This window comes from Coregonus clupeaformis, chromosome 26 (assembly GCF_020615455.1).
Source record: "Coregonus clupeaformis isolate EN_2021a chromosome 26, ASM2061545v1, whole genome shotgun sequence".
NCBI classification, from domain to species: Eukaryota; Metazoa; Chordata; class Actinopteri; order Salmoniformes; family Salmonidae; genus Coregonus; species Coregonus clupeaformis.
Genome location: NC_059217.1, coordinates 31,596,990 through 31,740,646, shown reverse-complemented (window position 1 = coordinate 31,740,646; position 143,657 = coordinate 31,596,990). Strand labels below are relative to the sequence as shown.

General features: G+C 44.4%; 5 protein-coding genes and 1 pseudogene across 8 annotated transcripts; 2 read left to right on the top strand and 4 right to left on the bottom strand.

Moving 5' to 3' along the window:
• Positions 1 to 18,795: 18,795 nt before the first annotated feature.
• LOC121539810 lies at positions 18,796 to 21,756 on the bottom strand (annotated as a pseudogene).
• Positions 21,757 to 55,417: 33,661 nt separating this feature from the next.
• Positions 55,418 to 58,953, bottom strand: LOC121540183 (biogenesis of lysosome-related organelles complex 1 subunit 2). 2 transcript variants are annotated; one of them, XM_041848852.2, is made up of 5 exons: positions 58,924 to 58,953; positions 57,597 to 57,713; positions 57,335 to 57,454; positions 57,121 to 57,225; positions 55,418 to 56,274 (listed from the first exon to the last, which is right to left on the bottom strand). In XM_041848852.2, the coding sequence occupies exons 2-5, from the start codon at positions 57,637 to 57,639 to the stop codon at positions 56,243 to 56,245; spliced, it is 300 nt and encodes a 99-aa protein (XP_041704786.2). In that variant the 5' UTR covers positions 57,640 to 57,713; positions 58,924 to 58,953; the 3' UTR covers positions 55,418 to 56,242. The 2 variants fall into 2 exon arrangements, with proteins under 2 accessions (XP_041704786.2, XP_041704785.2); XM_041848851.2 differs by lacking the exon at positions 58,924 to 58,953 and adding an exon at positions 58,093 to 58,400.
• Positions 58,953 to 108,855, top strand: usp24 (ubiquitin specific peptidase 24). Of its 3 annotated transcripts, none has more exons than XM_041848850.2 (55): positions 58,953 to 59,468; positions 62,747 to 62,915; positions 63,138 to 63,205; positions 63,414 to 63,557; positions 63,670 to 63,792; positions 63,895 to 63,930; positions 74,597 to 74,662; positions 74,905 to 74,970; positions 75,081 to 75,155; positions 75,358 to 75,516; positions 75,699 to 75,813; positions 77,852 to 78,063; positions 78,886 to 79,143; positions 79,283 to 79,381; positions 80,216 to 80,323; positions 80,488 to 80,637; positions 82,050 to 82,181; positions 82,262 to 82,373; positions 82,471 to 82,547; positions 84,361 to 84,501; positions 87,150 to 87,386; positions 87,565 to 87,774; positions 87,936 to 88,109; positions 88,224 to 88,309; positions 88,390 to 88,498; positions 88,691 to 88,846; positions 89,170 to 89,363; positions 89,455 to 89,677; positions 89,779 to 89,941; positions 90,152 to 90,313; positions 91,400 to 91,470; positions 91,539 to 91,699; positions 91,904 to 91,965; positions 92,074 to 92,265; positions 92,517 to 92,776; positions 94,444 to 94,689; positions 94,792 to 94,890; positions 94,997 to 95,079; positions 95,171 to 95,312; positions 95,411 to 95,739; positions 95,861 to 95,985; positions 96,164 to 96,305; positions 96,390 to 96,540; positions 96,816 to 96,911; positions 97,017 to 97,234; positions 98,509 to 98,806; positions 98,962 to 99,064; positions 99,157 to 99,275; positions 99,538 to 99,651; positions 99,756 to 99,821; positions 102,944 to 103,010; positions 103,679 to 103,757; positions 103,869 to 103,944; positions 107,226 to 107,423; positions 107,653 to 108,855. In XM_041848850.2, exons 1-55 carry the CDS (start codon positions 59,196 to 59,198, stop codon positions 107,713 to 107,715), a joined length of 7,857 nt encoding a protein of 2,618 aa, XP_041704784.2. In that variant the 5' UTR covers positions 58,953 to 59,195; the 3' UTR covers positions 107,716 to 108,855. The 3 variants fall into 3 exon arrangements, with proteins under 3 accessions (XP_041704784.2, XP_045063747.1, XP_045063748.1); XM_045207812.1 differs by having other exon boundaries at positions 80,485 to 80,637; XM_045207813.1 differs by lacking the exon at positions 79,283 to 79,381 and having other exon boundaries at positions 80,485 to 80,637.
• A 783-nt stretch (positions 108,856 to 109,638) lies between these two features.
• Positions 109,639 to 111,383, bottom strand: bsnd (barttin CLCNK type accessory subunit beta). The gene is made up of 3 exons (XM_041848849.2): positions 111,120 to 111,383; positions 109,989 to 110,068; positions 109,639 to 109,841 (listed from the first exon to the last, which is right to left on the bottom strand). The coding sequence occupies exons 1-3, from the start codon at positions 111,294 to 111,296 to the stop codon at positions 109,718 to 109,720; spliced, it is 381 nt and encodes a 126-aa protein (XP_041704783.1). The 5' UTR covers positions 111,297 to 111,383; the 3' UTR covers positions 109,639 to 109,717.
• A 12,171-nt stretch (positions 111,384 to 123,554) lies between these two features.
• On the bottom strand, positions 123,555 to 125,547 carry si:dkeyp-51f12.2 (uncharacterized protein LOC100151460 homolog). The gene is made up of 3 exons (XM_045207679.1): positions 124,688 to 125,547; positions 124,307 to 124,593; positions 123,555 to 124,191 (listed from the first exon to the last, which is right to left on the bottom strand). The coding sequence occupies exons 1-3, from the start codon at positions 124,772 to 124,774 to the stop codon at positions 123,969 to 123,971; spliced, it is 597 nt and encodes a 198-aa protein (XP_045063614.1). The 5' UTR covers positions 124,775 to 125,547; the 3' UTR covers positions 123,555 to 123,968.
• Positions 125,548 to 128,309: 2,762 nt separating this feature from the next.
• On the top strand, positions 128,310 to 138,982 carry dhcr24 (24-dehydrocholesterol reductase). Its single transcript, XM_041848848.1, has 9 exons — positions 128,310 to 128,795; positions 131,059 to 131,214; positions 131,304 to 131,409; positions 135,556 to 135,674; positions 136,322 to 136,585; positions 136,712 to 136,855; positions 137,403 to 137,600; positions 137,863 to 138,041; positions 138,160 to 138,982. The coding sequence occupies exons 1-9, from the start codon at positions 128,565 to 128,567 to the stop codon at positions 138,311 to 138,313; spliced, it is 1,551 nt and encodes a 516-aa protein (XP_041704782.1). The 5' UTR covers positions 128,310 to 128,564; the 3' UTR covers positions 138,314 to 138,982.
• Positions 138,983 to 143,657: the final 4,675 nt, after the last annotated feature.

The window sequence follows — 143,657 nt, the reverse complement described above, 5'->3', positions numbered from 1 at the left end:
AGATCTGCAATTGTTAGCTCAAAAGAGAAGCCCACTGTGGTCTGCTCACCCAGTGATTTTAGTTCAAATGTGAATTCCATAAACTTGAATACCCCCTCGGTTTTCAAATGACGTAGAGGGCTTGGGCTGTTGCACGATAGCAACCAAAGCCCATGTAAGTCAGTTTATAACTTTCCATCTTTGGTTACTCTGGGAGTTCCCCATATTGACATCGGCTGCAGCCTCACGCCCTATGGTGCTAACCTTGGAAAAGTAATTCCATTTTCTACTCCTTCCTCTATTACTAATAGGGATAGACCAAATGGTGCAGTTCTATGCAATCTTATAGCCATACCAACTATATCAATATCAACCATCAGACAGGGCCTGCAACCGCCTATTGAACGTAGCTTGTTTGGAGAGTCCATGTGACTTAGAAAAACATAAAGGACTTGGCTTGATGCATCTGAACATTAGGAGCTTGCTTCCTAAACTGGGCTATGCAGGATCTGGGCTATGCAGATGAATCCAGACATTCTGGTATTGACTGAAACTTGGATCTCTGGGGACATTCTGGACTATGATATTAATATTGAGGGTTATAATGTGTTCAGAGCTGACAGACGGGGTAGAGTGGCCATTCTTATTAAAACCATTTCTCTGTCTCTTTACTGAAATCCCTTGCCAAAAATTTGAGTTACTATCTTTAAGCCTTTGTTTGGGGAAAAATGTATCCATAACTGTTATAGGGGTCTACCATCCTCCCTCGGCTAACCTTTATGCACTTGATGAGTTAACTAGTTTGTTGACTTCTTTTATTAAATCAGAAGTTATTATCCTGGGTGACCTAAACTATGATTTGGAAATGCAGGCTTCAGACAATCTAAAAGACGTGTAATGGTCTAAACCTAACCCAGCTGGTGACTAAGCCTACACGGCCCAACCCTAAAAATCCTTCAAAGTCAAATCTGATTGATCTTATCTTAACAAATACACCAGATAAATATGTTTCTACCGGTGTCTTCGCCCAAGACATTAGTGACCATTGCCCAGTTGTTTGTGTTAGAGATGTGAGAATACAAAAGTATTTAAAAAACTTCAGTGAACAGGCTTTTTTTTTACATGATCTTTATTTTAGTGACCTTGATTCTATTTCAGATATCCCTGAACCTGATTTAGCTTTCAGCCTTTTTGCAGATGTCTTCAATACTATTGTGGATAATTCAAAAAATGAAGGGTTAAAGGTAGATCGAATGCCTGCTACACTCCGGAATTATCAGATGTAATTCATAAAAGACATGATGCTTGGGTCAAGGCCAGGAACACAGGCTTAGCCCTGGACTGGCAAGCTTTTAAGCAACTGAGGAATCATTGTGAAAGACAAATCAGAAAGGCTAAATGTGATTATTATGTAAACCCTCTCGGATTGTTATGGGAACCCAGCTAAATTCAGGAAAACTGTCAAATCCCTGAAGGGTTCTACTTCCTCCTCTCTGCTACAACAGATTAATTCAGACACTGGCCTCATTACGAAAAAAATGGCATCATTGATGCATTTAATCACCATTTTATTTCAGCGGGCCATCTCTTTGAAATAACTTCTAAGCCTATTCACAATGACATTGGGCTGGATGCTGTTGGGGGAAACTTGCTGCATGATCTGAGAAAGGATAGTTAAAGCTTTTCTTTTAGGCTATTTACAGAAAAATAAGTCCTGGATGCTTTGCTAGCAATAGACAACAAGCCATCCACAGGGGCCGACCAATTGGATCCCGGTCTGCTTATGTGTGCAGTGCCCATCATTGTTGGCTCAATAACCCAAATTTTTTATTTAACGTTATCAAGGAAATATTCCAAAAGTATGGGAATTAGTTATTGTGCTGCCATTCCATAAGGGCGGGATAGATGTGACCTTAACAATTATCGCCCCATTTCAAGGCTTCCTTGTCTAGCTAAGATTCTTAAATCCTTGGTAAATGTACAACTTTGCTCTTTTTTATCTGAGAAATGTATTCAGGGTTTAGGCCTGGGCATAGCTCTATTACAGAAATCACTTTAGTTGTTAATGATCTTGTCAATGCTTTAGACACTAAAATTAAATATATTGCTTTGTTTGTGGAACTTTTGATACTGTTGATCATGCTATTTTATTGAATAAGCTGTCCTCGATAGGCCTCAGCTCTGACGCCTGTTCATGGTTTCATTATTATTTTAGTGACAGAACTCAGGCCATCGGGATTGATGGGGTTAAGTCTGAGTTTCTTGATGTACATAAAGGTGTACCACTACGGTTGATTTTGGGACTTATTCTCTTCACTATTTATATAAACACCATTGGCTAATCATTTAAAAATTGTAAACTTTATCTATATGCGGATGATACTATTATGTACAGTGGGGAAAAAAAGTATTTAGTCAGCCACCAATTGTGCAAGTTCTCCCACTTAAAAAGATGAGAGAGGCCTGTAATTTTCATCATAGGTACACGTCAACTATGACAGACAAAATGAGAAAACAAATCCAGAAAATCACATTGTAGGATTTTTTGTGAATTTATTTGCAAATTGTGGTGGAAAATAAGTATTTGGTCAATAACAAAAGTTTCTCAATACTTTGTTATATACCCTTTGTTGGCAATGACACAGGTCAAACGTTTTCTGTAAGTCTTCACAAGGTTTTCACACACTGTTGCTGGTATTTTGGCCCATTCCTCCATGCAGATCTCCTCTAGAGCAGTGATGTTTTGGGGCTGTCGCTGGGCAACACGGACTTTCAACTCCCTCCAAAGATTTTCTATGGGGTTGAGATCTGGAGACTGGCTAGGCCACTCCAGGACCTTGAAATGCTTCTTACGAAGCCACTCCTTCGTTGCCCGGGCGGTGTGTTTGAGATCATTACCATGCTGAAAGACCCAGCCACGTTTCATCTTCAGTGCCCTTGCTGATGGAAGGAGGTTTTCACTCAAAATCTCACGATACATGGCCCCATTCATTCTTTCCTTTACACGGATCAGTCATCCTGGTCCCTTTGCAGAAAAACAGCCCCGAAGCATGATGTTTCCACCCCCATGCTTCACAGTAGGTATGGTGTTCTTTGGATGCAACTCAGCATTCTTTGTCCTCCAAACACGACGAGTTGAGTTTTTACCAAAAAGTTCTATTTTGGTTTCATCTGATCATATGACATTCTCCCAATCCTCTTCTGGATCATCCAAATGCACTCTAGCAAACTTCAGACGGGCCTGGACATGTACTGGCTTAAGCAGGGGGACACGTCTGGCACTGCAGGATTTGAGTCCCTGGCGGCGTAGTGTGTTACTGATGGTAGGCTTTGTTACTTTGGTCCCAGCTCTCTGCAGGTCATTCACTAGGTCCCCCTGTGTGGTTCTGGGATTTTTGCTCACCGTTCTTGTGATCATTTTGACCCCACGGGGTGAGATCTTGCGTGGAGCCCCAGATCGAGGGAGATTATCAGTGGTCTTGTACGTCTTCCATTTCCTAATAATTGCTCCCACAGTTGATTTCTTCAAACCAAGCTGCTTACCTATTGCAGATTCAGTCTTCCCAGCCTGGTGCAGGTCTACAATTTTGTTTCTGGTGTCCTTTGACAGCTCTTTGGTCTTGGCCATAGTGGAGTTTGGAGTGTGACTGTTTGAGGTTGTGGACAGGTGTCTTTTATACTGATAACAAGTTCAAACAGGTGCCATTAATACAGGTAACAAGTGGAGGACAGAGGAGCCTCTTAAAGAAGAAGTTACAGGTCTGTGAGAGCCAGAAATCTTGCTTGTTTGTAGGTGACCAAATACTTATTTTCCACCATAATTTGCAAATAAATTCATAAATAAATCCTACAATGTGATTTTCTGGATATTTTTTTCTCAATTTGTCTGTCATAGTTGACGTGTACCTATGATGAAAATTACAGGCCTCTCTCATCTTTTTAAGTGGGAGAACTTGCACAATTGGTGGCTGACTAAATACCTTTTTTCCCCACTGTATGCTATTGCCCCGACTGTTGATCTGGCTGTGTCAAAACTACAGTCAGATTTTATATCTATACAGGAATCCCTTGCTGATTTAAAACTTGTGCTTAATACAGGCAAAATGAAATACATGTTGTTTTCAAACTCTCATAAGAATTTTTCAGATGAACTACATGTTCACTCATTAGATGGTTTTCCAATCAAACGTGTTCCCGCATATGAATACTTAGGCATTTGGATTTATATGGATTTGAAGTTTAAAAAACCTATAGATGAGCTGGTTAAGAAGCTAAGATTTAAAGTTGGCTTTTTATACAGAAACAGATTGTGCCTTTCTCTAAGCAGTAGGAAGCAGATTATTCAGTCAACCTTTATATCTATTCTTGATTATGGTGATATTATTTATCAAAGTGCAGCTGCTACTACTCTTAAACCTTCGGATGCCATCCACCATAGTGCCCTTCATTTTGTTAGAGGCAACAGTTTTGATACTCATCACTGCATCCTGTATCAAAAGGTTGGCTAAACTTTGCTAAAGACCTGTAGATCTCTACATGACTCCCTTTTTGTTTACAAAGCCCTACATCATAAACTTCCATCTTATCTAACTTTGCTGTTGAAGTATAGACAGCTGAGTTGCCTAACCCATTCACAGGATTGGTTAACTCTTGAGGTTCCTGGGGTCTCCACTGAGCTAGGTAAAAAACATTTCTTTTTGATGTTCTGGTGACATTCAGGCAATTTAAAGTATTGATTGGGGACCTATTTGTGTAGGAATGTAACTGTTTTTCTGGGTGATTTGTGTTGTTTTATTGTTGCTTCCCATGACTGTGTTTTTGTATTTTAATGTGTATATGTTTGGGTATAATGTGTATATTTACGTTGTATATACAGGGCACATTTGTAAAAGAGACCTAAGTCTCAATATGTTTTCCCTGTTAAAATAAAGGTTAAATAAAAAAGAAAATGTATTGCAAGACTTTAAAATGGCTGCCTAGCAATGATCAACAACCAACTTGACAGAGCTTGAAGAATATAAAAAAGAATGTGCAAATATTGTACAATCCAGGTGCGCAAAGCTCTTAGAGACTTAACCAGAAATACTCACAGCTGTAATCGCTGCCAAAGGTGATTCTAACATGTATTGACAGGGGGTTGAATACTTATCTAATGAAGATATATTAGTGTTTTACTTTTCATATTTCTTTTTTTACAAATGTTTGAATTTTTCTTCCACTTTGACATTAGAGAATGTTTGGTAGATTGTTGACAAAAAAATGACAATTACATACATTTTAATCCCACTTTGTAACACAACAATATCTGGAAAAAGTAAAGGGGTGTAAATACTTTCTGAAGGCACTGTATATATTTCACCCATTAGATTGACCCCATAGCCATGAGGTGTAGTTTATTTAAGTATATTTCAACACAGCCAGAAAACTAAGCAACTATCTTGTGGCTGTTCCATGCTTATATCAGGGCTGTTAGCTTATAGAGGTTGTATAAACCTACAGGTTGTATGAAGACTGATTAGTCTGTATATCAGGCCTGATTAGTCTGTACAGAGGTAAGCCTGTGAGTCTGCTGGAGGCAGGATGTTCCCACTGTTCAGGCTATCAGGGCGGAAAATGTGTTTGTCACCCGGCTCAGTAACACAGCCATACTCTATTCATAAGACCATACACATCACTCTCCAGTCAGGAAGAAAGATAAGGCTCTGTCTCTGTTCAATGGGCATAGCTCCTTGCAGCCTCCAGTTCTGCAGACTAACCGGGCTCCCTACAATAACAGGGACTTAACTGGTTAGCCCTCGCTGTTATTGGTCTGATCCAACTGTAGTTCTGGTGATTAGGCTCTAGTACTCATATTATTTCTGGAGATATTTTATGTTCTTCCCCATTTGACAGTTAGATCTTTCTCTTAGCAATGACCTCAGACCTAGTTTGGGAGAGAAAGAATGGTTTTCATGTCGTAAAGCAAATGCTGTTACAGCTGTCCAGAGTGCATGAAATATGATTGTGAAGCTGTGACATTAACAACTGTGAAACAGTGGTAGTAAAATATGACTGATTAGTCACGTCAACCCAAAGGGCCTAACTCGTCTCTCTCGCCCTCCCTCTCTCTTTCTCTATTTCTCTCTCTCTCTCTTTTTCTCTCTCCCTCCCTCCCTCTCTACCTCCCAGTGGTGGAAGAGTTTTCAGTTTTTCATTCCTGAGTTATGATCGTTCAGTGTCTCAGAAATCTCTGCTTGGTTCTGTCGTCCTCTCACTGATCCCTGACCAGCACAGGAACCCCCTCTGGAACCTTGTTCCACATCTACACTTACCTTCCAGCAGTGGTGGAAAAAGTACTCAAATATCATACTTGAGTAAAAGTAAAGATACCTTAACAGAAAATGACTCAAGTAAAAGTGAAAGTCACCCAGTAAAATACTACTTGAGTAAAAAGTATTTGGTTTTAAATATACTTAAGTATCAAAAGTAAATGTAATTGCTAAAATATACTTACAGTGGGGAGAACAAGTATTTGATACACTGCCGATTTTGCAGGTTTTCCTACTTACAAAGCATGTAGAGGCCTGTAATTTTTATCATAGGTACACTTCAACTGTGAGAGACGGAATCTAAAACAAAAATCCAGAAAATCACATTGTATGATTTTTAAGTAATGAATTAGCATGTTATTGCATGACATAAGTATTTGATCACCTACCAACCAGTAAGAATTCTGGCTCTCACAGACCTGTTAGTTTTTCTTTAAGAAGCCCTCCTGTTCTCCACTCATTACCTGTATTAACTGCACATGTTTGAACTCGTTACTTGTATAAAAATCAAACAGACTCCAACCTCTCCACAATGGCCAAGACCAGAGGGCAGTGTAAGGACATCAGGGATACAATTGTAGACCTGCACAAGGCTGGGATGAGCTACAGGACAATAGGCAAGCAGCTTGGTGAGAAGGCAACAACTGTTGGCGCAATTATTAGAAAATGGAAGAAGTTCAAGATGACGGTCAATCACCCTCGGTCTGGGGCTCCATGCAAGATCTCACCTCGTGGGGCATCAATGATCATGAGGAAGGTGAGGGATCAGCCCAGAACTACACGGCAGGACCTGGTCAATGACCTGATGAGAGCTGGGACCACAGTCTCAAAGAAAACCATTAGTAACACACTACGCCGTCATGGATTAAAATCCTGCAGCGCACGCAAGGTCCACCTGCTCAAGCCAGCGCATGTCCACGCCCGTCTGAAGTTTGCCAATGACCATCTGGATGATCCAGAAGAGGAATGGGAGAAGGTCATGTGGTCTGATGAGACAAAAATTGAGCTTTTTGGTCTAAACTCCACTCGCCGTGTTTGGAGGGAGAAGAAGGATGAGTACAGCCCCTAGAACACCATCCCAACCGTGAAGCATGGAGGTGGAAACATCATTCTTTGGGGATGCTTTTCTGCAAAGGGGACAGGACGACTGCACCATATTGAGGGGAGGATGGATGGGGCCATGTATCGCGAGATCTTGGCCAACAACCTCCTTCCCTCAGTAAGAGCATTGAAGATGGGTCGTGGCTGGGTCTTCCAGCATGACAACGACCCAAAACACACAGCCAGGGCAACTAAGGAGTGGCTCCGTAAGAAGCATCTCAAGGTCCTGGAGTGGCCTAGCCAGTCTCCAGACCTGAACCCAATACAACATCTTTGGAGGGAGCTGAAAGTCTGTATTGCCCAGCGACAGCCCCGAAACCTGAAGTATCTGGAGAAGGTCTGTATGGAGGAGTGGGCCAAAATCCCTGCTGCAGTGTGTGCAAACCTGGTCAAGACCTACAGGAAACGTATGATCTCTGTAATTGCAAACAAAGGTTTCTGTACCAAATATTAAGTTCTGCTTTTCTGATGTATCAAATACTTATGTCATGCAATAAAATGCAAATTAATTACTTAAAAATCCTACAATGTGATTTTCTGGATTTTTGTTTTAGATTCCGTCTCTCACAGTTGAAGTGTACCTATGATAAAAATTACAGACCTCTACATGCTTTGTAAGTAGGAAAACCTGCAAAATCGGCAGTGTATCAAATACTTGTTCTCCCCACTGTCAGTATCAAAAGTAAAAGTAAAAATAATTAAAAATTCCTTATATTAAGCAAACCAGACAGCACCATTTCCTTTTTTATTTGTATTTACAGATAGCCAGGGGCAAACTCCAACAGTCAGACATCATTTACAAATGAAGCATTTGTGTTTAGTGAGTCCGCCAGATCAGAGGCAGTAGGGATGATCAGGGATGTTCTCTTGATAGGTGTGTGAATTGGACAATTTTCCTGTCCTGCTAAGTAAGCATTAAAAATGTAATGAGTACTTTTGGGTGTCAGGGAAAATGTATGAAATAGAAAGTACATTATTTTCTTTGGAATGTAGTGAAGTAAAAGTAAAATAAATAAAAAATATAAATAGTAAAGTACAGATACTCCCAAAAACTAAAGTAGTATACTTTAGAGTATTTTTACTTAAGTACTTTACAGCACTGCACTCCAGGAGAGCAGAGAGAGACAGCAGAGAGCATGAGAGCACGAGAGAGAGAAGGAAGGGGGAGAGACCCCACTGGCTCTCCCTGAGACCAGGCACAACAGCCAGGAATGTTTTGTGCTGTCAAGTCCCTTATGGCACGCGCACATACACACACACCTGCGTGCACACACATTACTCTGTATTGTAAAGTCCCTTGGACAGGACTCGCATAACTTTCCTTCTTCAGAGGAGGAGAGAGGGAGAGAGAAATGGAGAGAGGGATAAAGTAGATAGATGATGTATTGTGAACAGGGTAAGAGACAGTAAACCTGAGACTAAGACTTTTGTTGGCTTACAGAGTTAATGTCTTTAGGTCACCAGGCTAACATAATCTTGTGGCACACAGAATACCTGAGCTAACATTAATGTATGTTCATGTACACACACACACACACACACACACACACACAGTTGGTAAGTAGTTTTGCTGTGAGAATGTAGCTGTGTGATTTAACCCCCTAGAGTCTACTAAGCTAACATATGGGATTGTTTTAAGATGGTCATACCAAGGATAATTTAGTGATTTGATTTAGAATTTTAGGACCCCTTTAGGTATCAGAAATAAATAAAAATGCTATTAGCCCATAGAAATGCATTGAATAACAGATTCAAACATGGAAAAACAGTCAAAGCATTTATCAAAATGAAGTTTGTTTTGAAGTGTCTGTCCTATATCTGAGAGACATAAGAAAGATCAGGAAATTATATATTTTTTACCCATATTTTATTAGCTGACATTCCCCAAAGTCAGGCACTAGAATCACTTTAAAAAATATGTACCTGTTTACATTACTTATGTTTTTGATTTCCCACCGTTTTATAAGTTAGAAGACAGCCATCCAGACCAATGTAGGACCATGTAAATGTCCTCTGTCTAATAAACGTGTATTTGCCTCCCTCTCATGGTCGGCTGCATCATTACATCCATTTATATCACTTCACTGCAACGTTACGTCAAAGGGGCGGTCCTTAGAAAAACATTTATCCAGCTCAACTACTTCACAGCACAGACATGGCAAAGCAATCGCTGAATTTGTATCGAGCAGGCAGATCTAAATACATAACTTTCATAGCTTTACGATAAAGAATGCGACCTACACACTTCCTTAAACCTAAAATAAGTAAAGAAGTAATTTTGTGTGGAAGTCAAACATTTGTTTTACATAGGAGGCAGACACATTGCATATGCTTAACATAGCCCTTCCCCCCTTGTCTACAGGATTTGAAGAATCTCAAATATCTAATATATTTTGATTTAACACTTTTTGGTTACTGCATGATTCCATGTGTGTTATTTCATAGTTTTGATGTCTTCACTATTATTCTACAATGTAAAAAATAGTAAAAATAAAGAAAAACCCTTGAATGAGTAGGTGTGTCCAAACTTTTGACTGGTAGTGTGTATATATATATACACACTACCGTTCAAAAGTTTGGGGTCACTTAGAAATGTCCTTGTTTTCCATGAAAACATACATGAAATTAGTTTGAATAGGAAATATAGCAAAATGCATAGGAAATGTAGTCATTGACAAGGTTAGAAATAATGATTTTTAATTGAAATAATAATTGTGTCCTTCAAACTTTGCTTTCGTCAAAGAATCCTCCATTTGCAGCAATTACAGCCTTGCAGACCTTTTACATTTTTTACATGCGTTTTTCTGGATTTCTATGTTGTTATTCTGTCTCTCACTGTTCAAATAAACCTATCATTAAAATTATAGACTGATCATTTCTTTGTCAGTGGGCAAACGTACAAAATCAGCAGGGGATCAAATACTTTTTTCCCTCACTGTATACATGCCCGTCTGAAGTTTGCCAATGAACATCTGAATGATTCAGAGGAGAACTGGGTGAACGTGTTGTGGTCAGATGAGACCAAAATGGAGCTCTTTGGCATCAACTCAACTCGCCGTGTTTGGAGAAGGAGGAATGATGCCTATGACCCCAAGAACACCATCCCCACCGTCAAACATGGAGGTGGAAATATTATGCTTTGGGGTTGTTTTTCTGCTAAGGGGACAGGACAACTTCACTGCATCAAAGGGACGATGGACGGGGCCATGTACCGTCAAATCTTGAGTGAGAACCTCCTTCCCTCAGCCAGGGCATTGCAAATGGGTCGTGGATGGGTATTCCAGCATGACAATGATCCAAAACACACGGCCAAGGCAACAAAGGAGTGGCTCAAGAAGAAGCACATTAAGGTCCTGGAGTGGCCTAGCCAGTCTCCAGACCTTAATCCCATAGAAAATCTGTGGAGGGAGCTGAAGGTTCGAGTTGCTAAACGTCAGCCTCGAAACCTTAATGACTTGGAGAAGATCTGCAAAGAGGAGTGGGACAAAATCCCTCCTGAGATGTGTGCAAACCTGGTGGCCAACTACAAGAAACGTCTGACCTCTGTGATTGCCAACAAGTGTTTTGCCACCAAGTACTAAGTCATGTTTTGCAGAGGGGTCAAATACTTATTTCCCTGATTAAAATGCAAATCAATTTATAACATTTTTGACATGCGTTTTTCTGGATTTTTTTGTTGTTATTCTGTCTCTCACTGTTCAAATAAACCTACCATTAAAATTATAGACTGATCATTTCTTTGTCAGTGGGCAAATGTACAAAATCAGCAGGGGATCAAATACTTTTTTCCCTCACTGTAGATATTCCATAAATAATCTGCCGTTTCCAGCTACAATAGCCATTTACAACATTAACAATGTCTACACTGTATTTCTGATCAATTTGATGTTATTGTAATGGACAAAAAAATTGCTTTTCTTTCGAAAACAAGGACATGTCTAAGTGACCCCAAACTTTTGAACGGTAGTATATATATATATATATACAGTGGGGGAAAAAAGTATTTAGTCAGCCACCAATTGTGCAAGTTCTCCCACTTAAAAAGATGAGAGAGGCCTGTAATTTTCATCATAGGTACACGTCAACTATGACAGACAAATTGAGAGAAAAAATATCCAGAAAATCACATTGTAGGATTTTTTATGAATTTATTTGCAAATTATGGTGGAAAATAAGTATTTGGTCACCTACAAACAAGCAAGATTTCTGGCTCTCACAGACCTGTAACTTCTTCTTTAAGAGGCTCCTCTGTCCTCCACTCGTTACCTGTATTAATGGCACCTGTTTGAACTTGTTATCAGTATAAAAGACACCTGTCCATAACCTCAGACAGTCACACTCCAAACTCCACTATGGCCAAGACCAAAGAGCTGTCAAAGGACACCAGAAACAAAATTGTAGACCTGCACCAGGCTGGGAAGACTGAATCTGCAACAGGTAAGCAGCTTGGTTTGAAGAAATCAACTGTGGGAGCAATTATTAGGAAATGGAAGACGTACAAGACCACTGATAATCTCCCTCGATCTGGGGCTCCACGCAAGATCTCACCCCGTGGGGTCAAAATGATCACAAGAACGGTGAGCAAAAATCCCAGAACCACACAGGGGGACCTAGTGAATGACCTGCAGAGAGCTGGGACCAAAGTAACAAAGCCTACCATCAGTAACACACTACGCCGCCAGGGACTCAAATCCTGCAGTGCCAGACGTGTCCCCCTGCTTAAGCCAGTACATGTCCAGGCCCGTCTGAAGTTTGCTAGAGTGCATTTGGATGATCCAGAAGAGGATTGGGAGAATGTCATATGGTCAGATGAAACCAAAATAGAACTTTTTGGTAAAAACTCAACTCGTCGTGTTTGGAGGACAAAGAATGCTGAGTTGCATCCAAAGAACACCATACCTACTGTGAAGCATGGGGGTGGAAACATCATGCTTTGGGGCTGTTTTTCTGCAAAGGGACCAGGACGACTGATCCGTGTAAAGGAAAGAATGAATGGGGCCATGTATCGTGAGATTTTGAGTGAAAACCTCCTTCCATCAGCAAGGGCATTGAAGATGAAACGTGGCTGGGTCTTTCAGCATGACAATGATCCCAAACACACCGCCCGGGCAACGAAGGAGTGGCTTCGTAAGAAGCATTTCAAGGTCCTGGAGTGGCCTAGCCAGTCTCCAGATCTCAACCCCATAGAAAATCTTTGGAGGGAGTTGAAAGTCCGTGTTGCTCAGCGACAGCCCCAAAACATCACTGCTCTAGAGGAGATCTGCATGGAGGAATGGGCCAAAATACCAGCAACAGTGTGTGAAAACCTTGTGAAGACTTACAGAAAACGTTTGACCTGTGTCATTGCCAACAAAGGGTATATAACAAAGTATTGAGAAACTTTTGTTATTGACCAAATACTTATTTTCCACCATAATTTGCAAATAAATTCATTAAAAATCCTACAATGTGATTTTCTGGAAAAAATATTCTCATTTTGTCTGTCATAGTTGACGTGTACCTATGATGAAAATTACAGGCCTCTCTCATCTTTTTAAGTGGGAGAACTTGCACAATTGGTGGCTGACTAAATACTTATTCCCCCACTGTATATATATATATATATATATATATATATACACTGCTCAAAAAAATAAAGGGAACACTTAAACAACACAATGTAACTCCAAGTCAATCACACTTATGTGAAATCAAACTGTCCACTTAGGAAGCAGCACTGATTGACAATACATTTCACATGCTGTTGTGCAAATGGAATAGACAACAGGTGGAAATTATAGGCAATTAGCAAGACACCCCCTATAAAGGACTGGTTTTGCAGGTGGTGACCACAGACCACTTCTCAGTTCCTATGCTTCCTGGCTGATGTTTTGGTCACTTTTGAATGCTGGCGGTGCTTTCACTCTAGTGGTAGCATGAGACGGAGTCTACAACCCACACAAGTGGTTCAGGTAGTGCAGCTCATCCAGGATGGCACATCAATGCGAGCTGTGGCAAGAAGGTTTGCTGTGTCTGTCAACGTAGTGTCCAGAGCATGGAGGCGCTACCAGGAGACAGGCCAGTATATCAGGAGACGTGGAGGAGGCCGTAGGAGGGCAACAACCCAGCAGCAGGACTGCTACCTCCGCCTTTGTGCAGGAGGAGCAGGAGGAGCACTGCCAGAGCCCTGCAAAATGACCTCCAGCAGGCCACAAATGTGCATGTGTCTGCTCAAACGGTCAGAAACAGACTCCATAAGGGTGGTATGAGGGCCAGACGTCCACAGGTGGGGGTTGTGCTTACAGCCCAACACTGTGCAGAACGTTTGGCATTTGCCAGAGAACACCAAGATTGGCAAATTCGCCACTGGCGCCCTGTTCTCTTCACAGATGAAAGCAGGTTCACACTGAGCACATGTGACAGATGTGACAGAGTCTGGAGACGCCGTGGAGAACGTTCTGCTGCCTGCAACATCCTCCAGCATGACCGGTTTGGCGGTGGGTCAGTCATGGTGTGGGGTGGCATTTCTTTGGGGGGCCGCACAGCCCTCCATGTGCTCGCCAGAGGTAGCCTGACTGCCATTAGGTACCGAGATGAGATCCTCAGACCCCTTGTGAGACTATATGCTGGTGCGGTTGGCCCTGGGTTCCTCCTAATGCAAGACAATGCTAGACCTCATGTGGCTAGCAGTTCCTGCAAGAGGAAGGCATTGATGCTATGGACTGGCCCGCCCGTTCCCCAGACTTGAATCCAATTGAGCACATCTGGGACATCATGTCTCGCTCCATCCACCAACGCCACGTTGCACCACAGACTGTCCAGGAGTTGGCGGATGCTTTAGTCCAGGTCTGGGAGGAGATCCCTCAGGAGACCATCCGCCACCTCATCAGGAGCATACCCAGGCGTTGTAGGGAGGTCATACAGGCACGTGGAGGCCACACACACTACTGAGCCTCATTTTGACTTGTTTTAAGGACATTACATCAAAGTTGGATCAGCCTGTAGTGTGGTTTTCCACTTTAATTTTGAGGGTGACTCCAAATCCAGACCTCCATGGGTTGATACATTTGATTTCCATTGATAATTTTTGTGTGATTTTGTTGTCAGCACATTCAACTATGTAAAGAAAAAAGTATTTAATAAGATTATTTCATTCATTCAGATCTAGGATGTGTTATTTTAGTGTTCCCTTTATTTTTTTGAGCAGTGTATATATATATATATTTTTTTTTTAATATTTAATATTTAATTTTAAAATATATATATATATATATATATATATATATATATATATATATATATATATATATACAGCTGCGGAAAAAATTAAGAGACCACTGCAAAATTATCAGTTTCTCTGGTTTTACTATTTATAGGTATGTGTTTGGGTAAAAATAAAATTGTTGTTTTATTCTATAAACTACTGACAACATGTCTCCCAAATTCCAAATAAAAATATTGTCATTTAGAGCATTTATTTGCAGAAAATGACAACTGGTCAAAATAACAAAAATGATGCAGTGTTGTCAGACCTCGAATAATGCAAAGAAAATAAGTTCATGTTCATTTTTAAACAACACAAAACTAATATTTTAACTTAGGAAGTATTTGGTGGAATAACCCTGATTTTCAATCACAGCTTTCATGCATCTTGGCATGCTCTCCACCAGTCTTTCACATTGATGTTGGGTGACTTTATGCCACTCCTGGCGCAAAAATTCAAGCAGCTCGGCTTTGTTTGATGGCTTGTGACCATCCATCTTCCTCTTGATCACATTCCAGAAGTTTTCAAAGGGGTTCAGGTCTGGAGATTGGGCTGGCCATGACAGGGTCTTGATCTGGTGGTCCTCATCCACACCTTGATTGACCTGGCTGTGTGGCATGGTGCATTGTCCTGCTGGAAAAACCAATCCTCAGAGTTGGGGAACAATGTCAGATGAAAAGGAAGCAAGTTTTCTTCCAGGACAACCTTGTACGTGGCTTGATTCATGCGTCCTTCACAAAGACAAATCTGCCCGATTCCAGCCTTGCTGAAGCACCCCCAGATCATCACCATCCTCCACCAAATTTCACAGTGGGTGCGAGACACTGTGTCTTGTAGGCCTCTCCAGGTCTCCGTCTAACCATTAGATGACCAGGTGTTGGGCTCGTCAGAGAAGATGACCTTACTCCAGTCCTCTACGGTCCAATCCTTATGGTCTTTTGCAAACCTCAGCCTGGCTCTTCTTTGCTTCTCATTGATGAAGGGCTTTTTTCTAGCTTTGCACGACTTCAGCCCTGCCCCTAGGAGCCTGTTACACATACAGTGGGGAAAAAAAGTATTTAGTCAGCCACCAATTGTGCAAGTTCTCCCACTTAAAAAGATGAGAGAGGCCTGTAATTTTCATCATAGGTACACGTCAACTATGACAGAAAAAATGAGATTTTTTTCCCCAGAAAATCACATTGTAGGATTTTTAATGAATTTATTTGCAAATTATGGTGGAAAATAAGTATTTGGTCAATAACAAAAGTTTCTCAATACTTTGTTATATACCCTTTGTTGGCAATGACACAGGTCAAACGTTTTCTGTAAGTCTTCACAAGGTTTTCACACACTGTTGCTGGTATTTTGGCCCATTCCTCCATGCAGATCTCCTCTAGAGCAGTGATGTTTTGGGGCTGTCGCTGGGCAACACGGACTTTCAACTCCCTCCAAAGATTTTCTATGGGGTTGAGATCTGGAGACTGGCTAGGCCACTCCAGGACCTTGAAATGCTTCTTACGAAGCCACTCCTTCGTTGCCCGGGCGGTGTGTTTGGGATCATTGTCATGCTGAAAGACCCAGCCACGTTTCATCTTCAATGCCCTTGCTGATGGAAGGAGGTTTTCACTCAAAATATCACGATACATGGCCCCATTCATTCTTTCCTTTACACGGATCAGTCGTCCTGGTCCCTTTGCAGAAAAACAGCCCCAAAGCATGATGTTTCCACCCCCATGCTTCACAGTAGGTATGGTGTTCTTTGGATGCAACTCAGCATTCTTTGTCCTCCAAACACGACGAGTTGAGTTTTTACCAAAAAGTTCTATTTTGGTTTCATCTGACCATATGACATTCTCCCAATCCTCTTCTGGATCATCCAAATGCACTCTAGCAAACTTCAGACGGGCCTGGACATGTACTGGCTTAAGCAGGGGGACACGTCTGGCACTGCAGGATTTGAGTCCCTGGCGGCGTAGTGTGTTACTGATGGTAGGCTTTATTACTTTGGTCCCAGCTCTCTGCAGGTCATTCACTAGGTCCCCCCGTGTGGTTCTTGGATTTTTGCTCACCGTTCTTGTGATCATTTTGACCCCACGGGGTGAGATCTTGCGTGGAGCCCCAGATCGAGGGAGATTATCAGTGGTCTTGTATGTCTTCCATTTCCTAATAATTGCTCCCACAGTTGATTTCTTCAAACCAAGCTGCTTACCTATTGCAGATTCAGTCTTCCCAGCCTGGTGCAGGTCTACAATTTTGTTTCTGGTGTCCTTTGACACCTCTTTGGTCTTGGCTATAGTGTTTGGAGTGTGACTGTTTGAGGTTGTGGACAGGTGTATTTTATACTGATAACAAGTTCAAACAGGTGCCATTAATACAGGTAACGCGTGGAGGACAGAGGAGCCTCTTAAAGAATAAGTTACAGGTCTGTGAGAGCCAGAAATCTTGCTTGTTTGTAGGTGACCAAATACTTATTTTCCACCATAATTTGCAAATAAATTCATAAAAAATCCTACAATGTGATTTTCTGGAAAAAAAATTCTCAATTTGTCTGTCATAGTTGACGTGTACCTATGATGAAAATTACAGGCCTGTCTCATCTTTTTAAGTGGGAGAACTTGCACAATTGGTGGCTGACTAAATACTTTTTTCCCCCACTGTACATACATAAATATTCAGACCCTTTACTTTGTTGAAGCACCTTTGTCAGCGATTACAGCCTCAACTATTCTTGGGTATGACACAGCTATATTTTGGGAGTTTCTCCCATTCTTCTCTGCAGATCCTCTCAAGCTTTGTCAGGCTGAATGGAGAGCATCACTGCACAGCTACTTTCAGGTCTCTCCAGCGAAGTCCGGGCTCTGGCTGGGCCACTCAAGGACATTCAGAGACTTGTACCGAAGCCACTCCTGCATTCTCTTGGCTGTGTGCTTAGGTTCGTTGTCCTGTTGGAAGGTGAACCTTCGCCCCAGTCTGAGGTCCTGATCGCTCTGGAGCAGGTTTTCATCAAGGATCTCTCTGTGCTTTGCTCTGTTCATCTTTTCCTCAATCCTGAGCACAATGCTGCCACCACCATGCTTCACCGTTCAATCTTGGTTTCATCAGACCAGTGAATCTTGTTTCTCATGGTCTGAGAGTCCTTTAGGTGCCTTTTGGCAAACTCCAAGTGGGCTGTCATGTGCCTTTTACTGAGGAGTGGTTTCCGTCTGGCCACTCTACCATAAAGGCCTGATTGGTGGAGTGCTGCAGAGATGGTAGTCCTTCTGGAAGGCGCTCCTATCTCCACAGAGGAACTCTGGAGCTCTGTCAGTGTGACTATCAGGTTCTTGGTCACCCCCAATTGCTCAGATTGGCCAGGTGGCCAGCTCTAGGAAGCATCTTGGTGGTTCCAAACTTCTTCCATTTAAGAATGATTTAGACCACTGTGTTCTTGGGGACCGTAAATGCTGCAGACATTTTTTGGTACCGTTCCCAAAATCTGTGCCTCGACACAATCCTGTCTCGGAGCTCTACGGACAATTCCTTAAACATCAGAAAACCAGTCAGTATCTGGTGTGACCACCATTTGCCTGATGCAGCGCGACACATCTCCTTCGCATAGAGTTGATCAGGCTGTTGATTGTGGCATGTGGAATGTTCTCCACTCCTCTTCAATGGCTATGCGAAGTTGCTGGATATTGGCGGGAACTGGAACACGCTGTCGTACACGTTGATCCAGAGCATCCCAAACATGCTCAATGGGTGACATGTCTGGTGAGTATGCAGGCCAAGGAAGAACTGGGATATTTTAAGTTTCCAGGAATTGTGTACAGATCCTTGCGACATTGGGCTGTGCATTATCATGCTGAAACATGAGATGATGGCAGCGGATGAATGGCACAACAATGGGCCACTGGATCTCATCGCGCATTCAAATTGCCATCGATAAAATGCAATTATGTTCGTTGTCCGTAGCTTATGCCTGCCCATACCATAACCTCACTGCCACCATGGGGCACTCAGTTCACAACGTTGACATCAGCAAACCGCTCGCCGACACGACGCCATACACGCTGTCTGCCATCTGCCCGGTACAGTTGAAACCGGGATTCATCCGTGAAGAGCACACTTCTCCCACATGCCAGTGGCCATCAAAGGTGAGCATTTACCCACCGAAATCAGTTAGACGCCGAACTGCAGGTCAGGTCAAGACCCTGGTGAGGACAACGAGCATGCAGATGAGCTTTCCTGAGACGGTTTCAGAAATGTCTTTGTTGTGCAAACTCACAGTTTCATCAGCTGTCCAGGTGGCTGGTCTCAGACGAGCCCGCAGGTAAAGAAGCCGGAAGTGGAGGTCCTGGGCTGGCGTGGTTACACGTCGTCTGCGGTTGTGAGGCCGTTTGGACGTACTACCAAATTCTCAAAAACTGCGTTGGAGGAGGCTTACGGTAGATCAATTAAAATTCAATACTCTGGCAACAGCTCTGGTGGACATTCCTGCAGTCAGCATGCCAATTGCACACTCACTCAAAACTTGAGACATCTGTGGCATTGTGTTGTGTGACAAAACTGCACATTTTAAAGTGGCCTTTTATTGTCCTCAGCAGAAGGTGAAACTGTGTAATGATCATGCTGTTTAATCAGCTTCTTGATATGCCACACCTGTCAGGTGGATGGATTATCTTAGGCAAATGAGAAATGCTCACTAACAGGTATGTAAACACATTCGTGCGCAAGAACGGCACCAGAACGTCAAGATGGAATGTATTTTGAATTTTGTTCCAACAATACGGTGCATTAAAACTAAAAACAGATTTACCTAGCTCGGTGGAGACCCTAGGAACCTCAAGAGTTAACCAATCCTGTGAACGGGATAGGTAGGTCAGGTGTCTATACTTCAACAGCAAAGTTAGATAAGATGGAAGTTTATGAAGTAGGGCTTTGTAAACAAAAAGAGAGTAATGTAGAGATCTACGCGTCTTTAGCAAAGTCCAGCCAACCTTTTGATACAGGATGCAGTGATAAGTATCAAAATTGTCACCTGTAACAAAAAGTAGGGCAGTAGCAGCTGCACTTTGATAAATAATATCACCATATACGTATATCATTCATACTGGCCATGTTTAGTATGAAGGAGTTAGCATGAAGGAGTGTCTCTGTTGCTAGCAGAGAGAGAAGTGGTAACTTACTTTTTTGTCTCATATTTTTACTTCGAATTAGGTTGTTAGCTAGACTACATTTATTTACAGTTAGTGGTCTGTCTTAGGCTGGGATTCGAAGGAATGCTGATAAACGACAAACTTATCAGATATAAAGATATGCAGGAAACCACCGTAAGCCAAATCTATGTAGCCTACTCACCTGTACCATGTAATTTCACTTCCCTCCAACATTAAAGGAGCTGTTCAGAAAAAACGTATAAGATTTACCCACATTGTCCCCCACTATTTCCATGGCAGAGCCAGTACAGTCATGGTCAAAAGTTTTGAGATTGACACAAGTATTGGTCTTCACAAAGTTAGCTGCTTCAGTGTTTTTAGATATTTTTGTCAGATGTTACTATGGTATACTGAAGTATAATTACAAGCATTCCATAAGTGTTAAAGGCTTTTATTGACAATTACATTAAGTTTATGCAAAGAGTCAATATTTGCTGTGTTGACCCTTCTTTTTCAAGACCTCTGAAATCCGCCCTGGCATGCTGTCAATTAACTTCTGGGCCACATCCTGACTGATGGCAGCCCATTCTTGCATAATCAATGCTTGGAGTTTGTCAGAATTTGTGGGATTGACCAATTTGTCTGTCATAGTTGACGTGTACCTATGATGAAAATTACAGGCCTCTCTCATCTTTTTAAGTGGGAGAACTTGCACAATTGGTGGCTGACTAAATACTTTTTTCCCCCACTGTATGTTCTCCCTGTGGCCACATCTTGGTGCCTGAAGAGCTTATCGCTAATCAACAAGATGTCAATAGCCAGTGCTTCGGTAGCTTTCTCCACGTGAGCCAACCCATATAAGGCTCTGTCGGGCTCATGTTGTAGCATCTTGTAGAAGTCCTCCAGGGCTTTCACCTCTCCTGCTGCCTTGGTATCAGACAATCTAGCCGTGACAGCTGGATCGCATATAATCTCTTTTAGGGAGTATTTGTGTCCCGAGGAGGAGAGGACCAACATGAACTTGGGCCTGTTCTCCAGCAGAATCTTGGAGTCTTGTCGGACTGCCTCCCTGAAGAGGTAGGCCATGAACTGGTCCTTCACAAACCCTGGACTGGCCACCAGTATACACTTCACCACGTCAAAGTTGATATGTCTGAGGATCCCCTGCATCACTGCCTCATAGAACCTATCTAGGGCCTTCTCATGCTGGGTGCAGCTGCCTCTCCTCTTGCGAGGGATGGTCACCTCCACTTTGGCCCTTAGTAGGGTCATAGTGGGGGTCACCAGCACCAGGTTGGCCAGACCCTCCTGCATCACCACGGCCGCTACGTCTGCCTTCTGGGTGTGGTCACACGCCTGTTCGATCCTATCGAGCACGACACTATCCCAGATCTTTTTGGCAAGTGTGAACTTCCTGTTTAGCTCCAGCTCAATGGTGTGGTAAGCCTCCATCTTCACATATTGATTATCCTGGATGTTAGTTCCCTTCACCCTCAGCTGGCAGGCCTGTGCGTCAAAGTCAATAGTATCCACACACACACAGGGTGGTGTGCACTCTGGAGCTCCCCACGCTGACAGAGGAAGAACAAAGAGAGACTTTGCAATTAATTGCAATTCATCTGATCACTCTTCATAACATTCTGGAGTATATGCAAATTGCCATCATAAAAACTGAGGCAGCAGACTTTGTGAAAATTAATATTTGTGTCATTCTCAAAACTTTTGACCACGACTGTATATTCACAGGTCACACTTTATTTGGATAGTCTGGATTTTCCATCTGTAGATCCTCTACAAATGGTCATATTATCAACAAACTATCTGTTGATAATCAACTGCTTGCTAAGGTTACGGTTAGGTTTAGAATAAGGGTTAAGGTTAGGACTATCCAAATAAAGTGTTACCCATTCACATATTGTTAGCTAACACTGCTGTATTTTTCTTTGCGTAAAATATTATTTCAATACTTACTCTCAGTCTCATAATTTCTGGAGGATGCGTTGCCCATCGTCATATATTTTCTTTATGAGCTATTAGGACTCCAAATTACCACAACTAAGATCCTTCACATAAAATATGCCCTATGAGTTCTGCAAATATTTCTCACTTCTTCCTCTTCAGACATGTATCTAGTGGAAGGTATTAACTGTCCTCTAGATGGTGATTGGACAATACAATTGTGTAAATACAGTATTTATCTCTTAGATCAAAGGTATATGCTTTGTTTTGTCAAAAACATATCCCAGTTATTTTCCAATGGCACAATGTAAAACAATTTCTGCATGTTTTCAAAAAAGGAAAGAGAAACAGTATGGTTTACTTTATTTCATAGTGTGAAAATGTTGACCATTCCTGCTTGTTGTTCAATGGCTCTGTTTCTGTGATTGAGTGACTACTTACTCACGTTTAATTCTGAGGATGAACAAAATCAACAACATGTTTGGGAAATATTTGTAAATGGAATCAGATCCACATGTGAACTGGAATCAAATCACCATTTACACTGACAGGAACACAACCCACTCTTTCGGATCTTCGGACCTTCGGACCTTCGGCCCTTCTGCTCTTCCTCTCCTCTCCTCTCCTCTCCTCTCCTCTCCTCTCCAGTAATGAGTTTATCCATACTGTGGCCTCTAATTCAACACAGATGGACTAATGTCCATGTTTGCTTTATTTATACTCTGTCCAAAGAGGACCTGAGGGCTGTGTGTGTGTGTGTGTATGTGTACGACCGTGAATGCGTGTGTGTGTGTGTGTGTGTGTGTGTGTGTGTGTGTGTGTGTGTGTGTCTGACTTCTGACATTCTGCAATGACTCTGAGAAGCTGACCTACAAATGTAATTTAATTAAAAACAATCATTTTTGGAGACAAATACAACACAGTCCCACTGCAACTTCATTCCCTGTCCCCCAAAGGCAGTAGTAGGAGTCCAAGCCAAGCTTTTAACAGGGTGTGCATGCGTGCATTCGTACGCGCATTATGTGTTTGTCAGTTCTCTATCAATTATTCGTTTCGATATCTCACAGTGGGATTCACCAGAATATGTAAGCAGCTCGAATAACTACTCAAACACAGACCGACAGGTCGAGTAGCAAAGGAGGGAGCCCCTCTCCACATACTAAAGAGCCATTTGCCCGCCCTCTGGTCATTCTCACCTCTGTTCCTCAAAGAAAAGTCTACTCTACCTCTCCTCAACACGACTTGGATCTGTTTTCCTGTTTAACTGTTCACAGGTGTGCTGCGAGGCGTACGCTAGCTACGTTCACATTGTTAAAGGATTAGGTTCTCCGGCTAGCACTGTCCTAACTAGCTAGGCTACTGGCCAATGCGGTGAAAGCTAGCTATGTTTCACTTTATTCTCGAATGAACTGTTCTTTGGAGTCATGAAGCCTGCTAGCTCAGCCAAAGGGGTACAGAGAAAGACCCCTGCCCCAGCACCGGCACATACGTGTCCATGCGGTCAACCATATCAGGCAAGGACATGCACCCCTTGTGTGTCGTCTGCCTGGGTCTCGAACTTGCAGAAGCACCCCCCATCTCAGTCTCCAGTATCCACTGTATGCTGCAATAGTCTATGTGCCGAGGGGCTAGGGTCAGTCTGTCCTGTCTGGTGTAATTCTCCGGTCTTCTCTGAAAGTGAATATATATAAATTGAAATTGAATTGAAATTGAATTTGGAAAATGAATGCAATATTCATTCAATTCAGTTTCAAATCATGAAATAAAAGTTCAATTTATGAATTTCATGATTCAATTTGTGCATTACAAATGCAAAAACATTCAATTCAAATTCAATATCCTAGTACAAATAAAAAGTTATTTAATAAATAAAAAAAATCTGTTAGCGCTAAAATCGCTCCATAGCCTAACTAGCTGCTATCTTGGCCTGTTATATAGGCTTTGACAACCACACTAGGTTTAAACACCCCTTATGTTGTTTCATGAAGGGAGCACGTCGCTTACGTCCAGTTGCCAAGCTTTTAGTCCTGTCATGAGATTTGTCTATTGTGCTTGAGGAGATTTCACAGCAGCCTTCTAAACCGCTGGAATGCATGGAGATTAAATACAGTGCATTTGGAAAGTATTCAGACCCCTTGACTTTTCCCCATTTTGTTCTGTTACAGCCTTACTCTAAAATGGATTAAATACAAAATGTTCCTCATCAATCTACACACAATACCCCATAATGACAAAGTGAAAACAGGTACTTATTTACATAAGTATTCAGACTCTTTGCTATGAGACTCGAAATTGAGCTCAGGTGTATCCTGTTTCCATTGATCATCCTTGGAGGTGTTTCTACAACTTGATTGGAGTCCACCTGTGGTAAATTCAATTGATTGGACTTAATTTGGAAAGGCACACACTTGTCTATATAAGGTCCCACAGTTGACAGTGCATGTCAGAGTAAAAACCAAGCCATGAGGTCGAAGGAATTGTCCGTAGTGCTCCGAGACAGGATTGTGTTGAGGCACAGATCTGGGGAAGGGTATCAAAAAATGTCTGAAGCATTGAAGGTCCCCAAGAACACAGTGGCCTCCATCATTCTTAAATGGAAGAAGTTTGGAACCACCAAGACTTTTCCTAGAGCTGGCCGCCCGGCCAAACTGAGCCATCGGGGGAGAAGGGCCTTGGTCAGGGAGGTGACCAATAACCCGATGGTCACTCTGACAGAGCTCCAGAGTTCCTCTGTGGAGATGGGAGAACCTTCCAGAAGGACTACCATCTCTGCAGCACTCCACCAATCAGGCCTTTATGGTAGAGTGGCCAGAAGGAAGCCACTCCTCAGTAAAAGGCACATGACAGCCCACTTGGAGTTTGCCAAAGGGCACCTAAAGAACTCTCAGACCATGAGAAACAAGATTCTCTGGCCTGATGAAACCAAGATTGAACTCTTTGGCCTGAATGCCAAGCGTCACATCTGGAGGAAACCTGGCACCCTCCCTACAGTGAAGCATGGTGGTGGCAGCATCATGTGGGGATGTTTTTCAGCGGCAGGGACTGGGAGACTAGTCAGGAATGAGGGAAAGATGAACGGAGCAAAGTACAGAGAGATCCTTGATGAAAACCTGCTCCAGCCAAGACAACGCAGGAGTGGCTTCGGGACAAGTCTCTGAATGTCCTTGAGTGGCCCAGCCAGAGCCCGGACTTGAACCCGATCGAACATCTCTGGAGAGACCTGAAAATAGCTGTGCAGTGATGCTCCCCATCCAACCTGACAGAGCTTGAGAGGATCTGCAAAGAAGAATGGGAAAAAATCCCCAAATACAGGTGTGCCAAGGTTGTAGTGTCATACCCAAGAAGACTCGAGGCTGTAATCGCTGCCAAAGGTGCTTCAACAAAGTACTGAGTAAAGGGTCTGAATACACATGTAAATGTGATATTTCAGTTTTATATTTTTAATACATTTGCAAAAAATTCTAAAAGCCTGTTTTTGCTTTGTCATTATGGGGTATTGTGTGTAGATTGATGAGGAAAAAAACAATGTAATCCATTTTAGAATAAGGCTGTAACGTAACAAAATGTGGAAAAAGTCAAGCGGTCTGAATACTTTCCGAATGCACTTCATTTCTCCTTTAAGAACGCTTTAACTGGTCACCCTTATTTCCACAAAGCGAGTGAGTGAACTACATGCACTGTCAGTTCACCATTCGTGCTGACAGTTTGCCCAGGGCTCTTCCAAGGTTACCTTGTTGCCCAACCCTGCCTTTATGTCTAAGGTCAGCGGCATTTACAATTGTCTGGCCTTGGAGCGTGTGGCTTTCCACCTGCTGCCTTTCCCTTCTATGACAGAAGAGCGGCTCCACCATTTGTGTCCATTACGTGCATTGCGCATTTACTTGGATAGAATGAGAGCTTTGTGCAAGAAAGACCAACTCATTGTGTCTTGGGCACCTCCCTGTGAGGGGAAGCCGCTCTCTCATCGATGGTTATCACATTCGATTGTGGAAGCTATTATATTGGCCTATAATAGCAAAGGGTTACAGCCTCCGGAAGGCCTGAGGGCTCACTCCACAGAGGTATGGCTACTTCTTGGGCGTTGTTTAGGGGCATTTCCTTGCAGGAGATTTGTGATGAGGCTTGTTGGGCATCCCCTTATACTTTTATGAGGTTCTACCGGCTAGACGTCACTGCACAGTCTTTGCCGCATACTGTCCTCAGTGTCAGGGTCTCTGAGGGTTGATATGTTGAGACTTATGAAGACAGCTTGTCTGTTTAAACGTTGGTTATTCAATTATTGCATCTGAGCTTCTAGAGTGTGAGGCTCTCCTTTTCTTTTTCAAGTGTTCTACTCCGCTAGCCAGCACCTCGCATAAACAGATGTGCGTTTGTTTTGCCTCCTGATATGTTGAGACCTGGCTTCGGAGAGCATGTGCGATACGGAAGTTGGCCATATCCCACTGTGAGATATCTAAACAAATAATTGAAAGAGATCTTAAGGTTACTTGCGTAACCATGGTTCTCTGATATTATGACAGATATCTCACCACATTCCCCTACTCACAAGAATGTGAGGAAGTTCGGCATGCTCGAGAATGCCCAAAGGGTGGGCGAATGACTCTTTAGTATGAGGGCAGGGGCTTCCTCATTCGCCAGTCGACCCGTCTGTCCCCGACAGACTTGTATGATTAGTTATTTGAGCTGCTTAGAGATTCTCGTAAATCCCACTGTGAGATTCAGTATCTCACTCATAATATCAGAGAACACTAGTAACATTACGTTTTCTCCCCCCATTGCTTCAGATGTATATTCTAATTCTCTCTCTCTATTCCCTCTGCACCCCTCCATCTCTATCCCTCCCCTTCTCCCCCTCTCCCTCTCCCTCTCATCCCTCTGTACTCTGACTCATCTGCTGACCTGATTACTCATCATGCTGTTGGCAGTTTTAATGAGCCTTTCAAGAAACCTCCACATTACCACTTACTGTTGGAGATCATGACCACAGATCAACCACTCAATGACTACACATTACTGACCAACATCGACCACATCCTGGGGAGTGATGAGAGGTTATGGACCGCATTGTCATCAGGGTAAGTTCATACGAAAAAGCAAAAAAACTTTTTTAAACTAGGTGAAACTTGTCCAATAAGAAACACTTGTTTCTTTTCTACATCATGTCCTGCTGAACACACCCAGGTCACCCAGCACAGTTGAGGAGGAGGAGATTCTCAAGGGAACAAGCATGTATTTTTTGCTCTATGGTGTGGTTCTCAAGAGCTCAGGGACCTTGAAGATATAAAGACACTCAATTCGAGCAGTTCAAGAATTGCATTTATGAGCACAACCCACTGGGCACAGACACCAATTCAAAGTCTAGTACACATTGGTCCAATGTAATTTCGTTGAAATTACGTGGAAACAACATTGATTCAACCAGTGTGTGCCCAGTGGGAAGCATCTCACTCTGGAGAAAGCTGCAGTCGTTACAGATGAGTTTGTGTTGACACAAAACTACCTTCACAAAAAAATCACCCAGTAGTTATCCCTACACAAAAAGCAATCCAGAGAAGTCACCTCCAACTATGAGGTTTCAGTCTTGTTCCACAGTGCCCAAAGATAAGGATTGGCAAAAACAGTTTTTTCGTATACGCCAGTTTGTCATTACTTCCGTGAAAAAGGACACATTGTCTCTCAGTGTCCTAAGTTGAAACAGAAATATTAGGGAGAAAAAGCAATTTAAGGCTCTGGTTGGGAATGGATTATCTCCTAAACAAGATTTTGGATCAGATGTGTATGAAGCCTTTGTTTCAGACGGGTTCATGTCTCTGCAGAGTGGTGATGCTGTTGAACAGCCTGTGAAGATACTGCAAGACACTGTGGCAGCCCAATCCTTCATTTTGTTTAGCATTTGTCTGACACTTCAGCAACTGTTTACAGTGTGTTAGTTCAAGGCGTGGAGATGGGTTGCATGGAAGTTCCTTTCTATAATGTCAAACTCGAATCTGGTCTTGCTACTGGGTCTGTCGTCGTTGGAGTGAGGCCTAGCCTCCCGGTGAAGGGAGTCTCATCAATTTTGAGCAACGATTTGGCTGGCGGGAAGGTCGTGCCAAATCCTGTTGTTTGTAAGGAACCCAGAGAAGAGGAACCTGAAGGGTTATCAGAAAAGTACCCTAGTGTTCCCTGCGTGTGCAGTTACACATGCTATGTCTAAGAAGATTGCCGAGAGCAAGTCTAGTGTTGAGGAGGATGTCTGCAATCCCACCATGTTCGATCTGTCTGAGACGGTTATGTGTGGTTCTGATTTCGGTAAACCTCCTGAGTTGACCTCTCCTTTGAAAACCCCAAATGTGAGTGAGTTTCTAGGACCTCTGAAAGAAGAGAGGGTCCCTACAGTTAACACTTCGATGTCTAGGAAGCAGCTGATTGCTGATCAAAGTAAAGATGCTTCTCTTTTTGCTGAGATGCATCCAGAGGAGGAGTTTGAAATTCATGTGGGTTACTTTGACAGAGATGGTGTTCTGATGAGGTGTTAGGGAACAGCAGGACAGTCTGCTGCTCTGCTGGTAATGTCAACATGACGTCATACACTGGACATTACAACACAACACAACACAACACAGCAGGCAGGCTGGAGAATGGGTTATTGATAGACATTTGGCTCGCTCATGTGTTTCTGAATGCTGAGGAGCGATTGCCCAAGAAATTAAACGATCGAGGGAGGGAGGGAGCGAGAGATGACAAAGAGGGGCAGATAACTCAGCCTTTAGTGTGGAGGGGAGAGAGAACGGGGGATGAGCGAAGGGGGAGGGGGAAGGGGAGGTTAAATGAAAACCACATGCAGGTTGAATCTCTCTTATTGTCTTCAACTCAAACCAGCTGGCTGCTCCTGGCTTATCCTTCAATATCAACATCCCTGCAGTCTCCCAAAGCACAAACACACATATACACACACGCATGCATAGACGCATGCACTCACTGTTCTCCTGACCAGTGAATTAAAACAGCCAAGAACATATGTACCTGCATCCCCCTATACACTCTCTCTCTCTCTCTCTCTCTCTCACACAAACACACACACACGTTGGTGGGGGGGTTGTGGAGGCAGGAAATAGCCTCTCCAGCTCCAAAGCCTCTGCTGTTGATCTTGGCATGCTGCAAAGCATGCTGGGGGATACAATGCAGCTGAGTGGACTAACAGGCCTGCCCTGGCTAACACACCTACACACACACACAGAATGGATTATAGCTGAGTCACATATCGCTATTCCCCATTTCCTCCTCTTCTTCTCAGTTTCATCCTTCTCCTTCTTGGTATTGCTCTCTCTCCCCCTCACTCTCTCTTTATCTCTCTGTCTCATTGACCTGATATCAGTTTACTGAGTCCTTGCACACTGCTACACATACACTCACAAATATGCATGCGTGTTATAACTTGTGTGTGGCAGGATTGTGGCCAGAGAGTTGATTGCTGTTTTCTCCCTCCAACAGTAATGGCTAGCAGACCGACAGGTCGAAGAAAATGGAGAAAAGAAAGAAAGAAAGAAGTTGCAGCATGTTTTTGTTGTTGAGTCATTAGTCTGCCTGTTGTTTGTCCAAACACCAGACGCTTTGTGTTTATGACTGCTGGGGAGTGTGTGTGCTGGGCCCTATCCTCCTACCAGATGCTATTGATCTGAAGGTAACTGCTAGTACAACTCTCTGTTCCTGAGCCAGGTACACATGCCAGCTCTCATTCACTCTCTCTGTGTGTATGTGAGAGAGAGTGTTGTGCGTGCTTGTTTGTGTGTTGGCAGGAGATGTGACAGCAGGAAGAGTCATCAGCAGGACAGAGTAGGGGGCCGGAGAGGGTCTACAGTTCTCATAGTTCAACATCGCAGAGCCATGATAGGCCAATGGACCATTATGACCAGTAGGCTGGTAAATATACCATAACAGGCCAGGACTATCATGGCCAACTCAGCTGTAGACACATCAAGGGTGTTCTCGTTTCCTTTATATGATGATGCCTCTTTGAGAGAGTGGGTCAGTTAATGTCAGTGGGTGAGGAGGAAGAGGATGGGTGGGGAGGGATGAGGCTGACACCGAGACAGATGTGTGTGTCTGTGGTCTGGTGCCACTCTGGCTCCTGGCACTCTCTAACGCACTATTTCAGAACTGCTTCCACAAGCACGCACACACACACATAATGAGTGGAGTGTAAATAGAGCTGATAGAATCTTGATGATCTTGTTCCTGAGGAGAGAGCAGCAGGAAGAGGAGAGGAGGTGAGACCGTAGGAGTTTGCTGCCATCTTGTTACTGCTACTGCTACTGAGCACCTGAACCATAACACATACGCACACACACACACACACACACTGTTTGAGTAATCAGTTTGAGTTTCTGTTTGAGTAATCAGCATTTCCAGAGAGAGTCCCGTCAGGCCCCAGGGTTATCCCTGGAGGACAGATATCAGCACTCTGATCCACCCGGAGCTCTGAAGCACCAACTCTGTCTCTCCCTCGCTCTCTCACATCGTTGTTCTACTACAGGCTACGAGTGTTTACTGGAAGGCTCTTATTTACCTGGCTGAGTACAGCAATTTCCACTGAGGAGAAAAGCATCTGTGTTTCCGCTGTTGGAAAGCTGTGTGTGTGTGTGTGTGTGTGTGTGTGTGTGTGTGTGTGTGCAGTCTAGCACCTAAAAGGGTTATTCGGTTGTCCCCATAGGAAAACCCTTTGAAGAACCCTGTTTCATTACCGGTAAATGGAACCTAAAAGGATTCTAACTGGAACCAAAAAGGGTTCTCCTATGGGGACAGCCGAAGAACCCTTTTGGAACCTTTTCTTCTATACTGTACAATTATTTCAGTACGTAACTACAACGCTTTAACAATATAACCATAACTATCACAGGACAGGGGCAACTACAGTGTTTTCACAATGTAACTGCAACCATTACATAATAGTTTCTTACTGACTGATACACTGACAGTGTATCGCAGTTAGAACATGTCGCTAATGACCCCCAAGGGAAAATCAATCCCATAATGCTTGTGGTGGTCTGGGCAAGAGTTTACTCTGTACAAGAGTTCAATCCTACATGAACTATACACCAGCAGACAGGTGTGTGTATGCATGTGAGTGCGCGTGCATGTGTAAAGAATGTCACGCTGCTTGCTTAGCGAGTACCACTTCCTCCTGAATCGGCTCACACCGCGGCTCGAACCCAGGAAACATGACCGCCCTCCTGAAGCATCTTACCAGTCGGTGCCAATGTGAAAAGCTAGACCACGCATCTATAAGATCTCTGAAATATTTGGGTCCTTTGCACCTGTAATGCGTAGGGCCAGGTGTTGTGGTAGTTTTTTGTGGGTTTTCTTTTACCGTTATTTCCAGCACTGGGTTTGCTGCAGTCCAACAATCCTAGGAAATGCTCTTTAATTGACACAAGTAGTCTCCAATCAATAATTTAATGTCTGGTTGTGCGTGAGTGTTTGGTGGTGGGGGATCGCCTAAACCAGGGGAGGCGTAGCATACGAATCTTAATTGCACACAAAGCCTATTATTTGACAGGGAATACTATTTGTAGATCAGTGATTCTACACCTCACTTTGCTCAAGCTGATCCTCTCCAACAGACTCAATCCCTGATCATCGGAGGATATAAGAATGGGGCAATTAGGACAGTTAAAGGGGAGAGACTATGAATCCAACGAGAACCCAGCTAGCACAGAACGTTCCTGTAACGTTCCCTAAAAGGTTTTCCTTTGGTTCTTAGAAAAATAAATTTCACAGAGAACTTTGCTATTTTGGTAAAGTAGAAACACATTGTTCTGAGAATGTTCAAATAACCTCAAAATAATGTAATATTTTGGTAAATTATAACTTTTACGTAACGTGGTTCCCGTGTGGTTGATGGAAGAAAAAAAGTTCTGGGAACATTGCATATCTAAGGGCCATATTGGATCAAACTGCTGAAAGAGGAGATAAAGTGTGTGTGGAGGTGAGTGCACATAATTGTTTATTCCCCCAAAAAAACTTGGAAGAAAGTGGAGCCTATTATGAATAAACATGGAGTGGGGGATTACACAGGCCTTCTGAAAGATCTGGTGAAGGTGAAGATGATGGACAAGAAAAAAAGGAGAACAGTGGAAATGGTTATGAAGTAATATGGAATGAGGGACTTCACAGAACATTTGGAAGAACTAGAGGAAATTGAGAGTGACGAGAGTGAGGATTAATTAGATGTGGTGGCAGGTGCAGTGATGACTGTTGAGAAGAAGTTGAGTGTAGAGGAAAGCAGTGTGGCGAGGAAGGTTGGCATCAAGTGCAAATAGAGGGATACGTGTTCCAGTAGCTCAGAGATGGAACCTGTCGAGAGTGTGGATGAAGTTCCTGCAGTGAGGACCGCCGAGTTTGGGCCTCGGTCCGAGGATGTAAAGGTGTGTGTGTGTGTTCCAATCAGATTGCAGATTTATCCAAACCCGTGTTATAAAACAAATTGATAATTTAAATTATAATTGTGTTAATTGTTCATAATTTATTTAATTGTGTAATCCCGGGTGTGTGTTCCCAACTTTGTAACCTTCCCAGAACGTTCCCCGCTACCTTCATAAAACCAAAAGAGAACGTCAAAGAACGTTAAGAAAACCATCCGTTTGAACCTTTAATGAACATTGTTAACCTTCAGAGTTCATTCTCAGAACCTTCAAAGAACGTTCCCAGAACGTTCCTAACTTTGTAAGCTTCAGGGAACGTTCCCAGAATATTCTCCGCTACCTTCATACAACCAAAAGAAAACATTCAAAGAACATTAAGAAAACCATCCGTTTTAACCTTTAATGAAAATTGGTGCAACTTTCAGGGAATGTTCCCTGAACCAACATTTGTTATCTGGGAAAAGATCCCAAATTCTAATTCAGAGCGCGCCAATACCCCACTGGGATGCATTACAGACGACAATATATTCTGCAAAACCTGCATTTTACACTGAACAAAAATATAAAAAGCAACATGAAGTGTTGGTCCTATGTTTCATGAGATGAAATAAAAGATCCCAGAAATGTTCCATACACACAGAAATAGTATTTCTCTCCAATTCTGTTCACAAATTTGTTTCCATCCCTGTTAGTGAGCATTTCTTCTTTGCCAAGATAATCCATCCACCTGACAGGTGTGGCATATCAAGAAGCTGATTAAACAGCATGATCATTACACAGGTGCACCTTGTTCTGGGGACAATAAAAGGCCACTCTAAAATGTGCAGTTTTGTTACACAACACAATGCCACAGAGGTCTCAAGTTTTGAGGGAGCGTACAATTGACATGCTGACTGCAGGAATGTCCACCAGAGATGTTGCCAGAGAATTGAATGTTAATTTATTTACCATAAACCACCTCCAGCGTCGTTTTAGAGAATTTGTCCAACCGGCCTCAAAACCGCAGACCACGTGTATGGCATCGTGTGGGCGAGCGGTTTGGTGATGTCAACGTTGTGAACAGAGTGCCCCATGGTTGTGGTGGAGTTATGGTATGGGCAGGAATAAGCTACGGACAACGAACACAATTGCATTTTAGCAATGGCAATTTGAATGCACAGAGATACCATGACAAGATCCTGAGGCCCATTGTCGTGCACTTCATCCGCCGCCATCACCTCATGTTTCAGCATGATAATGCATGGCCCCATGTCGCAAGGATCTGTACATCATTCCTGGAAGCTGAAAATGTCCCAGTTCTTCCATGGCCTGCATACTCACCAGACATGTCACCCATTGAGCATGTTTGGGATGCTCTGGATCGATGTGTACGACAGCATGTTCCAATTCCAACAAGTGCTCAGCATATGTGGGGACTCCTTCAAGACTGTTGGAAAAGCATTCCAGGTGAAGCTGGTTGAGAGAATGCCAAGAGTGTGCAAAGCTGTCATTAAGGCAAAGGGTGGCTATTTGAAGAATCTCAAATATAAAATATATTTTGATTTGTTTAACACTTTTTTGGTTACTACATGATTCTATATGTGTTATTTCATAGTTTTGATGTCTTCACTATTATTCTACAATGTAGAAAATAGTAAAAATAAAGAAAAACCCTTGAATGAGTAGGTGTTCTAAAACATTTGACCGGTAGTGTACATAGAAAAAATATATACATACCCATTTTAATATTTTGTATACAAACATGGTCTCTTTTTTGCTTTCTTGAGTAAGGCAGCTCCAAAATGCAAGTGTTTCAGCCTAGCTCAGTGCTTTCTGTGGTGGTGGGGCAGCCAGCAGAAAATATGGAGCGTAGGGGTTGGTAATGTTCTCTAGTTGCGCCGTGATTGGCTCAGTGTTCTGTCACTCATGGGGACACTACGTCACCGCAAAATCTATGGGGAGAGCTAAAAAATTCAAGCCCCCTGGGTGCTGCCATAGAGTTAAATTAGAAGTGCCCATCCAAGAAGGCTCAAGGTCATTGGCCACAGATAAAATAACATCAAATCACGTTATATGTACCGTAGCTTTGATTGGACTGATCACGTCAACATCATACTTTCAAAATCTTAGCTAGCAAGCTAGCAGTCATCATCATGAATCAAGTCAACAATCTACTTGCAAATCCTTTTCAATCCTTGTCATTTGAAGAGATTTTGTGAAGAGAAATTATAGATAAAACGTATCGGTGCTCATCGGCCATAAACATCACACAACAAGTTGGAAATCGCAAATTCAACAATGAGAAGGTTTGGAAGGAATCAGTGGCTAACTGCAATCCTTGCAAAGCAATCACTAGCCTGCTATTCAGTGGAGAGGGTGTGTGGTCCAAGTCTGGGTTTAAGGGTCTCTTTTCCAAGCTTAAAAGGATAAACCTTCAACACTGGCCATGCTGTCAATCCAGCATGACTTCTGCCGTGTTCGAAACAACTGGAAACTCGGAACTGGGAAATCTCAGACTTCAGTGAGTTCAAGACAACTTGGAACTGACTGGGAAAACACGTTTTGAACGGTCATCCAACTCAGAATTCCAAGTCGGGAACTCTGGCCTCTTTCTAGAGCTCTGACCTGAAGATCACTGACATCATGATTCAACCTTGTTTTTTTCCAAGTACGCAGTTGTCTTTAAAGCACCATAAATCCAGAGAACGCCAGACTTTGATGACAAAGTTTGATGACACATTTTCACACAAAGGACCGCCGCGCAACCTTCCTGTTCAAGTGAGCACAGCACAACAAAGGTGAGCCCAAAGATGTATTGTATGCTGCTGCATAAATGATGTAATATGCCAGGGAGATATGTATACTGTAGCTAAGAAAGTAATACTAAGTGTATGTTGTGTAGTAAGCTGTTAGTAGCCCATGTGCCCCACCCTCATATTTTGGTCCCTTTTCCCCTCATACCTTAGCCTACTGTTCTGACTTGGTGGTGCACATTTAGCCTATAGCCTCTTTTAGAGAAATGTCATCATCGAATATTGTAAGAGCTTTCATTGTCTGCTTATATCCCCCCTTTATTTATCCTACGGTTCTGACTTGGTGTACAGGGAGAATACTGTAAGAACGGCCCATGTTCTGAATTCTGTCGCTGTACATTTCATAAGTGCTGAACAAATAGTTATATTGACTACGTCTGTCCTAGCTCGCTCATTAATGTCTTAATTGAAATGTGGATCTAATTAAAAAGGGACACAGTTATGAAAGAGGGTCCTCTTCTTGTATAAATACAATATAAATAAAGTATAAATAATATCTGAGAGGAAGATTCACACCCTTCCTCATCCTTGCCTATTTCCATACAGTTCCTGTTTTCAGGACGTACTTTATAGAGTATCAATAACACACACGCACACACACACAGCCCGACGCCAGAGGAAACAGGGCTGTTGTGAACGTTGAAACAAAAAGACAATTTTAGAAAGTTCCTCCTGAGCGGGGAAACAAAGGGGGGAAGAGAGATGACGTCGCACATCGGGAACTAGAGGGTCAACTTCTGGCATGGTTGACACACCCTGGGAGCTCACAGTACAATGTCTACACACACACACACACATACACACACACACCGGCTAAAAAGTTCAGGAGTAAACATTTGCTTAACAAGTCACATAATAAGTTGCATGGACTCACTAATAATGCAATAACAGTGTTTAACATGATTTCTGAATGACTACCTCATCTCTGTACCCCACACATAGAATTATCTGTAAGGTCCCTCAGTCGAGCAGTGAATTTCAAACACAGTTTCAACCACAAAGACCAGGGAGATTTTCCAATGCCACGCAAAGAAGGGCACCTATTGGTAGATGGGTAAAAATAAAAAAGCAGACGTTGAATATCACTATCAATACACCCAGTCACTGCAAAGATACAGGCGTCCTTCCTAACTCAGTTGGCGGTGAGAAAGGAAACCGCTCAGGGATTTCACCATGAGGCCAATGGTGACTTTAAAACAGTTATGTATTATGTACTGTAATAAGAGAAAAATGAGGATGGATCAACAACATTGTAGTTACTCCACAATACTAACCAAATTGACAGAGTGAAAAGAAGGAAGCCTGTACATAATACAAATACTCAAAAACATGCATCATGATTGCAACAAGGCACTAAAGTAATACTGCAAAAAAATTGTCAAAGCAATTAACTTTTTGTCCTGAATACAAAGTGTTGTGTTAGGAGCAAATCCAATACAAAACATTAATGAGTACCACTCTCCATATTTTCAAGCTTAGTGATGGCTGCATCATGTTATGGCTATGCTTGCATCCCTGAGACCGGGTGTGGTAACTCGTATGTCTAAAGTTTAGTTAAGATGTTCGGTACAGTGTGACTTTTAGTAAAGGGGCTTTATAAAATGAAAACATAGCAATGTATCAACCTACGTGACATCAAAGAGGGCCAACCAACTTTCTGGTAGAGAATGCAGAGATGAGTACTAAAATTGGCGCCCGTAATAAAGCGCACTGCGCTATGATAAATTGCATCTAACGGCTTTAATGAAGTGGCAGCTGCGTTCATATAGATGTCACCATACACTATGACCGATAGGAACGTCGACTGAATAATCTGCTTTCTACTATTTAGCGAGAGGCAGGACTTATTTCTATAGAAGAAGCCCATTTTTATTCTCAGCTTCTTAACTAACTCATCAATAACCCTTTTAGAAGACAACTTTCATCTATCCAGATGCCCAGATATTTGTAAGCAGGGACACAACATGGACACAATCCAAAGTACATATGCTTAAATCAGAGTTATTTTGATGTGCTCTAGAGTTAGAGACTTAGTTTAACCTGCATTCAATACTAATTTCAGGTCAATAAAGTTTTTCAGTAATACAATGAAGGCAGACTGTAGTTCAGATAGAGCCTGGTCAACCGTGGGGGGAATAGCATATACAACAGTATCATCGGCATACAAGTGCAGGTTACAATTTTCTACAGGCAAGTCGATATTGTTAATGTAAACAGTAAAAAGTACATGACCCAGAATCGACCTCTGCGGGACACCTTTCGTAATATCCAGGAAACCTGATTTAACACCAATCAGTAGATACACATTGAGTTCTATTTACAAGTAATTTTTCAAAACCAGTTACATGCATCTTGGTCTAGGCCAATTAAGGAAAGCCTCTGAATTAGCAGTGAGTGATCAACAGTATCGAAAGCCTTTGACAGGTCAATGAAGAGGGCAGCACAATGTATTTTATCCATCCAGTTAACCACATCATTTATAACTAGGGATGCAGCAGAGATAGTGCTATGACCTGGTCTAAGACGCGACTGATGTACATTTAGAATACATTTCTTTTTTTTTGAGAACTCTGTTTATTAAGTTTTACACACACACAGACAAGACAAAGCAATATAAATAATATACTCAACTAGAAAAAAATACAAATAATACATATAAAAAAAAAAAAACTTTAAAGATACCATACTTTAGACAAGTTAAACACACCAGGCAGAAGGCTACAAAAGGTTAAAGGGCAATCTATAGAATAGGGACAGAGCAAACACCTCACCATTGTTCCTGTAAACAGTTAAGGGATGGGGTGGAGAAATGCAACCACTCACAGACAGTCAAGGCCACAGACCAATCATCCACTGGACCAAAAATAAAAAGTTTACAATGCTTTAAAATAAAAAATGAATATTGATAATTTTATGTAGGCGTGAACAGAATTAAAAAATAAAAATAACTGGGAAAAACAAGCTCACACCTTAGTCTCTGCCCGGGCGAGATGAACAAGGCATCCGCAGGTCACAATCAATAAGCACATCAACCTTAATGCCCCCACCCCCACCCCAGAAAAAAACACAGAGAAATGCTCATCCAACCCCTAAGTCACAGGGGGTCAAATACAGACTTATTTTGGTTTTAATAGGAATGCCATCAGAGGATGGACTGTTTAAAGTAAGACCGGAATGGAGCCCAAGCCTCATTAAACAGTTTGGGGTTCCCACGTGAATTGAATTGAATTTTTTCTAATTTCAGAGAGCACAACACATCTCTCACCCAATATTTATAAGATGGGGGAGCTGCCATCTTCCAGTTCTGTAGTATTAGCCGTCTAGCTAAAAGAGTTGTATAAGCAACAGTGTCCGACTGGATTCTTGACAGGGGGTGCTTATGGGCAGTACTCCAAAAAAGGGCTGTAAGGGGAGAGGGATCTATAACAGTGTTATATATATCAGAGAAACATTTAAATATTAATTCCCAGAAACCTGACAGTTTATGACAGCCCCAGAACATATGCAACAGTGTGGCCGGTTCAATTTTACATCTGACACAGGTAGGATCAAAATCAGAGAATATTCTTCCAAGTCTGGCCCCAGACCAGTGGATACGGTGAACCACCTTGAATTGAATGAGGCTGTGTCTAGTGCTAAAAGAGGACGAATGCACCCTGCGCAGCACAGATTCCCAGGTGTCTTCCCCAAGTTCCTCCCCCAAATCCTTTTCCCATCGAGTTTTTAAAGGCACCAAAGAAGGGTTCTGTAAGTCATGAATGATTGCATATACATCTGAAATTGCGCCCCTAGGAAGCTTGTTCAGCTCCAGGATGCTCTCTATAGCTGTATTCACAGGCCTATGGGGGAAATTCAGGTGTGTTAGCTCTGACAAAGTTCCTAGTCTGGAGATAGCGGAAAAAGTGGGATTGGGGGAGGTTGAACCTTTCCTGTAGCTGAGCAAAAGAGGCAAATGTATCATCAAAGAATAATTGGGCTAGTGAGGAGAGGCCTAGTGAGTGCCAGATGTCAAAAGCCCCATCATTCAAAGATGGAGGAAATAAAATGTTCTGATTGATTGGGCCTGATAGAGAAAAGCCTCGAAGGCCAAAGGCTAAGCGGAACTGATTCCAAATTTTAAGAGACTGCTTTACAATTGGGTTGACACACCTTTTGCCTAGGGACACTGGGAGAGACGAGCACAACACAGAAGAAAGTGCAGCAGGTTTACACGATTCAGACTCCATCTGGACCCAGATTGGTCTAGGGCCAGTAGGATCAGTCTGCAGCCAGTACAGAAGGGCTCTGAAATTTGCAGCCCAATAGTATGTCTGAAAATTTGGTAGAGCTAAACCCCCCAATGACTTAGGCTTCTGTAAATGTTTTCTACCAATCCGTGGTACCTTGCCATCCCAAATAAAATGCATGAATGTTTGATCCAGTGAAATAAAAAAAGATTTTGGAATAAAAATGGGTAGACATTGAAATAAATATAGAAATTTGGGCAACACACTCATTTTAATGACATTAATCCTTCCGATAAGAGAAAGAGGTAGCGCATTCCAAAAAGCAAAAGATTGTTTCAAACTGTCTGCTAGAGCAACCAAGTTTTCCTGAAACAGATTTGAATATTTCCTTGTCACTTTAACTCCCAAGTAGGTGAATTGATCCCGGACAATCCTAAACTGAGAACTTGTAAAAGAGCACTTTAAAGCAGCCTTGTTTACAGGGAAAAAGCTCACTCTTGCCTAGATTCAGCTTGTACCCTGAGATTGATCCAAACCTTTTAAGAACAGATAAGGCGCGTGGCAATGAGGTATCAGGGTTAGAGATAAACAAAAGGAGGTCATCCGCATATAGCGAGACTTTCTGCTCTGAGCCCGTCCGGATTATTCCTTGAATGGCATCATTAGAGCGTAATGCAATGGCGAGAGGTTCGATTGCCAAAGCAAACAACAAGGGGGAGAGTGGACAGCCCTGTCTGGATCCCGCGGTGCAAGGGAAAATAGTCAGAGGACAAGTTGTTAGTCCGTACCGAAGCCATGGGGGAAAAATAAAGAATCTTTATCCACGCAATGAATTTGGGGCCAAAGCCAAATCTATAAAGGGTGGCTGTTAGGTAATCCCACTCAACGCGGTCAAACGCTTTTTCTGCATCAAGTGAGACCACCACCCTGGGTCCTCCGACGCAGGGGAGTACAGTATATTCATAAGGCGCCTAATATTGAAAAACAAATGCCTATTTCTCACAAAGCCAGTCTGGTCAGAGTGTATTACTTGATGCAGGGAGCCTTCCATACGGATGGCTAAAAGCTTGGCTAGGATTTTGTAATCACAGTTTAAAAGCGAGATTGGGCGAAAGGATCCACATTCCAGGGGGTCTTTGTTTTTCTTTAATAGTAATGAAATTGAAGCTTGATAAAGACTAGGCGGTAGCTTTGAGGTATTAAGGCACTCTGCAAATAGTCGAGACAAGAATGGGCAAAGCAGACCAGAAAACGTCCTGTAAAATTCGGTTGGAAAACCATCCGGACCCGGTGATTTACCGCTTTCATTGCGGACACTGCTGTTGCAATCTCCTCAGGTGTAACTTCTTCTTCTAGATAGTCATGGGTGTCTGTATCAATTGAAGGCATATTCAGGCCATTAAAGAAGGAATCAATCAGCAAAGGGTCTTGAGGGGATTCAGAGGTGTATAGCGCAGAATAAAATTGTTTGAATTGATCATTGATCTCTTTATGTATAACTGTGGTGGCACCAGACGGGGTCCTTATTTGTGGGATTAAACGTGAGGCCTCAGATTTACGGATCTGATGTGCAAGGAGTTTACTGGCCTTGTCGCCTTGTTCATACACTCTGTACCGAGCTCGCAAGAGTAACTGTTCAGCTTGCCTGGTAGAAAGCTCATCAAATTCAGATTGGAGTAGTTGGCGCTCTTTATGCAGATCAGAGGAAGGAACCGTGGCATACTTCTCATCCAATGTGGCTATGGATTCGCTCAGGTCCCGAAGTCGCTGAGAGCGAACTCTGTTTTGGTTGGCTGTATAAGAAATAATTTGGCCACGTAGGTATGCTTTGAGAGACTCCCATATGGTAGAGCAGGACATACCTGGTGTTGAATTAGTTTCTAGGAATAAGGTGATTTCAGAAGAAATGAAATTGACAAACTCCTTATCTGAGAGTAAAATGGGGTTAAGACGCCATTGATAACACATAGGAGGTCGCTGGGGAAACTCTAGTTCAAGCACTAATGGTGAATGGTCCGAAATAACAATACTCTTGTAAGTACACTGCCGAAGGTTAGGCAAAAGTTTTTTGTCCAAAAAGAAGTAATCAATCCGGGGAGTATGTTTGATGAACATGAGAATAAAAGGAATACTGTCTATCTGTAGGATGTAGGAAACGCCAGGCCTCAAACATGGCATATTTCTGAAGAAAGGCTTGAATAAGTAGGGCACATTTAGATGGGCCTGTAGTTGTTCGTGAGGACTTGTCAAGAACTGGGGACATTTTGCAGTTGAAATCCCCCCTAAAATCAATAAATGAGAATCTAAATTGGGTATAGCAGACAAAAAGGAAGAAATGAAACTTGTGTCATCCCAATTGGGAGCATAAACACTAGCCAAAACAAGAGGGGTAGAAAACAGTTTACCGGTTACTATGACGTATCGTCCCTTAGGATCAGCGATAACCTCAGAAGCTACAAAGGGAGTGACTTTATCAACCAAAATGGCAGCCCCTCTTGATTTACTATGAAAGTTAGAGTGGAACACTTGACCAACCCAGTCCCTACGCATCCTAAAGTGCTCACCAGTCCTCAAGTGAGTCTCTTGTAGAAATGCAACATTTGCATTCAAACCCTTTAAGTGTGTCAACACCCTCTTACGTTTCACTGGGTTATTAACCCCTTTGGTGTTCCACGAAATGTATTTGATCGCATTGTTTCGGCCCCTCTGGGCATTCCCGTTATACAACCCTGTCATTAGAGCATAGAATGGAAAAGCAATGAGCGCCCAGAAACCCCAGAATAACTTGTCTCAGAGTAATAATGTACGGTGGTAGATGTTGAGAAAAAGTACCGAAAAAAAAACAAAAAAGACAGAATGACAACATTAGAACTGAACAATTCAACCCCTCCCCCCACCCCCTCCCCCCATCCCAGACAGTACCTCCCCAAACGAGGTACAAGCCTAAATAGAGCATGTTCTCTTCGCACAGTATGTCTGTGAGAGTGCGGTCTTAAACCTAAACCCACAGTCCCGCTCTTTAAAGTCGTGTTTTGTTAGTGGATCAAACAGCAAAAAGAGATAATCATTTTTTAAATAAAAGAAATTAAGGTGAATCCCTTGTGCAGACGAAATTACAAAAGCACCACTTGTAGATGTATATAATTATATTCCCAGTCTTATAACAGGCATTTGAGAGAGAAAATAAAGAAAATAAATAGAATGTGTAAAGGCTCTCAGCCGAAAACCTAATTTGAAGTAAGGAAATCGTAGTAAGACAATCAAAAATGATAACAATTATTATTATTATAATAGTTGTCTAGTTGAATGCTGAGACAGCTTACAACCAAGACCAAAAAACTACGTGTGCGCAACGTTTAACGCTTGCTGGGCATAAATGACGCTCAGAACTTTAAAATTTAAGTGAAGACCCCAAAAAAACGTGTCGCCTCGGGAAGCATTTACTGTTTACTGGGTCAATGCAAACGGATGCAGTAAGCAAATAACCAAGAATATTTTGAGTCACTGAGACACTATGTAAACAAACTGAATAGGTGAGCAAGACAGCCTAGAAAACACAGGAGTATAGTAAAACCGCAATACAATGAAATTAAAATGACTGAATGCTTGTAAGGCAAGCACACTAGATGATCAAAACATTAGATCACATCAAATAAGCCTGAATGGGTACGCCAAAACCCCCCAACTATACAAAATTAGCATGTTGTAGCTAAACATAGTTGTACCACAGGTGGGTTACTTACTATCCACAGTTCGCTAGCAACAGTTGCTGAACTATGAGCAAGTTCAAGACTTCTTGATGTGACGTTGAATGTGAGAGAGAGCCTCATCCGGAGATTCAAATGTGTAGTCTTTACCATCATGAGATAGCCATAAACGGGCCGGGAATCGCAGTCCGTACTTCACACCTGGATGGTCCCGAAGTAGTCGTTTGGCCTGTCCGAAAGCTGCGCGCTGCCTGGAAACAGTGGGGGAGTAGTCCTGGTAGATGGAGAAGCTCTGTCCTTGAAAGCTCAGAGTGGTATTGCGGGCTCGTCGGAGAATCTCCATCTTCTCATGGAAAAAGTGCACTCGAAGAATTATGTCACGGGGCCTCTCCCCCATCCCGGGGCTTTGGGCGCAGCGACCGGTGGGCACGATCAATCAGGGGCTTTTCATCTAAGGCTAGAACATCTTTCAGCAGCCCAGAAACGAAATCCGTGGCGCGAGGCATTTCCGCTGACTCTGGGACTGATACAAGTCTCAGGTTATTGCGGCGAGAGAATCCCTCCAAACTTACACAGCTCTCCTTCACCTTATTCAAATCCGCAGCTAGGCGTTTCACGTCAGCCTCCAGGGATGTAGTTAAGTCGGAGACATTTGTAGCGAAGGTCTCCAGTGCTGCAATCGTTGTAGTGTGCGACTCCATTGTTGTTTTGAGTGATGCGATTGCCGGCACCGTCTCGTTCCGCAGGATGGTTAGATCTGCTTTTAAAGTATCAGAAACCTCCTTTATTCGGGCCTCAATCGTAGCAACCACCTCCGTTTTCATTTCAACTATCTCAGAGCGTAGTAGTTTGATGGCCTCGAGAATGTTCACTTCAGCGCCGCCAGGCCAAGCCGCCCCCCCGGGTAGAGTATCAGTCCCCGGGTCGTCAGGCTCAGGGGAGGGCGGTGATGAGTGTGTCTTGTAGGCCGGGTTTTCTCAAAGTCATGTTTTTGGCCTTATGTTTCGTCGACATGCTGATATTTGGAAGTAAAGTAGTCTTGGTTTTTACGGAAAGGGATCACCAAAATAATATATGAAAATAAATACGGTTTTGCTGCAAAATTCACATAAACTTTAAAAATACCACGGGAGCAAACGGAAAACACGTCAGTCGCACATGGCGTCCCTCCAAATCCCCCTTTAGAATACATTTCAAAGATAAGAAAGATCTTAGCTGAGAATGAATCAAGGTTTCTAATATTTTAGCTATGCAAGAAAGTTTAGAAATAGGGCAATAATTATTTAGGTCACAAAGGTCACCACCTTTGTGAAGGTGGAGTACATGGGCTGCCTTCCAAACCTTGGGGATAGTAGCAGATATATACAGTGGGGAAAAAAAGTATTTAGTCAGCCACCAATTGTGCAAGTTCTCCCACTTAAAAAGATGAGAGAGGCCTGTAATTTTCATCATAGGTACACGTCAACTATGACAGACAAAATGAGGAGAAAAAAATCCAGAAAATCACATTGTAGGATTTTTAATGAATTTATTTGCAAATTATGGTGGAAAATAAGTATTTGGTCAATAACAAAAGTTTCACAATACTTTGTTATATACCCTTTGTTGGCAATGACACAGGTCAAACGTTTTCTGTAAGTCTTCACAAGGTTTTCACACACTGTTGCTGGTATTTTGGCCCATTCCTCCATGCAGATCTCCTCTAGAGCAGTGATGTTTTGGGGCTATCGCTGGGCAACACAGACTTTCAACTCCCTCCAAAGATTTTCTATGGGGTTGAGATCTGGAGACTGGCTAGGCCACTCCAGGACCTTGAAATGCTTCTTACGAAGCCACTCCTTTGTTGCCCGGGCGGTGTGTTTGGGATCATTGTCATGCTGAAAGACCCAGCCACGTTTCATCTTCAATGCCCTTGCTGATGGAAGGAGGTTTTCACTCAAAATCTCACGATACATGGCCCCATTCATTCTTTCCTTTACACGGATCAGTCGTCCTGGTCCCTTTGCAGAAAAACAGCCCCAAAGCATGATGTTTCCACCCCCATGCTTCACAGTAGGTATGGTGTTCTTTGGATGCAACTCAGCATTCTTTGTCCTCCAAACACGACGAGTTGAGTTTTTACCAAAAAGTTATATTTTGGTTTCATCTGACCATATGACATTCTCCCAATCCTCTTCTGGATCATCCAAATGCACTCTAGCAAACTTCAGACGGGCCTGGACATGTACTGGCTTAAGCAGGGGGACACGTCTGGCACTGCAGGATTTGAGTCCCTGGCGGCGTAGTGTGTTACTGATGGTAGGCTTTGTTACTTTGGTCCCAGCTCTCTGCAGGTCATTCACTAGGTCCCCCCCCCGTGTGGTTCTGGGATTTTTGCTCACCGTTCTTGTGATCATTTTGACCCCACGGGGTGAGATCTTGCGTGGAGCCCCAGATCGAGGGAGATTATCAGTGGTCTTGTATGTCTTCCATTTCCTAATAATTGCTCCCACAGTTGATTTCTTCAAACCGCCTGCGATACGCCACTCTACCCACTGCTATCAGACTGCATAATAACTCCAGCTCTTAAATGGTTTTCCCAAAAATGCAGGTTTTTTTAATCACATTTTAATATTAAAATTTCCATCATGAAAAATGTCCTGTAATGTTTCAAGTGTTCTGTATTCTGCTTATGTCACGTATTGTGTTATGTATTTAACAGGTAGCCTAGCGGTTAAGAGTGTTGGGCAAGTATCTGAAAGGTCGCTGGTTTGAATCCCGAGCCAACTAGGTCAAAAATGTGTCATTGTGGCCTTGAGCAAGGCAATTAACCTAAATTGGTCCTATAAGTCGCTCTGGATAAGAGCATCTGCTAAATTACAAATATGTAAGAAAAATAATGTTTGTACATGAATTTGTGCTGGGCAACCTCTTCTTCTCTTGTGCATAAATATAACAAAGTGTTTAAAGTCCCAGTTCCATGGCCTGCAACTCACCATACATGTCACCCATTGAGCATGTTTGTGATGCTCTGGATCGACATGTACGACAGCGTGTTCCAGTTACCGCCAATATCCAGCAACTTCACACAGCCATTGAAGAGGAATGGGACAACGTTCCACAGGCCACAATCAACAGCCTGATCAACACTATGCGAAGGAGATGTGTCGTGCTGCATGAGGCAAATGGTGGCCCCTACTTTTTTTTTTTAAGGTATGCATATCTGTATTCCCAGTGAAGTGAATTCCATAGATTAGGGCCTAATCTATTTATTTTAATTGAATGATTTCCTTATATGAACTGTAACTAAGTAATATATTTGCAATTGTTGCATGTTGCAATTATATATATATATATATATATATATATATATATATATATATATATACACACACATACACACACACACACACACACATATATACATACATACATACATACATACATACATACATACATACATACATACATACATACATACATACATACATACATACACACATACATACATACATACATATACAGCGCTATGAAAAAGTATTTGCCCCCTTTCTAGTTCTCTACTTTTGCATATTTGTGATACTGAATGTTATCAGACCAAAACCTAATATTAGATAGATAAAGGGAACAAAAGTGAACAAATAACACAACAATTACATATTTATTTCATAAACAAAGTTATGCAACACCCAATTCCCATGTGTGAAAAAGTAATTGCCCCCTTACACTCAATAACTGGTTGTGCCACCTTTAGCTGCATTGACCTGTAGTTGTTGATCAGTCTCTCACGTCGCTGTGGAGGAATTTTGGCCCACTCTTCCATGCAGAACTGCTTTAACTCAGTGACGTGTGGGTTTTCAAGCACAAACTGCTCATTTCAAGTCCTGCCACAACATCTCAATTGGGATTAGGTCTGGACTTTGACTAGCCCATTCCAAAACTTCAAATTTGTTGCTTTTTAGCAATTTTCATGTAGACTTGATTGTGTGTTTTGGATCATTGTCTTGCATGACCCAGCTGCGCTTCAGCTTCAGCTCACAGACGGATAGTCTGACATTCTCCTGTAGAATTCTCTGATACAGAGCAGAATTCATGGTTCCTTCTATTAAGGCAAGTCGTCCAGGTCCTGAGGCAGCAAAGCATCCCCAAACCATCACACCACCACCACCATTCTTGACCTTTGGTATGATGTTCTTACTGTGGAATGCAGTGTTTGGTTTTCGCCAGGCATAATGGGACCCATCTCGTCCAAAAAGTTGACTAAAGTTTGCCAAAAAGCACCTGGATGATCATCGTATTTTCACTATCACAATTATCGGCGCACTTGCTAGCATTGTCGCAAAAGGGCTGGTGAATAAACAAGGTGTGTGTGTGTGTAGAGGCTTGCCCCCTCACTGGCCAATCAGAATGTGCTCCATGGCGAAATATGTGGTTGCTTCAAGCTGTGTATTTACGGTCTTTTATGCTTTGCCTCGGAATCAACTCCAATTCCAATGTTAGTCCATTATAGATTGTTAAATGGCTTACAGATGTACAAAATGTAGACCTATCTTTGCTAAATATGTTATCTTTAACCCATTTGTAGTCCACATTGTTCTAATTAATTGCATGGCTTCAATAGCATTCACACTGATATAGGGGCTAGGCCTACTGTAAATTGCATTATGGCTGAGCATGGACATGCCAAACATTGTCAATAAGCAAGATTACATTAATTATTGATAAGGCCTAAAAAGCGAGAATAATTATAATCAAATTCTAAACAACAACTGGTTTTAAATAGGCGATGTCACACTTACAGGCACCATCATTTTCCCCGTGGGCATATAATAATACAACAAAGCAGACCATGGAGGGTTTTATACACATCCAAAGTTTTCACAGTTGCTGGACAAAGATCCAAAAATACATAGAAAGGGAGAATGTCCACTCACCGTTATACTGCTCCCAAATTAGGGATATGTTTTATGAACATAATCGGAGCCATTTTACAGATCAGTTCCCAGAATTTGCATTGGACTCGCCACGGACGTTATCACCATAAAACCAGGAAGGTGAATCATTCTAAGTTTGGTTGTAATACAATTAAACGGAAAACAAGCAATTTTTACAGGTTACAGACCTTCTAAATACGAGGTTCACCAGTATTCACCGAGGTTCTTATCTCTCGTTTCATGATGGTTATGAACACATTGCTGTTACGAATTCAGCCGAGGCTGCCCCTCCTCCTTGCTCGGGCAGATTTTGGCATTCGTCGTCACTGGCTTACTAGCCACTACCGCTCCATTTATCATCACTCCATTTGTCTTGTCTTTCACACACACCTGGTACTCATTCCCTCATTAGTCTGTGTATAAGCATTCCCTCTGCCCCTTTGTCCTTTGTTAGTGACTGTTCGTTGTGAGAGTGAGTAGCTCGGTTGAATTACTTTTTACTTGTATGCAGCCAAGGTTGATTTTCCCTTGTGCTAGTTTCGTTCTGTCGCTATATGCACTACATTATTGTACACTGAATAAACTCTTGATTTCAGTGTTTTACCTCCTGCGCCTGACTCTGTCATTCACACCTCATCACAGAATCACTCACCCGCTATGGAGTCAGCGGGAGAAGAGCGCACACCTGGAATCGTGGCAAGTGTCCAGGAGCATTCCACGATGCTGGCCAGCTTGGGGGAAGCGATGGATCGGGTTCTTCAGGTCGTCCAACGCCTGGAGAGAAGAGGAACCAATCTGTCGAGACCAGCTGGCCAACCGGATCCAGCCACCTACATCACAGCACCCGGAGGGATCCAGATATCCCAACCTCGGGCGTTCGATGGCGCCATCAGATCGAGGGCAGGTGTCCGTCCTCATTTCCTGCCTCTCAGGGAAAGCCCTGGAGTGGGCCAACGCGGTTTGGAGAGAAGGAGGAGCCGCGTTGGAGGACTACACCGTGACCAAGCATGTCCCGAAACACCTCATTCACAAAGGACTGGAACACTGAGGGAGCATTCAGCACAACCACGGGGCATTATGAATACCTGGTGATGCCCTATGGTTTGATGAATGCTCCCTCAGTCTTCCAGTCCTTTGTGAATGAGGTGTTTCGGGACATGCTTGGTCGCGGTGTAGTGGTCTACATCGACGACATCTTGGTGTATTCCGCTATGCGCGCCGAGCATGTGTCCCTGGTTCGCAAAGTACTGGCCCGACTGTTGGAAAATGACCTTTATGCTAAGGCAGAAAAGTGTATGTTTTTACAGCAGTCCGTCTCCTTCCTCGGATACCGCATTTCTACCACAGGTGTGGTAAATGTAAATGTAAATATAGCACAGGCATTACGCACAGATCCATCTCCACCGCAGTGTCCAGCTGGGCTGCAGTACGTGCCTGTGCTTATCCGTGATCGTCTGATCTACTGGGCACACACGTCACCCTCCTCTGGTCACCCAGGTATCGGTCGTACAGTACGCTGCCTGACCGAAAAGTACTGGTGGCCTACCTTGGCTAAGGACGTGAGGGTGTATATTTCCTCCTGCTCAGTGTGCGCCAAGAGTAAGGCACCTAGGCACCTCCCAGCGGGTAAGTTAAAACCTTTACCAGTTCCACAATGACCATGGCCTCATTTGAGTGTTGATTTTTTAAACTGATGTCCCTCTCTCTCAAGGGAACACCACCATCCTGGTCGTTGTGGACCGCTTTTCGAAGCGGTCTCCCCATGGCTCTGCAAACTGCGGAGGCCCTGTTTACACACGTCTTCTGGCACTACGGAGTACCAGAGGATATAGTGTCTGACCGAGGTCCCCAGTTCACGTCAAAAGTCTGGAAGGCGTTCATGGAACGTCTGGGAGTCTCGGTCAGCCTGACCTCTGGGTTCCACCCTGAGAGTAATGGGCAGGTGGAACGGGTTAATCAGGATGTGGGTAGGTTCCTGAGGTCCTATTGCCAGGACCGGCCGGGGGAGTGGCCGGTGTTCCTGCCATGGGCAGAATATGCCCAGAACTCTCTCCGCCACTCCTCTACGAACCTAACGCCATTTCAGTGTGTTTTAGGTTATCAACCGGTTCTGGCACCGTGGCACCAGAGCCAGACCGAAGCTCCTGCGGTGGATGACTAGTTTCGGCGCGCGGAGGAGACGTGGAACACTGCCCATGTTCACCTCCAACGCGCTGTGCGTCATCAGAAGGCCAACGCTGACCATCACCGCAGTGAGGCCCCCGTCTATGTACCGGGGGGATCGGGTCTGGCTCTCGACCCGGAATCTGCCCCTCCGCCTGCCCTGCCGGAAGCTGAGCCCGCGGTTTGTAGGGCCGTTCAAAGTCCTGAGGAGAATCAACGAGGTCACATATAGGTTATTACTCCCCCCGATTACAGTATTAACACCTCGTTTCATGTGTCTCTCTTCAGGCCGGTGGTGGCTGGTCCGCTCCAGGAGTTTGAGGTGCGGGAGGTCCCTCCACCTCCTTTGGACATCGAGGAGGCGCCGGCGTACTCTGTCCGGTCCATCCTGGATTCGAGTCGCCGGGTGGGGGGCCTTCAGTACCTCGTGGAGTGGGAAGGATACGGTCCGGAGGAACAGTGCTGGGTCCCGGTGAGGGATATCCTCGATCCCTCTCTGCTGAGGGACCTCAATCGTTGCCATCCGACTCGCCCTGCTCCGCGTCCTCCTGGCCGTCCACGAGGCCGTTGTTGGCGCGCTGCTGGAGCTGCGCGTCAAGGGGGGTACTGTCACGAATTCAGCCGAGGCTGCCCCTCCTCCTTGCTCGGGCAGGTTTCGGCGTTCATCGTCACCGGCTTACTAGCCACTACCGCTCCATTTGTCTTGTCTTGTCAATTACACACACCTGGTACTCATTCCCTCATTAGTCTGTGTATAAGTGTTCCCTCTGCCCCCTTGTCCTTTGTGAGTGATTGTTCGTTGTGAGAGTGAGTAGCTCGGTTGAATTACTCTTTACTTGTATGCAGCCAAGGTTGATTTTCCCTTGTGCTAGTTTCGTTCTGTCGCTATATGCGCTACATTATTGTACACTGAATAAACTCTTGATTTCGGTGTTTTAGCTCCTGCGCCTGACTCTGTCATTCACACCTCATCACAATTGCCTACATCATGGATGGGGTTTTACGCCTTAATTGAGAGGAGGGGAGGCTATGCTTGGTTTTTAATCAAATCAAATTGTAAAAAACTGTTTTTTAATGTTTCTAAATACGAAGTATACAGGCACCAAAACCACATTAGGCTACTCTTGTTCCATGTCATATGGGCACTGTGTGTCACGGCTGGATAGGCTGCGTTTCCGCTGTCAAAATACATGCCATAACCAACTGCATTACTGCTAAAACCAGCTTTTGGTTGGTCTTAAATATCCCTATCAGCGCTGCCTGAAATTAGCACATTGGATCATGTTAAGGACACACTCAAATATCTCCGCCCTGCCCATCTGAGTGCACGCGTCAGATATAAGACAGGTAAATTGCCCAACCTGGCATTAGGGCTGGAAAACGCCATTGCACCAGTTTTTACAATGACGAAATTGCAAACTAACGTGCGTTTGACATTAGCGCCGCCTTAACGCAAGCCGAAAATAGAGCCCATAGTGTGCATTTTTATAGCTGCTGAGACAAAGCGGTCCTGTAGCTGATATTACGTAACGCTATCTCAACCTGTTTGTTTCTGAATGAAGCTGCCATGCGGTGGGGTCAGGGCCAGAGAGAGGATACATGGAGTTAGTTCCCCCCCATCCCCAACCACACACACAAAACTTGGGTTCCCAAACAGGAGTCACCCCATGGAGGTGGATGTTTTTGTGGCACACATAAACACACATCACTTATCTATCACAGACACAACGTGAACCACATGGATGTAGTTGCTGGTAATGCCATCCAGCCTGGAGGAGGGCTGTGACATGAGTAGAGCAGGGGTCTGGGCTAGTGGAGGACACACACAGCAGGCATCTGGACCAGGTTAGATCTGCTCTATTTATTGTGTGTAAATATCTCTGAAGCTGGGGGCCCATGCCATCAATCAGAAGCAGAGTGGTATACACACTCTTTGGAGATTGTGGTGCGCATGTACACACATACCCGGCTGTGGCCTGCAGGTAGGGAGAAGTATTTCCCCCTACCTAGCAGAGATAACAGCCCAGCGGGCAAAACTGGTTGGTTTATGACTTCATAGTCAGGTTGTATTACATTTAATTAACATATCTATCTGGTTGTAATCTGATTATTTGACCAGATTGCAACCAAAATATGAAGTATTTTCTATGACGTCTTGATTTCGCCATTGAAAAATATGCATTTACCTGGTTGTAACAGAGATGGTCTAGTTATGCCATCTTCTCAACCAGAAAACATATTTACGACCAGAAAATGGCGTCATTATGACAACCACACCAACTCTAAACTATGATCTAATGCCAAACTACTCAGACATTTTTCTTCTCTCAGACAGGAAATGAGTGACTTGTTAACAAAGATGTGCTCCATCTCTCTCCGTCACCCATATGACGTGTTAACCACAACAATGACGTGACCACTGACTGACCAGCACTCTATCTGGACAGAAACTCTAGAAGGTTCTGCAGGCCAAGCAAGGCCCTATGCCGTTTACTCTGAAGTTAGTGGTGTTCAGTAGTTATGTTGCGGTTTGTTGATCTCTAGGCGTGACACAGTGTTTGGGGGTATTTATACTGAACAAAACTATAAACACAACATGTAATTAGTTGGTCCCATGTTTCATGAGCTGAAATATAAGATCCCAGAAATTTTCCAATTGCACAAAAATAGTATTTCTCTCAATTTTTGTGCACTAATTTGTTTACATCCCTGTTGGTGAGAATTTCTCCTTTGCCAAGATAAGCCATCCACCTGACAGGTGTGGCATATGAAGAAGCTGATTAAACAGCCTGATCATTACACAGGTGCACCTTGTGCTGGTGACAATAAAGGCCACTAAAATTTGCAGTTTTGTCACACAATATAATGCCACAGATGTCTCAAGATGAGAGTGTGCAATTGGCATGCTGACTGCAGGAATGTCCCCCAGAGCTGTTGCCAGATAATTAAATGTTAATATGTCTACCATGAGCCGCCTCTGATGTCATTTTAGAGAATTTGGCAGTTCGTCCAACCGGCCTCACAACTGCAGACCACGTGTAACCATGCCAGCCCAGGACCTCCACATCCGGCTTCTTCACCTACGGGATCGTCTGAGACCAGCCACCCGGACAGCTGATGCAACTGAGGAGTATTCTGTCTGTAATAAACCCCTTTTGTAGGGAAAAACTAATTCTGATTGCCCTCCCAGGCTCACCCATGGCTGTGCCCAGCTTCCCAGTGGGTGGGCCCACTCATGGCTGCGCCCCTGCCCAGCCATGTGAAATCAATAGATTAGGGCCTAATGAATTTATTCCAATTGACTGATTTCCTTAATGAACTGTCACTCAGTAAAATCATTGAAATTGTTGCATTTATATTTTTGTTTAGTGTAGTTTCACACATACACATGGTGTGAGATGAATAAGAGACATTGTCGTTCCTCTGACCCCTCATCAGGGACTCGGGTGCCTGTAGGTCTGGGAAATCGTTGGACCTGCAGTGTGTGTGACCTGGTACCAGTTAGACATGATACTGAGAACAGAGACGTACCACATATCAAAGCAGAAAATTGAAAAACACAAGCGCATGCACACTTCATGAAAACAACTGAGCCTTTCCAGAACCCCTCACTTACCCAACAGTGTGGTGTGGCATCCTGCCCTGCTATTGTAATTGGCCCTCTTGATTGATGTTTGATATTTCTCAAGGACTTTCTCAAGGACTTCTGTGGTCAGTACCAGTCAGAACAGTCTGTGTGTATGCATAATATGTTTATGTGCCAATACTGGCTATTGTCCCTTCTATCCATCTTTCTATCCATCTAGAGCAGGGGTTTTCAAACCTCTCCTCAGGGACCCCCATCCGTTCCATGTATTTTAACTTCTCCACAGCTAACACACCTGATGAACTTGTCAACTAATCATCAAGCGCTTGAGAATAGGTGAATCAGGTGAGCTGGTTTAGGGCTACAACAAAATTGTGAAACGTCTTGGGGTCCCTGAGGAGAGGTGGGAAAACCACTGATCTAGAGTGTGTGATTTTCAGGCTCGGTGTCCGTCTTTCAGTGGGTACACAGATTCATATAATATCAGCGTAAACTGTATGGGCACTTGAAGGGACGTCCTCAGGGAGCCTCCTGATAGACTGTAGCAGGCTTTGATCACACCTCCCTTTAAATAAGACTTTTTGGGCATCCCGAGTGGCGCAGCGGTCTAAGGCACTGCAGCGCAGTGCTTGAGGCGTCACTACAGACCCGGGTTCGATCCCAGGCTGTGTCACAGCCGGCCGTGACCGGGAGACCCAAGAGGCGGTGTTTGACCGGCCCGCGATGTCCTGGTCCCATCGCGCTCTAGCAACTCCTTGTGGCGGGTCGGGCGCCGGCAAGCTGACTTCGGTCGCCAGTTCTATGGTGTTTCCTCTGACACATTGGTGCAGCTGGCTTCCGGGTTAAGAGAGCAGTGTGTCAAGAAGCAGTGCGGTTTGGCGGGGTCATGTTTCAGAGGACACATGGCTCTCGACCTTTGCCTCTCCCAAGTCCGTACGGGAGTTGCAGCGATGGGACAAGACAGTAACTACCAATTAGATATCATGAAATTGGGGAGAAAAAGGGGTAAAGGTACTAAATTAAAAAATAACAAAAGAAGTCTCTTTCCTGAGCGATAAAGAGTTGGATGAAGGGGGAAAGCGCCTCATTTAATTCTCCCTCCCTTTTCCCGTTCCCCTACGTATCGGATTTAACCCCGCATACGCAGCGTTACACCCATGATGCTGTCTCAGCGGGTTGACCATCCTGTGGCCCGCAGACAACCTGAGTTCAAACCAAGTTGGTCATTTATTGTACCCCTGAAGAATGTAAGTTGTAGCAACAAGAGAAAACACAATGTTGAAGCATTTATCGACTAGGGGAGAGAAAGAGAGAGAGAGAGGAAGAGAAGTAAATAATGTTACAGTATGAATAATGAGCTGGGCCTTCACTGGCCTAATGACAGAGACCTGCTTTAGATTAAGCCCCTACAAACACACACACACTCACAACCCTCATGCAGCCACTCACATACACACAGGAGAGCAGTGCAGGAGGCCGTATCCGCTCTGATAATCTGTTGCCCCTGGCAATGGGATCAGATTTGCTCTGCTCCAGGACAATAGAGGGAGAGAAGGGAAGGGGAGAAAGACAGAGGGAGAAATGGACTATAGAAAGCATTGGGCCAGTAACCAAAAGGTCACTGGTTCGAATCCCCAAGATGACTAGGTGAAAAATCTGTCAATGTGCCCTTGAGCAAGGCAATTAACCCTAATTGCTCCAGTAAGTTGCTCTGGATATGAGGGGGTCTGTGGTGAGTTAGGGTGCAGAGGGGGTCTGTGTGTGTGGTTGGTTGGGGTCCGGGGCTTGGGAGAATGTTTCAGAAATGTGAATCAACAATGTCCTCTGGGAGATCACACCCCAGTCTCTCACGCACAGGCTGCACTGCAGTATGAACATGGAGTACCGCTGCCATCTGCTGGCCAAATGACAACACATCAGTTTCCTTCACAAATGTATTTTCAGTTCAAAGTTAATGTTTTTAGAAGATACATTTTACACATGCTGCAATCAAACATGTATGGCAATGCTTTTAAGGGACATTAGTATACACAAGCAGAAAAGTATTATAAAAGGTTTGAATTCAGTTCATGATGCCAGCAGAAGAAAATCTTTAAAGAAGCTAAAGTCCATCAGTAGAAAAGTGAATTCACATTTACATTTTAGTCATTTAGCAGACGCTCTTATCCAGAGCGACTTAGTTAGTGAGTGCATACATTTTCATACTGGTCCCCCGTGGGAATCGAACCCACAATCCTGGCGTTGCAAACGCCATGCTCTACCAACTGAGCTACAGGGGGCCTTAATTTGGTTGTCATCATCTTCTTAGCTGTGTAACTTCAAGGTTAGGAGGTTGGTGATTCTAGGGTAGTGTGCACCAGGGTAGGGGTCAATTCAGGATAAATTCACTAAATCCAGGAAGTAAATTACAATTGTGACAGGACGACACAGAGCGGCCTGGAACGCTGCTAACAGGAATAAGGACTCAATAAACTACCCAAAGCCCCATCTACATGCAACTTTAATGATCCAACCAAAATGATAATTCTAGGTCTAACATCTGGGATATCCCTCCAACCAACCCCAGGCTACCTCATACCTCTCTATATCAGGCTGATGTTGTAAAGATGTGGGTCTTGCTTCCTCAAATCAAATGGGTTAGGGTTGGTCTACAGACAGGGAGAAGGAGGACCAGTACCCCTCAGGCCTCCTCCATCAACCCCTCTTCCTCCTTTCCTTATATTCTTCTTCCATATTTACTCCTCCTCATCGCTTCTCCAGTTTCTTGAACTTGGCCTCTGCAGAGAGACAGACAGAGATTAACTCGCTCACCTTCCTCCACACAGTCAGTCAGTCTCACACACTTGTGTCCAAGGGAAGTGAATTTTTTGCTGTTGATTTGGGACAGTGTGCTAGCGCTCTCTGCTGTTGGAGCTCAGGGTGTAGAGGTGAACTTAAACAGCAGAGGACACCCTCAGGCTGTTCCAAATAAAAGCCCTAACATTAAAGGGCCATTAAATTTTTTATATGACACTATGAGGTCAAAATAACACAGCCTGTTCAGGTGGGATGGAGATTTTGGCCCCAATCATGACGTCACAATCTGATCTGATTATAAAAGACCAATAACCGTTCATCTGGGTAAGGGGGTGGGCTCTAGACCATCTATCAGCCAATCAGGGCTATGTAAATATCTTCACATTTCTTTCCTAACGCCCACATGATCAGACTGAGCATTTCAATGGCCAAAAGATGATCAGGAAAATAAATGATACAAATATATTTAGGAGTTATTGTTGAAATAACTTTTATTAGACATACAGTGATTATTTGAAAATAAAATTTAAAAGACTGCATGGGGGCTTTAATGTTGAGCTGAACACTGCAGAACGGCTATTCTTAGCACATTTGCCATAGAGACTGCTAGCAGATTCTAATAGAGAAGCCAGTGACCGAGCTAACATATATTTATTTATATCTACCGCTTCTCTCCCCCAGTCAGTCTGGTGAGGGTTAAGGTTACACACTGGAACTCAGTAGGCTCTTCTCCACTTACAGCCTAGGTATAAATCTAGACCTGCAATATGAAGCTATGGTCTGTGTCTCCACAGGCATGTTACTCTGTGTGTGTGTGTCTGTCTTACCAAGCTTTTTGGAGTAGGTGTCCAGTTTATAAGCAGCCTGCTCCAGAGACGACACTTGTTCTTCAATCTGGTTTATTTGGTCTAGATAGGGCTGGAGGCTGGCGTCTGTAACACACAATAAAACAATATATTTTTCAGCTAAATTAAGGTTAGACTTCATTTTCAGAAAGGGTCGCAAGCGTCCCCTTCACGTTTGAAGGGCTAATAAACATACACTTGTGGTTGAGGTCCTGCAGGTTCCTGCTGATGTTAATGCTGATGTCTTTCATCTCCATGTACTTCAGACTGGTCAGCTTGTTCATGTTCTCCAGCAGACGGTAGTCCTCACAGGTGCCTGGGAGAAGAGGGAAATGGGGGAGCATGAGACTGTATGCAACTGTATAGGACAGTGTAAAGGGAGAGACAGAGATAGAAGACAGTCAGAGACAGGCAGGGGAGACTGACATGCAGGAAGTCAGACAGATAGACAGGCAGACCTGTGAGTTCTCCTTGTAGGAAGACAGCCATCTTATCGAACATGTCTGTACAGAGCTCATTGATGTCCGACTCTGCTGGCTCTACGGCCTCCTCTGCAGTCTCCACCCCACCGTCACCTACACACACAGCAGAGATACACACCATTTACATTTTGTTGTAGAAACATCCCATCATCCCTACTCTAGAGGATGTTGCTGGCCCCTCCCTCAGATGAAGGACCAATTTGCCAGTCCCTTGGCATGATGTTGTGATAGTAGGCTTAGCTACTGCATTCTAATGTAATCTATTGTAACAAGGTACGAACCAAATCTCACTTAGGGCACCCAAAAGGCCCTTAAGGTACTAACACCAGTCTCATATCAGAAGATGGACACGGAGTAAACAACAAACAAATTGTTCATCTTCTTCCTCTCAATAACTAAAACAGCGCATCAACTTGCAGCCAGGACATCTTCATTCGTTAGCTGGAATTGGAAGCTAGCAAGCACCACTCACTGCTGCTGGTGGTGGGCTTCTTGGGCGCCGCGGGCACAACCTGGTCCTCAGCAGCAGTCTCGCCAGGCTCTCCCTGGGGTTCGGAGCTCCCTCCCAGGCTGAGGACGGTGGGATGGGCCGGGGGTACTCTGGAGATGCTGTCCATCGCAGCAGCCTCCTTTCCCGTGGCCGCCATTTTGCCTTTCCGCCAGTCACATGATGGAGAGCTTCACGTGACATTTAATATTCCCCGTCTTCGAGCCACACATTTTACATTTACGTCATTGAACAGACGCTCTTTCCCAGAGTGACTTACAGGAGCAATTAAGGTTAAGTGCCTTGCTTAAGGGCATATTTTTCACCTGGTCGGCTCGGGGATTAGAACCAGCGACCTTTCGGTTACTTGCACAACGCTCTTACCCACTAAGCTACACCCTTTTCCTTGACAGTTGCGTGCTACGTCCTGTGGTTGTGTCACCATCATCACATAAACAATAATATCACGATTCATTTGTAGTGTTCCTATTCATATTGATTGATCGTTTTATATTTCTATTGTTTTGTCAGTGTTCGAGTGTAGCGAGAGCTCGAGCTGTCCATGCTGTTTTGCCTGTAGTCATGTTGCATTATGAACACTTAGAATCAGTGTGAAACATCATGTTAGTTTGACAGGTGTTTGCAGAGCTAACTAATCATTAATGATGAAGTCAACCTAATGTTAGATGTTTTGGGTTAATGCCTTACCTCCATAACTTACTACATTTGCACACACTGTATATAGATTTTCTATTGTGTTATTGACTGTACGTTTTGTTCATTCCATATGTAACTCTGTGTTGTTGTTGTTTTTACCGCACTGCTTTGCTTTGTCTTGGCCAGGTCGCAGTTGTAAATGAGAACTTGTTCTCAACTGGCTTACCTAGTTAAATAAAGGTGAAATAAAAAAATCCTTAGTCCTCTCTTTGGTTCATATGGGTGGGTCATGGTGCTGACGTTCTACGCACGAAGTGTCCAGTGAACCATCGTGACAGCCTGCGTGATTGTAAACATGGCGCCGTGCACCGCTACAGGGCTGTGCTGTTTTACACCCCGTTTCTAGCTAGCCTGAGACACCAAACCTAACCATGGAGACAGAAGAGGAGCAACATATGACGACTCTCCTCTGCATGGGTTTCCCAGATGCAGTGGCGATACGCAAGGCGCTACGCCTGGCGAAGAACGACATCAACGAGGCTGTGGCGCTCCTGACCAACGAAAGCCCCGGTCTTGGGTATGGATATGAGCCGATGGAGAGTGGCCCTACCCCAGGCCCGAGTGGAGACGGGGAGTCCAGCGGGCGGACTGGGACTGGAGGGTTCGACCCACCTCCCGCCTACCACGATGTGGTGGAGAGCGAGGTAAGGGTGAAGAAGGATGGCAACGTTAGTTCGTTGGCTTCGTAAACTAGAACACCAAACTAGCTAACGTCGTTAGCGCCATCAAATCTAGCGATGATGGCTAGTAGGCAGACCAGGCTCGCCCAACAATATTCCATAGCGGGCTGCGCTCATGCCTGGCTGTCAAAATAGAGAGGGAAAACCTACGGCGTGTATAACTCAATTTACAGTTAGCTAGCTCAATCTCGGGGTATAAATTCGACACCCCGGCTAGTTGAGTTGCAAATACAGTAGCTACTTTCATGACCAGTATTGAAATTGGGAGCACACTAGCCAACATCAGAATGTAGTTGTTGCTAGATAACGTTACCTAGCTAGCTAGTTAGTTAGCTAGCCCAGCGCTTGGGGGAGGGGATGGGGAATGCGCGAATCTCTACTACATGGGCAAAGTTGCTAACCAACTAGCTAGTGTTTTGCAAAAGTTATTAATGAAGGTTTGCAGAGTGAATGTGGTGAGATTAAGATCTTCGCATTCATTCTCTTGGGGAAAATGCACATCTGTATGCAGTTTAGTATAATGTAATGCCACTAGAGATCCTGGTTCGAGTCCAGGCTCTGTCGCAGCCGGCAGCGACTGGGAGACCCATGGGCGGCGCACAATTGGTCGTCCAAGGTAGGGGAGGGTTTGGCCGGCAGGGATGTGGGTTCGTTTCCCACGGGGGACCAGTATGGAGAGAAAAAAAAAAACATGTATGCATTTACTAACTGTAAGTCGCTCTGGATAAGAGCGTCTGCTAAATGACTGAAATGTAAATGTAATGGAGCTAGTTATTAGGCGACATGTAGCCTAGCTGTTAAGAGCGTTGGGCCAGTAACCGAAAGGTCACTGGTTGGAATCCCTGAGCCCACTACGTGAATAATCCGTCGATGTGTCTTTGTGCAAGGCACTTTAACCCTAATTGCTCATGTATGGGCTCTGTATAAGAGCGTCTGTTAAATGACTAAAATGTAAAAATTTAGCTAGCCAAAGTTAGCTACGCGAACTAAGCTGGCTATAGCTAGGTACAATAGAGGAGTGAGAAGCTGAGATTTCGCAATCGCCCGTGAAGCTGATGTGGCCATCTTGTGCTTTAAATATTGTCTAATAAAAAAAGCTATTTAAATTGTTCATAGTCCAGTGACAACGTGATGTGTAACCCGTCTGAACTAGATCATGTCTAGATGTCTAAACACCAGCATACAGCTGCTGCTAGCTAGCTAGAGAGCATCAAGTAGGCAGGGCAAAACCGTTTTGGTGATTTGGGTATCAATAAAATAACTCAATCACAGCACGTTTTTGGATTCATTCAGCAGTTTTTACCTGTTTAAGTGAAATACCATTGGAAATTAATTTTGAAAGTTCCGTTTATATTCCTAAAACGTATGTTGAAAATGATGCTATTGCTGCTTCCTGTTGACAAGACAAATTGATAAATAATAGTCGAATGTCAAAACAGTTTTAAAGTGTCCAAATCAATAACCAGTATGCAGAAACAGTTTGTGATATATTGAAAACATAAACATAAAATATACTATCTACATATACATTTGCAACAGTAGTTATCATAAGTATTATATATTTTTTGAAGGAGCTACTTATAAACTGCGCAAGTGCCAAAACCATGTTGTTTTGTCAAGTGGCAATAAATCACACATTGATTGGGGTGGGGATATGCGCTGTTTAAACTACCACAACTCTAAAACCACATGGAAACGGGATATACTGTATTTTTACATCACTGGTTAGAGGACAACCTGCAGAACAGTCAGCTACGTTTTGGAATGTTGCATTTTGATACAGGGGTCACCAAACAAAAGGAGAAACGCAACACGACAATGAGAAAGCCTGTAGGAAGGAGGTCAGAGACCTGGCGGTGTGGTGCCAGGACAACAACCTCAACGTCAGCAAGACGAAGGAGCTGATCGTGGACTACAGGAAACAGAGGGCCGAGCAATGCCCCCATTCACATCGACAGGGCTGTAGTGGAGGGGTCACTAAGGCTCTATCATGGTCCACACACACCAACACAGTCGTGAAGAGGGCACGACAATGTCTCTTCCCCCTCAGGAGGCTGAAAAGATTTGGCATGGGCCCTCAGATCCTTAAAAAAAAGGTTTTTACAGCTGCACCATTGAGAGCATCTTGACTGGTTGCATCACCGCTTGGTATTGCAACTGCTTGGCATTCGATCGTGAGGCGGATCTCTAGTCTAGGGGTTAAGGTACCATCTCTATTCTCTACACACAGCAGATTATGTCAGCTGTCTTCAAATTATCACTAACCCAAACAGGTCTATAATAGATAAAGACAAAATATGTTCCAACTTCCCCCAGTCTCCCCTAATGATTGTGAGCGCACAACTTTCAAACATTTACCACATTCATAACAGCGAATCAAAGGAAATTCTAACGAGCATGACAGTTTGAGGATATTTTTCAATAAAAGTAAAGGACAGTAATGTTACGAGTAAAGTAGGAAGCCCAGGTTTCAATTGGCGATAAGATGTTAATGTGTCATGAAAGGAGTGTGGATATTTGGCCTGACCAAGCAGTTTTATGTGCTGAGTCTGATTGAATGGGAGCTGATAATTTAGTTTTTTACTCCGCTGGTCTCTGGAAGAAATAACGAGTCCTCATTGTCCGAGACCGAGTAAAATGTTATATATATATATATATATTTGATTTATTTTTATTTGTACCCCTTTTTCTCCCCAATTTCGTGATATCCAATTGGTAGTTAGTCTTGTTACATCGCTGCAACTCCCGTACGGACTCGGGAGAGGCGAAGGTCGAGAGCCATGAGTCCTCCGAAACACGACCCCGCCAAACCGCACTGCTTCTTGACACACTGCTCTCTTAACCCGGAAGCCAGCTGCATCAATGTGTCGGAGGAAACGCCGTCCAGCTGGCGACCGAAGTCAGCGTGCATGCGCCCGACCCGCCACAAGGAGTTGCTAGAGCGCGATGGGACAAGGACATCCAAGCCAGCCAAACCCTCGCCTAACCCGGACGATGCTGGGCCAGTTTTGCGCTGCCTCATGGGTCTCCGGGTCGCGGCCGGCTGCGACACACCCCGGAATCGAACCCGGATCTGTAGAGACGCCTCTAGCACTGCGATGCAGTGCCTTAGACCGGCCGAGTAAAAAAAATAAAAAATGTCTGACAGCGAGACAAGACCAAGACACTCAATATGTGGTCTCAAGACCGATCTCGAGTACTGCATCACTGGTAGAACTATAAAGTGTTTCTGTGTGTTTCAGAGGAGTAATGATGAGAATGGGAACTGTTCAGGCAGCAGTATGGAGTTCCCCACCACTAACCTGTATGAACTGGAGAACAGAGTGTTCACTGACCACTGGTCCATCCCCTACAAGAGAGAGGAGTCACTGGGCAAATGTCTGGTCGCAGCCACCTGCCTCGCCAAACACGGTAAGAGAGAGCGAGTAAGTGTGTGGGGTGGGTTTGTTTTGGTTTTTGTGTCTTGTCACTGTTGGATGCTTTTCACACTATTATTTTCCACCCAGTTGTCAATCAATAACTACAGTCTCTCTCTCTCTCTCTCTCTCTCTCTCTCTCTCTCTCTCTCTCTCTCGCTTTCTCCTCTCACTTTCTGTCTCTCACTTTCTCTCTTTCACACTGTCTCTCACTCAGGTCTGGCAGATGCGGATGAAAACTGTAAGCGGTTTATGGACAGGTGTATGCACGAGGCCTTTAAGAAGGTGAGTTGTGTGTATGCATGCATGAGGCTTTTAAGGGTTTGAGTGTGTATGCATAACACTTGTAAGTGAGAGCTGTAGAGCCTGTTTCAAATCCAGTTTCCCTCATCTTCAATATAGGAAGCATATTTGAACCGGATTGTTTGGTGGAACATTGACACGTTCACTCACTCTGCTTTCTCTCGCTCTCCCTCTTACCATCCCTCTCTAGCTCCTGACCAGTAGTGCGGTCCATAAGTGGGGGACAGAGATCCATGAGGGGATCTACAACATGTTGATGTTACTGGTGGAGCTGGTGGCTGAGAGAGTCAAACGGGACCCCATACCTGTTGGCCTGATGGGTGTACTGACTATTGTGGGTACACACACCTCATGCATACAGTATACACACACCACGTCACATCAAATAACATTTACACACCTCACCCCTTAAACGATTAGCTCTCTCTCGCTCTGTATGTCTGTAGGCCTTTAACCCAGACAATGAGTACCACTTTAAGAACCGTATGAAGATGTGTCAGAGGAACTGGAGCGAGGTGTTTGGAGAGGAAGCCATGTTTGCTGTGTCGCCTAGCAACAACTACCAGAAGGTGAGGCTGTAATGTGGGTGTGGTGCGAAAGCACAAGTATAAAAATAAAAAAGAGCGAATGTTTGTGTGACTGATCACGTGTGTGTGCCTTTGTTTCTACAGGAGCCTCATGGCTGGCTGGTAGACCTGGTCAATCGGGTAAGCCCCCCCCCACACACACTCACCTACACACACCTCTATGGTAGTTCAGGGCAATTCCATGGCAACAGAATTATGCTGAGAACGTTGCCGCCACTATTTCGGTGAAATTTTATTTTATGAATGCCCATCTATGTAGTAAGCCTACCGTTTGTAAAACACCAAAAAAAGACGTCCGGACAGGACCAAAAAAAGAAGTTGGCTCGTGCTTACTGGGGTGTAGCCTACAATGTCAGCCCTCAATTGAATTTTATGAATGCCCATCCATGTGGTAGGCCCACCGTTTGTAAAACAGGCCGTTGCATTGGCTTTGTTAGTCCTGATTCCTGTGACTAATCAATTTGGCTATTTAAGCTCAGAATATCAACTACCCAAATTCATCAGGAGTTCTTGTGAGCTTATTTACAATGTGTTTACACAGCGGGAAATGCAGAAGTATTTTCTTTTTCGCTATGATCAGCTTGTCAAGACTTCGCCACAGATAGCAACCACTGGGCTATCTTTGACTTCTCCATCTATTGTTTTCTCCAAAGTTTTGGCATCTTCCATGAATTGCGGCTGCGAATCCACCATAGAAATAGTTAGAAAGAATAAGATGAAGATCCGGTAATATGGATAACTATTGAAAGAGCTGATATGTGTTTTTCTTCATTGTAATGGGCATGGTGCAACCTTTGGTAAGTAGGCTGCTGGCATGCTTCGGCTGCGGTACAGCAAAGAAAAGTCAGTCCATGCTCATGGTTCTCACAGGGGAAGTGAAATGATAGGCTACAATTACTTTCCTTTGAATATTATTTCGGTTGTGCCTTGTCATTATCTGGATAGACACTTGTGGTTTCTAGCTAATGTTCCACCAGTCAAAGCAGTGGAGCGTGTAGTGAAGCAAAACTTTAGCCATCAAAACCATTTATCTTGGGGCGACGGGGGGAGCGGGTTTGCAAAATGCTATCATATCACGCAATTATACCATTTATAAAATGGTTTATTAGGTACACCCATCTAGTACCGGGTCGGACCCCCCTTTTGCGTCCAGAACAACCTGAATTCTTCGGGGGGTGGAAATGTTGCTCAATTGGTGTCAAGGGACCTAACTTGTGCCCAATATGGCCGCTTCTTGTTTTTGGCTGATATTAAAATAAAATAAATGTATGCACTCACTAACTGTAAGTCGCTCTGGATAAGAGCGTCTGCTAAATGACTAAAATGTAAAATATAGGAGTGGAAACCACTTTGGTCGTCTGCTGCAATAGCCCATCCGTGACAAGGACCAACGAGTTGTGCGTTCCAAGATGCTGTTCTGCACACCACTGTTGTTGTACTGTGCCGTTATTTGCCTGTTTGTGGCCCACCTGTTAGCTTGTACGATTCTTGCCATTCTCCTTCGACCTCTCATCAACGAGTTGTTTTCGCCCACAGGACTTCCGCTGACTGGCTATTTTTAGTTTGTCGTACCATTCTCAGTAAACCCTAGACACTGTTTTTATAAAAAAAAAAAATGTCACCTTTATTTAACCAGGTAAACCAGTTGAGAACAAGTTCTCATGTACAACTGTGACCTGGCCAAGATAAAGCAAAGCAGTGCGATTAAAAAAAAAACAACACAGTTACATATGGGGTAAACAAAACAAAGTCAAAAATACAACAGAAAATATATATACAGTGTGTGCAAATGTAGCAAGTTATGGAGATAAGGCAATAAATAGGCCATAGTGCAAAATAATTACAATTTAGTATTGACACTGGAATGATAGATGTGCAAGATATGATGTGCAAATAGAGATACTGGGGTGCAAATGAGCAAAATAAATAACAATATGGGGATGAGGTAGTTGGGTGGGCTAATTTCAGATGGGCTGTGCACAGGTGCAGTGATCGGTAAGGTGCTCTGACAACTGATGCTTAAAGTTAGTGAGGGAGATAAGAGTCTCCAGCTTCAAAGATTTTTGCAGTTCGTTCCAGTCATTGGCAGCAGAGAACGATAGTTACCGGAGTGTAACTCCAGTTCTATGAGTGGAGCGGAGCCCCATAGGGGAGCTCTGCTCCTATTGGTTTACCCCGCTGTCTACATTTACATTTTAGTCATTTAGCAGACGCTCTTATCCAGAGCGACTTACAGTTAGTGAGTGCATACATTATATTTTTCATACTGGCCCCCCGTGGGAATCGAACCCACAACCCTGGCGTTGCAAACGCCATGCTCTACCAACTGAGCTACATCCCTGCCGGCCATTCCCTCCCCTACCCTGGACCAATTGTGCGCCGCCCCATGGGTCTCCCGGTCACGGCCGGCTACGACAGAGCCTGGATTCGAACCAGGATCTCTAGTGGCACAGCTAGCACTGCGATGCAGTGCCTTAGACCACTGCGCCACTCGGGAGACTAGGCAGCGAACAGCCTGAGACAAAATTATGCACACACCTGCAGCCAATAGGAGTACAGGTGTCCCTATAAGAGGGGACGCTTCCCCTCAATCAGACTCCCAAAATTATCTTCAGCGAGACTAGAGAGGGTCGGCAGGGCCTTAAGTCCAATGGGGCTCCGCTCCACTCATAGAACTGGAGTTACACTCCGGTAACTATCGTTCTATATCGTGGAGCTCCGCCCCATAGGGGAGCTCTGCTCCTATTGGTTTAAGGTGGAGCGCAACGCTCCAAAATGTACTCCCTGCCAAGCCCAACACTTCCCATCGAAACGAAAAGGTCAGGCCTAGCAATGGCTGCAACCAAGTCCCGCAGTACTGTAACACATTGTGTCACAATATACTGCGTCATCGGTTCAAACCTGCCCAACCAGTCCATTGGCATCACCAATGTCTGGTGGGCAGATAACCAGAATACGGGCCATACTAATCTGTACTAGCAGATAGATGGTACCTCCAATATCCTGTTACAACAATACCGACCACTAATGGAATGACACAAAGTGTCACTCTACTTTGTGTACACAGTAGCCCCCCCGCCCCACCCAATCAATGGAATCCCAAAGATTAGTGGGCAGTCATACTAATCCGAACCAGCAGATAGATGACGTCACATTCCGTCAAATTATCATGACCGGTCTAATAGTACTTTAACCATGGTTACTACTATTGTCCCTCATCATTCCGCCGCAACCCAGTTATTCACTGGTGGGCAGATCAATACATGCCTTCTACTGTACTGAACATGTCAGTCAGGTGTCATGCTCAAATATGTCTCTCTATCAGAAGCGGACCTGAAAGAGACCTGTCTCTTCGGTCCTGCATTCCTCTCTCTTACCTCAAGTCCTCCCCTCAGCCACGCTGAGTACAGACTGAGCCAAAGAGTTAGAAGACATATCCAGGAGATAGAAACGGATAAAAGGAGACTGTGACGCCCACGACGCCGCTGCACAAATATCCTCTACTCCCGTGCCTCTGAAAAGAGCCGTAGAGGTTGCTACTCCACGAGTAGAGTGAGCCCTCACGCCCTGAGGCAATGGTCGCCCCGCTGCCTCATACGCCGTCTCAATGCCTTCGCAAAGCCAGTGAGACAACCACTGTTTTGAAAGTGGTCTACCCAGTGCAGCCGCACCGTGACACACAAACAACTGAGGTGATGACCTAATCGCCGCCATGCGCTCCACATAACATGCTAAAGCACGTACCGGGCACAGGCGATGGAGCCTCTCCTCTCCCCATGAGGAGGGGGAGAAAGGTCCCACAGCTCAACGATCTGTGATCTATATGAGCTCTTAATAACCTTCAGCATAAAAGCCGGGTTAGGACGTAACACTGCCCTGCTCAAATCGCCAGGCGAGGCAGTCGGCTCTCGTCGACAGAGCGCACAAATCACTGACACGCTTAGCAGTGGTCAAAGCGAGCAACAGTGCCGTCTTCAATGACAGCATCTTGAGGGGTATTTGATTCAATGGCTCGAACGGCGACTCACAGAGCGCTTCGAGTACCAAAGCCAAATCCCACTGAGGAAGCGTGGCTCTAGGCATTGGCCTAAGCCACCGCGTTCCTAATAAGAAACGTTTCACTAGAGGGTGGCTGAAGACAGTGTCTCTGCCAAACCCCTTGTGACAAGCTGAAATCGCCGCTGCGATTTAATGGTGGCGGGCGATCACTGCTTATCAAACAAACTGCAGGAACGAGAGTACACTCTCAACCTGACAGATCATGGGGTCTACATTCTCTGTGACACACCACTGTGAAAATACATTCGATTTACTGGCATACACCCTGGAAGTGGAACCGGCACGTGAACCCTTTATGGTCCTGATTACTGAATCAGATAACCCACAGCGCTCTAGCCTGTCCCTCTCAGGAGCCAAGCCTTCAGTGGTTGGCCGATTATGGGCACTCGCCCTATCGAGCCCTCCGCCTGAGACAACGTGTCCCGTCGATGTGGAATTGGCCAAGGTGGCGCAATCAACATCTGACTCATCTCCACAAACCATGGAGCCCCTGGGCGATCGGGGGCCACCAATATTATTGACAGCCCGCCTGATCTCACCCTGGCTAACAGTGGGAGAATGCAGGACAGCGGTTGGAATGCATACAGCAGAACTCTCGGCCATGGTCAGTCCCTCCCCAGTGGCGGTTCGTCCTGATCCCTCAGAGAGAACCATAGAGGACAATGTGCGTTCACGCGTGACGCTAATAGATCCACCTCGGCTCTCCCGAACTGTTCCCAAATTTGGAGAACAATGTCCGGGTGCAGACGCCACTCGTCGTCTCGAGGTCCCCCTCGAGACATGAGGTCTGCTCCCACGTTCAAGTATCCTGGAATGTGTGCTGCTCTCAACGAGCGAAGGTGCTCGTGAGCCCACAGCCACAGTTCCTCTGCCGACCGGTGGAGTGCAGGAGACCTGACTCCTCCCTGGCGATTTATGTAGGCTACTGTGGTCCGGTTGTCTGACCAGACCAACACATCGCGACCCCGAAGGGTAGACGCGAAGTGGGTCAGAACCAGTCAAACCGTTTCCAACTCCAAGAGGTTGATGTGACGACTCGAAAGAGGCCACACACCTCCTATCGCTTGGGTCTGACATGTCCCTCCCCATCCAGTCAGAGAGGCATCTGTGAACACTGGAATGTAGGAGGACACTTTCCCTATGGGGACTCTGTGCGTGAGAATGCTCGGGTCTCTCCAATAGTTCAGATCTGCACTGAGCGAGAGGGGAACCACCACCAACCGATGACATTGACGCACTGGGTCTAGTCTTAGTTGGGCGAACCATCGCTGCATCCTGCGCATGCGCATGAGTCCCAGCGGAACCACGAAATGGGCTGACGACATGAGACCCAAGAGTGACATGACTGACAGCGCCGTTACCGTGTGATTCGGACAAAACCTTCTCAGGGCTAGCAACAGGGCTACCCTTCGAGGGTCCGAAATTCAAGCCCTCATTACAGTGTCTAGCTGTATCCCCAAGTAGACAATCTGATGACTGGGCCAGGGCGCGCTCTTTTTCCAATTCACAGCGAACCCCAGACGTGTGAGATGAATCACTGTCTGTGTCGTGTGAGTGAACGCCAGCTCTGCTGATGGGGCGAGAACCAGTAGGTCGTCTAGGTAGGCTAGTAGCCTTATTCCCTGACGACGCAACAGTTCCAATGCCGCCTCCACACATTTGGAAAACATGTGAGGTGCCAGGGCGTACCCAAATGGCATCCTCGTGAACTTGTACGCCACCCCTTGAAAGGCGAATCGCAGAAACTTTCTGTGACGCGGCTGCACCGACACATGAAAGTATGCGTCCTTTAGGTCTATGCTCGTACAAAAGTCTCCCTTCTGGACACATTCCAGTAGACGTTTTGTCGTTAGCATTCGGAAGGGCCGTTTGGCTGGGGAACTACTGTGACCGCCTCCTTCACCAAAAGTTCCATAATCTCTGAAACCAGAGGGGCCACTTTTTCAGGCGTTTTCATCACCGTCTCCGGGGGGGGGTCCGATGAAATTGATGGATGGCATAACCCTTCTCCAACACCTGGTCTAGCCAGTGGGAGAGAGTACAGCTTCGCCGCCACTCCCAGCAATGCAGAGAAAGCGGAAGAGCGCGGAGCTGTGGTACACTTAGTAGGAAGAACCTGTATTCCTCGACAGCCCTCGCCACCGCTGTTCCCCAGCACTGAAGTGGTGGAACAGCCTAAGGCGGGCCTCCCAAGAAAGGGAGAGGTAACATCAGTGCGTTCTGAGAGAAACGGGGGCGCCGATACATGGTTAAACTCGTAACCATAGTAATCCGGCCCTCCGTGAACGCAGCACGGGTCTGAACCGCACTGACAGAGGCGACAGAGCGCCATCCCCAGAAAGCGATTGCGTCATCATTCAAGTACCTGGCTGTGACTGCAGTCTGCTATGTGAGCCCTTCACTGCAGTACTCCTAGGAGTCTGCAAAGTGAGGTCTTCACAAGGTAAAGCAAGGCGGCGCCTTCTTACCCTTTTTACACTCGCCTTCTGTGTGTGCTCAGCTACGCACCCTTGGTGGGCTGAGCTACACTCAGAGTGGTGAACATCAGCGCGTTCTGAGAGAAACGGGGGCGCCGATATGTTGGTTACACTCGTAACCGCGATATCCCTGCCCTCCGTGAATGCAGCACGGGTATGAACTGCACTGACTGAGGCGTTAGCCTGAGACAGAGCGCCGTCCCCGAATAGCGGTAGCGTCATCATGCCATTATCTGACTGAGACTGCATCCTGCTATGTGAGACCCTCACTGCAGTACTCCTAGGATTCTGTAAAGTGGGGTCTTTATAAGGTAACACAAGGCGGCGCCTTGATACCTGTTTAACACCTGCCTCATGTGTGCGCTCAGCTACGCACTCTAGGTGGGCTGAGCTGCGCTCAGAGTGGTGAGGGAGAAGGTGAGGAGAGTTGAACGCTCTCAAATGTGTTATGGAAAAGGGGCTCTTTTGTGACAAAGTCAAGTGGAGCCAACTCTTTATTAACAACTTCAACAAAAACATTCTCCTTCAACCCTAGGGTGGGGGGGAATAGCGGGTACAGTCGACCTCGTCGCTGCGCCATCTTCTATTCTCTCCCCGCGTCCCGTCAGGTGCGTTGTCTCTTCTGGTTGCCCTTAGGCTTCCAGGGCGACGTTCTGACGACTTCCCTCGCCGGCTGCGTCATCGGGGGCCACAGTAGCTGCTGGGGGGGGTGGAGCACTCTCTCCTGCTGCTCGTAGCCGCCGTCTGGCGCCGGGCACGACGCCTCGCAGTAGAGCCTGCTCTACTCGCGGTGGTGGAGGTGGACGGCATTTGGGTCATGTGGCCTAACCTCCCTGCCAGTGGCAGGTGTCTGACCAGCTGCTTCCTCTCCTAGTCAAGTTTAGTGAAACGCTCCGTCGCCTCTTTGAAGGTGACTCCAAAGAGTCCGTCGTCAGAGAAGGGGGCGTTCAAGAGCGACGCTCTGTCGGCTTCCTTCATGGTCGTCAGTGACAACCACAGGTGTCGTTCCGCGACCACCAAAGTGGCCATGGATCTCCCCGCGCAGACAGCCAATGCCTGTGTTAGGTGAGGAATAGCGCCAGAAATCCTGGACGCCTCTTCCACCTCCTCCCTGTCTAGCTCAGTCTTACTCGAGGTTAAACGGGACAGAGAGGCCACTAGGAGGGCAATGTTATTTTCTGCTGCTACAGCTTGGGATCCCAACGTAAAGGACTTCTCTACCAGCTGTGCTGTGAGGTGGTCCTTTTGCGTCGGCAAGGTGGCCTTTTTGGAAGAGGGCCAGGGACTCGAACCCGGCACGAGACGCAGCCAGGGCGCTCTCTAGCCTGGGGATTCCCTTAGTGAAGCCCTGATGCCTTCCCTCCACTCTGGTGAATGGGAGGTACGCTTTGGCCGGCGAATGCGCCGCCAGAGGCGCCTCCCATGAGCCCTCAACGTACTTTGCCAGCGAGGGCATTGCTGGAGCCAGAGGCTCTGCCGCACTCCTTGGCCGAGAATAGGGGCCGCCCTCCATCATATCCACTTCCGGTGCGGAGGGAATGGGGGGCAGCGCTATCTCTAAGCGTCGAGCAGCCCTCTCAATGAGTCCAGGAAAGTCTGAACGCAGAGAGGCTGCAGCAAAGGACAGGGCTACTGATCTCTTAGAGAAAAGAGAATTACAAGACCTCTCGCTTTCCAAACGAAAGGGGGTCTTGAACATCTGGCTCAGAGGGACGGATTGTTCCATGGGAATATCCGTCTCATCCCCATAATCCCTGTCCTCTCCGGAGTCGGCGCCCTCTGATGATGCCTCTGAAGCAGAGGCTAGCACCGATAGCACGTCCTCCAGAGGAATATCCTCCCTAAAAAACGCCCAACGCTGCTTCCTCTCCTTCAATGGAAGGAGGTCGCAGCTGGCGCAAATAGGGGGAACGCTGACGCCATCCTTGGCGTGCTATGAACCCAAACACACGAAACACAAGTCGTGGGAGTCCACAGCCGCCATGGAGGCACAGCGGCATTGAGCTCTAAAAATAGCTTTTGGGGGTGGAAAACATCCCGGTGTGCTCATTTTAGGACAACGTCGATAAACTGGAAAATCGACGGCGTTTTCTCGTCCTGAGTCTTCGTCTCTTGTAGGCTCTTCAGTCTTAGTCCAGTCGCTGAAGATAATGGGAGGCTGATTGAGGGGAAGCGTCCCCTCTTATAGGGACACCTGTACTCCTATTGGCTGCAGGTGTGTGCATAATTTTGTCTCAGGCTGTTCGCTGCCTAGGCAGCGGGGTAAACCAATAGGAGCAGAGCTCCAATGGGGCGGAGCTCCACGATATAGAACCGGAAGGAATGGCAGCCAAAGGAGGTGTTGGCTTTGGGGATGACCAGTGATATATACCTGCTGGAGCGCATACTACGGGTGGGTGTTGCTATGGTGACCAATGAGCTAAGATAAGGCGGGGATTTGCCTAGCAGTGATTTATAGATGGCCTGGAGCCAGTGGGTTTGGTGACGAATATGTAGTGAGGACCAGCCAACAAGTGCGTACAGGTCACAGTGGTGGGTAGTATATGGGGCTTTGGTGACAAAACGGATGGCACTGTGATAGACTACATCCAATTTGCTGAGTAGAGTGTTGGAGGCTATTTTGTAAATGACATCGCCGAAGTCAAGGATCGGTAGGATAGTCAGTTTTACGAGGGCATGTTTGGCAGCATGAGTGAAGGAGGCTTTGTTGCGAAATAGGAAGCCGATTCTAGATTTAACCTTGGATTGGAGATGCTTAATGTGAGTCTGGAAGGATAGTTTACAGTCTAACCAGACACCTAGGTATTTGTAGTTGTCCACATACTCTAGGTCAGACCCGCCGAGAGTAGTGATTCTAGTCGGGTGGGCGGGTGCAAGCAGCGTTCGGTTGAAGAGCATGCATTTAGTTTTACTAGTGTTTAAGAGCAGTTGGAGGCTACTGAAGGAGTGTTTTATGGCATTGAAGCTCGTTTGGAGGTTTGTTAACACAGTGTCCAATGAAGGGCCAGATGTATACAAAATGGTGTCGTCTGCGTAGAGGTGGATCTGAGAGTCACCAGCAGCAAGAGCGAAATCATTGATATACACAGAGAAAAGAGTTGGCCCGAGAATTGAACCCTGTGGCACCCCCATAGAGACTGCCACAGGTCCAGACAACAGGCGCGTGAAAAGCCCAGGAGGCCGGCCGTTTCTAAGAAACTGGAACCGACGCGTCTGGCACCGACGGTCATAACACGCTCAGTCGCTTAGGTCACTCGTTTTGCCCATTCTAACATTCAATCGAACAGTAACTGAATGCCTCGATGCCTGTCTGACTGCTTTTTATAACAAGCCACGGCCACGTGAACGGGGTTGTGTACCTAATAAACTGACCACTGATTGTATATATTTTTTATACAGACTAGCTAACAAATAAATGAACATTTACAAATTATCCAAAGGATTATGATAATTTTCTGGTAAAAAAAACAAGTTTGCATCCGCTATTTTAATTTGCTCCATGGCTCAGGCGGCCAAGTGAACACAAGGCTGTTTGGCTCATTTCAGTCGAGAAGAGGAATAACTTTGCAGCTGTTTCTGATTAATATACAATGCCATGCTGGTGGGTGGTAACGTTAAAATAAAACCTAGTCCTGAAACTAAACGTAGGCTGAGAATAATTTGTATGCCATATCATAGGAAAAGATACCGCATTCACGCAGATTTGCACGAAGTGGGCAGTTTGGATTTGTCACGTCAAGCCCAAATATACAGTATCGTACTTGACTAAAACATTGACTTATTGACTTAAATCGTTGTGCAACATCATGGGTAAGCTCTGGCAATCGTCTTTCAGCTCGATAAAGGGGATTTCTACTGGTGTGGGCGTTTTAACAATTTCCACAGAAAAATGTACAAAACACATTTACAGGAAGAGCTGTGCAGATACAAAGTTTGGTAACAGAATAAAACTGATGGAGATTTTACCGTAATTCTTTTACCAAACTTTGCATCTGCAGTTTTTCCAGTAAATTTATTTTTTTACTGTGCAAATTGTTCAAAGCAGTAATTGTGCGTAGGGCTGTATGGCGTGTTCAACTTTAAAATCAATGTTTTTTGTTTGGCATTTTAAAGTGAAAAGTTGGAGTCAGCGTAATTCTGTTACAGTCGAATTGCCGTTCGTTGTTGTCAGTGTCTCTGTATTCAGTGATGTGACTGTGTGTTTCTGTCTTCTTCTGTCAATGTCATTTTCCTTCTTGCTCCCTCTTTAGTTTGGAGAGATGGGAGGGTTCACTGCTATCCAGGATAAACTAAATACAGAGGAGATAGAGATTGGGGTAAGGACACACACACACGCACGCTTGTGTGGCTAGTCTTAGGTCTCCTTGTGTGAATCCTTCCTTTTGAGGATTCTAACTGGAACAACACACACATTGATCCCTTTCGCAGCCCAGACCATCTCCACCATTAGCATGTTAATCTCTCTCTGGCACCAGGGACTGTAGCTGTCTCACCCGTGGGAGACAACCATTCTGTTTTTTTAGAGAATGTGTGTATGTAACTGTCTGTTTCTCTGCAGTGTGTGTCCGCTCTGGTCCAGCCTCTAGCTGTGTGTGCAGAATACCTCAACTCCAGCCTGGTGCAGGTAAGGCATTTCCCTCCAACACACACTAAGACACGCAACATACGGTACATCCTCAGCATGATGATTAGTTCATGAGACTAATAATAACGTGTGTGTCTGTGTGTTTGTAGCCCATGTTGGATCCTGTTATCCATAAGATGATCACCTATGTTCAGAACCTGGAGGAGAAGGACCTGAAAGACAAGGTACCACAATACCCCCTGCCCTATATACCCATAAGACCCTGCTCTACATACCTTGGGAAGCTCCCGGAAATGTTATAAATATGAGTGTCCAAAACCGTTCATTATGAGCTTCCAAGTCTGAAGCGACCAGTCAGACTGTTCAGAGTTTCCTATGAACATAGCATCAGCTGATGATTGTAACCCCCCCCCCTCCCTCCTGTAGAGGCTGGTGAGCATCCCAGAGCTGCTGTCGGCCATAAAGCTGCTGTGTATGAGGTTCCAGACCGCCCTGGTCACTGTGGTGGACGACCTGCGCCTTGACACTCTGCTACGCATGCTGAAGACTCCTCACTTCTCTACCAAGATGAACTCCCTCAAAGAGGTGAGAGGTCAGAGGTTACACGGTGGAAGGTTATAGGTAAAACTCAGGGGAAAAACAGGAAGCCTTTGTCGAATTCAGCATCGCCAAGTCAAACTGGTGTCGCTCTCCTTATTGTAATGCTGTTGTACATGTGGATGCTTCTTGCTATAAACTGTATAAAATGTGTTTATGCTTGTGTCTAGGTGACTAAGCTGATTGAGGAGAGTACTGTGTCTAAGACAGTGAAGAATGCCATTGACACAGACAGACTGCTGGACTGGCTGGTAGAAAACTCTGTCCTCTCAATAGCACTGGAGGGTAAGGACAATATTAATGTTAGCACTAGAACAACATATTTTTACTTTTATCTATGTACAGTTGAGGTCGGAAGTTTACATACACTTAGGTTGGAATCATTAAAACTCGTTTTTCAACCACTCCACAAATTTCTAGTTAACATTTACGTCATTTAGCAGACGCTCTTATCCAGAGCGACTTACATTATTTATTTTTTTCATACCCCCTGTGGGAATCGAACCCACAACCCTGGCGTTGCAAACGCTATGCTCTATCAACTGAGCTACATCCCTGCCGGCCATTCCCTCCCCTACCCTGGACGACGCTGGGCCAATTGCGCGCCGCCCCATGGGTCTCCCGGTCACGGCCTGCTACGACAGAGCCTGGATTCGAACCAGGATCTCTAGTGGCACAGCTAGCACTGCGATGCAGTGCCTTAGACCACTGCGCCACTCAGGAGAGAGTTAACAAACTATAGTTTTGGCAAGTCGGTTAGGACATCTACTTTGTGCATGACACAAGTAATTTTTACCAACAATTGTTTACAGACAGATTATTTCACTTATAATTCACTGTATCACAATTCCAGTGGGTCAGAAGTTTACATACACTAAGTTGACTGTGCCTTTAAACAGCTTTAAAATTCCAGAATATGATGTCATGGCTTTAGAAGCTTCTGATAGACTAATTGACATCATTTGAGTCAATTGGAGGTGTACCTGTGGATGTATTTCAAGGCCTACCTTCAAACTCAGTGCCTCTTTGCTTGACATCATGGGAAAATCAAAAGAAATCAGCCAAAACCTCTGTTTAACCTTGGGAGCAATTTCCAAACGCCTGAAGGTACCACGTTCATCTGTACAAACAATAGTACGCTAGTATAAACACCATGGGACCACGCAGCCTTCATACCGCTCAGGAAGGAGACTCGTTCTGTCTCCTAGAGATGAACGTACTTTGGTGTGAAAAGTGCAAATCAATCCCAGAACAACAGCAAAGGACCTTGCGAAGATGCTGGAGGAAACTGGTACAAAAGTATCTATATCCACAGTAAAACAAGTCCTATATCGACATAACCTGAAAGGCCGCTCAGCAAGGAAGAAGCCACTGCTCCAAAACCGCCATAAAAAAGCCAGACTACGGTTTGCAACTGCACATGGGGACGAAGATCGTACTTTTTGGAGAAATGTCCTCTGGTCTGATGAAACAAAAATAGAACTGTTTGGCCATAATGACCATCGTTATGTTTGGAGGAAAAAGGGGGTTGCTTGCAAGCTGAAGAACACCATCCCAACCGTGAAGCACGGGGGTGGCAGCATCATGCTGTGGGGGTGCTTTGCTGCAGGAGGGACTGGTGCACTTCACAAAATAGATGGCATCATGAGGAAGGAAAATGATGTGGATATATTGAAGCAACATCTCAAGACATCAGTCAGGAAGTTAAAGATTGGTCGCAAATGGGTCTTCCATGGACAATGACCCCAAGCATACTTCCAAAGTTGTGGCAAAATGGCTTAAGGACAACAAAGTCAAGGTATTGGAGTGGCCGTCACAAAGCCCTGACCTCAATCCTATAGAAAATGTGTGGCCAGAACTGAAAAAGCTTGTGTGAGCAAGGAGGCCTTCAAACCTGACTCAGTTACACCAGCTCTGTCAGGAGGAATGGGCCAAAATTCACCCAACTTATTGTGGGAAGCTTGTGGAAGGCTACCTGAAATGTTTGACCCAAGTTAAACAATTTAAAGGCAATGCTACCAAATACTAATTCAGTGTATGTAAACTTCTGACGCGCTGGGAATGTGAAGAAATAAATAAAAGCTGAAATAAATAATTCTCTACTATTATTCTGACATTTCACATTCTTAAAATAAAGTGGTGATCCTAACTGACCTTAGACAGGGAATTTTTTACTAGGATTAAATGTCAGGAATTGTGAAAAACTGAGTTGAAATGTATTTGGCTAAGGTGGATGTAAACTTCCGACTTCAACTGTAATTCTATTATCTTGATGTGATTCCAGGTAACATAAAGCAGTAATAGAACTGTGTGTGTGTTCCAGGTAACATAGACCAGGCCCAGTATTGTGATCGAATAAAAGCCATTATTGAGCTGCTGGGCAGTAAACTCTCTCTGGACGAGCTGTCTAAGATCTGGATGATACAGGCAGGACAGTCGTCCACGGTGATTGAGAACATCCACACCATCATGGCTGCGGCTGCCGTCAAGTTCAACTTCGACCAGCTCAGCCACCTGTTTGTCCTTATACAGAAGGTCTGTATGTGTGCTTAGGAATGTCTCTGTGGGCTAGTAAAGTGTGTGTGTTAGTAATGTTTGCAGGGCATAAAATTAACACCCGCCAAATGCTGGTAGATTTAGGTATTGGCGGGTAAGAATGTCTATTGCACCAGCCACGTTGGGGGGGTCAATTTGCAGGCTCTACAGTGCGAGCATTGCATTCGCATTTGTCAATAAAAATAGTAAAAAGTCAAGTATGGGCATATGTGCCAGTTGCGATTTCTAGCAGAAAAATGCTGAAGTAGCTGTTTTCAAAGTATATCTGCTGTTTTGTTTCATAGCTGCTAATCACACAAAGAAATATGAATCCTACATCCCACCTCGCGCAGCAAAAGCTTTGCGCACTGTGAGTGAAAAGCTGATAGATACATTTTTGGAGGCGCTGGCATAGGCATAAAAGTTGGTCTAATTTACTCAAGTCAGCAAAGTGAGACTTTGTCCTGTTCTTTCTTGGCTATTTACATTGTTTTGTTCACAAGCTCGGTTGTTTTTCAATGTTAGTTTGAATCTGCTGCTTCAGCTGATAGCAGAGATGCTGTAGATGCTGTCTACTACTAGTCACATCCCAAATCTCACACAGACTCGAGTGGCCCTGTTACCATGGTAGCCTCCTGCCCTTAAAGGGGCAGCTGAACATTTTGTCTCATCTGATATTTTGGGTAAAAGACTCAGGTCACAAAAAATCAAATGAAATTGAGCAATCTACCACATTTACTGAATTCTAATACATTTCTTGTTTTAGAAACATTGCAAAGTGTGGTGGACAGTTTAAAAAAAATGTTTGTGTGTGTGTTCCAGAGCTGGGAGGTGGAGAGTGACCGTGTGAGGCAGAAGCTGTTGAGTCTGATTGGGAGGATCGGTAGAGAAGCCCGGTCTGAGGCCACCACAGGGAAGGTGCTGGAGGTGCTGTGGGAGCTAGCCCACCTACCCATCCTGCCCACCTCCCTGGTACAGCAGGCCTCTGAGGAACACCTGGCCATCCTCACTGACGCATACGCTGTGAAGGAGACTGTCAAGCGCTGCTACATCATCAAATGTATAGAAGACATCAAGAAGGTGAGAAACACACACACACTTTGTCTCGCTGTAGGTTGAAGCGCTCTGTCACTCACAGCCTTTGAGTTCAAATTGAATATCAATGTACGTTTTTTTACACGCACGCACACGCCCTGAATAAGCCAGTTTATGTTTGTAGACTCAGACTGAGGAGGAGGGTAAAACCAGCGACAATCAGAGCTCGTTTCTTACTGGCTCCTGGGGCAAGAAGAAAGCCAAAGAAAACTCATTGGCCAAAGTAAGAGAAGCCCCTCCACTTCAAACTCTACTGACCAATCAGCATTCACATTCAATCTTCTCACTGCTACACACCAACCAATCCTAGAGGAGGGCTGGATCACGGGGCGATTTGATTGGTCACTGAAGGATTGCCTCACTTGATTTTAATGCTGCGTTCATAACCAAGTGGGAAGGTGGAAATGACCAGTTGTGAAGTCGTAAATACCAGTTGGATGCATTCACGTGATTTGAACTCTTCGAGAAACGCAGATTGGCTAATGGCCAACAAGCTGTGTCAACCATTAACTAAAAGTACAGCTATCATGCTTGTAAACAAATTATAGGGTTCAATAACCATATTTATAGATTTCTTTTTATAAATAATATTTTAGTTGTTGCATTTAACTGCCCAAAATGCTGTTATCTAGGTAATTTCCTTAGTAGGTGATGTCAGAGGTCAGCATGTGGAGAAGTCGGAGCTCAGGGATGAAAGACGAGTTTCCCACTAGTAATTACCAGTTGGAGAGGCATTCAAGTGGATCTTTCCTAGTTGTATGTGGTAAATGCCACCTTCCCACTTGGTTATGAACGCAGGGTAACATGAGCTGTTTCACTACTACAGCAGGAGTCTAATTCTCTGTGGAATGGGCCAGTCTTCATTGAGGTCATAAGGCGTGTGTGTGTTGGGGAAGTCAAGGGGTGAGATATTGATGGGATAAAGTTTATGTTTGGGCGTCAAGGTGTGTGTGGGGGGTGGGCTCTGGTCTTCTGTTTCATGTGATTGGATGAGCTGAAGGAATCAGACGGTACTGCTCATCTAGGTGTGTGTGTGTGTGTGTGTGCGTGTGTGTAGTCTTCTCAGCAGGGCAGTCCCCAAGCGGTCTGGGTGGTTCCAGCTCTGCGGCAGCTCCATGATATCACACGCTCCTTCATCAAACAGTCCTACCAGAAACAGGACAAGGTACACACACACATTACCTACACACATTACCCCTGCAAGAGAGACCTTATCCAAGTTGGCAGCAGTCGACAGCATTAAAAGTACATGAATACAGTACAGTACATTACATGACACATTTTTAAATGAACAGACACATCTTCATAGCACATGTGCTCCCCCAGCAGAGCATCATCCAGGACTTGAAGAAGAACTTTGAGATCGTCAAACTGATCACAGGATCTCTGGTGGTCTGTCATCGACTGGCTGTGTCTGCAGCTGGGAACAATGGACTGACCGGACACACACTGGTGGATGGACGATACACCTACCAGGAGGTACCACAGCGTGTCTGTCTGTCTGTGTGTGTGATTTGCTTTGATGGGTTGAGGAATCTAGAGCTTTGGTAGAAGTTTATGTGGTTGAGATTACGGCTGTGACGATACCAGTATCGCAATATTTGTAGAAACATATTCTGCTGTATGTAAAATATTGTGTGATATAGATTTGGAAAATAAACAAATGTGACTGGATGACAACATAATGTTTGTTTCCAACATTAGGGCTGTTTTCCTAAAGAAGTTAAATCCACTTTCGTGTTTTGTTTCCTTGCCACGATACTAACGAGTATCATGATACTGGTATCGTCCCGGCCCTAGTTGAGATGCTGGATGATGGACTGAGGATTTTGACCTCTGTGAGAGTTTCAAGTTTTAATGTCACATGCACAAGTACAGTGAAATGCCTTTCTTGCAAGCTCTAAACCCAATAATGCAATAATCAATAAAAATGTATTACTAGAAAAAACACACGAGGAATAAGAAATATGAAATACACAATTAAGCATTTCGTGGTCCTCTAGCTCAGCTGGTAGAGCACGGCGCTTGTAACGCCAAGGTAGTGGGTTCGATCCCCGGGACCACCCATACACAAAAATGTATGCACGCATGACTGTAAGTCGCTTTGGATAAAAGCGTCTGCTAAATGGCTTATTATTATTATTATTGTAAGTAAGTAAGGGTCTGTCCGCACAACCCTCCATAGCGCCATGCCATCGAGGGTGGTACTATTGCCATACCAAGCATTGATGCAGCCAGTCAATATGCTCTCTATGGTACAGCTGTAGAACTTTTTCAGGATTTGAGGGCCCATTCCAAACTTTTTCAACCTCCTGAGGGGGAAGAGGCACTGCCGCGCCTTCTTCACGACTGTGCGTGTATGTTTGGACCATCTTTAGTGGTTTGGACACAGAGGAACTTGAAGCTGTCTACCTGCTCCACTGCAGGCAACATCACCTCCACCAGGGTCAGCATGGTGGAGGTGATGTTGCCTACCCTCACCACCTGGGGTCGGCCCGTCAGGAAGTCCAGGATCCAGTAGCAGAGGGAGGTGTTCAGACCCAGAGTCCTAATCTTGGTGACAAGCTTGGAGGGGATAATGGTGTTGAACGCTGACCTGTAGTCAATAAACAGCATTCTCACATAGGTATTCTTCTTATCTCGGTGGGTGAGAGCAGTTTGGAGACCAATTGAGATTGTTGGGGCGGTATGCAAATTGGATTGGGTCTAGGGTGGCTGGGATGGTGGTGTTAATGTGTGCCATAACCACCCTCTCAAAGTGCTACAGGGTGGTAATCATTGTGGCATGAGGCCTTAGAGTTCTTAGGAACGAGGATGATTGTGGTTTGAAGTCCATGCTAGCCTCTGACTCTCTCTCTCTCTCTCTCTCTCTCTCTCCCTCCCCTCCTCAGTATCTAGACGGCCACCTGAGGTTCCTGGCCTTCTTCCTCCAGGAGGCTAGCCTCTACCTGGTCTGGAACAGAGCCAAAGAACTATGGGACTGCCTGGTCTCTGGACCCGAAGTCTGCGAGCTGGACAGAGAGGTACACACACACGTTACACAGTCTACATTACATAGTCTACTCTGTGTGTCTATACACACTAACTTTACCTGTGTGTGTAGATGTGTTTTGAGTGGTTCACTAAGGGCCAGCATGATCTGGAGAGTGATGTTCAGCAGCAGCTCTTCAAAGAGAAGATCCTCAAACTGGAGCCCTACGAGATTACTATGAATGGTGAGACATACACACCATTTTTGTTGGTGGCCCACTCATTGACATATGTAGATCTTACATAGTGGCTTTAACCAGGGTTTTATTTGGGATGTTTCAGGCTTCAATCTGTTCAAGACCTTCTTTGAGAATGTCAACTTGTGTGACCATCGCTTGAAACGCCAGGGGACTCAACTGGTGAGTCAGTACATGCAAACACAGTCTTGTTTTACTAACATTGTGGGGACACAATTGATTCCCATTCAAAATCCTATTTTCCCTAACCCTTACCCTAACCCCAAAACTTAAGCCTAAATCCTAAACCTCTAATTCTAACTCTTACCCTAAACCCCCTAGAAATAGCCTTTTTCCTTGTGGGGATCGCCAAAATGTCCCCAGCTGGTAAAAATGTTTCTGGTCCCCACAAGTATAGTTACATTTGTCCACATGCAGCCATTTTAGGTTGTTACACGAAATTAGTGCCCTTTTGAAATTTTAATTAGAAATTGTGCGCAATATAGAATTTGTAAAGCCTGTTATATACAATAAAGTGCCCTTTTAATATAGACCACATGGATAATTCAATAAATCTTTTTTTTTTTTTATATGAATAAAGACTTTCTAAAGTGACAATTTTACCAACTTAACCCCACATTTCTTAAAGTTTTCACCATCATTTTAAAGCCCTAGTTATTTTGTTGCTTTAAAGTCATTTCTGAAGATTATTATTTATTTCATGTAATTTAGTGATTCATGTTAAGGTAATACAAAAAAAACGTGTTCCTCATTTCGAGGTCAAACCTCATACGTGAACTGAACTCTCGTTTTAATTTGGGAAACTATTCCTTTTTAAAATGTTTTATTCAAAAGAAACATTGAACATCTAATAGTCAAATCAGCAGGTGAGCTGGTTCAACTCTTTGACCATTTTCTGGTGTTTTGTAGTGGAAATCTGAGTTGGACGAGCATAACACATCAACCTTGTTACCCATAGATAGGCAGGCTAGAAATGTTTTACAAATGTCTTTTTTTTTTTAAAGCTTGCATTCAATTGCCCCTCCAGTTGCACACAACAAGCTTCCATTTCCCCCGTCATAAAATAATTTATGGCTGATTTTAAGATGAAATCATCAATCCTGTTACGGTCAACCCTATTACTTTATTTGGCACTTAAAGCGGCAATGTATAACTTTTGGTGCGACCCAACAATTGACATAGAACGTTGAGTTAAAGATCTTTCATAAGTTTCATTTTTGCGTCTTTTACTTTCGGTTTTGTACACCAGCTGAAAATACAATATTTTTGGGTATGGAAAACAGCGGTTTAGATGGTGCAATGAATCTCTACATGCTTGTTTTGTCACTAACTGAAATTAGGCAAACTATTCGAATTTTAGCAACCAGGAAATGGCAGAGCGATTTCTGCATAGTGCACCTTTAATAGGCATTAATAATACTATAGTCTTGTTATTTTTTATTGTAAAAAATGTGCTCTTTATGACAGAATGTTAAAATTAAATTTAATCAAATGTTATTTGCCACATGCGCCGAATACAACAGGTGTAGACATTACAGTGAAATGCTTACTTACAAGCCCTTAACCAACAATGCAGTTACAAAAAAAAGTGTTAAGTAAAAAATAGATAAGTAAGAAATAAAAGCAAATAACTAAAGAGCAGCAGTAAAATAAAATAATCAAGTCAATGTGCGGGGGCACCGGCTAGTTGAGGTAATTAGGTGACATTTTGAGAAGTTACTCATCTCAAAAGGCACCGACGTGGTGGAATGATCCCTTTTATTAAATTATATGGTTTATGACATGTCTAGACAGTCGTTCATCTCCATATCAGGATTGAGACGTATTTTCTGAGCTGGAAAGTCATTTATGTACTCCAACATTCTGACAGTTTCTGTCAATTTATTCAGCATATGAGGCTAAAACTAGCATGACAGTTAGGATTAATACACCTGTGGGACCTAAACACCCTAACCCTTTTATCATTATGGTCCAGTGTGTGGAGCGGCTGGACCTGGCTGGGATGGACTTTATCTGGCGCATCGCCATGGAAACGCCTGACGAGGAGATCGCTAATGAGGCCATCCAGCTCATCATCACCTACAGCTACACCAACCTCAACCCAAAAATGAAGAAGGTGTGTGTGTGCAGGGTTTGATGGCGGATTACTTTTATTTATTTTTATTTAACCTTTATTTAACTAGGCAAGTCAGTTAAGAACAAATTCTTATTTACAATGACGGCCTACCAAAAGGCAAAAGGCCTCCTGCGGGGACGGGGGCTGGGATTAAAAATAAAAATATAGGACAAAACACACATCACGACGAGAGACACCACAACACTACATAAAGAGACCTAACACAACAACAGCATGGTAACAACACATGACAACACAGCATGGTAGCAACACCACATGACAGCAACATGGCAACAGCACAGCATGGTAGCAACACCACATGACAGCAACATGGTAGCAACACAACATGGCAGCAGCACAACATGGTAGCAGCACAAAACATGGTACAAACATTATTGGGCACAGACAACAGCACAAAAGCAAGAAGGTAGAGACAACAATACATCACGCGAAGCAGCCACAACTGTCAGTAAGAGTGTCCATGATTGAGTCTTTGAATGAAGAGATGGAGATAAAACTGTCCAGTTTGAGTGTTTTTTGAAAAATTATCAGTTACTGATTAGAGATTACATGACAGTAAAAGTAATTAGTAATATATTCCATTGGAATACTCAAAATGAGTAACGCAGTCTGAATTATTTTTGGATTACTTGGTTAGCCATTATCTGCCGCCTCAGTTTATGCTGCAGACTGATGAGTCCCCTCTCTGCCCACCCAACTCCTCTCTTGCCCACACAACTCCCCAGCATCTTTGGGCAATTGCTGGCTCAGGTGCCTGTTGCATCTTATTGATGAAATGGCATCACTGCTAAAAAGTCAGCTTCACTGCCAAGTTCTAGGGAAAGCATTCCCAACTCTCGTTATTTGGTTGTCCAGTTATAGACCTACTACACCCAGCCACCCAGTAAAAGAGGAAATTGTCATTTGAATGTCTGGCCCACTTTTAACATAACAGTCTAGAACAATAAAGTCTTCAATAGACATACAGTGGGGGAAAAAAGTATTTAGTCAGCCACCAATTGTGCAAGTTCTCCCACTTAAAAAGATGAGAGAGGCCTGTAATTTTCATCATAGGTACACGTCAACTATGACAGACAAAATGAGAAAAAAAAATCCAGAAAATCACATTGTAGGATTTTTTATGAATTTATTTGCAAATTATGGTGGAAAATAAGTATTTGGTCAATAACAAAAGTTTCTCAATACTTTGTTATATACCCTTTGTTGGCAATGACACAGGTCAAACGTTTTCTGTAAGTCTTCACAAGGTTTTCACACACTGTTGCTGGTATTTTGGCCCATTCCTCCATGCAGATCTCCTCTAGAGCAGTGATGTTTTGGGGCTGTCGCTGGGCAACACGGACTTTCAACTCCCTCCAAATATTTTCTATGGGGTTGAGATCTGGAGACTGGCTAGGCCACTCCAGGACCTTGAAATGCTTCTTACGAAGCCACTCCTTCGTTGCCCGGGCGGTGTGTTTGGGATCATTGTCATGCCGTCCTGGTCCCTTTGCAGAAAAACAGCCCCAAAGCATGATGTTTCCACCCCCATGCTTCACAGTAGGTATGGTGTTCTTTGGATGCAACTCAGCATTCTTTGTCCTCCAAACACGACGAGTTGAGTTTTGACCAAAAAGTTCTATTTTGGTTTCATCTGACCATATGACATTCTCCCAATCCTCTTCTGGATCATCAAAATGCAATCTAGCAAACTTCAGACGGGCCTGGACATGTACTGGCTTAAGCAGGGGGACACGTCTGGCACTGCAGGATTTGAGTCCCTGGCGGCGTAGTGTGTTACTGATGGTAGGCTGTGTTACTTTGGTCCCAGCTCTCTGCAGGTCATTCACTAGGTCCCCCCGTGTGGTTCTGGGATTTTTGCTCACCGCTCTTGTGATCATTTTGACCCCACGGGGTGAGATCTTGCGTGGAGCCCCAGATCGAGGGAGATTATCAGTGGTCTTGTATGTCTTCCATTTCCTAATAATTGCTCCCACAGTTGATTTCTTCAAACCAAGCTGCTTACCTATTGCAGATTCAGTCTTTTTTTCTCAATTTGTCTGTCATAGTTGACGTGTACCTATGTTGAAAATTACAGGCCTCTCTCATCTTTTTAAGTGGGAGAACTTGCACAATTGGTGGCTGACTAAATACTTTTTTTCCCCACTGTATGTAACAGATCCAAGATGAAATGGGGGATGATTTAGTTCTCAGTAAGCGGGGGTCTGATGTTTTTTATTTAAAGACAGTTTCTGTAGAAACAACCAAGGAAAGCAATTTGGCAGTCTTGGAGATTTTAAATAGATTCGAACAGAAGAGAGGAGTTTCCACTAAAAGGTGACTCCATTTCCACTAAAAGGTGACTTACGCTCAGCACTGCTTTCAAAAACCTGCAATTTCAATGTGTTTGAGGCAAACAATTGCAGCCCACTTATTGATATTAGATGAAGTAATCAGCTGTTTTTAAGAATATAACAGTAATTCGATTCCACCTATTTTTTATTTCTTTTAAGCAATCTGGGCTAATAGTTAATTCATTTTTGTAATCTGATTACGTAATCCCTGTTACATGTAATCCATTAGTACTCAAACCTGTGTGTGCGGGGCATGGCTACGGTCTCTGCTATTGACTCTGTGTGTCTCTGTAGGATTCTGTGTCTTTACACAAGAAGTTCATCGCTGATTGTTACAAACGACTGGAGGCAGCCAGTTCAGCTCTAGGAGGCCCCACGTTGACTCATGCTGTTACCAGGGCAACCAAGATGCTGACGGCCACCGCCATGCCGACTGTTGCTACGTCTGTCCAATCACCTTCCAGGTCCACCAAACTGGTGATCATTGAGAGGCTGCTGCTATTGGCTGAGCGTTACGTCATCACTATCGAGGTAAGACCTCACACTGACCAAAATATGTAACACAGCATTTACAATTTTTGTTTAATCGTTAGAAACGACTTTCACCTATGGTATGTCGTTATAAACCATTTATATTTGGGTGACGAGAGGGGGATGAGAGCGTGACATGGAAAGATAGATAAATGACTGTGGCTGCGTGTGTGTATAGGACCTGTACTCTGTGCCTCGTACCATTCTACCTCACGGAGCGTCGTTCAATGGCCACCCTGTCTCTCTGCACGTCACCTATGAGTCCACCAAAGACACCTTCACCCTGGAGGCCCACAGTAACGAGACTATAGGCAGCATCCGCTGGAAGATTGCTGAGCACCTCAGCTGTCCAGTCGACAACGTCCAGATCTTTGCCAATGACAGCGTGGTAAGTGTGTGCATCATTTGTGTCTGTGTGTGCCTTGTTGACTGAACATAGTGTGTGTGACAGAATAGTAAGCCCAAATTTGGAAGATTGTGTGTGTGACTGTGTATCATATGTAAATGTGTGTGTGTGTGTTTTGTTTAACTCTCTCCCTCTGTCTGTAGTTGACAATGAACCGGGACCAGAAGCTGCTGTCCCAGCTGGGGTTCAGTGATGAGCAGTCTCTGACAGTGAAGAGCTCCGGCACCGGCACGCCCTCTGGTGGCAGCTCAGAGTCCTCTGCCTCCGCCTCTTCCTCGAGCTCTGCGGTCTTCAACTCAGCCTACGCTATGGAACAGGTATACCACACACAATCACACACACACACACACACACACACACACACGTACAGTATATACAAACACATTGAGTTCATGTTTGAGTCTGATTATGTGCTAATGGTGTGTTTGTAGGAGAAGTCCCTTCCAGGTGTTGTCATGGCGTTGGTGTGTAACGTGTTTGAGATGCTTTACCAGCTGGCCAACCTGGATGAACCCCGGTGAGTCTTACACTAACACACACAGATCCTCTGAATCCTGAATGGTCCAAAATGTATAACGTTCTGTGTGTGCGTTCCAGGATAACCCTGCGTGTGCGTAAGCTGCTGCTGCTGATACCAACAGACCCAGAGGTTCAGGATGCTCTAGATAACTTTGTTCCCAAAGAGTCCAGTGTATGGAGTCACCAGGTACATTTACATTAACTAGTTCTATAGCTACTAACCCTTAGTACTATTATAATCTAACCCTGTACTAGCAAACATCAGGTCAAGCGCAGTGGGTTAGTTTGTGTTTGTGTTGAAATGATGAGGAGAGTTCAACCCCTCTGACCAGAGCCAGTGTGACAACATGTATGTGTTTCCTGTGTGTGTCTCCTGTAGAAGACGCTGTTCACTCTGGGTCAGGGGTCAGGCTCTCGCTCTCCGTCTCTGGGTTCTAAGCAGCAGCACCAGCCCAGCGCCGCCTCCATCTTGGAATCACTCTTCAGGTCCTCTGCTCCCGGGATGTCCACCTTCAGAGTCCTCTACAACCTAGAGGTACACACACACACACACATTTGTGCACGGACACACTTCACACATTTCTTTCTGTGACCTCTCACTTTATCTTCTTTCTTTCTTTCTTTCTTTCTTTCTTTCTTTCTTTCTTTCTTTCTTTCTTTCTTTCTTTCTTTCTTTCTTTCTTTCTTTCTTTCTTTCTTTCTTTCTTTCTTTCTTTCTTTCTTTCTTTCTTTCTTTCTTTCTTTCTTTCTTTCTTTCTTTCTTTCTTTCTTTCTTTCTTTCTTTCTTTCTTTCTTTCTTTCTTTCTTTCTTTCTTTCTTTCTTTCTTTCTTTCTTTCTTTCTTTCTCTCTCTTTCAAGGTGTTGAGTTCTAAGTTGATGCCAACCTCAGATGATGAGATGGCTAAGACCAGTGTCAAGTCTTTCTGTGAGAACTTCCTGAAAGCTGGAGGACTCAGTTTGGTGGTGAACGTGATGCAGCGAGACTCTATTCCCTCTGAGGTGGACTATGAGACCAGACAGGGAGTCTACTCCATCTGTCTACAACTGGCCAGGTACACACCACACACACACACACACACACACACACGTTAAGATAAGTTGTTAGAGAGGTTGAATGTGATTGGATCTTTCTTTCCCCTGCAGGTTCCTATTGGTTGGCCAGAGTATGCCGTCGTTGCTGGATGATGATGTCATCCGAGAGGGCGACACGCTGTCTAGTCGGCCGTTCCGTAACGCGGGGCGACCGGGGAGGCAGCTGTCTCTGTGTGGAACACCAGAGAAGAGCTCCTATAGACAGATGTCTCTGTCTGAACGCTCCTCCATCAGAGTAGAGGAGATCATCCCTGCTGCACGTGTAGCTATACAGGTACATACACATACACACAACCCCCTAATGCATACCTAACACAAACATGCACCTAATACACACATCTAACACACACCTCTAACCCTGTCTCTCCTCTATAGACGATGGAGGTGGGGGACTTCACCTCGACTGTGGCGTGCTTCATGCGTCTCACCTGGGCAGCAGCCGCCGGCCGATTGGACCTCGTCGGCAGTCCACAGCCAATCAGACCTGAGCACAGCTCGCTCCTCCCACTCGGGGTCCGCACCCGTGTCAGCAGCACTGGTGAGACACACACACACACACACAAGGCACTGGCAGATTATATTGACACATATTTAACAACATAAACATCAGCCTGAATTGTGAGCAATGAAATTATTACAATATTCTGATTATTTTGCCTTATACTGAGGATTTCGCTCTCTCCTCTCTGTCTTTTTACATCTCCCTTTCTCTCTCTCTCTCTCTCTCTCTCTCTGTCTCTCTCTACAGGAAGTAACTGCAGCTCCAGCAGTGAGGGTGAGGCGCCGCCCACAGCGCTGCATGCTGGGATATGCGTGAAACAGCAGATTGTTTCTATTAAAGACTGCATCATCGCTAGAGAGGCCCTGTCTCTACTGGTCACCTGTCTACAGCTACGAACACAGCAGCTAGGTAACACACACACTCACACACACACACACACACACACACACACACACACACACACTGATCATTGACGACAATGAGACAGCCTAAAGGGAGGGGGTTCAGAGACCTGGCAGTGTGTTGCCAGAACAACATCCTCTCCCTCAACAGGAAACGGAGGGCTGAGCAAGCCCCCATTCACATCTACGGGGCTGTAGTAGGGCGGGTCGGGAGTTCCTCGGTGTCCACATCACTAAGGCTCTATCATGGTCCACACACACCAACACAGTCGTGAAGAGGACAGGACAACGCCTCTTCCCCCTCACAAGGTTGAAAAGATTTGGCATGGGCCCTCAAAAGGTTATACAGCTGCACCATTGAGATCATCTTGACTGGCTGCATCAACGCTTGGTATAGCAACTGCTTGTCATCTGACCGCAAGGCCCTACAGAGGGTAATGCGTACGGCCCAATACATCACTGGGGCCGAGCTCCCTGCCATCCAGGACCTGTATACCAGGCGGTGTCAGAGGAAGGCCATAAAAATGGTCAATGACTCCAGCCACCCAAGTCATAGACTGTTCTCTCTGCTACTGCACGGCGAGCGGTACCGATGCACCAAGTCTGGAACCAACAGGACCCTGAACAGCTTCTACCCCCAAGCCATAGGGACTGCGAAATAGTTAGTCTGAGTAGCTATTCTGTTATCTATTTAACTATCTGCATTTACCCTTTTTGCACTAACCTTTTCAGTCTTATCACATACGCTGCTGCTACTGTTTATTATCTGTCACTTTATTCCTAGTTATATGTACTTATCTACCTCAATTACCTCATATCCCTGCACACAGACTTAGTACTGGTACCCCGTGTATATAACCAAGTTATCGTTACCCATTGTGTATTTATTATTACTTTTATTATTACGTGTTTTACTTTTCTATTATTTCTCTATTTTCTTTCTCTCTGCATTGTTGGGAAGGTCCCGTAAGTAAGCATTTCACCGTTAGTCTACACCTGTTGTTTTACGACGCAAGTGACGAATATAATTTGATTTGGCACACAGACACTGTTTTATGAAGACATAATGCTAACAGTGTGTGTCTCTGTCCAGGCTCATTCTACATCCTCCCCTGTGTCAGCGACTTCATCATCGACATCCTGCTAGGATCAGCCAGTGGAGAGGTAACTAGGATGTGTGTGGGTGTGTGAGACGGAGTGTGTGCGTATGTTCTAACCCGTGTCTCTGTCAGATCCGGCGTGTGGCGTGTGACCAGCTGTATACTCTGAGCCAATCCGACACCTCTGCGTTCCCTGAGATCATCAAACCCAACGTGTTCCTGCTCCGAGTCGTCCTCACCTCCCAGCTGCCCCTCTGGAGCCCCACGTCTGTCATGAGAGGAGTCAACCAGAGGTACAGTAGTGGGAGGCAGTAGTAAGTTACGTTCGACAGCAGATGGCGCCAAACTATCCATGACCAATGATAGATGTATAGCATCATATAGCTATAGTTAGTTGTAAATGTATATGGATGTATAGTGCCACGAACAGTTTTGTTCCGTGTGTTTGTCCTGTCTGTTTGTCTATATCTGAGTGTAATATTGTTCTGTCTGTCCAGGTTGCTGTCGCAGTGTACTGAGTACTTTGACCTGCGATGTCAACTACTGGACGACTTGACCAGTGAGTTTACACACACGCACACACAAACTTGCGTGCGCACACACACACACCCCAACAGTTTTCCAACACTGTCATTGACACATGATGAATGCTCCTGCCCCCCTCCAGGTTCGGAGATAGAGGTGTTGTCAGTGAGTGCGGCGGCCATGTTGGAAGATGAGATCAGCTGGTTGGATAACTTTGAGCCCAGCTGGAGCTCTGAGATGGAGACCAGCGAGGCTGACAACATCCTGCAGGCTGGACACCTCCGCCTCATCAAAACACTACTGTCACTCTGTGGCACAGAGAAGGAACAACTGGGTGAGTACACACACATTCATATACTGTACACACACACACACACACACACACACACACACACACACAGCGATACATAAAGATCAGGTCCTTGTAAGGTTCCATTTTCCTAATGCTTTGCTGTGGTAGGGCTACAGCACAATTGCAAGTCAATTTCCTGTCTTCTACCATTACAAGACAGTCCAGGCGGTTCTGATTTCAAAGTTGCTAAATACAAGGCTTTCACATTTACAGCGTGTGTTTTTGCTCCGCAGGTCCCTCTCTGATCCAGCAGCTGTTAGATGACTTCCTCTTCCGAGCATCCCGCATCATCCTGAACACGTCTAACCCCGCCTCCAGCTCCCCCCCCAGCCACGACTTCCACCCCAAGTGCAGTATGGCTAGCAGCAGACTGGCAGCCTACGAGGTGCTGGTGATGCTGGCAGACAGCTCTGTGGCCAACCTACAGCTCATCACCAGAGAACTGCTGTCCATGCACCACCAGTCAGACCCCTCGCTCAGCAAGGAGTTTGATGTGAGTCTCACACACATTCTTGCACTCATGTGCGCACATACACAGATGTGTGCACAGTAGGGGTGTAACGGTTCACCAAACCCACGTTTCGGTACAGCAGGAAAATGATATGCCATTTACAATGTTCCTGGCATTGTCTGTTGTGACTGGATTGTTATGTTGGGCCTCAAGTTTCCACTCTGAGGCTGCATTTGTGGGAGGTGGGAGTTTACCAGTTGAGAAGTCGTAAATACCAGTTGGATGCGTTCATGTGATTTGAACTCGTTGAGAAACGCCGATTGGCTAATGGCCAACAAGCTGCGTCAACCATAAACTAAAAGAACAGGTATCATGCTTGCAAACAAGTTATAGAGTTAAATAGATTGCTTTTTATAAATAATGTTTTGTTGTTTCATTAAACTGCCAAAAATGCTGTTGTACATTTCCTTAGTAGGTGACGTCAGAGGTCAGCATGCGGAAGAGGTGGGTGCTAAGGATGATAGACTAGTTTCCCACTAGTAATTATGAGTTTGATGGCCGTTTAAGTGGATTTTTCCCAGTCGTATATGGTAAATTCCCTCTTCCATCTTGGTTACGAACGCACCATGACACTGCCTCCTTCAGTGCCAGATGCGTACTTGTGACTCTCATAAAGGGGGCGTGTCTGTAGCATGGTACATCTCCTTCCGAGGTAATGTGGTGGGCTTTAACTGTTAAGTAAGCACAACACAGTGTGCGAACTTTTGCTTTGGCTGGCTTATATAGAGTGGGTAGCCTACTACCTGTTTGCTGAAATGGTAGCAAGAGGGAAGTTCGTAACGTGGCTCGAGTACTTTCACAAGAAAAACCCTATTCTCAACCAATGAGAGTAGCCTACCTATCGCTCTTGTCATTTCTTTGGCCCGGTCACAATCAGCTGCCAAGGGCTGCTTGAATGCAGAGGGGAGACAATGTTGTGTTGTTTCTTTGCGTTTCAGTCTTGCGGCGGTATACCAGGGTGATGTCGGTGTAAATGTGTCGACATATTTGAGTGTTGCCAGCTGCATAGGCTATTCTCGTTGAGCGTGGTGACATACTGTTAACGCGACATACTGTTAACGTTTTATCCACAACTCTCTGTCCATCATCGTTGTAATCTACTGGGAAGCCAAAATGTTCCCAAACTGGAGATTTAAACGATGATGGTGGGAACCTCTAATTCTGGTTTATCGACCCCACCACTCGCCATAGTAGAACTAGTTCCCAGCTGCGCCTCACAAAAGGACAGTTTGAAATGCGGCAATTAAGATTTGAATTTGGATTACAACGTGTGCATAGACTCTAGTTGTTTTAACGGAATAGCCAGAAATATATTTTCAGCTCCGATTTACTCGAGGCATTGGTCTACCATGCAGCGTAGGCATAGCCTATAGGCCTAGTGTTTAAAAAATATATATATATATATTCTATCTGGTTCACAGTGCAGAATGAACGGGGTCCCCATACCGAAAAGTTCGGTACGAATACGTGTACTGTTACTCCCCTAGTGCATACAGACAACAAACACACACAACAAACAATAAACACACGTGAATGGAGAAATGCTTGATAGAACTGAAGCGTTTACAGGTATGTAATGTTTCTACCTTCAACGTGTCTAACTCTCTCTCTCCTTCTATTTCCTCCCTCCTTCCGTGCCCCTCTCCCAGTTCCTCCCGCCGGTGGACAGTCGTTCTGTGTCAGGGTTCGTAGGGTTAAAGAACGGTGGCGCCACCTGCTATATGAATGCTGTTTTCCAGCAGCTGTACATGCAGCCCGGCCTGGCTGAGGCCTTTCTGTCTATAGAGGACGACACGGAGCAGCCAGACGAGAGTGTGTTCTGTCAGGTCCAGTCTCTGTTTGGACACCTGATGGAGAGCAAGCTGCAGTACTACGTCCCTGAGAACTTCTGGAAGGTATCCGAACATGCACACACACATTCAAGTACACTACACAGTACATACTCAACAAACTACCCGTGTTTGGGTCAAAAATAATGAATGTTTGTGTTTCTGTAGATCTTTAAGATGTGGAATAAGGAGCTGTATGTACGAGAGCAACAGGATGCCTATGAGTTCTTCACTTCACTGGTGGACCAGTTGGACGAGCACCTCAAGGTAACACAGACTCCACTGTTCACATCTACTTAACACACACATTTATATTATAATGTAACACACACCTTTATTGTTCACATATTGAGATGTCTGTTTTGTTCTTTAGAAAATCGGCCGCGAGCAGATCTTTAAGAACACTTTCCAGGGAATCTTCTCTGATCAGAAGATCTGCAAAGACTGCCCTCACCGGTGAGCTCACGCATACACACACACACACACACACACACAGGCAGCCATCACTTCTAAACCTCTAACTATAACCTCTGACCTCTGACCGTAGATATGAGCGAGAGGAGACGTTTATGGCGCTGAACCTGGGTGTGACTTCCTGTCAGAGTCTGGAGATCTCATTGGACCAGTTCGTCAGGGGGGAGGTGCTAGAAGGAACCAACGCCTACTATTGCGAAAAGTGCAAGGAGAAGGTGTGTGTGTATTAATGAATGCATAAACAGGATGTGTATTAAGTCGCTGTCCAGTGTTAATGTACATGAATGTTAACTTGGTGTGTGTATCTCTCCAGCGTACCACAGTGAAGCGGACCTGCATAAAGTCCCTGCCCAGTGTTCTCTGTATCCATCTGATGCGCTTCGGCTTCGACTGGGAGAGCGGACGCTCGATCAAATACGACGAGCAGATCAGGTTTCCCTGGGTGCTGAACATGGAGCCCTACACAGTGTCTGGCATGGCTCGTCAGGATGGGGGGGCGGAGGGGGGAGACGGCCGGGGGGAAGTAGGGGGCTCACCCAGGAAGAAGGTCACTATCTCTGAGAACTACGAGCTGGTGGGAGTCGTAGTCCACAGCGGACAGGCACACGCTGGACACTACTACTCCTTCATAAAGGACCGGCGGTAAGAGACCAACACTTAAGTGTTATAAACAAATACCTCACTTTTAAGACAAGCAAAATACATTGATCACAAATAGTCATCTTACCATTCTGCTCTCTCCCATCTCTCTCCTCTCCTGTAGGGGAAGTGCTAGAGGAAGGTGGTATAAGTTTAATGACAACGTGGTCGAGGAGTTTGATATGAACGACGAGACTCTGGAGTACGAGTGCTTTGGAGGAGAGTACCAGCCTAAAGTCTACGATCAGTGTAAGCCCTATTTAACATGTAGACCAAGTAGTGGATGTCAATGGAACATTCTCAGCGCCAACACTTTTGGGGTCCCTCTGGGTAGTGTCCTCGGTCCCCTTTTTTCCCAGTTTATTCTATACATTAATGACAAACTCATAAAAGATCAAACATAACATCACTTTGTTTGTGTGTGTAGCTAACCCCTACCCTGACGTGCGGCGGCGGTATTGGAATGCCTACATGTTGTTCTACCAGAGGATCAGTGACCAGAACTCTCCAGTTCTCCCTAAGAAGAGCAGAGTCAGCGTCATGAGGCAAGAGGCAGAAGACCTCACGCTGTGAGTCACACACACACATAGCCTACATACACACACCTCATACACACACACTACTCACACTGTAACCCTCTCTCTTCCCTGTAGTTCGGCGCCCTCTAGCCCAGACGTCAGTCCCCAGTCTTCCCCTCGCCCCGCTAGAGCCAACAATGACCGTCTCTCTGTCCTGACCCGCCTCGTACGAAAGGGAGAGAAGAAAGGTCTGTTTGTGGAGAAGATGCCTGCTAGGATCTACCAGGTGACTACACTGGATTGGACTGGTTTGGGGGACCACGTTTTGTAATCAATCATCTTGCCTGAGACCTGAAGAATCTTTAAAAAAGCACCCTGTGTTCATACCTAGGCATTAGCTCAGATAGCTAATACAGTCTTGTGGCGCACAAACAAACTCCTCTCCCCTTCTGTCTCTCTCTCTCTCTCTCTCTCTCTCTCTCTCTCTCTCTCTCTCTCTCTCTCTCTCTCTCTCTCTCTCTCTCTCTCTCTCTCTCTCTCTCTCTCTCTCTCTCTCTATAGATGGTGAGAGATGAGAACCTGAAGTTTATGAAGAACAGAGATGTGTACAACAGCGACTACTTCAACTTCACCCTGTCACTGGCCTCCGTCAACGCGGTATGTGTTTGTGTGTGTAGGATAAACAGAGACGTGTCTGCATAATTCAAAGTTATGCCTGCCTCTTTTAAAACTGTTCTTATAAACAATGTGTGTGTGTTGCAGACGAAGCTGAAGCACCCAGCCTACCAGGCCATGGCCAGAGAGAGTCTCCAGCTAGCAGTCCACTTCCTGTTCCACACCTACCTCCACACCAAGAAGAAGCTGCGGGTGGACACAGAGGAGTGGATGGCTACGGTGGAGGTGCTGCTGTCTAAAAGCAGTGAAGCCTGTCACTGGATGGCTCAGTACCTGGTGGGACCTGAGGGAAAAGAGATCACCAAGTCAGTACTGCTATAAAACTACTATAATACTACTATTCTACTACTTAGAGGTGTTGCGGTGACCGTATTACCGCCACACCGGCAGTCATGTGTTATGACCGCAGTCAAATTCTATGTGACCGTTGAGTCATGGTAATCTCCTCTTATGTGCTCTGGACATGTGTTGGTAGTACCCAACACCAGGTCGCTAATGGCCTGGTACTCAGGGCTCTATTTTCCCTCTAACCACTCTGACATCAATGCAAATGCAATCAGAAATCACATCAAAACAGTATCATGCTTTTAAAACTCACCATTAGGCAAAAATTGTTTACCTCATTGTGATGATCAATTTGAAGAAAGAAGTTCAACAACAGGTTGAAACTGAGTGGAAAACGTGGTCGTTGTGGATGTTTCAAAGCCAAATGCAGCGAAATTGACGTAGCTTTCTAAGGTGATGATTAATTCAAAGTGTTTAAGACGTTGTATGTAGAACATCCATTCGCATATTAGAGCTTATGCTAACTTCTTCCCATTATATGTTCTGATTCCGAAGACAGACAGGTTTGTATCATTCACAACTAAAGTTGCCATATAACTCTAAATCTAGCGTATATAGGACCTGTTTCAAATTATCACTTTTACGCTCAACATAGCCACTTCATATGCGCACTCACTCCGGAATGGGGAAAAATATCCTTTCTATTTGATTCAATTATATTCTTCTTACTATAAAATCATATAATATAAAATAATGGCATGGAACTTATAAGCATATCTTATCTGCTAAATGAACAAGCCTACAGCCTATGGCATGGCGCATAGCCAGATAACATACATTAGGCCGATTCCTATTCTGTTATTCTGAAATATATTTTCTTCATATCATAATGTTTCTTTAGACCTGACTAAAATAAATAATGGATTTATTGTGATGGTATATATTAAATGGCTTTATTAGACTTTTTTTTGTGTAGATGTTCCAAAGGCGCGCATCAGCGGCTTGTATGCGTGGAGACCTGGAGATGCTAAACGTGTTTGTTAATTAATGGTAAATTACCAGCTGACAATTTAATGACCGCCACTGCCCTAATACTAACTACTATAATACTACTAGTCGCTCTGGATAAGAGCGTCTGCTAAATGACTAAAATGTAATGTAAATGTACTCTACACAGAACCACTGCAGTACTACCACAGTACCACTACTTATATCTTACATTACTACTCATCAATCTAACACATTTTCTCTTTCTCTCCCTCATCTCTTCTTTTTCTCTCCTCCCCCCTTCCAGAGTGTGTCTGTTGGAGTGTGGGGTGAGGGAGGTGAGGGTCGTAGTGGCAGCAATATTGGAGAAGACCTTAGAGAGCGCGCTCCACTTCGCTGACTCTGGATTGGACAGCCTGACCGACATGCTCCTCTCCCTTTTGGACAAAGACGTTCCTGAGAACGTCAAACACTGCAACCAATACTTCAGCCTCTTCAGCAACTTTGCTCAGAGAGGCTCTGGTCCATGCCAGTTGTTGTTGAAACACTCAGCGTATCGCAGGATGCTCATCTTCCTCCTCGGACCCAACAGACAGAACAACCAGGTACATGCACACAAACACTCAATTCCTACACCGCTGCATAGAAATGAATATGACAGGATGTTGTTGTTGGTGGTTCTGGACGCTCATTACCTTTTTCCCCTCTCCCTCTTTCTTGTTCCCTTTTCCTCTGATTCCTTCTCATTCTCTCATTCTAGAATCGGAGGTGGAGTCCAGCCCAGGCCAGAGAGTTCCTGCACCTGCACTCCACTCTGGCCCTGATGACTCTCCACTCAGACCTCAACACACAGCGCACACATGGTAACACGGACACACTCACCTTACCACAGTTAGGATGGTTCCATAATACGCTGATGTGTATAACCTGATGTGATTGTGTGTGCGCTTCTCAGATCAAGGTGTGTGTAAGCTGATTGTGAGCAGTGTCCCTGCCTCCTCCCGCCTCCTCCCCCTCAACGCTGACATCATGGCCTCGCTCTTCAGCCCCGAGGGACAGCCTTACCTGCTAGAGGTAACACACACATACATACATACATACATACATGCACACACACACACACACACACTCTGTCTGTAATAAAGCCCTATTGTGGGGGAAAACTAATTCTGATTGGCTGTGTCCCTGCCCAGTCATGTGAAATCCATAGATTAGGGCCTAATGAATTTATTTATATTGACTTATTTCCTTATATGAACTGTAACTCAGTAAAATCGTTGAAATTGTTTGTGTATATGGAAGTTAAAAAAAAAGTTTTGTGTGTGTGTGCCTGCAGGTGATGTTTGCGATGCGGGAGTTGTCGGGCCCTCTGACTGTGCTGATAGAGATGGCGATGTACTGCTCCTTCTGTAACGAACCCTTCTCCCTCGGAGTACTACAGCTGCTCAAGGTAAGAACTACAACTACCAGTTCTAAACAAATCCATTGCCACAGATGACTACAAATCCCAGCACCAAACACATCATTACCATTCTGATCTGTGTGTGTATATAGACGCAGTTGGAGACCGCTCCGCCCCATGAGTTGAAGAACGTGTTCCAGCTGCTGCAAGAGCTGCTGGTGAGTGACCGCTGACAATCAAAACTGTCTGTGCATTAGGGCTGAGCGATTAATTTACAGTGGCTTGCCAAAGTATTCACCCCCCTTGGCATTTTTCCTATTTTGTTGCCTTACAACCTGGAATTAAAATTGATTTTGGGGGGTTTGTATCATTTGATTTACACAACATGCCAAATATTTTTTCTTGTGAAACAAACAAGAAATAAGACGACAACCAGAACTTGAGCGTGCATAACTAGTCACCCCCCCAAAGTCAATACTTTGTAGAGCCACCTTTTGCAGCAATTACAGCTGCAAGTCTCTTGGGGTATGTCTCTATAAGCTTGGCACATCAAGCCACTGGGATTTTTGCTCATTCTTCAAGGCAAAACTGCTCCAGCTCCTTCAAGTTGGATGGGTTCCGCTGATGTACAGCAATCTTTAAGTCATACCACAGATTCTCAATTGGATTGAGGTCTGGGCTTTGACTAGGCCATTCCAAGACATTTTAAATGTTTCCACTCGAGTGTTGCTTTAGCAGTATGCTTAGGATCATTGTCCTGCTCGAAGGTGAACCTCCGTCCCAGTCTCAGATCTCTGGAAGACTGAAACAGGTTTCCCTCAAGAATTTCCCTGTATTTAGCGCCATCCATCATTCCTTCAATTCTGACTAGTTTCCCAGTCCCTGCTGATGAAAAATCCCCACAGCATGATGCTGCCACCACCATGCTTCACTGTGGGGATGGTGTTCTCGGGGTGATGAGAGGTGTTGGGTTTGCGCCAGACATAGCGTTTTCCTTGATGGCCAAAAACTTCAATTTTAGTCTCATCTGACCAGAGTACCTTCCTCCATATGTTTGGGGAGTCTCCCACATGCCTTTTGGCGAACACCAAACATGTTTTCTTATTTTATTCTATAAGCAATGGCATTTTTCTGGCCACTCTTCTGTAAAGCCCAGCTCTGTGGAGTGTACGGCTTAAAGTGGTCCTATGGACAGATACTCCAATCTCCGCTGTGGAGCTTTGCAGCTCCTTCAGGGTTATCTTTGGTCTCTTTGTTGCCTCTGATTATTGCCCTCCTTGCCTGGTCCGTGAGTTTTGGTGGGCGGCCCTCTCTTGGCAGGTTTGTTGTGGTGCCATATTCTTTCCATTTTTTTATAATGGATTTAATGGTGCTCCGTGGGATGTTCAAAGTTTCAGATATTTTTTTATAACCCAACCCTGATCTGTACTTCTCCACAACTTTGTCCCTGACCTGTTTGGAGAGCTCCTTGGTCTTCATAGTGCTGCTTGCTTGGTGGTGCCCCTTGCTTAGTGGTGTTGCAGAATCTGGGGCCTTTCAGAACAGGTGTATATATATTGAGATCATGTGACAGATCATGTGACACTTAGATTGCACACAGGTGGACTTTATTCAACTAATTATGTGACTTCTGAAGGTAATTGGTTGCTCCAGATCTTATTTAGGGGCTTCATAGCAAAGGGGGGTGAATACATATGCACGCACCACTTTTCCGTTATTTATTATTTAGAATTTTTTGAAACAAGTTATTTTTTTCATTTCACTTAACCAATTTGGACAATTTTGTGTATGTCCATTACATGAAATCCAAATAAAAATCCATTTAAATTACAGGTTGTAATGCAACAAAATAGGAAATACGCCAAGGGGGATGAATACTTTTGCAAGGCACTGTAAATTCTGTTTTTTGGGGGGGTTATTAAACAACTCATTGACCGACGTCGGTTCAATTACTTGAGTTCCATTTAGTTCTGTTTTTTTCTGAGCCCGACGCACCATTTGTCTATAGAGAAATTCATGAAAGAAATCAATTCAAAAAGTATGTGGGATGCTGGGCTGAAGGGAGTTGTAGTGTTCATTAAATAAATATTCAAGTTCAGCGCAGAAACTTGGTAATTAACTACAATGACCATAATCCATTGTGCCTGTTTACAGAGACGGGTACACTTTTATGCCTGCTATGTTAGGTTAGATACACAGACCGCATAGACCGCAAGAGAGAGGAATGTACACAACACAACTATGAGTGGGAAAGAGACCGTAAATGAAAGTATACCTTATCTACATTGAAGGATTAGTAGAATGATTTGCAGCATACTTAGGCAGGCTAGCCTAGCTAAATAGGATGACTAAAGACAGTACAGTATGGGGAGCACAGAGATAACGTTAGATGGTCTGGCTGGCTGACTGCTACTGCCTGAGCAGAGATGAGATGATGACAAAAAAACATCAAATACATTCTAAGTAATATACACAACTGGAATGTTTTATTATTTCATCATCATTTCAAATTGTTCTATTTATGTCTACCCAATGTGGACCTGACAGAGAAAATTGAATGTTTTGGCAATTGAATGTTAACTGTTTTTGGCTTTGGAATTTCCATTAAAAAGCTCTAAAATCATTTTGTCATCATTTCATAATGCATTTAATGTTTTAAAAACAAATTATAGAAATCGAAAACCAGGATAAAAAAAATTATCATCGAACCGAAACCGAACCTACCTCAAAAAGCACTAATTGCTCAGCACTACTTGCTGTCCTTGAAAACACAGTGACTAATGTCAGCTCCAGACTGTGTGTGTAACGTGTATGTGTAATATATGTGTTAACATGTACACTGAGTATACTAAACATTTAAGAACACCTGCTCTTTCCGTGACATAGACTGACCAGGTGAATCAAGGTGAAAGCTATGATCCTTTATTGATGTCACCTGTTAAATCCACTCCAATCAGTGTAGGTAAAGGTGAGGAGACAGGTTAAAGAAGGATTTTTAAGCCTTGAGACAATTGAGACATGGCTTGTGTATGTGTGCCATTCAGAGGGTGAATGGGCAAGACAAAATATTTAAGTGCCTTTGAACGGGGTATGGTAGTATGTGTCAGGTGCACCAGTTTGAGTGTGTCAAGAACTGCAATGCTGCTGGGTTTTTCATGCTCAACAGTTTCCCGCGTGTATCAAGAATGGTCCAGCACCCAAAGGACATCCAGCCAACTTGACGCAACTGTGAGAAGCATTGGAGTCAACATGCGCCAGTGGAATGCTTTTGACACCTTGTAGAATCCATTTCCCGACAAATTGAGGCAGTGTAATACATGTGTAACGTGTGTGTTCTCAGGTGGTGGAGGACCCTCTCCAGACCCAGAGACTGAAGTACGCCTTTGAGTCAGAGAAAGGCCTGCTAGGTAGGCTATCTTCCACCTTCCGCTGGTAGGGTGTGTGTGTGGAGAGTGTGTGTATTTGCAAGGCATGTGGAGAGTGTGTGTAAAGGCGTCAGCATGCTTCAGTTTGTCTGGTGCCTTGCCGAACTCGGCTAGCCGAACCAACGAGTGTGCTTGCATACTCCCTTAAAATACTTTCTCTTAAAAACGAGAAAAAAGCGGCAATAGTACTGTTTGTCCATTTTCAGACGCCGTAGCCTCAAAATAGTCAAATTTAATCTAAAATAACTCTAGAAATCTATCATTGATTTTGACGTTTTTGCCAAGGAGATCTTAGTCGCGCAATTTTACATCTAACTAAGGTGTTTGGTGCAGTATTTCTCAATTAAAAATGTTTTTCAATGAAAACGAGTCGTCTCTCATTGAATGACAAAGAATACTTTATTGAAGAATCCCTACTGTTGACCAATCACCGATGAAGGGGCGTGGACTTCGGCTCCGAACTTCGGCTTGCCTCTAGAAAAAAAATGTGGTTGCCCGAACAGCCGGGGAAAAAAACTCACCGAAGTCCGAAACGAACAAAAAGTCACAAAAAGTCATCATAATATATGCACGAACTGTTTCGGCTGGGAAGCATGCGGACGCCTTAAGGCATGTGGAAAGTGTGTGTGTGACTCTTCTCTTGTTTGCAGCATTGATGCACCAGAGTAACAACGTGGACAGCAGCCGCTGCTACCAGTGTGTCAAGTTCCTGGTTACCCTGGCACAGAAGTGAGTTCCTCCAGAGACCGGGAAATATGTTCATGTCGCCACCATTTTCAGTAAAAACCTCTCATTTCATACTTCCTGGTTTCACAAAGTGTTTGTGTCTCTTTACTCCAGGTGTGCCCCTGCTAAGGACTATTTTAAAGATCTGTCTGGTCACTGGAGCTGGGCAGTGCAGTGGCTGCAGAAAAAGGCAAGCATCAAGCACAATATAACACCCACACAATTTCAGACCTGTATGTATGTATGTGTGTGTGTACAGTTGAAGTCAGAAGTTTACATACACCTTAGCCAAATACATTTAAACTCAGTTTTTCACAATTCCTGACATTTAATCCTAGTAAAAATTCTCTGTTTTAGGTCAGTTAGGATCACCACTTTATTTTAAGAATGTGAAATGTCAGAATAATAGTAGAGAGAATGATTGATTTATTTAAGCTTTTACAGTGAGGGAAAATAGTATTTGATCCCCTGCTGATTTTATACGTTTGCCCACTGACAAAGAAATGATCAGTCTATAATTTTAATGGTAGGTTTATTTGAACAGTGAGAGACAGAATAACAACAAAAATGCATGTCAAAAATGTTATACATTTATTTGCATTTTAATGAGGGAAATAAGTATTTGACTCAGAAAGATTTCTGGCTCCCAGGTGTCTTTTACACAGGTAACGAGCTGAGATTAGGAGCACACTCTTAAAGGGAGTGCTCCTAATCTCAGCTTGTTACCTGTATAAAAGACACCTGTCCACAGAAGCAATCAATCAGATTCCAAACTCTCCACCATGGCCAAGACCAAAGAGTTCTCCAAGGATGTCAGGGACAAGATTGTAGACCTACACAAGGCTGGAATGGGCTACAAGACCATCGCCAAGCAGCTTGGTAAGAAGGTGACAACAGTTGGTGCGATTATTCGCAAATGGAAGAAACACAAAAGACCTGTCAATCTCCCTTGGCCTGGGGCTCCATGCAAGATCTCACCTCGTGGAGTTGCAATGATCATGAGAACGGTGAGGAATCAGCCCAGAACTACACGGGAGGATCTTGTCAATGATCTCAAGGCAGCTGGGACCATAGTCACCAAGAAAACAATTGGTAACACACTACGCCGTGAAGGACTAAAATCCTGCAGCGCCCGCAAGGTCCCCCTGCTCAAGAAAGCACATATATAGGCCCGTCTGAAGTTTGCCAATGAACATCTGAATGATTCAGAGGAGAACTGGGTGAAAGTGTTGTGGTCAGATGAGACCAAAATCGAGCTCTTTGGCATCAAATCAACTCGCCGTGTTTGGAGGAGGAGGAATGCTGGCTATGACCCCAAGAACACCATCCCCACCGTCAAACATGGAGGTGGAAACATTATGCTTTGGGGGTGTTTTTCTGCTAAGGGGACAGGACAACTTCACCGCATCAAAGGGACTATGGACGGCGCCATGTACCGTCAAATCTTGGGTGAGAACATCCTTCCCTCAGCCAGGGCATTGAAAATGGGTCGTGGATGGGTATTCCACCATGACAATGACCCAAAACACACGGCCAAGGCAACAAAGGAGTGGCTCAAGAAGAAGCACATTAAGGTCCTGGAGTGGCCTAGCCAGTCTCCAGACCTTAATCCCATAGAAAATATGTGAAGGTTCAAGTTGCCAAACGTCAGCCTCAAAACCTTAATGACTTGGAGAAGATCTGCAAAGAGGAGTGGGACAAAATCCCTCCTGAGATGTGTGCAAACCTGGTGGCCAACTACAAGACACGTCTGACCTCTGTGATTGCCAACAAGGGTTTTGCCACCAAGTACTAAGTCATGTTTTGCAGAGGGGTCAAATACTTATTTCCCTCATTAAAATGCAAATCAATTTATAACATTTTTGACATGCGTTTTTCTGGATTTTTTTGTTGTTATTCTGTCTCTCACTGTTGAAATAAACCTACCATTAAAATTATAGACTGATCATGTCTTTGTCAGTGGGCAAACATACAAAATCAGCAGGGGATCAAATACTTTTTCCCCTCACTGTATTTCTTTCATCACATTCCCAGTGGGTCAGAAGTTTACATACACTCAATTCGTGTTTGGTAGCATTGCCTTTAAATTGTTTAACTTGGGTCAAACGTTTCGGGTAGCCATCCACAAGCTTCCCACAATAAGTTGGGTGAATTTTGGCCCATTTCTCCTGACATAGCTGGTGTAACTGAGTCAGGTTGTAGGTCTCCTTGCTCGCACACGCTTTTTCAGTTCTGCCAACAACTTCCTATAGGATTGAGGTCAGGGCTTTGTGATTGCCACTCCAATACCTTGACTTTGTTGTCCTTAAGCCATTTTGCCACAACTTTGGAAGTATGCTTGGGGTCATTGTCCATTTGGAAGACCCATTTGCGACCAAGCTTTATCTTCCTGACTGATGTCTTGAGATGTTGCTTCAATATATCCACATCATTTTCCTTTATCATGGTGCCATCTATTTTGTGAAGTGCACCAGTCCCTCTTGCAGCAAAGCACCCCCACAGCATGATGCTGCCACCCCCGTGCTTCACGGTTGGGATGGTATTCTTCGGCTTGCAAGCTATCCCCTTTTTCCTCCAAACATAACGATGGTCATTATGGCCAAACAGTTCTATTTTTGTTTCATCAGACCAGAGGACATTTCTCCAAAAAGTACGATCTTTGTTCCCATGTGCAGTTGCAAACCGTAGTCTGGCTTTTTTATGGCGGTTTTGGAGCAGTGGCTTCTTCCTTGCTGAGCGGCCTTTCAGGTTATGTCGATTATAGGACTCGTTTTACTGTGGATATAGATACTTTTGTACCTGTTTCCTCCAGCATCTTCACATGGTCCTTTGCTGTTGTTCTGGGATTGATTTGCACTTTTCGCACCAAAGTACGTTCATCTCTAGGAGACAGAACGCGTCTCCTTCCTGAGCGGTATGAGGGCTGCGTGGTCCCATGGTGTTTATACTTGCATACTATTGTTTATACAGATGAACGTGGTACCTTCAGGCATTTGGAAATTGCTCCCAAGGATGAACCAGACTTGTGGAGGTCTACAATTTTCTTTCTGTGGTCTTGCCTGATTTCTTTTGATTTTCCCATGATGTCAAGCAAAGAGGCACTGAGTTTGAACGTAGGCCTTGAAATACATCCACTGGTACACCTCCAATAGACTCAAATGATGTCAATTAGCCTATCAGAAGCTTCTAAAGCCATGACATAATATTCTGGAATTTTCCAATACACAATCAACTTAGTGTATGTAAACTTCTGACCCACTGGAATTGTGATAGTGATTTATAAGTGAACAATTGTTGGAAAAAGTACTTGTGTCATGCACAAAGTAGATGTCCTAACCGAGAAATTTGTGGAGTGGTTGAAAAACGAGTTTTAATGACAACCTAAGTTTATGTAAACTTCCGACTTCAACTGTGTGTGTGTGTGTGTGTGAGAGAGAGAGATTTGTGTAACAGTGTGTGTTTCTCTGTCAGATGTCGGAACACTACTGGACCCCTCAGAGCAACGTGTCCAATGAGACGTCAACAGCCAAAACATTCCAGCGCACCATCTCAGCCCAGGACACGCTGGCCTACGCCACAGCACTGCTCAACGAGAAGGAGCCGTCTGGCAGCAGCAACGGCTCTGACGGCAGCCCAGCCAACGAGAACGCAGACCGCAGCCTCCGACAGGTACACACACACAGTCCGGCAGTGTGTTTCACAGAGACATAGCAAGTATGAAGAGCTCAGTAACGGTCCTAGAATAGGGGTATTGTCACTTCTCAGGACTGGGCTGGGCTCTAATCTTGGCTGGAGAGTTTTGTATGAATCGGTTTCATAGAAACTCTATAAAGATCTCTTTACTCTGAAATGCCACGTCTCCTGTAATCTCTCTCTCGCCCCACTCTCTTTATCTCAGGGTTCCGAGTCTCCCATGATGCTCGGTGATTCAAAGAGTGATCTGGAGGATGTCGACCCTTAGCTCCTCCCACCAGACACAATCCCTCCAATGGAGAGAAGGCTCCAGACAGCCAATCAAAAGACTGCTTTTCACCTCTGATTGCCAAGAGTATGGAGGGAGTGGCCCGCTACAGCCTGGTCGGCGGAGCAACGAAGGATGCGTGAAAAATCTTGAGTGACTTCCGGCCAGACTAATGGAATCAGAACTGGAGGAGAGTTTAGAGACGAGACTAATGGGTTACAGAACAGTTTATTCTTCTCTTACTGGCTGAGTTGGAAATGTCACCCTATTGCCTATGTAGTTCACTACTTTTGACCAAAGGTTCAGTGACAGAGCTAGTGTACTATACTATATAGGCATAAGGGTGTCATTTTAGATGTAGCCACTATTGTCTCACAAGGAAGGGACGGGTTGGTTTGTTTTGTAAGTTGTTGCTCATATTTGCCAATGTAACTAAACAGACATATTCATTATTGTAAAGATCTGTTCCATAGCTGAAATTTGAAATGTAAGATAATATTTTAAAGTGTCCTGTGCTCCACTCTGTAGAGGTGTGTATGTGTGAGGCCACGGTATAACCTGCTCTGGAGGAACTCAGACACACACATACGTTTAACAAGGGTTTTTAAGTATGCACTTTATAGTCCACCCCAGTCTATAGTGGAGTAGAGCAATAGTGATCAGGTCCGCTAGAGCATCTTAACCATCCTCCACACATACACCTATCTTTCTTTTGGTTTTAGCGCTTTACACACACATACATACAGTACACACAGCCAATGCCACTGTAGAGAACGCGCTGCTATGTCTGTTGCTCCAGTAACCACAGTGGTATCTAGGCTAACGCAGTCTACGGAGGGTTCTAGAACACAAACGGAACCAAGCCAACCAACCAATCAGCGCTCTCTCCTCCCCTCCCCTCCCCTACATTGAATCACAGCGCTGGATTTTAGGTATTTTAATTTATTTGTTTCTGGTTTCTCCTGACATCACTGTACTCATGCCTTATGCCACCACAGCTGCCCTGTGACACACACACACACACACACACAACATCAGAGATGGGGTCATCGTGCCAAGGAGAGATCAGGAGCAAGTTTTACTTTGGGTGCCAATGAAATACACACACACACACACTGTTTCCCCCTCTTATACACACACGTACACAGCGTACCCTCTGTGCTTTATCATTATTATTTGCCCGCTGGGTTTCTCGTTTTTTGCCTTTGTTTATATTTGTCTGTTCATGTCTGCCTTTGGATACACAGAGGGGCATAACCTCTGACCCCTAAGCTCTGACACCAAACTCCACCCCACCTGGACCTCTGACCACTAACCTCTTGACCTAACCCAACTCCTGGGAGAATTCAAGTGCCTTCATCTCCCAACTCCCCTCACCTCTCTCATCCCTCCTCCCCATCACACTTCTCATCCTTGTCCCTCCTCACCCCAATCCCCTACCTGGCAACAGATTACTTGCTTTAATGAACTGTGTGTGAATGTTAACATGCTGCATATTGACCAGCAGACTGACCGGGCCCTCGTCCTTGTCTTAGAAGGCTGTGTCAGAGCTTTCAGGTGTGTTCTAGGTCTGGTGTGCCAGTGACACAGCACTCCTCACTCACAGAGCTTACTGCTCAGTTTGACTCTCAACTGCACCTGTAGTACTTCTCAAAACAGTACCAACCAATCAATCATTTATTTGTATCTGTGGTGTGTAGGGAGGGGGTTAAGGGAGTGTGGGGAGGGAGGGAGGGAGGGTAAGGAATGACATGGATCCAGGTTTTTATTCTGTCTGTCATTCTGCTTTGAGAATCACTCCTGCTGAAGGCCAGTCCGTCGAGACAGGACCATGCATGTTGAAACCCAGTTTTCATTTGTACATCAGAGTTTGATTATGGGGAAATTTGATATAAAATAAACTGGAATGCACAACCTTTTGTAAACGTTCTTGTTCTTTGTGTCTGTGTGAAGCAGGAGTGATCACAGTAAAATATGAAATCCATAAAATGTTTATTTCAGGTCAAGCCAGGTGTAGTATGGGACAGCTGTGGGAGGAGTGGAGCTGGAGTACCAGAGGGACAGAAACAGACAGGGCAGGGCCACGTATGCTGACCTTGTTATCATGGAAACTAGCAAGTGAAACACTGAAAGAGAAGGGGGATAGACGTCAGTCTCCAGAAAATTATCATTTCTCTCAACGCTCCACATCAATATACAGTCATGATCACATTACTTCCTAGTAATACTACATATTAGTGTATTACTGGAGTCTGAGTGTGTGTATACAGTACCTGGTGTTTATCTCCCCTGCAGCAGCATCCATGCTGTCCTCTGCTCCCCTCTCCTCCAGGCTCTGAGAGATCAACACCACCTGACACACAGAAATACACAGGTGTAATGACCCTGTTTGATTATTCCATGCGCACTCATTCTGTGTTTATTATGGCTCTGGGAGAGACAGAGTGGAGACAGACGACACACACTGCTGCTATACTGAACAAAAATATAAATGCTACAATTTCAGAGTTACAGTTCATAGAAGCAAATCAGTAAATTCAAATAAATTCATTAGGCCCTAATCTATGGATTTCACATGACTGGGCAGGGACACAGCCATGGGTGGGCCTGGGAGGGAGTAGGCCCACCGACTGGGGATCCAGGCCCAGCCAATCAGAATTAGTTTTTCCTCACAAAAGGGCTTTATTATAGACAGAAATACTCCTTAGCACCCCCCCTCCCCCTCCGCAGGTGAAGAAGCAGGATTTGGAGGTCTTGGGCTGGCGTGGTTACACGTGGTCTGCGGTTGTGAGGCCGGTTGGATGTACTGCCAAATTCTCTAAAATGACATTGGAGGCGGCTTATGGTAGAGAAATTAACATTTAATTATCTGGCAACAGCTCTGGTGGACATTTCTGCAGTCGGCATGCCAATTGTACGCTCCCTCAAAAATTGAGACATCTGTGGCATTGTGTTGTGTGACAAAACTGCACATTTTAGAGTGGTCTTTTATTGTCCCCAGCCCAAGGTGCACCTGTGTAATGATCATGTTGTTTAATCAGCTTCTTGATATGACACACCTGTCAGGTGGATTGATTATCTTGGAAAGGAGAAATGCTCACTAACAGGGATGTAAACGTGCATATGGAAAATTTCGGGGATCTTTTATTTCAGCTCATGAAACATGGGACCAACACTTTACATGTTGCGTTTATATTTTTGTTTCAGTATAAATCACAGTTGTCCAAACCACCATCCTGTTCAACACACACACACTAACACTTTATCTATTTCATACACAGATGTAAGGTGGTTCAGTGATTGCTTGATGGGTAACCTTACCTGAGACCTGAAGACTTGCATTGGCTGGCTCCCCAAGGTAAATTTAAACTTGAACATACACACACACACACACCAGTCCTTACCTTAGGGTAGCACTGGCAGAGGCTCCATGCGGTGCCGAGGATGATCATGGTGATCCCCAGAGAGCAGACTGTTGCGTAGATGTGAGGTCGCTCCTGAGTCATAACGAACAGACCGACTAACAACACACACATCCCCGCCGCGATCAGACCATACCGGTACGGCTTACCCTCCGCCATGCTGCTACCCTAACCCTGACCAATGAACTCTGACCCAAACCCACTCTACCTTAGTATGTAGCTTAGCTAAGGCTAGGTTATGCTCTGGGTCAGATACTACTGAAGGTGAGGGAGAGAAGGAGAAGGAGGAGGAGAGAGGGAGGTTCAAGATTTGTAATTCAGCAACGGTGTTCCACTCTGCTGGTTATTACAGCCTGCAGACAGAGTAAGGTGTGTGTGTGTGTGTGGATGTGTTTAACTATACTTGTACCAGAAGTCCCCACAAGAATAGTAAACAATCAAACATTTGACCAACTGGGGACATTTTGTTAGTCCCCACAAGGTCAAATGGTATTTCTAGGGGGTTAAGGTTAGAATTTATGTTAGGGAATGAATTGTTTGTCCCCACAAGGTCAGTTATACAAGACTTTGTGTGTGTGGTTTTACTATCCTTGTGGTGTAGTTAAACAAATACAATTCTGACAAGTGGGGATATTTCGCCAGTTCTCACAAGGAAAAAGGCTATTTTAGGCTTAGGGGTTAGGTTTAGGGTTAGGTAGGGGTTAGTGAAAATATGATTTTGAATGGGAATCAATTGTTTGGTCCCCACAAGAATAATAAAACGTGTGTGTGTGTGGTGGCCAGTGGTGGGTCACCTTGTCCTACCTCCAGTTCTACTTGAAGTAAATGCTTTCTCAAGGAGAGAGATGAATGGGAGAAGTCTCAAAGGGTGCCTCTGCTAGGAGGCCCACAGCTCCTCATTCTCCACCGTCCTATTTTCCTCTCCCCTTCATCTCACTCTCCTTGATAAAGCATTTACTTCAAGTGTAACTGAGGTTAGAACAGAACAAGAAACTGAGCAAATTTACAGTGCATTCGGAAAGTATTCAGACCCCTTCACTTTTTCCACATGTTGTTACGTAACAGCCTTATTCTAAAATTGATTAAATTAAAATGTTTTCTCATCAATCTACACACAATACCCCATAATGACAAAGTGAAAACTACACAGAAATACCTTATTTACATAGGTATTCAGACCCTTTGCTATGAGACTCTATGGTCCTCTGTAGCTCAACTGGTAGAGCACGGCGCTTGTAACGCCAAGGTAGTGGGTTCGATCCCCGGGACCACCCATACACAAAAATGTATGCACGCATGACTGTAAGTCGCTTTGGATAAAAGCGTCTGCTAAATGGCATATTATTATTATTATTATTATTAGACTCAAAATTGAGCTCAGGTGCATCCTGTTTCCATTGATCACCCTTGAGATGTTTCTACAACTTGATTGGAGTCCACCTGTGGTAAATTCAATTGATTGGACATGATTTGAAAAGGCACACACCTGTCTATATAAAGGTCCCACAGTTGACAGTGCACATCAGAGCAAAAACCAAGCCATGAGGTCGAAGGAATTGTCCGTAGAGCTCAGAGACAGGATTGTGTTGAGGCACAGATCTGGGGAGGGGTACCAAAAAATGTCTGCAGCATTGAAGGTCCCCAAAAACACAGTTGCCTCCATCATTCTTAAATGGAAGAAGTTTGGAACCACCAAGACTCTTCCTAGAGCTGGCTGCCCAGCCAAACTGAGCAATCGGGGGAGAAGGGCCTTGGTCAGGGAGGTGACCAAGAACCCGATGGTCACACTGACAGAGCTCCAGAGTTCCTCTGTGGAGATGGGAGAACCTTCCAGAAGGACAAACATCTCTGCAGCACTCCACCAATCAGGCTTTTATGGTAGAGTGGCCAGACGGAAGCCACTCCTCAGTAAAAGGCACATGACAGCCTGCTTGGAGCCTGCCAAAAGGCACCGAAAGGACTCTGACCATGAGAAATAAGATTCTCTGATCTGGTGAAACCAAGATTGAACTCTTTGGCCTGAATGCCAAGCGTCACATCTAGAGGAAACCTGGCACCATCCCTACGGTGAAGCATGATGGGGGCAGCATCATGCTGTGGGGATGTTTTTCAGCGGCAAGGACTGGGAGACTAGTCAGGATCGAGGGACAGATGAATGGAGTAAAGTACAGAGAGATCCTTGATGAAAACCTGCTTCAGAGCGCTCAGGACCTCTGACTGGGGCGAAGGTTCACCTTCCAACAGGACAACGACCCTAAGCACACAGCCAAGACAACGCAGGAGTGGCTTCGGGACAAGTCTCTGAATGTCCTTGAGTGGCCCAGCCAGAGCTCGGACTTGAACCCGATCTAACATCTCTGGAGAGACCTGAAAATAGCTGTGCAGCGACGCTCCCCATCAAACCTGAGAGTTTGAGAGGATCTGCAGAGAATGGGAGAAACTCCCCAAATACAGGTGTGCCAAGCTTGTAGCGTCATACCCAAGAAGACTTGAGGCTGTAATCGCTGCCAAAGGTGCTTCAACAAAGTATTGAGTAAAGGGTCTGAATACTTATGTAAATGTGATATTTCCAGGGGGGGTTTTTATACATTTGCAAAAATGTCTACAAATCTTTTTTTGCTTTGTCATTATGGGGTATTATGTGTAGATTGATGAGGGGGGGGGCTATTTAATCCATTGTAGAATAAGGCTGTAACATAACAAAATGGAGAAAAAGTCAAGGGGTGTGAATACTTTCCGAATGCACTGTATGCTATAACAATACTTTAACACTCACAACTGAGACACAAACCACTCAGAGATCTATGGATATTAATTTACTAAAGTTGATCATGACATCACATTAAAACATGAAGTGCAACATTTGATAGAAACATGCAGCAGTGTGGCAGAGAGAGAGAGAGAGATAAAAAAAAACTGTTACAACAAGCATCTACTACTGTAACAACAAGGCACTTCTGGTTGAAATCATCTCTGTCCTGATGTTATTACATTGTCAAAAAAGAGAATCAGTGGTGCATACAAGACCACAGAAGCACACACACACACTTGCTCTATCGCATGCACACACATGCACTCACTCCCACATACACACACACAAACACACCTTCTCACTCACACTAGGGAATGAGACTTAACTCCCTCAACATTCACAGCACACACAGCTAATGGAGTCCAAGGCCGCAAGAAAGTCAGATTGGGGTTTTAAAGGCTGGGTTCTCCATTGAGACTGGTAGTGAAGGCTTAGTGCTGGCGGGGTGCTGGGCTCGTCGCCTGGTGTAGCACGATGCCACAAAGTCAAAATATATGGCTGCTGGGCGGTCTTATGGTAAAAAGTGACAGCAACAACAACAAATGGCTATAGGAGCACAGTGTATTACGCTTTAGTAGTCTTAATAGTAGCATTATAAGACACTCCTTCAAACAAGTATGTAAACAATGTCGGTGGGCTCAACCCCTTACAGCCTCTGCGATCCCCTCCATTCCAGAACAATGTCTCTCCCAGCACAAGTGTGCTTGATTTAGCTCATTGTGTAATGGCAGCAAGGGAATAGTCCATAGACACAGAACAGTAGTCCCATCCTAGCCCTCAGAGGTCAGAAGGACCCCGGCTCTTCATGACAGAGTCGTAGGAGGGGGGTGCCTCCAGGTCCCAGGGAGGAGGGGTAGGGGGCAAGGGGAGGTGTAGAGAGGGGGGCACACGCACAGAGTCCTCTGACATCTCCCTACGTATCCGGTCTAACCTCCTTGGGAGAGAGAGAATGATTATAAAGTATTTCGACATATAGTGACAAACTCCCATGTTGCTCATATTGCATTCTTTCCTTGTTTCCTAGAATCCTTTCCTAGTCTCCTGTCCATCCTGTCCACTGTAATTGACTGTTAATTAACATAAACACGTTTAGCATCTCCAGGCCTTCACACATACAAGCCGCTGATGCGCGCCTTTTGAACATCTACATTTTTAAAAGTATAATAAATCAATTTAATATACACCATCGCAATAAATCCATTATTTATTGTAGTCAGGTCTAAAGAAACATTATGATATGAAGAAAATATATTTCAGAATAACAGAATAGGAATCGGCCTAATGTACAGTGGGGAAAAAAAGTATTTAGTCAGCCACCAATTGTGCAAGTTCTCCCACTTAAAAATATAAGAGAGGCCTGTAATTTTCATCATAGGTACATGTCAACTATGACAGACAAAATTAGGAAAAAAAATCCAGAAAATCACATTGTAGGATTTTTAATGAATGTATTTGCAAATTATGGTGGAAAATAAGTATTTGGTCAATAACAAAAGTTTCTCAATACTTTGCTATATACCCTTTGTTGGCAATGACACAGGTCAAACGTTTTCTGTAAGTCTTCACAAGGTTTTCACACACTGTTGCTGGTATTTTGGCCCATTCCTCCATGCAGATCTCCTCTAGAGCAGTGATGTTTTGGGGCTGTCGCTGGGCAACACAGACTTTCAACTCCCTCCAAAGATTTTCTATGGGGTTGAGATCTGGAGACTGGCTAGGCCACTCCAGGACCTTGAAATGCTTCTTACAAAGCCACTCCTTCGTTGCCCGGGCGGTGTGTTTGGGATCATTGTCATGCTGAAAGACCCAGCTACGTTTCATCTTCAATGCCCTTGCTGATGGAAGGAGGTTTTCACTCAAAATCTCATGATACATGGCCCCATTCATTCTTTCATTTACACGGATCAGTCGTCCTGGTCCCTTTGCAGAAAAACAGCCCCAAAGCATGATGTGTCCACCCCCATGCTTCACAGTAGGTATGGTGTTCTTTGGATGCAACTCAGCATTCCTTGTCCTCCAAACACGACGAGTTGAGTTTTGACCAAAATGTTCTATTTTGGTTTCATCTGACCATATGACATTCTCCCAATCCTCTTCTGGATCATCCAAATGCACTCTAGCAAACTTCAGACGGGCCTGGACATGTACTGGCTTAAGCAGGGGGACACGTCTGGCACTGCAGGATTTTAGTCCCTGGCGGCGTAGTGTGTTACTGATGGTAGGCTTTGTTACTTTGGTCCCAGCTCTCTGCAGGTCATTCACTATGTCCCCCCGTGTGGTTCTGGGATTTTTGCTCACCGTTCTTGTGATCATTTTGACCCCACGGGGTGAGATCTTGCGTGGAGCCCCAGATCGAGGGAGATTATCAGTGGTCTTGTATGTCTTCCATTTCCTAATAATTGCTCCCACAGTTGATTTCTTCAAACCAAGCTGCTTACCTATTGCAGATTAGTCTTCCCAGCCTGGTGCAGGTCTACAATTTTGTTTCTGGTGTCCTTTGACAGCTCTTTGGTCTTGGCCATAGTGGAGTTTGGAGTGTGACTGTTTGAGGTTGTGGACAGGTGTCTTTTATACTGATAACAAGTTCAAACATGTGCCATTAATACAGGTAACGAGTGGAGGACAGAGGAGCCTCTTAAAGAAGAAGTTACAGGTCTGTGAGAGCCAGAAATCTTGCTTGTTTGTAGGTGACCAAATACTTATTTTCCACCATAATTTGCAAATAAATTCATTAAAAATCCTACAATGTGATTTTCTGGATTTTTCTTTCTCAATTTGTCTGTCATAGTTGACGTGTACCTATGATGAAAATTACAGGCCTCTCTCATCTTTTTAAGTGGGAGAACTTGCACAATTGGTGGCTGACTAAATACTTTTTTTCCCCACTGTATGTTATCTGGCTATGCGCCATGCCATAGGCTGTAGGCTTGTTCATTTAGCAGATAAGATATGCTTATAAGTCCATGCCATTATTTTATATTATATGATTTTATAGTAAGAAGAATATAATTGATAATAGCTGAATAAAATAGAAAGGATATTTTTCCCCATTCCGGAGTGAGTGCGCATATGAAGTGGCTATGTTGAGCGTAAAAGTGATCATTTGAAACAGGTCCTATATACGCTAGATTTAGAGTTATATGGCAACTTTAGTTGTGAATGATACAAACCTTAGAATGTCTTAGAAATCAGAACATATATGGGCTGCATGATGCGACTATAGGCTATTGATGATTTGAGAAAATTACAAAAAACGCTTGTGCTCTGTTCCTTGCCTCAGGCTGCACACTGTTCTCTCATCTGTATGTTTTTCTGCCGTGCGTAATATGCAGTAGGCTATGTATTGTATAACGAACGGCACAATCATTATTTTAATTTGGGGGGGGGTTCAGGCTTGGGCTCATATATAGGCCTATGTGTATGCATAAGCTCTAATATGCGTATTGGTGTTTTGAATTAATCATCACCGTAAAAAGGGCTGTCCATTTTGTTGTGTTAAGCTTTGAAACCACATCCACAAGAACCATGTTTTCCACTCAGTTTCAACCCATTGTTGAACTTCTTTCTTCAAATGTATCAATCACAGTGAGGTGAGTTTTAAAAGCACAATAATGTTTTGATGATGAGTTTGATGTGATTTTCGATTGCATTTGCATTGATATCAGAGTGTTTAGAGGTACAATAGAGTACCAGGCCATTAGGACCTGATGGTCGTTAGTGTGTTGGGTCCTACCAATGCATGTCAAATCAAATCGAATCAAATACAATGTTGTTTGTCACATGCTTCGTAAACAACAGGTGAAGACTAACAGTAAAATGCTTACGGGCCCTTCCCAGCAATGCAGAGAAACACCCCCAATAAATAATAGAAAAATAGACAATAACACAAGGAGTGCATAAGAGGAGATTACCATGACTCAACGGTCACGTGGAATTTTACTGCGGTAATGACTCATGACTGCCGGTGTGGCGGTATTACAGCCCGTAACAGCCCTGTGTGTGTGTGTGTGTTTACCTCTGGATGGCCAGGGCCTGGTGTGGGCTGTAGCGTGTTCCTGTGCGGGGGTGTAACAGGAAGTGTCCAGGTACATCCAACACCTGTAGCGTTGTCATGACAATACAGAGTCCCGCGATGGTCAGTGTTGCTCCGGTAACAGCCATCAGCACCCCCAGCCAGAGGGCTGGACCTTGCAGAGTCAGGAACCCCCCTACTACCTACACACAGTAGGCCGTTATTGTAAATAAGAATTTGTTCTTAACTGAATTGCCTAGTTAAATAAAGGTTAAATAAAAGAAATAAAACACACACACACACACACACAGTAAGCCAGGACACCATCTACATACAACTTAGTTAACATGTTATGTTGGTAATAAACACACACACAGCTAGAATGCTGCACCCTCCTACCATCATCACCAAGCCTAGAGATAGCAGCACACCCTGGGGAGATGGCCTCCTTCTCTCCCCCTGTCTGCCTGGGGCTACCCCCTGACTTGGCTCACACACACCTCCACACTCCTCCACCAACACCATCACACCATCATACACAATCTGCAGGAGAGAGAGAGCGAGAAAGAGATGAGTGAGTGTAATGTTTACTGTTCATTTTTTATTGTTTATTTCCCTTTTGTTTCTTGTCAATTTCACTTGCTTTGGCAATGTACACATGTTGCCCATGCCAATAAAGCCCTTTAAAGTTAATTTAAATTGAGAGAAAGATAAAAATGTAAATGAAAAAAAAAGATCAAAGAAGAGGGGTAGAGAGTTATCAGATGATCACTTGTTGATTGAACTAGGCGCATACCATCTCACTACTTTACCTTCTGAAGAGGCTTCCAGCTGCCCAGCCGGGGATAAAGGAAGGAGATGATTATTTAGTTTCTAAACCTCTCCGTTGTCTTTTTACTCCTCTATTCCTCAACTAGTTTCACTTCCTTTATGCTTTCCATGTGGCATGCTGGGTTGTGATTGTTATCTAAACAAAAATTAAGAATCTCAAGAATCAAAATATTCTACTCGACCGAGACTATCATTTAAAACTCATCCCGCTTGCTTTGCCAGAGGTAATCCTGATAGATCCTTTAAATCCGTTATAACGTTACATCACGGTCGACATTGAATTTGTGTTGGGTTGGGCAGGGCAGGGCAGGACACTCGCCCCCGGTAGTCACACAGCCCCGTTCTGCGCGTGGTCAAAGGAAGTCGGTTTCTGAATTTTATTCGGTGACGGTAAGAGTAAAGGAGAAAGACAGAGAGAGGGGAAGGGAGACAGGGAGGGGGTGGGGCAGGGCAGTGGCGGAGAAGAGAAAGATCTGGATATCGTCAGTGTTTTGTCAGAGGTCTGGCTGTTGATTTAACTAGACGACGCTGTGGGGGGAGAGATGCCATTCCTATTGTGTGGTGTAATTAATTATCCATAGACTAGTTTTAAATTAGTTGCACAGTATGTTATTATCTCTGAAGCAGAACACTTTGGTTCAGCATGTTTCAGTGAACAAGCAAACCTATAATTTTAAATGATTAAACTGTGATGATTGACTGGCCAGTCAGTTTTTATTACCAGCATGTGTTGTTCGAAAGATAGCCTAACCTGGGGCCTCATTTATCAATGTTGCGTAGAAACTATTCTAAAATACTACTTACGAACGGAATTTAGAACGTTCATACGCATAGGAAAAGTGTGATTTATCAAACAATCCTACGAGCGTTATACGCACACCAGTAAGAGATACCAGGAAAACATACCAATTGTTCTTTGCCTCTGCTTGTGCACGACCTTGGCTAGTTGCATTTCGAACCGCCCCTAATTAACCATATATGGTCAAAATCATCCCTTTATAGCCCATGGGGAATATACAACGTCGTGCCATTAAATACAACACGCAACCAAAAAAAGCGAAGAAAAAAACAACTTTTCCTAGACTGAAATAAATGTGCTAGTGTAAGAGATTGAGTTCAACCAAAATGTTTTATTTGGCTCGCTCAGTTGTGGCTTGACCAGTAAAAATAAAAACATGCTAACATTGCTGTTCTGTAGAATGAACGAGTCGTGCGTTCCACCTGGCGACCACATTCAGCAGCGTCTTTTTGCGCGTAACATAACCTATCACCTAAGCGTGGAAACCCTCTGTTCACATAGTTTAAATCGTTTTGGGATATATTTTATGTGGGTGCCGTCTATTGCTCTGATCATATTTGGGAACCCATCGATGGCATCATGGCAAAGAAAACCCCTCTTGACTTCAACCTGTTGTGCGATGGTGTATGCAAATGGGATGTGTTACTGTTCGTTTTGCTGATGATTGCATACAAAACATTGGCTCATCGCGGCTGTGAGATGCCTATCAGCAAGCTCCCGCTGAAAAGTGCCTGTTGTGGATAGCACTTGGATGTGCACCGGAATGGCATGCGTTTGCCTTTTTAAAGTAGGTCTTAAATCCCAGCAAAAATTCTATAAAATTGGTTTTGGGAAACGATGTCTGATTAGCCAATCTGTATTTTGCAGAAAGACTCCCACCAGTTTCTAAAAACGAGCTCTCTGAGAAATGCAGCGTGTGCCAAATCTTCCAACAGCAAGATCAACCATCTCTCATTCGATTTCCCATTATCTCAGTATTTTATAGTATTTCAACAATGGTTTCAGTTTCACACACAGGCCTACCCCTAACAAATTACCTATTTTATATGGATTATTATCTAAACAAATGCACTGATGTGGTCAAATTATAGCCTATAGCAGGACAATATACACTATATATACAAAAGTATGTGGACACCCCTTCAAATTAGTGGATTGGCTATTTCAGCCACACCTGTTGCTGACAGGTGTATAAAGTCGAGCACACAGCCATGCAATCTCCATAGACAAATATTGGCAGTAGATTGGTCTTACTGAAGAACTCAGTGACTTTCAACATGGCACAGTCATAGGATGCGATGCCACCTTTCCAACAAGTAAGTTCATCTAATTTCTGCCCTGCTAGAGCTGCCCCTGTCAACTGTAAGTGCTGTTATTGTGAAGTGGAAACTTCTAGGAGCAACAACGGCTCAGCCGGGAAGTAGTAAGCCACACAGCTCACAGAAAGGGACCTCCGTGTGCTGAAGCATGTAGCGCGTAAAAATAATCTGTCCTTGGTTGCAACACTCACTACCGAGTTCCAAACTGCTTCTGGAAGCAATGTCAGCACAAGAACTTCGTCAGGAGCTTCATGAAATGGGTTTCCATGACCGAGCAGCCGCACACATGCCTAAGATCACCATGCGCAATGCCAAGCGTCGGCTAGAGTGGTGTAAAGCTCGCTGTCATTGGACTCTGGAGCAGTGGAAATGAGTTCTCTCGAGTGATAAATCACGCTTCACAATCTGGCAGTCCTGGTTTGAGCTAGACATGGTTCGGGCTAGGCCCCTTATTTCCAGTGAAGGGAAATCTTAATGCTACAGCATACAATTACATTCTGCGCTTCCAACTTTGGCAACAGTTTGGGGGAGGCCCGTTCCTGTTTCAGCATGACAATGCCCCTGTGCACAAAGTGAGGTCCATACAGAAATTGTTTGTCGAGATCGGTGTGGAAGAACTTGACTGGCCTGCACAGAGCCCTGACCTCAACCCCATCGAACACCTTTGGGATGAATTGGAACGCTGACTGCGAGCCAGGCCTAATCGCCCAAAATCAGTGCCCAACCTCAATAATCCTCTTGTGGCTGAATGGAAGCAAGTCCCCGCAGCAATGTTCCAACATCTAGTGGAAAGCCTTCCCAGGAGAATGGAGGCTGTTATTTTTTTTATATATTTTTTTTATTTAACCTTTATTTAACTAGGCAAGTCAGTTAAGAACAAATTCTTATTTACAATGACGGCCTACACCGGCCAAACCCGGACGACGCTGGGCCAATTGTGCGCTACCCTATGGGACTCCCAATCATGGCCGGTTGTGATACAGCCTGGAATCGAACCAGGGGGTCTGTAGTGACGCCTCAAGTGCTGAGATGCAGTGCCTTAGAGCGCTGCGCCACTCGCAGTAAAGGGGGGACCAACTCCATATTAATGCCCATGATTTTGGAATGAGATGTTTGACGAGCAGGTGTCATGGGGCTCCCGAGTGGCGCAGCAGTCTAAGGCACTGCATCTCAGTGCTAGAGGCTTCACTACAGACCCTGGTTTGATTCCAGTCTGTATCACATCTGGCTGTGATTGGGAGGGCGGTGCGAACCCACTACCCTGGCGTTACAAGCGCCATGCTCTACCAATTGAGCTACAGAGGACCACGGGTTTGGCCGGGGTAGGCCGTCATTGTAAAAAAGTATTTGTTCTTAACTGACTTGCCTAGTTAAATAAAGGTAAAATAAAAAAAATGTAGTGTATGTTGCATGAATTCACAATGGAAATACAATGAAATTGAAAAATGATTTAATGATTACTCTCCTAACTTCACACATTTTCAACATATATTTCCCCATTCTACGCTTGACAAGCAGTTCCCTTATTCCACCGATTGGCACTGTGCATATGCATGGTCATGGCTGTGCTTAAATTTGTGAACACTCAATCCAACTTTCATATTGATAAATCTCACACTTTGCGTGGAAATGATCCCACACATGGTTTACGCACATATTTGTGCCTATGCATTATTGATAAATGAGGCCCCTGGAATCTAATTCCTAAATTCATAGTCTTAAACAACCAAATTGCACAGAATAACAATATGTGCATTTATAAAGTACCATCATTTAATCATTAATCAGCCAAGGAGATAAATATCTGGGCTGATTGTGTATGTGGAGCCTGTTTCTACACACTACATTCTCCTTGTGGCAGAACAGGTGGATCATCAGGTGTTACAGATTGACCATGCAGAGCCTTTAAGGGTCATGTCTAGATGGGATACAGCTTTTGTCAACTCTGACGTCAAAAGTGAATATTGTTTTTTGTATTTTAGCTAACCCTTTTCCTAAACTTAACCAAATTATCACAACCTGCAACATTAATGATCCTAAACCGCTGCGTAAATTCTCCTAAAAGCATATTTATGCTTGATCTGAAAATGTGGTAGGAGACACCATATGGAGGGTTTGACGCAATGCGGGCCCTCCGGAGTCATGCAGAGGCAAAATTGAGCTCCATACCGCATCGCCATGCGCCTCCCAAATGTTGTAACGTGGAGGGGGGTCCATATAGCGCTGTATAGAGCTATGCATTGACATGATTGGTTGACGGTAGGTGCGGGCGGGAGGTCCTGTATAAACACAAACTCACTTCCTTGACAACTTACTTCATAACAGCTCTAAGCTGCTCTGCGCAGCACAAGAAGTAGGAATGCCCTGATTTCGGCAGAGGCCGTATCACCGTAAACGCTGCACGGCAAATGCAGACGACAGATGTACCATGCAGCGCCTTTAAACCTGCTAAGAAAAGTCCATTTGGACTAAAGCTGTAGCCCTTCTAGACAAAAACCCTTCAGAAGGGGCGGGATGTGGTATTTGTAGGGTTTTAGTTGTCTAGCATGTCGACTGACCACTAGATGTCCTCGTAGACACATTAATGTATCACATTTGGATTTCTCACATCTTGATTTCAAAAGGACTACTAGATGACATGACATCAATTCAAGTATTCAAACTATTTTTATTTAACTTTTATATTCTGTTACACATGCATATACTGTAAAGAGCTAGCGGAGACAGGGAGAGGCACTGCGGACATTGAGTGTGGTTTGCACTTTTGAGCTATTCCATCGGTTCCTTTGCACCAGTCAAACTCAAGCAAGCACAGGTAAAGTATTTGAAATATTTGAAAATGTGTTTGTCTCATTTAGAAGGCAGCTTGTGAAAACATGCTAAACTACAGGTTGTTGAAGACAGACAGATATATGCAGGGCTTTAGGGCCATCTCATATTCCTGCCTTTTCCTCTGGGCTGACAGTTGATTGGAAGAGCCTGAGTGAAGGGTGTGGCCACAGTATTCCTCCTCCAGTGTGGTGGGTGGAGGCAGTGTGTGGGCCTGTCTGAGGTTATGTCACACCTCAAAGCTGATCTCCCGTGATCGGCCAAACAGGGGTTCCGAGGCCAGGTGTGTGTCTGAGTAGGCGCGGCGCAGGTGGGTGGAGCTACAGGTGGTCTTTATGGCGACCTCGTAGGGAGGTGGGGGGCCCAGCCCGGGGGGGTAGCGGGAGGGGGGGCTGAGTGGGGGGTAGTCCACATCATTAGCCCCATACACACCTTGCTGCTGGTGCTCGGTCCTAGACACAAACACACACACACACACTTACAGGACATGCACAGTGCGTTGTAACCTTTAATTGACCTTTTATGCACTTGAAATTCAACAATAACAATTCAAGAGGGATGTGTTACCTCTGCAGTAGGGCTGACTGGGACTCTGGGAAGCGTCCAACAGGACCACGGGGGCTGAAGAGGATGTGTCCCAAGTCAGGATGGGTATACCGGCCAGGGTAGTTGAGGTCTGGGTGTGGGTAGGGATAGTTGGGGTGTTCTCCCTGGTGGGGGTATTGGGGGAAGTTGGGGTACTCTCCCTGGCTGTACTCGACGTGGTGCTTGTTACTCATGGCCCAGAGAAGCCCCAGGATCAGCATGACTGCTCCCAGCACCACACAGCACAGAGAAAACGCCTGCAGGCGGCTCTGTAATAATAATAAATAACATTATTTTAATATTAACCATAATCATAACAGTAATAATAATAGATTGTACATTGTATTTCTTTATAGTACCCACCTGTGAGGAGGTGAGAAAGGCAGTGGAGCCGCCTGTCGCGATGAGAAAGACTCCGAGGAAGATGGCTCCGTGGTGGAGGGAAGGCATCGCTCTGGGACCCCCGGGGATGAGGTTTGTGTGTGTGTTAGTTTCTGTGGTTCAGGGAAGGCATCTCCCTCTCTCTGGGACCCCCGGGGATGGTCTTCCCGGTGGAGTTACCCCCTGGTAAATAATCCTAACCCCTGTTAGCGTGCTCTGTCCCGGTCAGTTCCATGGGACCAGGTCCCATTCCAAGTGTGGTTCCCAGGTCCGCGTGGGTTATTTTGATTCAAGAAGCAAAGATGACGAATGGATTTGAAGTTAAAGGAGAGTTAAAGTTTAAAAACTTCCCACAGAGTCCCATTATCTTCAGGTACAGTAGTAGAAATAAAAATAAAATGGATGAAACGTTGGTTTTCTTTTGTCCCTTCCAGACAGGATGATGAAATTAAGACAAAAGATGAGGTGATCTCTATCCATTTCTTTTAGAATAATAGAGACCCATTTTCAAATGATATCCAGAGGCTCACATAAAAAATTGTCAATATCATACAGTTTCTTAGATGAAGACACTGAAAGCAGGAGAGAATCGTCCGGGAGTGCTGAGTGAGAGTGAGAGTGAGAGAGAGAGAAAGAGAGAGAATTAGTGTGTGGTGTGTGTGTTCCGGGCTGGAGAGACGGATGAGCTGACAGCAGAGCCCATTAATTACTGGCGCCCCACCCTCTGTCTAATGTGTGTGTACAACTCACCAGCCTAGTAATGCTCCATTCATGTGTGTGCATGTTTGCATGCCTGGGTGTATGTGTGTTCCCATGTTCACTCCTTTTCATATGACCCAACAATTGAAAGTGAATTAAACTGAAACCAATCAGTCAGAATTCCCTCCTGTGCCAGTGCTTGACTTGGACTGAAATAGGTGCCGGTACTCATTTTTGGGTGCCGGTACTGTTTATATTTAGGTGCAGGAGCTCCACAATACTTTTGAGATACTATTCTATAAGAGGAACAGGAGCTCAAGCAGTAGAACATTTGAGGTGCCGGTACTCAGCTCCGGTGAGCTCCTCCTGCCCAAGTCAAGCACGGCTCATGTCACTGTGACAGTTCATAGATGTGGCTAAAGCTATGTATCCAAACCTACCTCACTGTATGGATAGGGTATATGGTATTATTTATCCAGTTTGATTTCAGAGTAATAGTTAACTATGGATATTTAAGGATGTATTCACACTGTATTCACACAGGTTTCATGTATCCTAATAATCTGTATATTTTTATTTCCTGGCTATATGATAGTTATAACTACTAACCTCTCTTTCATAACGTCTGAGATCCCCAGAGATTGGAAAGCTGCCGCGGCCATCCCCCTCTTCAAAGGGGGTGACACTCTAGATCCAAACTGCTACAGACCTATATCCATCCTGCCCTGCCTTTCGAAAGTATTTGAAAGCCAAGTTAACAAACAGTTCACCGACCATTTCGAATACCACCGTACCTTCTCCGCTATGCAATCCGGTTTCCGAGCTGGTCATGGGTGCACTTCAGCCACGCTCAAGGTCCTAAACGATATTATAACCGCGATTGATAATAGACAGTACTGTGCAGCCGTCTTCATCGACCTGGCCAAGGCTTTCGACTCTGTCAACCACCGCATTCTTATTGGCAGACTAAATAGCCTTGGTTTCTCAAATGACTGCCTCGCCTGGTTCACCAACTACTTCTCAGATAGAGTTCAGTGTGTCAAATCGGAGGGCCTGTTGTCTGGACCTATGGCAGTCTCTATGGGGGTGCCACAGGGTTCAATTCTTGGGCCGACACTTTTCTCCGTGTATATCAATGATGTCGCTCTTGCTGCTGGTGACTCTCAGATCCACCTCTACGCAGACCGACACCATTTTGTATACATCTGGCCCTTCATTGGACACTGTGTTAACAAACCTCCAAACGAGCTTCAATGCCATACAACACTCCTTCAGTAGCCTCCAACTGCTCTTAAACACTAGTAAAACTAAATGCATGCTTTTCAATCGAACGCTGCTGGCACCCGCCCACCCGACTAGAATCACCACTCTTGCGGGTCTGACCTAGAGTATGTGGACAACTACAAATACCTAGGTGTCTGGTTAGACTGTAAACTCTCCTTCCAGACTCACATAAAGAATCTCCAATCCAAAGTTAAATCTAGAATCGGCTTCCCTATTTCGCAACAAAGCCTCCTTCACTCATGCTGCCAAACATGCCCTCGTAAAACTGACTATCCTACCGATCCTTGACTTCGGCGATGTCATTTACAAAATAGCCTCCAACACTCTACTCAGCAAATTGGATGTAGTCTATCACAGTGCCATCCGTTTTGTCTCCAAAGCCCCATACGCTACCCACCACTGTGACCTGTACGCTCTTGTTGGCTGGTCCTCACTACATGTTCGTCGTCAAACCCACTGGCTCCAGGCCATCTATAAATCACTGCTAGGCAAATCCCCGCCTTATCTTAGCTCATTGGTCACCATAGCAGCACCCACCCGTAGTCTGCGCTCCAGCAGGTATATCTCACTGGTCATTCCCAAAGCCAACACCTCCTTTGGCCGCCATTCCTTCCAGTTCTCTGCTGCCAATGACTGGAACGAATTGCAAAAATCTCTGAAGCTGGAGACTCTTATCTCCCTCACTAACTTTAAGCATCAGTTGTCAGAGCACCTTACCGATCACTGCACCTGTACACAGCCCATCTGAAATTAGCCCACCCAACTACCTCATCCCTATATTGTTATTTATTTTGCTCTTTTGCACCCCAATATCTCTATTTGCACATAATCTCTTGCACATCTAGCATTCCAGTGTTAATACTATTGTAATTATTTTGCACTATAGCCTATTTATTGCCTTACCTCCATAACTTGCTACATTTGCACACACTGTATATATATTTTCTGTTGTATTTTTGACTTTATGTTTTTTACCCCATATGTAACTCTGTGTTGTTTTTATCGCACTGCTTTGCTTTATCTTGGCCAGGTCGCAGTTGTAAATGAGAACTTGTTCTCAACTGGCTTACCTGGTTAAATAAAGGTGAATTTTTTTTTTTGCAATTATATGGAAGTTATAATAGTTTGCTATAGTTTAATTAATATAATGTTTTTCATACAGTTTAATAATTGTATCATGCATACAATAGGATATTGAAACACTGTAGGCCTAGTTTAATATTAGTTGAGTTTTTTGGTTTATTAGTTTTACAAAGTTTTATTGACTTATATCATGTATCCACTGTATTAGCCTTTCACGGGGCCCGTGTAGCTCAGTTGGTAGAGCATGGCGCTTGCAACGCCAGGGTTGTGGGTTCGATTCCCACGGGGGGCCAGTATGAAAAATAAATAATGTATGCACTCACTAACTGTAAGTCGCTCTGGATAAGAGCGTCTGCTAAATGACTAAAATGTATTACTTAACTGTTGTATGGTAATGAAGGCATGGGCAGGGAGGGAATGGTGTGACGAGCTTTCTGCTCTCTGATTGGACGAAGCGCTCCGACACAGCAACTGGAGTCATCCCGATTGACGCGTTGTTGGCCAATGAGCGCCGGCCAGAGGCGGGGCTAGCCGACCATCCAGCCAGACTCGCATATCAGAGAAAACGACAGGAGTGGCTGGATTCTAACTTCAATATTTACACACCTATTTATGTGTGTAAGTGTTGGCATAAATAATCTGTATTGGATTTTAAAAGCAGAAGCTTAGAAATCTTGCATCGCTCGCAATCAACTAAAGGTCATAGAAGATCGATTGTTCGTAGAAGGGCTTTTCTCTCTGGAAAAGTCCCACTAGACCATCATCAGGCCCGTAGACCAACAGAGCAGGAAGGATGGATCCTTTGCTGTATCTTGGTGGACTGGTAGTCCTCTTTCTGTTGTGGATCAAGGTGAAAGGCTTAGACTACGTGATCGTTCATCAGAGATGGATTTTCGTTTGTCTGTTTCTGCTGCCGCTCTCAGTCATATTTGATGTATATTATTACCTGCGCGCGTGGCTCATCTTCAAGATGTGTTCCGCTCCTAAACAGCACGACCAGCGCGTGCGGGACATCCAGAGACAAGTAAGGGCACGCGGCTGAATATCAATTATGCATGCACTCCTATGATTATACTGTATTCAAATAAGTAGTTAACATTAAAGGTCACGAACAGTCATTCTGATTCCCATGTAAAATAGCATCTTGAGTGACTAAAGTATCACCCATAATATTTGTTTTGGATAGAAATGGTAAAACTTTTAGAAAAATTACTTTTTCTTTCATGGCTAAAGACCAGGAAGTTTGAAAAGACAGGGTGAGTGGGCAGGGAGCTTATATTCATGAGCTTGCCTTGACTGACAGCTCTAAAACGCCTATGTCAAGCAACTTGGATGCAGTGAGCAGTGTTGCAGTAGTCATCAAGCACATTTGGTGATACACAAAGCAACTCAAATTCAATCAAAATGATGTCAGCTTTTTTTCATACATCTCCCATGTGGCATGTCTCTTGTTATGTGGTTCACAGCAACACTGATGTATGTGTGGACTTGACAACTGAGTCTGAGTTTTGAACGACCCTCCCCCCTTTTGTTCCATGCTGGCTGAAGCCCTAGCTAGCCAGTAACTAGCTAACACCAGACACAGATGAAAGGGGAAACATATAAGTATCTTTGCCATAGATGAATAGGGGAAACTTTTAATTATATTTGCTAACACCCTACAGTAAAATGTTGGCACCAGTAGAGTAGCTATCTAGCTATATAAACCACGCCCCTCTGCAGACGGAAGACAAGAAGCAACCACCTGTGCTAATTAGTTGTCTAGCATGTGTGTAAGCGTAACTCAGGAAGTGTAGCAGAAGTGTAGTTTCATCGGATGGACACACCCATAGCTGAATGGATCTGTGCAAACACTAGCTGTAGTAGTTATCTTTTTCATTTGGAGTATTTTTTTTCGCTGATGAAAGATAAGGGCCATATGACTCGAAAGCCGTATCGCAAGCAAAAATGCGTAGGCCTACTGTCTTAATAAAACGCAATCCATCACCATTTCCGGATGTTGCACACCGCGTTCAGACAATCAGGTTGCAGCAGTCTGTTGTTTACCGCTGGCTGAACGCAGTGCAGCAACATCAGGAAGTAGCATTAGCCACTCTAGCATGGTGGTGGAAAATGTTGTTTTATTAAGACCGTACGCATATTTTCCCAGTTCTTCTAGGTCGGTGGGCCATTAAATCGAGTTAAGGAGGAAACCGACGCCTTTGCAGCCTGAATGAAGGATGTTTTATTTACGAGCCGGTCACAGGTGGACACAATTGTATATCCGGCTGGGCACATTGAAGTCAAACGCAGATTAAACAACATAGAAGGAATAATAGAGCCAGATAGTGCCATCTGGTGGCTGGTTGGGCCGCTACCCTACATGCAAAGGCCCATTGGTTGATAACGTGCAGTGATATTACAGTCTAAATTCTAAATCTAGCATGTTATGTTATCTGGACCTTCACACAGGTTCCCGATAATATCCCCAGATGTGTGTGTGTGTGCCTAAACACAGATCCCTGATAACACCAGATGATAACAGATCAAATGATAAAACAGTTTGTGTGTGTGTGTGTGTGTGTGTGTGTGTGTGTGCGTGTGTGTGTGTGTATGACTGTGCTGTGAAATTCCTGGGGTGAGGGACTTTAATCCCTCTCTTCCTAAAGAGAATTTGGAAATGGAAGAGAGAGAACAAATTGTGCAGGGTTCACTGCGTAGGTCTCGGAATGTGTGTCAGTGTGTGTGTGTATTCTGGGAGCTCAGCATTTCAGCATGGTATCAGATACCGTATTTCACTTGTGTCTGTTCAAAGTAGAAATTCTTGCTTCCATGTGTAATGTTCTGTAGGGATTAATTTACCGTGAACAGCAGGAGTAGGGCTTTAACGAGTGTTAACAAGTGCATTACCTATCTATCTTCTATGCCAGACCTTTAGGCAGAGGCCATAGCGTTTAGAGTGGTTCGAGGGGCAAGCCAGCAACCGGAGGGTTGCCAGTTCGAATCCTGGGTCTGATGGGAAAAAATCTGTCGGGAAGTGAGCTGGCATCCGGAGGGTTGCTGGTACCAAATCCTAGAGGCCATTGCCTGCCGTTGTGCCCTTGAGCAAGGTACTTAACCCCCCACAACAACAGCTCCCGGACCCCAGTGTGGCAGCCCCCCCTCACCTCTCCAAAACCTGTGTGTGTGTCTTTCGAAGGGTTGGGTTAAAAGCGAAAGTCAAATTTAGGTTGGACCTTGTGTGCAATTGACCAATAATTTGATCTTAATCTTAATCTACAGTATGATACTGTGTGTGTGTGTTGCAGGTGCGTGAATGGAGGAAGGAGGGGGGGAAGACCCACATGTGTACAGGTCGTCCAGGCTGGCTGACTGTCTCTCTCAGAGTGGGGAAATACAAGAAGACCAATAAGAACATAATGATCAACATGATGGACATACTGGAGGTGGACACACAGAGACAGGTAGGAGATCACACACACACTGTAGCTCTGTATGTAAAAGTATGTGTGTGTGTAAACCCGTATGACCTGGACATGTATATGTATAACAGGTGGTTCGTGTGGAGCCCCTGGTCAACATGGGCCAGATAACAGCTCTCCTCAACTCCCTTGGCTGGACTCTGCCTGTGCTGCCAGAACTGGACGACCTCACTGTCGGTACGCTACGCATCTCGTTACCATATCATCTGCATATCATCAGCATATATTGTTGTATATGGCTCAGGTTATATTGTATGGTGGTATATGTTATTGTATATGATTTGGGGTTATAATGTAGTATATATTGTTGAATGGCTATGTTATATGGTATATATTAGAGCTGTGACGATAAACCAAAAATTATCGCCACTGACCATAACACTTATCGCAGGTATTTTGCTGATATCGTTCATTACTATATGTGGCCTATACTAGAAACATTTGAAATGTGAAATGAAATACATTTGCTAATATGGGTGATTGTTGTAGCCACTGATTGAACTGGACTTAACAAGTGACATCAATAAGGGATCATAGCTTTCACCAGGATTCACCTGGTCAGTCTATGTCATGGAAAGAGCAGGTGTTCTTAATGTTTTGTACACTCAGTGTACATACTAGAGCTGGGTGATATGGACATAAATCCATATTGTGATAAATTGCCTATATTGATGCGATAACAATAAACAGAACAATAATTTTATAACAATGTGCACCACAGTTTTTTTTATTACCCTTTAAACTACTACTACTAGTTGATTTTTAATGGGACAGTTTTTTTTATTACCCTTTAAACTACTACTACTAGTTGATTTTTAATGGGACATTAAAAATCAACTAGTAGTAGTAGTTTAAAGGGTAATAAAAAAAACTGTCCCATTAAAAATCAACTAGTAGTAGTAGTTTAAAGGGTAATAAAAAAAACAGTCCCATTAAAAATCAACTAGTAGTAGTAGTTTAAAGGGTAATAAAAAAAACTGTGGTGCACATTGTTATACACTGAGTGTACAAAACATTAAGAACACCTGCTCTTTCCATGACATAGACTGACCAGGTGAATCCTGGTGAAAGCTATGATCCCTTATTGATGTCACTTGTTAAGTCCAGTTCAATCAGTGTAGATGAAGGGTAGGAGACCGGTTAAAGAAGGATTTTAAAGGCTTGAGACAATTGAGACATGGATTGTGAATGTGTGTCATTCAGAGGGTGAATGGGCAAGACAAAATATTGAATTGCTTTTGAACGGGGTATGGTAGTAGGTGCCAGGTGCACCGGTTTGTGTCAAGAACTGCACCGCTGCTGACTATTTCACACTCAAGTTTCCCGTGTGTATCAAGAATGGTCCACCACCTAAATGGCATCCAGCCAACTTGAAACACAATCCAAATCTATGCTGATTTGAAGTGGATTTAACAAGTGACATCAATAAGGGATCATAGCTTTCACCTGGTCAGTCTATGTCATGGAAAGAGAATGCCCAGAGTGTGCAAAGCTGTCATCAAGGCAAAGGGTGGCTATTTGAAGAATCTCAAATATAACATATATTTTGATTTGTTTAACACATTTTTGGTTACTACATTATTCCATATGTGTTATTATATAGTTTTGATGTCTTCACTATTATTCTACAATGTAAAAAATAGTAAAAATAAAGATAAACCCTTGAATGAGTAGGTGTTCTAAAACTTTTGACCGGTAGTGTAGTAAACAACCAAAAACACATATGTGTCGTGACGTGACTTTCATTATTGTGATGACTATAATGTATTGAATAATTAATTACCTACTATGTTAAATTGTTACTAGATTAAATGTATCATGTAACAATTAACTCATTAGGAATTTGGGGCACCACAGGAAAAGTTGTTTAACGAGTTACCGTTTCCCGAATTAACTCTAAAGATATCTAGATATCTCTTATCATTTAACAGTCATTTATTAATCTGTTACCTCATATCAGTCTCATTCTGAAAGTCGTAGACTCTTTAAGTCTGCACGAACCCGGGTCTTACTGATCACTCCGTACCACCCAAATTGATTTAATTAATTATTTATTTACTAACTAATTAAAATGATAACACAAGATACAAACACGTACACGGTATAGGTAGGGATTAGAAACTTAATACAATGAAAACGGGTCCCAAGAGGACTAACACAATATGACACTTATTACAAAAGATGGCGAGTTAAGAGAGAGAGAGAGAGAGAGAGAGAGAGAGAGAGAGAAAACTTGGATACACATGGACCTATGCTCACAGTAATCCTAATACTTTGCCCCGAACTGCCGCCCGTTTGGTAAGAAGTAATGCATGTATTTACGTGTTTGAGGTCTTCGTCGTGTATCTCTGTTGGACCCAGGCCTTCGTGGGAAGGGGTCGATTGGGCCTTCTTTTTCGGATGGCCTTTTAGATGTAATGCTCTGATTGTCCACGAGGTCACAATGTACTTCTTCTTAGTTGTCTGTTTACTGTCACTCGTTCTGGAAATGGTCTTCTGAGGACGGCTAATCAGCCGTGTCGATGATGCCCTGTGGGGTGATGAGAGCAGTGTAGTAAACGATGGTTTGAAGAGAGTAACAGGATGGTCCCACTTAAATTCACCTTCTTAGATACAGTACTTAGAACAGCTACTTAGCTGTAACATTGATTGTTAGTGGAGGCAACTTTGTCGTCTTCACCTCGTGTTGATTTTCAGGGTTGGGACCAATATGGACCTCGCTGCAGCTTGAGGTCCGTCTGATCTGATAATTCTTAACTCAATCTTTATGCACTCTGAGGGTGCATAGAGGGGCGTTTCCGTCATACTGACACACTCTCTGAGCTCCCTCGGGCGTGGCTAGTTACGAGGCAAAAGTATTATCATCACTATGATTTTGTTAGAAAGCTAAAATCACATTCCTATCTTCACGAAAACATTGTCTTCCTCCTTGATATTTTCTACACAAGGTAAAGGATGTAAACCTGATATCCACAGTGTAAAAGCTCTTCAAGTCACAATGTTTTCGTTATAACGCCTTGATACCATTTTGTATTACATCACAAAATAGACATACATTTTCCATATTCCATTTCTCATCATTCCCAACATTTGGATGTTGAAATATATTGTCCCAATGTTCATTGTTGTATGTTGAATTTTTTGGGCTGCAAAAAGTATCTGAAACAAAGGCATTCCTTTCACATACTAGAGGGTCAGAGATAGATTCTCCTCCTCTCTAATTTATGGCAGTGTTAAGGTGTCAAGACCGGCACAGCCATCCACCCCCGTCCCGTGTGAGGCCTTTGGTCCTCACCCAAGGAGAGTCATGACATATCTAAATTTAGCTTTCTTAATCAACCAGAAAATCAGTAGTTATTTCTGGTTGTTTATCAAAGTTAGCTGGCTAACTCATCGTTTCCATGGCATTTCATCCATCAGGGTTGTTTATTTCCTGTTGGGATAACCATCACACTCTCTTATTGGATTAGAGGACAGATGGTTTATAGATGGTAGAGTTCCGAGTTGAAACTCAGAAGAAATGGTTTCGGAGTGCACAGCGCCCCTGGATCAGATTTCAAAATGGTTTTCCGGATCCATGAACGTTAGATCAACAGTTTAATGTTTTCCCATCAGCACGCTGTAGATTAATCTGGATTTCCACAGAGACTCTTTCACACACTCACACTCACTCACTCACTCACACACACACAACCGAGGAACTGTTTGTGTTTACCCTACTCTCTGCTTTTTCACCTGTGTCCTCACTTTCGTCAGTGTTGTTTTTGTTGTCATGTGTGTCTGTGTGTCCTTTGCTGTTGTATTTCTTTTTTTATTCAATTAATCGGCAGAATAAACAGCATTAGACAAATGACAAATACCTTGTCAGTGCACGTCCATATCACATGATAATCATTACATGCTTATCAGTAACATAAGGTGCATTCATAATACATGTAAGCAACAATGATTGCTATGCTAATTGATCCCACCATTACAAGTAAAACAAAAAATAGAATGAATTAGAATATAAACCCAAAATTCAACCTACCCCATCCCACCCGAGTGACCCTTTTGATTTAACTCCTCATAGCAAGAGATCTTACACTTTCAGCTGCATTTGACCACATTAATAAGGTTCTTTCATTGTCACCTTGAGAATGAGCAGTGGACAATTCCAAAATAACAATATCTAAAAACTAGAAGAGCCATGCCAGTGTATGTGGGGGCTTCCATCTTAAGGCAAGCTACTGTTGTATCTTGACTGTTCCTGAGCGTTAGTATTCCCCCATTGTCTTTTGTTTACTAAATAATCAATCCCTCACCTTCTCTCTCTCTCTCCAGGAGGTCTGGTGATGGGTACAGGTATTGAGTCGTCCTCTCATATCTACGGACTCTTCCAGCACATCTGTGTTGCCTTTGAGCTGGTGCTGGCTGATGGCAGCCTGGTTCACTGTACTGAGGTGAGCAGAGCTCTCTTTACTGTTTGACTCTTTGAGAGAACCTTGTAGTCGGAGAAGAGTAATACCACAGACCTCCAGTTCTATAACTAGGAGTAATACCACAGACCTCCAGTTCTATAACTAGGAGTAATACCACAGACCTCCAGTTCTATAACTAGGAGTAATACCACAGACCTCCAGTTCTATAACTAGGAGTAATACCACAGACCTCCAGTTCTATAACTAGGAGTAATACCACAGACCTCCAGTTCTATAACTAGGAGTAATACCACAGACCTCCAGTTCTATAACTAGGAGTAATACCACAGACCTCCAGTTCTATAACTAGGAGTAATACCACAGACCTCCAGTTCTATAACTAGGAGTAATACCACAGACCTCCAGTTCTATAACTAAGAGTAATGCTACAGACCTCCAGTTCTATAACTAGGAGTAATACCACAGACCTCCAGTTCTATAACTAAGAGTAGTGCTACAGACCTCCAGTCCATTAGTAAACACCAGCCAACACCAACCTACAGCTAATCTGGAAACAAAGGTTCCACAGTACAACTAGAGAGAGAGAGAGAAGGAGGATTGTTTCTGCACTCTGCTATGTGGCTCTCTTACAGGAGGGGAACTGTTGTTTTGTGTGTGTTCCCTAACAGGAGGAGAACTCTGACCTGTTCCACGCGGTTCCTTGGTCCTGTGGTACTCTGGGGTTCCTGGTTGCTGCAGAAATAAAGATTGTCCCTGCGAGGTTGTGGGTTCGTTTGCAGTATGAGCCAATCAGAGGGCTGGAGAACATCTGCCGTCGGTTCAGTGAGGCGTCTGAGGACAAGAGTAACACATTTGTAGAAGGACTGCAGTACTCTCTGGATGAAGCTGTTATCATGACTGGCACTATGACTGACACCGCTGAACCCAACAAGGTGAGAGAGGGAAAGCGAGAAATAGAGGATGACCGGGTACACTGAGAAGGACAAGAGAGGAGGAGAGTGCTGTCTGTCAGCAAGATCTAACCATAACCCTCCACTGTGTGTATGTGTGTGTTTCAGATCAACCGGATCGGCCTGCACTATAAGCCGTGGTTCTTCAAGCACGTTGAGAGATATCTGACAGAGAACAAGAAAGCAGTAGAGTACATCCCTCTACGCCACTACTACCACAGACATACACGATCCATTTTCTGGGAGCTCCAGGTACACACACACACACACACACACACACACACACACACACACACACACACACACACACACACACACACACACACACACACACAGTGCATTAGACAGATGATACAAAGTGACCCTTTTATCCTGCAGATTTCAGCATGTCATCATCTTCTCCCCCAGCACATGCATTAGCCTCCCTAATGCACACACACACACACACACACACACACACACACACACACACACACACACACACACACACACACACACACACACTGCCATTAGGAAACCGTGTGGTTTGCTGGTAATTGTTTCTTTCCAAACCTTAAATGATGTTATAAATAATGTAGTTGTTGTTGGGGAAGGAGGAGAGGAGGGGTAAGGTGGCAGTTTTACAGCTTCCTGCTATTCTATCCTTATTGAGGGTCGTGTTCAGTAGGGCGTACATTACAATAGCTAAACGTTCTGAAATGGAAAACAAAAATGTGTTTCAAACGTTTTCTACGTACTGGACACCACTGCACTGCTGGAAAGCTGATTCCTGTCAACATGAATGTGTGTGTGTCTCCAGGACATCATCCCGTTTGGTAACCACCCAGTGTTCCGGTGGTTGTTTGGCTGGATGGTTCCTCCTAAGATCTCTCTGTTGAAGCTGACACAGGGCGAGACCATCAGACAGCTGTATGAGCAGCACCATGTTGTCCAGGACATGCTGGTCCCCATGAAACACATCCAGACCGCTATCGCACGCTTCCACCAGGACATCCATGTAAGACACACACATTGCATGCTTCCACAGCGTCACATATACCCTAATAAATTAGACAAACTCAAGTGTGACTGAGTTGGTAGATCTCGTTTTAAGGGTGTGACTGAGTTGGTACAGTATGTCTCGTTGTAGGGGTGTGACTGAGTTGGTATGTCTCGTTGTAGGGGTGTGACTGAGTTGGTATGTCTCGTTGTAGGGGTGTGACAGAGTTGGTATGTCTTGTTTTAAGGGTGTGACCGAGTTGGTATGTCCCTCCCTGCAGGTGTACCCTCTGTGGTTGTGTCCGTTCGTGCTCCCCCCGGGCCGGGGGATGGTTCATCCTAAAGGTGAGGAGGCAGAGCTGTATGTGGACATCGGTGCGTATGGAGAACCCAGAGTTAAACACTTCCAGGCTAAAGCCTCATGTAGACAGCTGGAGCAGTTTGTCAGAGAGGTGCACGGGTGAGTTTCTGTACACACACAAACATACCAACCTTTACACACACGCACCCCAACAGGCTATAGAGGGTGCGGAGTTAGGGTTCAGATTGTGCTGACGTGTGTGTGTGTGTGTCTCCAGGTTCCAGATGCTGTATGCTGATGTATACATGGAGCGCAGTGAGTTCTGGGAGATGTTTGATGGAACGTTGTATCACCGTCTGAGGAAGGAGCTTGGCTGTCAGGACGCTTTCCCCGAGGTCTACGACAAGATCTGCAAAGCTGCACGACACTGACTACTAACCTCTGATCCTTTCAACTCTGCCATCCCACCAGCAACAATATGAAGATGAGAGCCTTTGAGTGTTTGCACCGTGTTCTCAGCCTGTTTGTATTGTAAAGCCCACTGAATGTGAATGTGCTGATGAAACACAAACAGCCCTAACACCTGTCTGTTTTTATGTCTAACCTCTGACCCCTAACCCCAACACCAGCCTGCCCTGACCTCTAGCTCCTAACCCTAGGAGAGACTTGTGCTGTCATTGTTTATTTTACCATTCCTTAATTTGACTATCAAGGGGTATATTTCCTTAGTTCAAATGACTGGACATCTTACAGACTATGGCTTTAATGATGTAATGCCCTCTGCCTGTTATACAACACATATCCAGTCTGCTATTCTGTCTATCATGTGTTTAGAATCTATCCTGACATTTAGAGCATGTTTCTTTGTGTCCACTGTGATCACATCACTCCGCCTTAAACTCATCTGATGATTATTGGTGCGCACATCATCTGTAGAGTGTTCAAACAATCACATTTTCCTCTGGCTTGTGGAAGAACAGTCACCTGTTCTCAGTCAGTCCGTGTGTGTGTTCTGGCAGAGAGAAAGGACGTCAATGCCTTTGTCCAAATAAATGTTTTTGTTGATGTATGATAATAAAGTTTGATTTGTCAACAGCAAATATCTCTACTACTTTCTACGGTACCAAACATAGACATCTCATGTTGATCAATATAGATTTTAATAGAGTTGAAAAACTAAACTTTGAAATCTGATGGGTTGTATCCTGAGTCTGGGCTTGCTGCTTCTGTGTGTGTTGTGTGTCTAAGCTGCTGTCATCAAGCGTTCCTTCTGGGCGGCACCAGGAAACTGTCTGTCCACCGCAGCCTCTCCTTGAAACACACACGCTCTGTCAGAGAGTCTGTCATTTCAGGTCAGGTATTACTGTGTGTTTGCGTGTGTGTGTGTCTTACTGTGTGTGTTTGTCTCTGTCAGAGAAGTTCACAGGACTAGGAATGTCTGAGGGGAGAGGAGAAGAGAAGGGTATTATATTTTTTCTTCCTCCATTTGGGTCGGGTTGGATGTTACAGGTTACATAGAATGGTTGGAGTGCATTGGGGCAGGGTTAGGGGTCAGAGGTTAGGGTACTTGCGGCAGGTCAAGGGCATTGGGACAGAGTACTGTGGTAGATTCTCTCTGTTGGCATGGCTGGAACTGATCCAACATTCCAAACACACCGTGGTTCTGCTTCCCATGACGACACAGCTTCTTTCCAAACCCCACATACATACCAGGGTACTCCCCTGGAGTCAGGTTCACACGCTTCTACACACTGCACGCGAGAGAGAAAACGGTTGGTGGTGGTCACTCGCAGTTTTATATGTTCTGAGGTGTGTGTGATGGGAAATTGTGTGTGTGAGCCAGGATGTAAGGGTATGATTTGAGTGTCCGTGTGTGTTACCAGGGCAGCGCGTATCCAGCAGTGATGGGTTTGTCCAGTGAAGAGGTCATATGTACCTCTCCTGCTGCTGCCGCTGGCCAACAATGCCTCTGTACTGATCTTCAGAGTATAGGTACAGGGACTCAGCCCACAGTCCTAGACACACACACAGTTAGATGTAGTATAGTGTAGGTGTCACCTATACCTTGTTGTCCTCAATTAGAATAGTTGTAGTGTTGTGTGTGTGTCATGTGTCATACCGTAGTGTTGCCTTCTGGGAAACGTTGCCTGTGAGGAGCTGAGGTTCATGATGGGAGCTCCATTTGACCCCGCCCTCTTCTCCAGCGCTGCCCATAGAACACTCCCTTTACCATAGCAGTAACTGGCATCCAGCTCTGTACACACAGATTTTGAGGCGGAGTTGTGGTGTAAGGCACTTTGAGCATCACAGAGAAATATTGATTTAAATCTAATCTACCCTTGATTGTAGGTAGTTGATACCTGCTATTAACATGGTATTAACATGTGGCCTATCCTCCAGTGTGCTGAGTATAACATAGTGTTATTTTGCCCTCTAGTGGTGTACTGTGGTACCTCTGTGTGTTTGAGTTGTGTGTTGTGGTACCTGTGCGTTTCTGAACCTCTCTTCCCTGCTGTCACACACTCCTCTCACGCTGCCTGGTTTCTTCTGCTCTATAAAGTCTGCTGTTCTGTAGGTTCCTGGACCCACTTTTGTTTTCTACGGGACAGACAGACATATAGACAGAGGTTATGGGTCAAGTGTGTGTGTGCGTGCGTGTGTGTGCATGTGTGTGTGATTGTGACCCACCAGGAAGCGTTTGTTCTCCCAGGCCTCCCTGTAGAGGAGGTGGGGTATGGCTGCCAGCCTGGTGGTCTACTGGGCCCTGTGCCACCCCTGCCCTTTGGCCCGCTATGCCACCGACCGTTCACTGAAGTCCCCAGGGCCTGCAGCATCATATGACCCCGGGCCCAGCCGCCTCTACTGACATAAACAACACACACATCATTAAGGGCAAACTCAAACAAAACTTAAGTGCCATGTTTGTTATGATTATGAAACATTTATTGATAGATAGATAGAGTGCATTCGGAAAGTATTCCGACCCCTTGACTTTTTCCACATTTTGTTACGTTACAGCCTTATTCTAAAATGGATTAAATCGTTTTTATTTTCTCTCATCAATCTACACACCCCATAATGACAAAGCAAAAACAAGTTTTTAAAATTGTTGCAAATATATTAAAAACAAAAAACTGAAAAATTACATTTACATAAGTATTCAGGTCCTTTACTCAGTACTTTGACGAAGCACCTTTGGCAGTGATTACAGCCTCGAGTCTCCTTGGGTATGACGCTACAAGCTTGGCACACCTGTATTTGGGGAGTTTCTCCCATTCTTCTCTACAGATCCTCTCAAGCTCCGTCAGGTTGAATGGGGAGCGTCGCTGCACAGCTTTTTTTAAGTCTCGCCAGAGATTCGATCGGGTTCAAGTCCGGGCTCTGGCTGGGCCACTCAAGGACATTCAGACACTTGTCCCGAAACCACTCCTGCATTGTCTTGGCTGTGTGCTTAGGGTTGTTGTTCTGTTGGAAGGTGAACCTTGTGAATACTTTAATACATTTGCAAAATTTCTAAAAACCTGTTTTTTATTTGTCATTATGGGTTATTGTGTATAGATTGATGAGGATTGTTAAAAAATATATATTTTAGAATAAGGCTGTAACATAACAAAATGTGGAAAAAGGGAATGTGTCTGAATACTTTCCGAATGCACTGTAGATTGATAGATGCTAATCTATCAGTGGTTAGCATTTTTGGGGGGGTATGATATTTATGCCTCTGTAACTTTCTCACTCATCATTAATCACGATTCATTCAGGATTATCCATAATCATGGTAACATCCTCATTAATCCTAATTAAACTGACTCCGCCCTCCAGCCCTGAGGAGGTCAACCTGCATGTCTCAAACTCTGGGCCCTTCTCCAGCCCTGTGGAGTCCGAGCCATCGCCACCCTCCAGCCCTGAGGCAGCCACCCTGCTGTCCTCTAAATCTCAGCCTCCTTCAGCCCAGTGGAGGCCGAGCCAAAGCCGGCCTCCCCATTGAAGCAGTCAACCTGCTGCCCTGTCAAGCTGAAGGGGATTCCAAGGAGATGCCACTGCCTCCTTGGCCCAAGGTGTCCTCATGTCAGGCATGAAAGCCAGACTGAGTCTGGCCAATACTTCCTGTGAAACCAGAGGTGCCATCAAAACTACAATCCCTCGCTTTGTCACAACGGGCAGTGCCCATACTGCAGTCCCTCGCAGTGCCACCAGGGGTACCACCCAAACTGCAGTCCCTCGCAGTGCCACCAACGGTACCGCCCAAACTGCAGCTCCAGCAACGCCTCCAGTGCTGAAGCCACAGCCACAGCCTCTCTCACTACCATCCCTACCTGGCCTCCTGCTAGGTGGCTTGCCCTTATTGGCCAACCACACCTTTGACCCAGGGGGATAGGTGGCCGTAGAATTGCCAATCTTCAGTCAGCCGATGGCCTCCATTGAGGAAAGAAGTGTGGTGCTGTAAAAGGCAAACCCTCTTACCATGCCCTTTCAACAGTTTAGTAAGCTGCTGCTGCTCACATTCAGGGAGAAAGGACTGGAGTCAATAGCAGACAAGTTGGGGGCTAAAAGACATTCAGTTTAAGAGAAACCTCAGTTAACGAAGTTATACTTTAAGTAACTTATTCTTGAGCATTTCTGTTTGTAAAATGATCAGACTACAGGAGGCTGTTGAGGGGATGACGGCTCATAATAATGGTTGAAACGGAGCAAATGGAATGGCATCAAACATCTGGAAACCATGTGTTTGACGTATTTGATTCCACTCCAGCCATTAACACGAGCCCGTCCTCCCCAATTAAGGTGCCACCAACCTCCTCGTCAATGTCAACTCATTGCCTAATGCTTGTTTGAATATTTTAATTATCTTTATGGAGTCAGATAAAAATTTGAATAGGCTAATTGCTTAGTCTTATTATGAGTCGCATGTGAGGTATTTATAATATCATATACAGTGCCTTGCAAAAGTATTCATCCCCCTTGGCGTTTTTCCTATTTTGTTGCATTACAACCTGTAATTTAAATGTATTTTTATTTGGATTTCATGTATTGGACATACACAAAATAGTCCAAATTGGTGAAGTGAAATGAAAAAAATAACTTGTTTCAAACAATTCAAAAAAATAAATAACGGAAAAGTGTGCGTGCATATGTATTCACCCCCTTTGCTATGAAGCCCCTAAATAAGATCTGGTGCAACCAATTACCTTCAAAAGTCACATAATTAGTTAAATAAAGTCCACCTGTGTGCAATCTAAGTGTCACATGATCTTTCACATGATCTCAGTATATATACACTTGTTCTGAAAGGCCCCAGAGTCTGCAACACCACTAAACAAGAGGCACCACCAAGCAAGCGGCACCATGAAGACCAAGGAGCTCTCCAAACAGGTCAGGGACAAAGTTGTGGAGAAGTACAGATCAGGGTTGGGTTATAAAAAAATATCAGAAACTTTGAACATCCCACGGAGCACCATTAAATCCATTATTAAAAAAATTGAAAGAATATGGCACCACAACAAACCTGCCAAGAGAGGGCCGCCCACCAAAACTCACGGACCAGGCAAGAAGGGCATTAATCAGAGAGGCAACAAAGAGACCAAAGATAACCCTGAAGGAGCTGCAAAGCTCCACAGCGGAGATTGGAGTATCTGTCCATAGGACCACATTAAGCCGTACACTCCAAAGAGCTTGGTTTTAAGGAAGAGTGGCCAGAAAAAAAGCCATTGTTTAAAGAAAAAAATAAGCAAACACGTTTGGTGTTCACCAAAAGGCATGTGGGAGACTCCCCAA

What these genes read in the sequence shown, in the direction of transcription:
- LOC121540183 (XM_041848851.2), bottom strand. Translation starts at nt 58,267, where the DNA reads ATGGCGGCCACGGGAAAGGAGGCTGCTGCGATGGACAGCATCTCCAGA. An exon ending in GAAGCCCACCACCAGCAGCA is followed by an intron (nt 57,714 to 58,092) that starts GTGAGTGGTGCT and finishes CTGTGTGTGTAG; the next exon opens with GTGACGGTGGGGTGGAGACT. An exon ending in CCTACAAGGAGAACTCACAG is followed by an intron (nt 57,455 to 57,596) that starts GTCTGCCTGTCT and finishes CTCTTCTCCCAG; the next exon opens with GCACCTGTGAGGACTACCGT.
- si:dkeyp-51f12.2 (XM_045207679.1), bottom strand. Translation starts at nt 124,774, where the DNA reads ATGCCTTCCCTCCACCACGGAGCCATCTTCCTCGGAGTCTTTCTCATC. An exon ending in CCTTTCTCACCTCCTCACAG is followed by an intron (nt 124,594 to 124,687) that starts GTGGGTACTATA and finishes TTATTATTACAG; the next exon opens with AGCCGCCTGCAGGCGTTTTC. An exon ending in CAGTCAGCCCTACTGCAGAG is followed by an intron (nt 124,192 to 124,306) that starts GTAACACATCCC and finishes GTTTGTGTCTAG; the next exon opens with GACCGAGCACCAGCAGCAAG.
- dhcr24 (XM_041848848.1), top strand. Translation starts at nt 128,565, where the DNA reads ATGGATCCTTTGCTGTATCTTGGTGGACTGGTAGTCCTCTTTCTGTTG. An exon ending in CCATTTTCTGGGAGCTCCAG is followed by an intron (nt 136,856 to 137,402) that starts GTACACACACAC and finishes GTGTGTCTCCAG; the next exon opens with GACATCATCCCGTTTGGTAA. An exon ending in GCTTCCACCAGGACATCCAT is followed by an intron (nt 137,601 to 137,862) that starts GTAAGACACACA and finishes CCCTCCCTGCAG; the next exon opens with GTGTACCCTCTGTGGTTGTG.
- usp24 (XM_045207812.1), top strand. Translation starts at nt 59,196, where the DNA reads ATGGAGACAGAAGAGGAGCAACATATGACGACTCTCCTCTGCATGGGT. An exon ending in TGATGGGTGTACTGACTATT is followed by an intron (nt 63,558 to 63,669) that starts GTGGGTACACAC and finishes GTATGTCTGTAG; the next exon opens with GCCTTTAACCCAGACAATGA. An exon ending in TGTTTGTCCTTATACAGAAG is followed by an intron (nt 78,064 to 78,885) that starts GTCTGTATGTGT and finishes TGTGTGTTCCAG; the next exon opens with AGCTGGGAGGTGGAGAGTGA.
- bsnd (XM_041848849.2), bottom strand. Translation starts at nt 111,296, where the DNA reads ATGGCGGAGGGTAAGCCGTACCGGTATGGTCTGATCGCGGCGGGGATG. An exon ending in TCTGCCAGTGCTACCCTAAG is followed by an intron (nt 110,069 to 111,119) that starts GTAAGGACTGGT and finishes TCTGTGTGTCAG; the next exon opens with GTGGTGTTGATCTCTCAGAG. An exon ending in GCAGGGGAGATAAACACCAG is followed by an intron (nt 109,842 to 109,988) that starts GTACTGTATACA and finishes CTTCTCTTTCAG; the next exon opens with TGTTTCACTTGCTAGTTTCC.